Below are 144,179 nucleotides of genomic sequence, written 5' to 3'. Positions count from 1 at the left end.
ACCAAACTGCTCACATAAGGGAGCACTTGAGGGGGCCACTACAAGGGTCATGTGATACCTGGATGGGGGAACTTATTCAGTCAAATAAGAGTCATGGAGTACTTAAAGAAGAGCAAGCCTCGTGGGGGAGTCGTCCTTCTGTTACATCATATAACGCTGTGGAAGTGTGACCACTGGATGAAGCCTCATTATATACTCCTCCTCCTCCTCCTCTTCCTCTTGGCCAAAACCCATCATCCAACTTATTTCATCGTGCTTCTTCACAGTCACTGCGTGCCGCTCCTTTATGTCTGACTTCCTGCATTTGTTGCAGTGGTGCCTTTAGCTTACTATTTCTGCAGCAAAGTGAAGCCAAAATTGCTCTCTATGATGCTTTTACTGTCATGAAAAGATTTTAAAAAGCAACAGGAAAGCTTGACATGTCTGAAGCGTTTTGTATTTGCACTAACTATGAAAGTAACATTGAACATTCAATCCTATAATTCATTTATCATAGTCAGACTGTAGTGGTATTAAAGTCAAGTCAAATATCACAATAGTATCGTCTGTAAAGCATTGTGGTGACCCACAATCACGTCGGGATAACCACAATGCAGAGATACAGACACGATGCCTTCAGGGTCATGTGGTTGTTGTTGCAATGGAGCCTTTGCTAAGTTGAATTGTTGAGGCATTTGTAAGGCATTTTCTTTGGACGTGATGTATAGTAAGGCATTTTCTTTTGGAGATGATATGGAGCAAGCCATTTTTTGCGCATGATTTATAGCAAGGCATTTTTTGGACACAATGTATAATAAGGTCATTTTTTGACATGATGTATAGTAAGGCATTTCTTGGCATATTTTGGACATGATGTATAGTAAGGCATTTTTTGGCATATTTTGGACATGATGTATAGTAAGGCATTTTTTGGACATGATGTATAGTAAGGCATTTTTTTGCATATTTTGGACATGATTTATAGTAAGGCATTTTTTTGGACATGATTTATAGAATTTTTAATAGCATTTCTTTTTACATTTTTGGATATGGTTTATAACAAGGCATTTTTTTAAAGAAATGATGTATAGTAAGGCATTTTTTTGCACATGATGTATAGTAAGGCATTTTTTGGACATGATGTATAGTAAGGCATTTTTTTGCATATTTTGGACATGATTTATAGTAAGGCATTTTTTTGGACATGATTTATAGAATTTTTAATAGCATTTCTTTTTACATTTTTGGATATGGTTTATAACAAGGCATTTTTTTAAAGAAATGATGTATAGTAAGGCATTTTTTTGCACATGATGTACAGTAAGGCATTTTTTTGCATTTTTTGGACATGAAGTATAGTAAGGCATTTTTTGCACATTTTGGACATGATGTATAGTAAGGTATTTTTTGCATTTTTTGGACATTATGTATAGTAAGGCATTTTTTTGCATATTTTGGACATGATTTATAGTAAGGCATTTTTTTGGACATGATTTATAGAATTTTTTATAGCATTTTTTTACATTTTTGGATATGATTTATAACAAGGCATTTTTAAAAAGAAATTATGTATAGTAAGGCATTTTTTGGACATGATGTATAGTAAGGCATTTTTTGCACATTTTGGACATGATGTATAGTAAGGCATTTTTTGCACATTTTGGACATGATGTATAGTAAGGCATTTTTTGGACATGATGTACAGTAAGGTATTTTTTGCATATTTTTGACATGATGTACAGTAAGGCATTTTTCTTTTTTCAGACTTGATGTATAGTAAGGCATTTTTTTGATATGATGTAGAGTAAGGTATTTTTTTGCATTTTTTGGACATGATGTATAGTAAGGCATTTTTTTGCATTTTTGGACATGATGTATAGTAAGGCATTTTTTGCCATATTTTGGACATGATGTACAGTAAGGCATTTTTTTTTGCATTTTTTGGACATGAAGTATGGTAAGGCATTTTTTGCACATTTTGGACATGATGTATAGTAAGGTATTTTTTGCATTTTTTGGACATTATGTGTAGTAAGGCATTTTTTTGCATATTTTGGACATGATTTATAGTAAGGCATTTTTTTGGACATGATTTATAGAATTTTTTATAGCATTTTTTTTACATTTTTGGATATGATTTATAACAAGGCATTTTTTAAAGAAATTATGTATAGTAAGGCATTTTTTTGGACATGATGTATAGTAAGGCATTTTTTGCCATATTTTGGACATGATGTATAGTAAGGTATTTTTTGGACATGATGTACAGTAAGGTATTTTTTTGCATTGTTGGACATGATGTATAGTAAGGCATTTTTTTTGCATTTTTGGACATGATGTATAGTAAGGCATTTTTTTTGCATATTTTGAACATGACGTGTACCAAGGAATTTTTTTTTGCCATTGTTTTGGACATAATGTGTCAGGAACTGTAAGAAGCCAGCCAGTAAAAACCAAAACATGGAAAAACAAAAGACAACCGTGGCAAGAAAATCGACGGGCAAGTACTCACTCAACTACTGATTAAACGCCAGAGAGCGAAGGAACAAGGACATCATGCATGTGGCGGAAGACGAGCAGCAGTCAGGGACTTGAGGAAGGTGGAGGTACAATCTGGCGATCAGTACAGCTGTGAGCTGAGCTTAAGTAGTCAGGATGATGATTGGAATCAGGTGTGTGCAGGAGTGACTGCTGGTCAGGATGCGCTGCAAGGAGGAAGCAGCAGGCGGCAGCAGAGCGACAAAACAAAATCCTAACACAATAAATAGTCGGGCATTTTTTTGGACATGATGTACAGTAAGACCTGTTTTTGGACATGATGTATACTCAATAAAAACATATAAACTCAAGACGTATTCATACGTTTTTTTGAGTGAGGCAAAACAGGTGATGATGCAACTCCACAATAGAAAAGATCATGAATGGTGCCGTTTAAAGCTGTAAAAATGGCCGCAAGGTGGCAGAAGCACATTTATAAGCGCCAAGCACGCATCTACGAGAGTCTAATCTCTAACCATATCCTTTCTGACAGCGTCACTCAAAACCTTGCATTATTATCTTGCGTTCTGTCAGGTGAGTATATTTTGTGATCATGCTTGAACAGATGTGTTTGTTTTTGCTTATAAACCGATCGGTTGTATTATCTGTGTTTGTACACAAAATATAATTTTGTCTGGTCTGCCGTGATAATAAATCAGGCTATTGGAGGCAGAGATTTGTCCAAAAATAAATATTCAAATGAAGATAGAAGTTTTCCCAATGATGCAAACACAATGGACGTCCAATAGCACAACCGGTGTTTAAACTCCCGCTGACTTCTGATAAGAGACTGATTTTAACAATGCCTTGCTCATTAAAAAGTCTATCAGTCTGGAAAAAGGTTATGACTCCAACTTCTTAGTATCTTAGTGTCTCTTGTATTTTTTCATTTTCCATTGTGTGACCCTCCCTGGTGTAGTGGTGCATTTTTTTTTTTAAAGATCACCAACACAATTCATAATAAAAACACATAGGATTACTAAAAATAATTCAAATCACATCCAACTATATTCCTGTAAAATAAAACAGCAGCCAACTTGAAATTGGACAGGAAATCAATCATGTTATAATATTTTAACAACAGATCCAACATGAATAGTTCTTCAGAATGTGAATAGAATGTGAATAGATCTTCCCAGCATGCCTTGCGGCAATGCTCAACCCTATCCCTCAAGCCTAACCCTAACCCCTAACCCCTAACCCTTAACCCTAACCCTCAAGCCTATCCCTCAAGCCTAACCCTAACCCCAACCCCTAACCCTCAATCCTAACCCTAACCCCAACACCTTACCCTAACCCTCAAGCCTAACGCTAACCCTAACCCCTAACCCCTAACTATATCCCCAACCCTAAAGCCTAACCGTAACCTTAACCCTAACCCCAACCCTCAAACCTAACCAACCCCAACCCCTAACCCTCAACCCTAACCCTGAAGCCGAACCGTAACCTTAACCCTAACCCCAACACCTTACCCTAAGCCATAACTCTAACCTTAACACCTAATCCTAACCCTAATTTAGGGGAAACCTAACCAAAACTAAAAATTGCTGGACGTCCATAGTCAGGTCAACCGCTTGGTTGGAAGCCATGTTTGGTCAAAACAAAATTCCATTCAAAATCCAGGGAGGATATAATAAAACTGCATTGGCTGGGAATCGAACCCAGGTCAACTGCTTGGAAGTCAGCTATGCTCACCACTATACCACCAATGCTGCTTGACTAAATATCAGGTTAACTGATATGAGCTTCATTGGTCCTTGACGTGAAAACTAGGGAGGATATTTAAGGAAGGAATCGAACCCATGCCAACTGCTTGGAAGTCAGCTTTATCCACTATACCAACAATGGTACAACCATTCCAGCTGTTCCACCAAAATATGGATGTAACAGATGAACAAGATTAGAACGTGTGTATAACAATCATGAAAAAAAATTTGATGGACATCCATTGTCAGGTGAACCTCTTGGTCGGACGCCATGTTTGGTACTGTACCACCTTTGCATTGGCTGGGAATCGAACCCAGGTCAACTGCTTGGAAGGCAGCTATGCTCACCACTATACCACCAATGCTGCGATGGGTCAAATATCAGATTGGCATTGGGAGGATATCGAACACATTCCACTCAGATTGAGGCATCGTGCGCTTATACACGTGATAATAACTGATGTCATCTTTGAATATTAATTGTTTTTTTAACTGATATTGATTCAAATGCAAATATACTTTTTTTATAGGCAAGTGATTTTAAGGTTAGGATTAAAAAAATATGGCAAAAGGAACTCATTAAAAGAGCTGGTCTGAAAACGAGGTCTGACAGGTTTACTTTTATTGTCGGGCCTTTGGCGTCCCTCCGACATGAAAGACTTTCATTTCACCCATGAAAGATGAACTATTTGAAAGAGATAGCTTACTCGTTTTTCATTAGCTGGCTCAATGTTCAGCGCAGGCAGCTCACCTTTCCCATCAAAGGGGACCGAAAGGAAGCATCTATGACAACAATCTGAGAAGTAATGACTTGACACATAAGAGCAGACTCAATGCTCTTTGCACTAAAGTCACATGTAGTCATTTCTGAATAAGATGTCATAAACTTTACTCCGTCTGTCCATAAACACAACAGTCTAATGTTCATTGTTTTTTTTTTTTTGTGAAAATATTGGTTAACTTTGTTTTAAGTGTTGAGATCTCACACTTGGTCATTTCATTATTCATTTTTCACCTTTGTTTGGTGGTCCTTGAACACACCACTGTTGTGTGCTATAAGATGTAAAAGCTTGTTTGGCTACCAAACACTTCCAGAGCCAAGCAGCCTCAAAACAAATGTTTTTTCATCAGATATTTAAAGCTCGCACTTTGTTTGGCAGTCCTTAAACGCATCATAGTTGTGTGCTCTGAGAGACGCAAAAGCTTGTTTGGTTACCAAACACTTCCAGAGACAAGCGGCCTCAAAACAAATGTTTTTTTCATCATAAATTTAAAGCTCGCACTTTGTTTGATAGTCCTTAAATGCATCATAGTTGTGTACTCTGAGAGACGCAAAAGCTTGTTTGGTTACCAAACACTTCCAGAGCCAAGCAGCCTCATAACAAATGTGTTTTTTCATCAAGCGTTGCGATTTCGCACTTTGTTTGGCGGTCCTTAAACGCATATTAGTTGTGTGCTCTGAGAACCACAAAAGCTTGTTTTATTACCAAACACTTCCACAGCAAAGCAGCCTCAAAACAAATGTTTTTTTCATCAAAAATACAGACCTCACACTTTTTTGGCAGTCCTTAAACGCATCATGGTTGTTTTCTCTGAGAGACACAAAAGCTTGTTTGGCTACCAAACACTTCCAGAGCCAAGCGGCCTCAAAACAAAAGTTTTTCGTCAAGCGTTGAGATTTCACACTTTTTTGGCGGTCCTTAAACGCATCATAGTTGTGTGCTCTGAGAGACACAAAAGCTTGTTTGGCTGCCAAACACTTCCAGAGCCAAACAGCCTCAAAACAAATGTTTTTTTCATCAAAAATACAGACCTCACACTTTTTTTTGGCAGTCCTTAAACGCATCATGGTTGTCTTCTCTGAGAGACACAAAAGCTTGTTTGGCTACCAAACACTTCCAGAGCCAAGCGGCCTCAAAACAAAAGTTTTTCGTCAAGCGTTGAGATTTCACACTTTTTTGGCGGTCCTTAAACGCATCATAGTTGTGTACTCTGAGAGACACAAAAGCTTGTTTGGCTGCCAAACACTTCCAGAGCCGAGCAGGCCTCAAAACAAAAGTTTTTCGTCAAGCGCTGAGATTTCGCACTTTTTTGGCGGTCTTTAAACACATCATAGTTGTGTACTCTGAGAGACACAAAAGCTTGTTTGGCTGCCAAACACTTCCAGAGCCGAGCAGGCCTCAAATCAAAAGTTTTTCATCAAGCGTTGAGATTTCGCACTTTCTTTGGCGATACTTAAACGCACCATGGTTGTGTGCTCTGTGAGATGCAAAGCGTGTTTGGCTAACAGAACACATCCACAAATGTTTTTTTGTCAAGTCACACTTCCAGAGCCGAGCAGGTTGAAATAAAAAGTTTTTCATCAAGCTTTGAGATTTTGCACTTTGTTTGGCTGTCCTTAAACGCACCATAGTTGTGTGCTCTGCGAGATGCAAAAGCTTGTTAGGCTACCAAAGCCAAGCAGCCTTCAAAACAAAAGTTTTTTTGTCAAGCATTGAGAGTTCACACTTTGTTCGGCGTCCTTGAATGCAACATAGTGGGTGTGCTGTACAAGCATTGGCGTTGACAATCAATCCGGCCTTAAAAGCTGCAAAAGCCAAGTCAAAAATATTATAAGATTTATAGGTAAATAATACGACCTCAGGGTTCTTCAACTGTACTCTCACAGCCCTCCGTTGTCTGATTGGTGACCCACAGACAATCAAAACTGTCATGTGTTCAACCTTTAAATTCTGGCTGCTGTGAGTGCCGATGACTAGTATTCCATCTGATTGTGTTCTTGTGCAAATCAGCAAACAAAAAGTACTTAAACCATACAGATTTTCAAAGTAAAAGCACAAGCCTTCAGAGATAGACGCATGATGCGTATAGCGGAGCGCTTGCAGCGCTAAGAGGAGTTGGGGGGCCACATTATAAAGCCAGTGCTTGTACTGAAGCACACAGGGAGCGGTAGACCTCTAAACACGGAGAGTCTTACTCCCGGTGCATTTGTCCTTGTGACAGGGAGGTAGGATTATGTTGAAGCAGTTTGGTCTGTGGGGAGGACAAGAAAATATAAAAAGCAACCACAGGGGGAAAGGAGGAAAAGTAGGAAGGATAGACACAGAACATCTTCTCTTAGTGGCTCCATTCCCGTGAGAGGTAAGAGTTTGACTTCCGTGTTTTTTTTTTTGGTTCCACTTTTCAGTGATTTAATATTGAAATTAGTGGGACTAAAATCATTGGGGGACATGGACATGGACTTCCTGGATGTCACCGCATTGGAAGAGTTCCTAGTGAAGGTCAGCTGCAGGAGATGAATGATGAGTTCTTTTTTAGCAAAAAATTCCCTGAAATAAATTTCCCCACATGAAATGAGCATCTCAAAACAAATGTTTTTTCATCATAAATTTAAAGCTTGCACTTTGTTTGACAGTCCTTAAACGCACCATAGTTGTGTGCTCTGAAAACCACAAAAAGCTTGTTTGGTTACCAAACTCTTCCAGAGCCAAGCGCCTCAAAACAAATGTTTTTTCATCATACATTTAAAGCTCGCACTTTGTTTGACAGGCCTCAAATCAAAAGTTTTTCTTCAAGCGTTGAGATTTCGCACTTTTTTGGCGGTCCTTAAACGCATCATAGTTGTGTGCTCTGAGAGACACAAAAGCTTGTTTGGCTACTAAACACTTCCAGAGCCAAGCAGCCTCAAAACAAATGTTTTTTCATCATACATTTAAAGCTCGCACTTTGTTTGACAGTCCTTAAACGCACCATAGTTGTGTGCTCTGAAAACCACAAAAGCTTGCTTGGTTACCAAACACTTCCAGAGCCAAGCGCCTCAAAACAAATGTTTTTTCATCATACATTCAAAGCTCGCACTTTGTTTGACAGTCCTTAAATGCATCATAGTTGTGTACTCTGAGAGACGTAAAAGCTTGTTTGCTTACCAAACACTTCCAGAGCCAAGCAGGCCTCAAGTCAAAAGTTTTTCATCAAGCGTTGAGATTTCGCACTTTTTTTGGCGGTCCTTAAACGCATCATTGTTGTGTGCTCTGAGACGCAAAAGCATGTTTGGTTACCAAACACTTCCAGAGCCAAGCGCCTCAAAACAAATGTTTTTTTCATCATACATTTAAATCTCGCACTTTGTTTGACAGTCCTTGAATGCATCATAGTTGTGTACTCTGAGAGACGTAAAAGCTTGTTTGGTTACCAAACACTTCCAGAGCCAAGCAGGCCTCAAATCAAAAGTTTTTCATCAATTGTTGAGATTTCGCACTTTGTTTGACAGTCCTTGAATGCATCATAGTTGTGTACTCTGAGAGACGTAAAAGCTTGTTTGGTTACCAAACACTTCCAGAGCCAAGCAGGCCTCAAATCAAAAGTTTTTCATCAAACGTTGAGATTTCGCACTTTTTTGGCGGTCCTTAAACGCATCATGGTTGTCTTATCTGAGAGACACAAAAGCTTGTTTGGCTACCAAACACTTCCGGAGCCAAGCGGCCTCAAAACAAAAGTTTTTCGTCAAAAATACAGACCTCGCACTTTTTTGGCTGTCCTTAAACGCATCATTGTTGTGTGCTCTGAGACGCAAAAGCGTGTTTGGTTACCAAACACTTCCAGAGTCAAGCAGCCTCAGCCTTATACAACTGGATACACCATGAGTTGATGACTTCCTGGATGTCACCACATTGGAAGAGTTCCTAGTGAAGGTCAGGCGCAGGAGATGAATGATGAGTTATCTGTCTCTTTTTTAGCAAAAATTTCCCTGAAATAAATTTCCCCACATGAAATAAGCATCTCTGACAAAAACAATAGAATTACCATAGCCACAAGGCTGTGGTCATATTTCATAAAGGTAAAGCAGCAGCAGGGAATCATCTGCAAAACATTCCGTCATCAAACATTTGCCTGTGGATGGTTCAGTGTACGGATGCCAGGTAGAGAGGATTCTACCAAACATTCCCATTTATCTCAATATTGTATTCATCTGTACATAAGCACCTGACCAAAAAACAATCATGGTACTTCATTTTTTGTTATGAATTTGTTCCAAAATGTTAGATGGAAACTGAACAATGCGAAAACCAAAACAAGTTTTGATGTAATGCAATTAATCAGGTCCTTACAACCAAAAATATTGAGGGGGGGGCGGGTAAAACACTGTCTCCCAAGAACTGGGCAGCCATATACTATGAATATTATTATGGTGCGCGAGGCCGGTTTGGAGGGCTTTATGTACACCATAAACCTTGCAATCCCACCCACCTCAGTGCATTTTAGGGTTGAACAGCTGCCATTTTTGTTAATATCCAAGCAATAATTTGACATTTGATCAAAGTTACGTAAGATTTATCTCGATTCTAGAAACCACAAGTGTTGTTATCCACTATGCCAATCAGCCACGCTAAAATTATATACCATAATTTTTTTTACCATAGGTATGTATTCTCCTTATTGGATGAAGTGCAGCATTAATTTACTTGTAGTTGAATAATACCAAATGTTATTATTTTGTCTTTGTCTATTTATGCCAGGGGACCTCTTATGCTAATTTTTCTGCCCTTTGGTTGACTGTTTGATTCTTTAATTCATTTTCTACCGCTTATCTTCACGAGGAGCCTATCCAAGCTGTCTTCGGGCGAGAGGCGGGGTACATCCTGGACTGGTGGCCAGCCAATCACAGGGCACATATAGACAAACAACCATTCACACTCACATTCATACCTATGGACAATTTGGAGTCGCCAACTAACATAGCATGTTTTTGAAATGTGGGAGAAAAACCGGAGTACCCGGAGAAAACCCACACATGCACAAAGAGAACATGCAAACTCCACACAGAGATGCTCGAGGGTGGAATTGAACTCGACTGTGAGGCCTGTGCACTAACCACTCATCCTCCGTGCAGCCTGACTGTATGATAAATTCATTAAAACTTTTTATTAGTGTGGCATATGAGAGTGTATGCAGGCCCATGTGCTATAAAAAGCAGCATAAAGTAGAAATACACAACATAGAAAACCAGCTGTTGTGACATAAGCTTCCTGCCATATAAAAAAAAAGTAACACGTGTTTAGAATATCTAAAAATATCATGTATACAGCTTTTTAAGCATAACCTTTACTCAGGCTATACTTTTTACTCATTACCACTGATGTGCCAAGTGATTTTCTTGAACTCTTTTGTCAAGCGTTGAGATTTCGCACTTTGTTTGGCAGTCCTTAAACGCACCATAGTTGTGTGCTCTGAGAAACACAAAAGCTTGTTTGGCTACCAAACACTTCCAGAACCAAGCGGCCTCAAAACAAATGTTTTTTTTTTTTTAATCAAAAATCCAGTTTTTCATCAAGCGTTGAGATTTTGCACTTTTTTGGCAGTCCTTAAATGCATCATAGTTGTGTGCTCTGAGAGACGCAAAAGCTTGTTTGGCTACCAAACACTTCCAGAGCCAACCGGCCTCAAAACAAATGTTTTTTCATCAAAAGCTAAAGCTCGCACTTTGTTTGACAGTCCTTAAACGCATCATAGTTGTGTGCTCTGAGAAACACTAAAGCTTGTTTGGCTAGCAAACACTTCCAGAGCCCAGCAGGCCTAAAACAAAAGTCATTCATCAAGCGTTGAGATTTCTCACTTTGTTTGGCGGTCCTTAAACGCATCATAATTGTGTGCTCTGCGCGATGCAAAAGCTTGTTTGGCTACCAAACACTTCCAGAGCCAAGCAGCCTCAAAACAAATGTTTTTTCATCAAAAATACAGGCCTCGCACTTTTTTTGACAGTCCTTAAACGCATCATAGTTGTGTGCTCTGAGAAACACAAACGCTTGTTTGGCTACCAAACACTTCCAGAGCCAAGCAGCCTCAAAACAAATGTTTTTTCATCAAAAATACAGACCTCGCACTTTTTTTGACAGTCCTTAAATGCATCATAGTTGTGTGCTCTGAGAAATACAAAAGCTTGTTTGGCTACCAAACACTTCCAGAGCCGAGCAGGCCAAAAACAAAAAGTCATTCGCCAAGCGTTGAGATTTCGCACTTTGTTTGGCGGTCCTTAAACGCACCATAGTCGTGTGCTATGCAAGATGCAAAAGCTTGTTTTGCTACCAAAGCCAAGCAGCCGTCAGAACAAAAAGTGATTTTCTCGAACTCTTTGTCGATGATACCTGGAAGGAATATTGTTTTCCGTGACATCTTAGTATGGAAAGAAGAAATCTTTGCAATCAGGATCACATTTCCTTATCTTCACGCTCGAATAGCGGATGCATGGTTCAATATCTTCTCATAAGAGATGTAATTGAAAACCAGAAGTCGCTGCGGAGCCCCCCGAAGAAGAAGGGAAGTGCATCGTTAATAATCCCTCACGTACTTTCCAATGCAGATTTCATTTCGTGGCCGAACACCGACAAGCGGAAGTTAATTGTTGAAGTCGAGAATTGGCACTGATTTAAAACTGAATCCTAATCATGGTATGCAACTACACACACACACACATATATATACACACACATATACACACATACAACTTAACCTGAGGCTGCAGACCTCACAGACAAACAGGAGCTGAGTAAACATGGGCAATAGAATTTTAATTTGAGAACCCCCCCCCCCCCCCCTCCTCTGGAGTCTCCTACTGACACCATGATGAATGACTCTGTGTTCTCGCAGCGCTTGTCGATGTGTGTTGGTGTGTGCGAGCGCCTGCAAGGTTCAAGGCACAGAGGTTGTCACCCCTCAGAAAAAACATCCCTCTCTCCCATTAAGCTGCCCGGGGATAATTAAAGCTAGTTTGAAGAGCGCCCGCGCTATCATTTATTTACTTGTTTGTCTCCAATGCTACACGGAAAGCAAAGGGAATAAAAGGGTGGAAAACATAAAAGCTTCGGGATGGATTCTGCCAGGCGCCATATTCCGAACCACGCTCCACGTTAATGGAATATGGAGAACGACAAGTTGTGCGCTTTTGTGTTTTGTATTGAACAACGCCTGCTAGTTTGAATATATATATATGATCATTTTGCAACATTGATTAATTCATGTCGTATCTTCAAATGTATTTGTTGGAAGAGAATGTCATCACCGATTTTATTTAACAAAAAAAAAAAAATGCAAGCTTAGCATTATAAACATCTTTCAAAACAGCGCTTTTATACACATAAAGAATCAATTTAATTTCTACGCCTTTCTACGCCCGTCATAGTAACACTTGGTCACACATTAATTAATCAGAAACTAACCTAAATTAAGCATTTTCAAGCATAAAAATAAAAATTAACAAACATAAAACAGAAGAAGCATTGTAATTATACATGTATTATTCTACATTGGCCGCTAGATGTCACTGTTTAGTGAGACAAAGGCCGGAATCAGTTTTATTGCAAGTTTAAATGAGACACTAAAACTGAACTCTGACCCTTTGACATGACTTCCTGTCTTCCACACATCACTCCGACCGCCACTAGGGAACATATTTACTGTGACACACACCAACAGGAGTTTTATTTACATCCTAAATGGCGTAGTTATGCTTATTATGTCCACTATATTCATCATATGAGTGTTTGAGACAATAACCACCACAGGAAGTACGCATTTGCTTGTCTTTTTATATGTAATATGTGTAATTTTTATTGATTAAATTTACTATATTGGCTAAGACATGTGTTATTTCATGTATAGAGGGCTCTAATAATGTTAAAAAATGAATTTAGAAGATTGTAAACAGGTTTTCTATGTCATAACTATGAAAATATTCAATTTATTCTCTACTAATAATTGACATGGCCATTAAAATGTCTCTTTTGTCTGCTAGTTTGATGTTTGCAGTGATGCACAGTCACCAAGGTATGATAAAATTTACAAAAACGACTAATAACATAAAAAATGTAATATTTTTCCATTAAAACTGTATTATAAATGTATTTTCTGTATGATTCCAATATGAAACTATGAAAAGATTCAATTTATTAATGGTGAATCCTACTAATTCTTTACTAATAATTGACACGGCCATTAAAATGTCTCTTTTGTCTACTAGTTTGATGTTTTGGATCATTTGCAGTGATGCACAGTCACCGGAGGTATGATAAAATTTACAAAAATTACTAATAACATGAAATGTTTTTAAAATTTTATATAAAACTGTATAATAAAGGAATTTTCTGTATGATTCCATTATGAAACTATGAAAATATTCAATTTATTAATAGCGAATCCTACTAATTCCCTACTAATAATTGACACAGCCATTAAAATGTCTCTTTTGTCTACTAGTTTGATGTTTTGGATCATTTGCAGTGATGCACAGAACAAAATTTACAAAAATGACTAATAACATAAAAAAATGTAATATTTCTCCATTAAACTGTATTATAAATGTATTTTCTGTATGATTCCAATCGTTTTAAACATTTTCTTAAGTAAAAATAACTCATTTCTTGGCTTAGTGTGTAAGACTCATGGCGCCTGCCAGTTTCTGTTTATCAGCATGTGTCCAATAATAAACATTTATTATACACCAGGACTTTCTACAGCCTGGGTAATGTCTTTCATGTAAGCGTGACATCATTACTCGGGTCATCAGATAATAAAATTCATAGAAATGTCATATGGGAGGTTCCTGCCGGGTAGGGGGGGGGTTTGCAGGGAAACTTTCCCACATGAAAGGAGCATCTCTGACAAAAAAAACAAAAATAACATGGACACAAGGCTGCAGCCACATTTCACAAAGGCAAAGCAGCAGCAAATAATCTGCAAAACGTTCAATCGCCAGCAATAGCACATCAAACGTGTTCCTGCGGATGGCTCAGTGTACTGATGTTGGCTCAGTGTACCCCCCTAGGTAGCTAGGAGGGTATCAAACATCCACATTCTATTTATCGTCTATACAACCTTGTCAAATCTAATTAAATGACGCATTTGTTCTCCCAATTGAAAATATACTTAAAATATACTTAATCACAACTCTGATTGTGCTATGTGAGTGTGTGTCAATGAGTAGTCAAAGATCACAAAATGTAATTGTTTTCAAATTAAAGAGGAATATTTTCAGTTATGTCACTGGACTGAAGCTCATGTAGAGGTCACATTAATCAGAACTCTGAATGTGCTATGTGAGTGTGTGTCAATGAGTAGTCAAGGATCACAAAATGTAATTGTTTTCAAATTAAAGAGGAATAATTTTAGTTTTGCCACTGGACTGAAGCTCATGTAAAGGTCACATTAATCAGAACTCTGATTGTGCTATGTGAGTGTATGTCATGAAAACCTTAAATGCTTTGTTAATTCTATGAATTAGACTGAAAATGTACTGAGCTAATAGACTGAATTAAAGTTGTACTATTAAGATCTAACATAAAACATTTAAAATTAAGGATGGGGGGTGAAATAACCAATTTGCATTGACGCACTGCCATAATTGTCTAAGATGTGATTGCCCAACTCTGATTGTGCTATGTGAGTGTGTGTCAATGAGTAGTCAGTGATCACAAAATGTAACTGTTTTCAAATTAAAGAGGAATATTTTGAGTTATGCCACTGTAGAGGTCACATTAATCACAACTCTAATTGTGCTATGTGAGTGTGTGTCAAGAAAGCCTTAAATGCTTTAATTCTATGAATTAGATTGAAAATGTACTGACCTAATAGACTGAATTAAAGTTGTACAATTAACATCTAACATAAAACATTTAAAATTAGGGATGGGGGGGGTGAAATAACCAATTTAGATTGACACACCGCCATAATTGTCTAAGATATGATTGCCCAAATGGGAAGAACTGCATTATGGATATAACCGAGAAATAAAACCACAACAGCATTTGAGTCAGAAAAGCAATTTTCCGTGATGTTTAGAGGAGTTGAACCTTTGGGGCATTTTGACCAAAGCATGTCCCAAACTTTTTGTGATGACACATGGGATCTGTTTTTATTTGTGTAAAAATCGCTAATGTCTCTCAAAAATTATCCGGCTTTATTACTTTTATGTCTAATTGTTCCGTTTATGCTTGTTTTGTCCTCTGTTGGATATAGGGTCGTCTCAATGCTGTCCGCCTCCAATTCTCATCTTGTGTTAGTGTGAGGGTAAACAAAACACAGGTGTCATGGTGGAGGGGTGTGTGTGTGGGGGGGGGGGGGGGGGGGGGGCATCAGGATAACAAAGCTCTATACAAATTGGCACAGTTTGCCTAACGTGCAGATGTCATAAGCTTGGCGTCTTTTCTCTGGCCTTTGAGACTCCAGGCTAGTCGCTATGTATCATAATATGTTACTGCTCCCATGCAGTAAACAGCAAAAATGGAATTTTCAGCAGTAAAAAAGTTGGAATCTAACAAAAAAGTCGTAATATTATGAGAAACATATCAAATAAAGTTAGGAAAATTAGTTGGGGAGAAAGTTCCATCTATTCATTTTCTACCGCTTATCCTCACAAGGGTTGCGGGTATATGCTGGAGCCTATCCCAGCTGACTTCAAGCGAGAGGCGGGGTACACCCTGGACTGGTAACCAGCCAATCACAGGGCACATATAGACAAACAATTAGGGAGAAAGAACATGTTTCTCTTCTCAGAGGTAACTCATTTCAGCCGCTAGTATCCATAATCTCATTCCTTCTCGTTCACGATCCAAAGGTCATGACCATAGGTGAGGGTGGGAACATCAATGGAGATGACGGTCCGGTACAGCGACTGTGACCGCAGAGTCAAAATATTAAGAGAAAAGAAAATGTATTCGAATGGGGGAAAAAAACCAATAATAATATTATAAGGGATATAATAATGTAATAATGTAATTTTATAATGTAAATAATGCAAAATGATGCAATTTTAGGAGCTTAGAGTTGAAAAATTATAACCATTAAAATATTATAAAATATTATAATATATATTATAAATTTATTATTATTAAAATATTATAATAAATAAATATGAAATATTTCATAAAATATAAAATAAATTATAAAATATTATAAGAAACTCAAACAACAAAATTAAGTGGTCGCGACCGCAGAGTCAAAATATTAAGAGAAAAAAAATTTCTTTGAATGGGGAAAAAACAATATTAATATAATAATGTAATAATGTAATTTTATAATGTAAATAATGTAAAATAATGTAACTTTAGTAGCTTAGAGTTGAAAAATTATAACCATTAAAATATTATAAAATACTATAATATATATTATAAATTAATTATTATTAAAATATTATAGGAAATAAATATAAAATATAAAATATTTTGTAAAATAAAATATAAAATATTATAAGAAACACAAACAACAAAATTAAGTTATATTTTTTTTCAAAAAAAAATATGGGTTTGAAAAAATTTATAATACAGGAATAAAGTCATAATATTACAAGAAAAAATATTCTGAAGACTATTTAAGATGAAAGTTGAAATATTTGGAAAATAAAAACAAAAAACAGCAACAATAGAGCAGGAAAAAAAGTTCTTACCCATACAGTAATATGCCCGTGCAGTAATATGATATTTTAATATAAAATATCAAAGTGGCCCTTGCACCCTTTCATTTTTTATGTGGCTCACGGTGGAATTATTATTTTTTATTAATTAAAATGATCTCTAAGAAAATTATATTATTCTACAGGACCAAACTGACAACAATTTCTTATTTTAGTTATTTATATTTCCTTTTCTATGAATTAACTTTCCAAAAAAAAATGTCTGTCCTTTAACTCAGTAGATATTGACATGGTCAGATAATTGGACATTCAATGGTCCAATCAGAATCGGCCTCGTCACCAAACCCACAGATTAAAGGTCACAATGAGGTATAGGTGTTAAGGGAGCTGGGGGGGGGAGATGGCTCAGTGTCGTTCCTATCGGCTTTTCTATCGATTTTGCTGACATGACGTAAGCGCATAAGAACATGGCACAGAAACTCATTTTCAAAGCCATTACTGTACACCGGTGAAAAAGAAATATTATAAAAAAAAAGTAACACATGCTCCCACATTTAGATCGGTTTGCTTGTTTAATTTGACATAGCAGAATATGGGTGTCTCGTCTCAAACGGTGGGGGCATCAATATGGGACAGTTATGGGGGTGTTCCAGTATGGCCGTGTGTTGTGTTGTTGCTCCCAAGGCAAACCATTACTGCTGCTCCATGCATCCCTCACTCCGGGGAGAACTGCCACCAATTAAAACAAATCCGGAATTATGGGAGTAGCTCCCGGGGAGGAGCATGTATGGACACCAACCCCTGACAGGTACACAAAGGTACATCAGGTTCTGTATATATATATATATATATATATATTAAATATGTGCATATTATGCAAGAAATCTATAAGTTGTGCACACTTTTTTTTTGCAGCACCTGTGCTAGCTGTTTAGGAAAAAGGTACACAATTGAGACACGGGAGGGTGGGGAACATGAAGTGGGACGTCAAGCCTGAAGCAATTTACATTGTTATTTATAAATAGCTCTCCGTGTGCATTTTCAGGGATCATGTTGCTGTCATTCTCCGTGTGACAGTGAGTAATGGGCTCCACTCACGTCTGCATTTCATTGGCTGCAGCGGGCCTACTGTATATGTACGTATATTGTTACTGCTGTTATGTCGCTTGAAGAGTCATTTCAATTAAATAAATGGGAGGGGGGGGGGCGTTTGGAAAGGTTGGAACCTTGCACAATAGCAGCTTGCTTGCAATAAAAATTGATAGACTAGTAAAAATGTCTACTTTTGTCACATGACTCGCTCCTCCCCCCTACGAACCGTCCTGTTGGCTTGATATTGATGTTCCGATTTCGGATCAACATTTGCAATAAAATTGACTGTTGGACATTATATTCAGCTCTAGAATCTCTCAAATATTGATTAAATTCAGCACAGTTTTCAAATCAATTAATCATGATTAATCATCAATTTTAACTTTTTGGAAAAGTGATTTCCCCCAGTTGATAGGGGGAAATATTTTTGTCACGACTCGCTCCTCCCCTTCCGAACCGTCCTACTCGCTTGATGTTGATGTTCCGATTTCGGATCAACATTTGCAATAAAATTGACTGTTGGAATTATTACATTATATTCAGCTCAAGAATCCTCCCCTTCTCTCAGTACAAATATTGATTAAATTCATCACAGTTTTCAAATCAATTAATCATGATTAATCATTGTTTGCAACTTTGTATGAAATGTGCCGTTTGAACTTTGTGGAAAAGTGATTGCCCCCTAAAGCTAATAACTGGTTGGGCCACCCTTAGCAGCAACAACTGCAATCAAGCGTTTGTGATAACTTGCAATGAGTCTCTTACAGCTTGCATGGCAGTTGATAGGACTGTAAAAATGTCTACTTTTGTCACATGACTCGCTCCTCCCCCTTCTGAACTGTCCGGCTCACTTGATGTTGATGTTCCAATTTCGGATCAACATTTGCAATAAAATTGACTGTTGGACATTATATTCAGCTCTAGAATATCTCAAATATTGATTAAATTCAGCACAGTTTTCAAATCAATTCATCATGATTAATCAGCAATTTTAACTTTTTGGAAAAGTGATTTCCCCCAGTTGATAGGGAGAAATACTTTTGTCACGACTCGCTCCTCCCCTTCCGAACCGTCCTACTCGCTAGATGTTGATGTTCCGATTTCGGATCAACATTTGCAATAAAATTGACTGTTGGAATTATTACATTATATTCAGCTCAAGAATCCTCCCCTTCTCTCAGTACAAATATTGATTAAATTCATCACAGTTTTCAAATCAATTAATCATGATTAATCATTGTTTGCAACTTTGTATGAAATGTGCCGTTTGAACTTTGTGGAAAAGTGATTGCCCCCTAAAGCTAATAACTGGTTGGGCCACCCTTAGCAGCAACAACTGCAATCAAGCGTTTGTGATAACTTGCAATGAGTCTCTTACAGCTTGCATGGCAGTTGATAGGACTGTAAAAATGTCTACTTTTGTCACATGACTCGCTCCTCCCCCTTCTGAACTGTCCGGCTCACTTGATGTTGATGTTCCAATTTCGGATCAACATTTGCAATAAAATTGACTGTTGGACATTATATTCAGCTCTAGAATATCTCAAATATTGATTAAATTCAGCACAGTTTTCAAATCAATTCATCATGATTAATCAGCAATTTTAACTTTTTGGAAAAGTGATTTCCCCCAGTTGATAGGGAGAAATACTTTTGTCACGACTCGCTCCTCCCCTTCCGAACCGTCCTACTCGCTAGATGTTGATGTTCCGATTTCGGATCAACATTTGCAATAAAATTGACTGTTGGAATTATTACATTATATTCAGCTCAAGAATCCTCCCCTTCTCTCAGTACAAATATTGATTAAATTCATCACAGTTTTCAAATCAATTAATCATGATTAATCATTGTTTGCAACTTTGTATGAAATGTGCCGTTTGAACTTTGTGGAAAAGTGATTGCCCCCTAAAGCTAATAACTGGTTGGGCCACCCTTAGCAGCAACAACTGCAATCAAGCGTTTGTGATAACTTGCAATGAGTCTCTTACAGCTTGCATGGCAGTTGATAGGACTGTAAAAATGTCTACTTTTGTCACATGACTCGCTCCTCCCCCTTCTGAACTGTCCGGCTCACTTGATGTTGATGTTCCAATTTCGGATCAACATTTGCAATAAAATTGACTGTTGGACATTATATTCAGCTCTAGAATATCTCAAATATTGATTAAATTCAGCACAGTTTTCAAATCAATTCATCATGATTAATCAGCAATTTTAACTTTTTGGAAAAGTGATTTCCCCCAGTTGATAGGGAGAAATACTTTTGTCACGACTCGCTCCTCCCCTTCCGAACCGTCCTACTCGCTAGATGTTGATGTTCCGATTTCGGATCAACATTTGCAATAAAATTGACTGTTGGAATTATTACATTATATTCAGCTCAAGAATCCTCCCCTTCTCTCAGTACAAATATTGATTAAATTCATCACAGTTTTCAAATCAGTTAATCATGATTAATCATTGTTTGCAACTTTGTATGAAATGTGCCGTTTGAACTTTGTGGAAAAGTGATTGCCCCCTAAAGCTAATAACTGGTTGGGCCACCCTTAGCAGCAACAACTGCAATCAAGCGTTTGTGATAACTTGCAATGAGTCTCTTACAGCTTGCATGGCAGTTGATAGGACTGTAAAAATGTCTACTTTTGTCACATGACTCGCTCCTCCCCCTTCTGAACTGTCCGGCTCGCTTGATGTTGATGTTCCAATTTCGGATCAACATTTGCAATAAAATTGACTGTTGGACATTATATTCAGCTCTACAATCTCTCAAATATTGATTAAATTCAGCACAGTTTTCAAATCAATTAATCATGATTAATCATCAATTTTAACTTAAAGTGATTTCCCCCAGTTGATAGGGGGAAATACTTTTGTCACGTCTCGCTCCTCCCCTTCCGAACAGTCCTACTCGCTTGATGTTGATGTTCTGATTTTGGATCAACATTTGCAATAAAATTGACTGTTGGAATTATTACATTATATTCAGCTCAAGAATCCTCCCCTTCTCTCAGTACAAATAGTTGATAGGACTGTAAAAATGTCTACTTTTGTCACATGACTCGCTCCTCCGCCTTCCGAACTGTCTGGCTCGATTGATGTTGATATTCCAATTTCGGACCAACATTTGCAATAAAATTGACTGTTGGAATATATTCAGCTCTAGAATCTCTCAGTACAAATATTGATTAAATTAATCAGTTTTTTTAAATCAATTAATCATGATTAATGATCATTTGCAAACTTGTATGAAATTTTAACTGTGGAAAAGTGATTTCCCCCTAAAGCTAATAACTGGTTGGGCCAGCAACAACTGCAATCAAGCGTTTGTGATAACTTGCAATTAGTCTCTTACAGTTTGCGTGGCAGTTGATAGGACTGTAAAAATGTCTACTTTTGTCACATGACTTGCTCCTCCCCCTCCAAACCGTCCTGTTGATGTTCCGATTTTGGATCAACATTTGCACTAAAATTGACTATTGGACATTCTATTCAACTCTAGAATCTCTCAAATATTGATTTGACCATCACACTACCACCACCATATTTTACAGCTCGTACAATATTTTTTTACTTTTACACCAGATGTAATTGGACACACACCTTGCAGAAATTTCAGCTTTTGTCTTGTCAGAGAAAGTATTTCCCCAAAGATTTTGGGGATCATCAGGATGTTTTCTGGCAAAATTGATATGAGCCTTAATGTTCTTCTTAGCTCAGCAGTGGTTTTGGTCTTGGATCTCTGCCATGCAGGTCATTTTTGTCCAGTGTCTTTCTTATGGTGGAGTCATGAACACGGACCTTAACTGAGGCCTGCAGTTCTTCTGATGTTGTTGTGGGGTCTTTTGTGACCTCACTGCGCACTTGGGGCCATTTTGATTGGCGGTTCCACTGCTCTCACTGTGGTTTGCTGGGGTCCTGAAGGCTTTCTAAACTTTTCCACACTGAAAGATTACAATTAATTTCAGTTAAGTTCAGTTATGTTTAACAGAGGGCAATCGCTTTTTCACACAGGCCCATGTGGGTTTGAATTTTATATATATTACCTCAACAACATGTTGCCAGATTTTGTCCCTTGCTACATCCTTTCACCACACCAACTCATTTTGAACTTCCTTTCATGTGTGAAAAGTCGACACCTGCCCACACTGATTTGCTCTCACCTCCACTGAAAGCCTGTACTGAGTCATTGTTACATACATCCATCCTTTGTCATCTATTTTGGAGGCAGTGGTCCCAAGATGTAATCATCTCTGGAGCTTGACCAGATTGACCAGCCTGGTGAATTATGAGGAAGCTGTCAACATCTGTGGAAATGTTATTTTATACACAAACATACACACAGAAAACTACTCCAAGTGTATACAGTGTATAGTATATAGTAAAAAAAAGAAAATGTAATTTGAAACACTGCAGAAATCCACAATAAAGTCTTCCGTTTACCTAATGCAAAAGGACACATATCGTTACAAATGAGGGAAAAAAGCCTAAACATCAGAAAAAAATACACTTAGACAAAACACAAAATTACAGGATTTATTCACGTCATGAGAAAAGAGTCAAGGCTACCAATACGCATGACAACAGAAACAAAAATCAAGCCCTGATATACCTGAAGTTTAATGAATGCGGGGAGGAATAATGAATGCAGATTTGCTGGCTTTTATTCCGTGCGCGAGGCTGAGTGAATGGATTGATGAATGTGAAAATGATTTGTATTCATTGTGTTTCAAGTATATTTAAACGGTAATAACCCATCGCCGGCCTGTAGATTGTGTGTTCTTTTCACGTCAAAAACAACAGAAGGGTCCTTTGCATGGCACTGGTGCCTTTTACTTCAACAAAGAAGTAAATTTGGATAATATAACATTTCAGTTCTTTCATCAAAAGAACATAGAATACAAGTTGATTAGATGAGTTGCAACAGTAACAGGCAAATATGTTTTCAATACAAAAATACCTTTTGTAAATGATCAATGTGAAAACAGATTATAATGCTACCGACAGGACATAGGTTTAGCTCTGTCAGAGGTTATATTTTTTGTTTCTTTTTTTACTGTTACCGCTCTAGTTTTCTGTTTTTTTTTCATTTTGTACTGCTCATTCTGGAGATTAAGTCTATTGATTTTGAGAATGAGGCGGAGTAAATGCTGAACTGGTGGCATTCTGTGTGCCCTGAAATGATATTTTTCCGATTTGTGGGAAAATCCGATAGCAGTGGACGCGTAAACTGCTACTCTCTGAAAATGACATCTCCGCCCCTGTCATGTGACCAGAAGTCAGCGCTGTCAACACGCCAATGTGATGTATTCTGGCCGGCATGACCTCAGTAGACATTTTTCTGATTTATGGTCTTATCCTCCAAAATGACTCGCAGAAGTGATTCCAAGGCAGAAGATGATGGACTTTATGGTGATGTATTCTTTCTTCTTCTTGACTATTTACTAATCCGAGATAATGTGGGCACCATTTTTTTTCAGGGTTTTAGAAGACATTTCGCCTCCCATCCAAGCAGGCTTCATCTTTTCATGCTCAATAACACTCACCTTAAACATGTTCTAAAGCCATTTCTAAGGATTTGGGACTCCAGCAAACCACAGTGAGAGCCATTAGCCACAAATGTCAAAAACATGGATCAACCTTTCCTGGAGTCTTTAGCCGGCCAGCCAAAATGACACCTACATTGCAGCCGTCCAAAAGGTCCAAGGGGTCACAAAAGACCCCACAACAACATCCAAAGAACTGCAGGCCTCACTTGACTCAGTTAAGGTCAGAATTCATGACTCCACCAATGGGCAAAAACGGCCTGAATGGCAGAGTTCAAAGACCAAAACCAAGACCCAAGACCTTTGGGAAAATACTCTGACGAGACAAAAGTTGAACTATTGGGAAGGTGTGGCGTAAAAGTAAAAAAAAACAAAACATCATGCCAACAGTAAAATACGGTGGTGGTAGTGTGATGGTCTTGGGCTTGTTTGCTGCTTCAGGACTTGGAAGACTTGCTTTGATAAATGGACCCATTAATTTTGCTGTATACCAAGAAATCCTGAAGGAGAATTTTGGTGAACTCAATTTGAAACCAACTTGGGTTCTTCAGCAGGACAATGATCCAAAACACACCAGCAAGTCCACCTCTGAATGGCTGAAGAAAAACCAAATGAAGACTTTGGAGTGGCCTAGTCAAAGTCTTGACCTGAATCCTATTGAGATGCTGTGGCATGACCTGAAAAGTAAAATATAGTGGTGGTAGTGTGATGGTTTGGGGCTGTTTTGCTGCTTTAGAACCTGGAAGACTTGCTGTGATAAATGGAGGCATGAAGGACAATGTCCGGCCATCTGTTGGTGACCACAGCGCTGTAAGAGACTCATTGCAAGTTATCACAAACGCTTGATTGCAGTTGTTGCTGCTAAGAATGGCCCAAGCTTTAGAGGGAAATCACTTTTTCACACAAATCTTCAAGTTTTCATCTCCTTTAACAATATTTTTCAATTAAAAACTACATTTTGTGTTCATATTTAAATTACTTTGACAATCTGAAACATTGAAGTGTGACATTCATCCACACCACTGTATATCGTATATGAATCTACAAATAATATGAATTAAAACCATCTGTGTATGCACCATAACCTTGGAGCGATCAGATTGAGTAAAGTGTTTTATGCTTTTTTTTTTTCCTTTAATTTTTCAACCACTTGTCTACACAGTTGGGCTCCCTGAAGGCTGCCATTAGCACAGAAAATACTTCTAAACTAAATTATCTGACTTCACGTCTCTGCGGCATTCATGCATCACGTATCAACACCCCCCCCCCCCCGCCCCCCCAATCCACATCAACAGCAGCAATGAGTCTCTTTAACAGATTTGATTTTTCAAGCCCACATGGTTTGTACTGGTAAATTGCATGGAGCTGACAAGGTATCAATATACTGTGGATGGATGGTGCGCAGCACAAACACACACACACACACATGTATTGATTAGTACTCAAGTAAAATGATAAATTTGTTCTTGGCCATGTGACATCTCATCTGGTATTCAAAAATGCTTTGCAAAACAATTGCATTGATTTTGTGATTTAACATAGTAGAGACATTCGTCCAGCAGTCAGCCAGCAATCCACTTTATGATATGATGTAATGTAATACTGTAAAACAATGATTACGATCATTAGTAGAGCACTGTTAGCACATGATGTGTTTTTTTTAGCCAATTATGAGCAATGAAAAACTCATGACAAGCTTGTCAATCCATTGGAAATTGCAGGCGGTCATTACTCAATATAACAGTATAAATTCATGATATCATTTTACAAACAACACTAAATTCATCACACTGAAACTTAACATATATCTAATAAATATACAAACAATGAATTTCATCAGAGCAAGCATTTCAATGGAAGACCAGTAGCATAGAAAATAAATAGATGATGCTCTGTCCACCAGAGAGAGCCATAGGAGCCCATAGGGAGGCTGATGTCAGTGCAGCATCCCAATGAATGCATTGCTCAGACGCATTATGGGGAAACTTAAACTGGTATTGTTTATATATTTATCAGGTACACGTTTTGAGTGTTAAGTTGTTGTCTGATGAGTTTAGTGTTTTTTGTAATGTATCAGATTACAATGTGAAACTGTTATATTTTTTACACTGTTAGTATTACTGTTCTATATGATGACCGGCACAGTATTTAAACAAATTATAGTGGTTTTGAAGTAAAGGGGCTGACACAATATTAGAAGTTAGCCATGAATTACTTACACCGCTGTTAATTTACGGTAATATATTTAATAATATATCAAAGATGTTTCATCGTGTGATTTATGTTTTTAAATGTGCAGGATTAGGGGGATTTCAATGGAAGACCGTCAGCATAGAAAATTGGATAGATGACGCTCTGTCCACCAGAGAGAGCCAGAGGAACCCACAGGGAGGCTGATGTCAGTGCAGTACCCGAATGAATGCATTCCTCAGACGCATTATGGGGAAACTTAAACTCGTATTGGTTATGTATTTATCATGTACACCTTTTGAGTGTTAAGTTGTTGTCTGATGAGTTTAGTTTTTTTTGTAATGTATCAGATTACAATGTGAGACTGTTATATTGTTACACTGTCAGTACTACTGTTCTATATAATGACCGACACAGTATTTAAACAAATTGTAGTGGTTTTGAAGTAAAGAAGCTGACACAATATTAGAAGTTAGCCACGAATTAATTAGCTACACAGCTGTTTGTGTCGCTAATTGTGTGATTTATGTTTTTAAATGTGCAGGATTAGGGGGATTTCAATGGAAGACCATCAGCATAAAAAATGGATAGAGGATGCTCTGTCCACTAGAGAGAGCCATAGGAGCCCATAGGGAGGCTGACGTCAGTGCAGCACCCCAATGAATTTGTTGCTCAGATGCATTATGGGGAAACTTAAACTTGTATTGGTTATATATTCATCAGGTACATCTTTCGAGTGTTAAGTTGTTGTCTGATGAATTTAGGGTTCTTTGTAATGTGTCAGATTACAATGTGAGACTGTTATATTTTTATCGTTCTATATAATGACCTGCTGTGATTTACAATGTGTTGACAAATTACCACTTCCTCACTACCTCACAATCGGTATTTAAACAGAATTCAAATAAATTGTAGTGGTTTTGAAGTAAAAGAGCTGAAAAATATTAGAAGTTAGCCATGAATTAGCTACACCGCTGTTAATTTATGGTAATATATTTAATAATATATCAAAGATGTTTCATTGTGTGATTTGTTTTTAAATGTGCAGTATTGAAGGTACATGACTTCCTGTCAGATATCTGAAAGGGTACGCAACTGTGAAAAGTTTGGGATCCACTGCTCAATAAGCTGAACATATGCGAGGGCAGGGGTAATTTAAATTTAGAAGCTAGCTATCTTGTTTATGTATGGAGTCAGCAGGGACACACCCAGGAGTGAAAAAAAGAATAACCCCTCAAAAGGATCTTTGAAGCCCCATACAAGAAAGGTCAGTGGCTTAAATCATTAACCAGTTGCCAAACAGGCATGATAATGTTCTTTTAGTCGGTGCCGGCCAATGATGTGTTGTGTGCAGGGATCGAGGATGTCAATGTGCGCACTAAAGTGATGAGAAAGGGCAGTTACTTGGTGGGGGGGTGGGCGCCGCGCTCTCCGCGTGAGGTGTTTGTCTAGTACATGTCACCTTAGCTATAATTTCTGTCCCACCACACGACATACAGGTCATGCACAGCGGGGTGCGGTCGAGCCATATTCCACGGGGGGTTCACGAGTGTGTCTCCTTTATAAACTTTATAACGCACTCCTCATCAGATGTGAATTAATCAACTGACACATTTGGACGAGTTTCACCTCAATTTATCATTTTCATGAGCAATCTGAATAAAAGTTTCACAAACAGTAACTTTTCCTCCTTTTTCTTAACGGCAGAACTCATTATTTCCACTTAAATAATGCATTAATATTGTTAGTGTTCCGTTTGGTGCTGATCCAGAATTAGCATTCTGGGTTTCCATGTTTTTGGCTTGAGATGGTGGTTGACTGGCTCCAGACTTAACCATAATCAGTGAATTTCTGCAAAGTAGGATATGTAAGTGGAACATCTTTGTAGTTAGAGCATAAACAACCTGTTCATGACCTTCTAAATACAGTTTTTAACATTAAAAAAGCCTACAAGACATGAACTAACACCCTCGACTCACAGATGTTAGCATTTGGAGAGTTCCTTGTTGTTGTTTTTTTTTTCAGGTACTTTATTGTGTCATCAGTGGAACATTACTGACACCTAGTGACCAGTGTAGAATACTACATACCACAATATGTCTTTCAATGCGTTTTTTTGAATGTCTTATATTTTTATTTTTGTTTATTTCATCATTTTTATGCTTGAGAAGACTTTATTTAGGGCAAAATGTGTACATTTTGCTTAAACGTGTATATTTGTGGACTAAATTTGAACAAAGGACGACTATTCACAACAAACAAACATTCACAATTAGACATGGATTCCTAGTCTCCAATTCTATGCTGCTTGATTTTGGGTTATAGGAGGAAATATCTAGCCACGTTTACATGAGGAGTTTTTCCTTTTTCCGAATCGAATCTTTCCAAATGACTTTTCCGAAAACAATGGTATACATGGAAAAGGATTTTCCGCAGCAGTCCAGTGCCGATTGGTCGCCTCCATTTTTAAAACTGAAGAACGTCTCGAGCTGCGTGTTACGTCAAGAACACACCTGGGATAAATTTAAACAGGAAAAGATGAAATTCCATGTTTTATATAGATGTATATTTTCTTTTTAAATAAAAACTGGACTTGTGAATGGCGTATAGAAGGGTTTAGATTCTGTTCCACAGATGGCGCTAATGCACACGAAAGCTGCTTGCCAACCGCCAATAAACAACAGAAGAAGAAAAACACCACGAAGAAGAACTTTCCATTTGAGCAGGTACAAGATACCTCAATCGGATTGGGGAAAGGAATATTCCAGCCATGTGAATCCGATTATATATTCATTCGGATTGGCACTTTTCTTTCGGAATGAGGTGTATACAAAGGTTAGATTCTTTCCGTTTGAGCAAATAACATAATATAACATATAACATAATAATAATTGGAATATTTGGGTCCATGTATACGTGGCTAATGTTAGCACATTTACCTCCTTCATACTCATTCAGACCGAGGATCATGTTGGGAGACTACCACTATGGAAAATGGATAACAGATAGTCCATTTAAACTCCATGAAATATTTTCATTGCTGCTATGATGTGTGCATGGGGGTCCCAGACAAGTCTATCATGTGTTTTTAATAACTTATTAAACAATTGAAACAAAAATTGCTCGTAACGAGACGAACCCCCTTGCAAAAAAGTCAAAAAAACAACTTCCAAGAAGGCAAGTAGGACAGGTAGCAATCAAATGGCTAGACCACTAAAATAGCATTTCAGCCATAAGAACAGAGATCTACACCAGGAGTAGATAAATGCCGTGACAATAATCCTATGTCCTCCACCTGGAACATCAGAACATCAGCGTACCAGTAGGCTGATTGCAATCAGCTGCAGGTGGAAATCAGAAAAAAAAAACAAGACAAGAAAACAGAACATCACCTGCAACTCTTTCTTTTTATTCAGACCACACATGCACGCATATTGAAGATGTTGTTGTGCTATTCGGAATTCCACATAATCCTTCCCAGGAGGATAATTATCCAAATAAACAACCATTGGTTTTGGACTGTATGGACATGGGGAAGCTACGATTTGCATTCTGTATGGAGCAGTATAAGTCAAAGAATGGTGCAAAGTGTCCCTTTTGGATTGTGGTAAGTCTGTGTGTTACAAGTCAGGGGTTCAAACACAGGTTCTTATTCTTATCCGGGTTGAATTGGTGGTAGAAACCATTCCCTCAACCTTCTGAATTGGAGGGTGTATACTCTAAATAAGGGGTACACACACTTTTTCAGCCTTAGAGCTACTTATGACATGACCGAGTCAAAATGATGTACCACCTACTAAAAATGCAAAACACATTATTTATAAATATAATAAGAATTATTATTCTTTCATTCATTTTCTACCGCTTTTCCTCACAAGGGGTGCTGGAGCCTATCCCAGCTGTCTTTGGGCGAGAGGCGGGGTACACCCTGGACTGTTCGCCAGCCAATCACAGGGCACATATAGACAAACAACCATTCACACTCACATTCATACCTATGGACAATTTGGAGTCGCTAATTAACCTAGCATGTTTTTGGAATGTGGGAGGAAACCGGAGTACCCGGAGAAAACCCACGCATGCACGGGGAGAACATGCAAACTCCACACAGAGATGGCCGAGGATGGAATTGAACACTGGTCTCCTGCGCGAACCACTCGACCGCCGTGCCGCCCTGAATTATTATTATTATTATAATTATTTTGTTTAAAGTTTCCTCATAATGCGTCTGAGCAATGCATTCATTGGAGTGCTGCACTGACGTCAGCCTCCCGATGGCTCCTCTGGTTCTCTCTGGTGGACAGAGAGAGGTTCACTATCAGGGTCATTCTGGTAAATGGTCTTTCACTTGTATAGCGCTTTTCCACGTCCAAGGTACTCAAAGCGCTTTGACGCTGTTTTACATTTACCTACTGATGACGCAGCATCAGGAGCAACTGGGGGTTCAGTATCTTGCCCAAGGATACTTCGACATGATCACAGCAGGACGGTGGATCAAACTCACTACCTTCAGGTACGACTACTCTACCAGCTGAGCCACGCCGACCCCCGTCCTGCCAACATTTCCCACAGAATCGGCCTCATTCAAGGACTTGAAAATTTCAAGGATCTAGTTCACCACTCAGAGAAGGTTGGAGCATGAGGTCAACAAAGAGATTTGCAGTAATGCGGTCGTTGTACCACACCGTCATAGGAAGCAGAAAGCCGAGCCGGAAGGCAAAGCTCTCAATTTACTGGTTGATCTATGTACCCACTTTCTATGGTCATGAGCTTTGGGTCCATGACCAAAAGAATAAGCAAGTGGTTCGGGTATCTTGTCCGGATGCCTTCCTGACTCCTCCCTGGTGAGGTGTTCAGCCAAGAATCAGAATCAGAATCAGAATCAGAATCAGAATCAGAATCAGAATCAGAATCAGAAAAGGTTTATTGCCAGGTATGATCAAACACATACTAGGAATTTGTTTTGGTATAGTAGGTGCAGACACATCTATTAAAAAAAAATTAAAAATACAAAATATACAGAATAGCGGCACGGCGGTCTAGTGGTTAGCACACAGACTTCACAGCTAGGAGACCAGGGTTCAATTCCCACCCTCTATGAAAGCCAAGACGAAAGACGAAAGCCATCAGACCAGAGAATTTTGTTTCTCATGGTCTGAGAGTCATTCAGGTGCTTTTTGGCAAATTCCAGACGGGCTGCCATGTTCCTTTTACTAAGGAGTGGCTTTGGTCTGGCCACTCTACCATACAGGCCTGATTGGTGGATTGCTGCAGAGATGGTTGTCCTTCTGGAAGGCTCTCCTCTCTCCACAGAGGAACGCTGGAGCTCTGACAGAGTGACCATCGGGGCCTTGGTCACCTCCCTGACTAAGGCCCTTCTTCCCCGATCGCTCAGTTTAGAAGGCCGGCCAGCTCTAGGAAGAGTCCTGGTGGTTCCAAACATCTTCCATTTACGAATAATGGAGGCCACTGTGCTCATTGGGACCTTCAAAGCAGCAGAAATGTTTCTGTATCCTTCCCCAGATTTGTGCCTCAAGACAATCCTGTCTCGCAGGTCTACAGACAGTTCTTTTGACTTCATGCTTGGTGTTTGTGCTCTGACATGCACAGTCAACTGTGGGACCTTATATAGACAGTTATTATATTTCCAAATCATGTCCAATCAACTGAATTTACTGCAGGTGGACTCCAATTAAGCTGTAGAAAGATCTCAAGGATGATCAGTGGAAAAAAGATGCACCTGAGCTCAATTTTGAGCTTCATGGCAAAGGCTGTGAATACTTATGTAAATGTGATTTTTTTGTTTTCTATTTTTAATAAATTCAAAAAAAGTCAAAAAAAAACTTTTTCACATTGTCATAATGGAGTATTTTGTGTGGAATTTTGAGGTAAGAGATTAATTTAATACAATTTGGAATGAGGCTGTGAAGCGCTGTGAATACTTTCCGGATGCACCGTATATGTACACAGTCTGTTTTTTATTTGTTATTCCAGAAGTGCAGTCGGATTGTTTTTCCTAAAAGTCCAAACTGGGTGTTAATGTAACGCAGAAATGTCATGATTTCGGTCATCTGTCTTGAGACTTGGGAGTAAAGACTTGAGATATACTTGACCTTCCCCCAACTTCGATACATACTCTGAAGGTAAGGGCAGATTGAAGACACAAGGTCACAAAGAAAGATGATCCCTTCTGCAAAAGAGTCAAGTATGGATGAACACATGCAATCAATCAACGGCTCATGAATATGTTTCATCAAAAGTGGTCGTTGAGGTTGACTTGTCGGTCTTCTACACCATCGTACATTGTGTGACACATACACCATAACGCACCTTTGTTTTTTTATCTCCCAGAGGTGACGGTCGGTAGCTTATAATTTCCATAAAAATGTGTATCTGTGTGGAAGTGTTGACTTGACAGAAACCAACTGCTCATTCCAAATGACAGCAAGTGAAGTGTTCTCTCCCCCCCCCCCCCAACTCTGAATGTCATCATCGCCCCAATCTCGAGAATGTGTCACTTCTTGACGCGCAGAGTGAATCTGTCGAAGGAATGTCATGTATTAATATTTCAGTAATCGAGCAATCCTATCTCCTGGCTCCCCCTCGCAGCAAGAACATACAGGTGAGAGAAAAGCGATCATCTGTGCTTTGCTTCTCTGGTTTCGTCCTCGCTTTCCCTATCAATCTTTTTTCTCTGTAATGTGGGTCGTCGGGGGCCGTGTGCTTGTCATGGCGAATGGTTATCCTTGATTAATGATGCATTTGTTCGCTGCAGCCTGACCTTGCTTGGCAGGGAACCAGACTTTTTGTTTTTGTATTTTTTTCCATGAGAAATGTTTTCGATGAGCAGAAGACGAACACGCTGAGATGGGCCTTCCAGGATTTACCCTCATATTTCTCCCTACGGGACTATTTGCGGAAATATAATCATACGTTTCTGTTTCTACAGGGTCAGGCAAAAATGATCTGACACATTCATTCATTCATTTTCTACCGCTTTTCCTCACAAGGGTCACGGGGGTGCTGGAGCCTATCCCAGCTGTCTTCGGGCGTGAGGCGGGGTACACCCTGGACTGGTGGCCAGCCAATCACAGGGCACATATAAACAAACAACCATTCACACTCACATTCATACCTATGGACAATTTGGAGTCGCCAATTAACCTAGCATGTTTTTGGAATGTGGGAGGAAACCGGAGTACCCGGAGAAAACCCATGCATGCACGGGGAGAACATGCAAACTCCACACAGAGATGGCCGAGGGTGGAATTTAACCCTGGTCTCCTAGCCCGATCTGACACATTTGTAGGTTAAATAAAAGGCAAATAAAGTAAAAATAAAGTAAAGAATGATTGTACTATTTAAGATATTAGACTTCAACATATGGATCGATAAAATGACAATTAGTAGACGGTTTTGAAAAGATATATTCGGAATGGAATATTTTCCACATGGATGCTGCAACATGACTACATTTCCTGACTCCTGGATGAGACGGCCTGCCTCCTCGTTCAGGACTGGTTGAAACCACATCAGACTAATACACCAACAAACAACAGGAAGTTTCATTTTTGGGGCTGCCTCCATGGAAGGCTTTTGAGTAACAGGAAGTCAGTTACACTTTAGAGGCCACTTGGACCTCCATCACTAGACCTTGGCTGGTGGGCTGATCGTTCTCTCCAGCGCTGACGTTGCAATTGCTTGTATCCATTCCTTTCATTCATTCATTCATTTTCTACTGCTTTTTCCTCACGAGGGTTGCGGGGGTGCTGGAGCCTATCCCAGCTGTCTTTGGGCGCATATAGACAAACAACCATTCACACTCACATTCATACCTATGGACAATTTGGAGTCACCAATTAACCTAGCATGTTTTTGGAATGTGGGAGGAAACCGAAGTACCTGGAGAAAACCCACGCATGCACGGGGAGAACATGCAAACTCCACACAGAGATGGCAGAGGATGGAATTGAACCGTGGTCTCCTAGCTGTGAGGTCTTTGTGCTAACCACTAGACCACAGTGACGCCCGATCTGACACATTTGTAGGTTAAATAAAAGGCAAATAAAGTAAAAATAAAGTAAAGAATGATTGTACTATTTAAGATATTAGACTTCAACATATGGATCGATAAAATGACAATTAGTAGACGGTTTTGAAAAGATATATTCGGAATGGAATATTTTCCACATGGATGCTGCAACATGACTACATTTCCTGACTCCTGGATGAGACGGCCTGCCTCCTCGTTGCAAACTCCACACAGAGAAGGCAGAGGGTGGAATTGAGCCATGGTCTCCTAGCTGTGAGGTCTGCGCACTAACCACTAGACTGCCATGCCGCCCTGTATCCATTCCTTGTAAGTTAGAATTTCAAAACTTATTTAAGATCTGGTAGAACAAAAGTACATGGGTGGACTTCACACCTCTTAGAGGGAAAGTAAGGTAGAAATTACTTCAATATTTGCCATAAAAAAACCTTATAAATAAAGTACATTAGGAACTTTGTTTTCTTCTGATGTTATGCACGCAAACGGAAACTAAATTAAAGCTGTGAAATGTTTCAACTGTTATTTTTAAAAATATCACCTTACACTGCATCACTAATGAAATTGACTGCGAGCTACGACTTGACAGCCCACACATTCACGTCTGTTGTGCTACTTGACCCCTTGTAGGATGGTAGCGGCGATGTGCGTTTCAGATGCCAAACAAATCAGGAGTAAGATGTTCTCAGATGTCGGAACTTGCAATACTATCGCTAAAGCGCAGACTTCCTGAAACCTGGCACAGAGACAGTCGATATCCTCCTTATTTCTAAAATCACAAATAAGTTAATCTTCAAACAGCTAAAATAATGCATAAGGCTAAAAATAACCAATTAGCTACAAATGTCATCCAATACTTCTCTACAAGAGAGGAGAAATATGATCTCAGGGAAGAACTACATTTAAATAAAACACTTATATGCTAGGACTACGTTAAAAAGCCATAGCATTTCAGTATGTGGAATCAAACTATGGGATGGATTGAGTAAGACCTTCTTCGGTACGGGACAAAAAATTACAACATTTAAAAATTCAAAAAAAAGAAACAAAAACAAAAAAAAATCTTAAACTGTATTATGAAAAGCAGGAAGTGAACAAATGTAACAGTTACTGATTGTAAAAGTACCAAATGGAGGGGTAGGATTTAATAAGCTTTGCTTCTTCCTACTCCTTTTGGACATGTGGAACTGTGAACTGATTATGTAAACTAAACTAAACTAAACTAAACTAAACTAAACTAAACTAAACTAAACTAAACTAAACTAAACTAAACTAAAATTAAATTAAATTAAATTAAATTAAATTAAATTAAATTAAATTAAATTAAATTAAATTAAATTAAATTAAATTAAATTAAATAGGAAAGCAGGAAGTGAACAAATGTAACAGTTACTGATTGTAAAAGTACCAGATGGAGGGGTAGGATTTAATAAGCTTTGCTTCTTCCTACTCCTTTTGGACATGTGGAACTGTGAACTGCTTATGTAAACTAAACTAAACTAAACTAAACTAAACTAAACTAAACTAAACTAAACTAAACTAAACTAAACTAAAATTAAATTAAATTAAATTAAATTAAATTAAATTAAATTAAATTAAATTAAATTAAATTAAATTAAATTAAATTAAATTAAATAGGATTTAATACGCTTTGCTTCTTCCTACTCCTTTTGGACATGTGGAACTGTGAACTGATGTGATGCATTCAATTGTAATCTGATGCATGTTCAAATGAAATAAAACCATTACCATTACCATACGTATATTCAGCAACATCTATTCATGCTGTTCATTATATTTCATGTTTGTAACGCCACCACGGGAGATGATTTTTGACATGAATCTTTTTGGTGAATGCACCACTTGTAAATTTAGTTCTAGTTTTGTAATCTGATTGGAACCTTTTCATTAGAGACAAGCAGCTGGAGATGCCACTCTTCATGTTTTTTGCTTGTTGAGCACGTAATTTGATGAAGTGCTCTTATCGGATTTCCACAAAGGGTTTGTCACACAGACAGAACATTGAATTATTGTCTGCTTGAGTGGAACCTTAGGTTTCTACTTTTACTGCTTTGCTGAGTCACAGCAGCCTCTCTGGCTGTGTATGAGCAGCTGATATAAAAAAAACAAAAAAACAGCATGAGTGGGGATAATTGGCCAGCCGATGTGAAGACCATTTCTTTTCACCTTATTGTAGCGATTCTCAATTAAATTCTCTCATGCCCCCCCCCATGGGACAGACATTTTTTTTACATCCACCTGTACTGTACAGACAGTCAAATTGCATGTTGAGTACTATAAATGTGTACATGTTGGTAGGTGAGCATGGTTGTGTTGGGCAAAATTGTTAATTTCAGTGAACATTCCGGTTCATTCAGTGAAAAAAGATCCGTTCATTTCATTCAAGTCAATTGGCCGGTGATTTCACCGTGTGCATAAACCTGGTCAGCCGTGTCGAGTCAGTCCGGTTAATCATGTTCACGTTTGTTTCGACTCAAGTATCGTGTCAAGTATTATGACAGCCCTCCGGATCCGAGCGTCTCAGCTCCCTGTTCCGGTGTTACGACACACTTAAACACAATTCCCATAATGCCCACTGCCCGCTACCCGACGCTGCAATTGTGCTGCACGCCACCCCCATCCAATGCTGCGACCATTAATATTGTGTTAATAATCATTCATTCATTTTCTTCACAAGGGTCGCGGGGGGTGCTGGAGCCTATCCCAGTTGCCTTCGGGCAAGGGTACAACCCTGGACTGGTGGCCAGCCAATCACAGGGCACATATAGACAAACAACCATTCACACTCACATTCATACCTATGGACAATTTGGAGTCGCTAATTAACCTAGCATGTTTTTGGAATGTGGGAGGAAACCGGAGTACCCGGAGAAAACCCACGCATGCATGGGGAGAACATGCAAACTCCACACAGAGATGGCTGAGGGGGGAATTGAAACCGGGTCTCCTTGCTGTGAGGTCTGCACGCTAACCACTTGACCGTCTTGCAGCCCCCTAAAAGTAATATATTAATATAAATATTATATATATATGAATATAATGAATGAATATAATGTATATAATGAATATGAATAAATATAATGTATATAATCATAAATATAATATAATATATAAATATATAGTAATTAATATTAATATAAAATTATAGTCGGAATAACGAAAAATATAAGTTTTTTAATGGTTTTTACTATCTTGAGGTGCATTAAAAACAATAATAAAAACTACAAAATATCAACAGAAAGTGCAAATGGATATTAAACATACAAACAAATATTAAAATAAACAATATACAAATATAAAAATAATGAACGGCCGACGAGTCTCAGTCAATCTCTCGGTCTCGGTCTTTCAGTCAGCTAACCCCACCCACCCACTGAGCGAGGCGCGACGATAGTATAAGCCAATCAAAAAAAAATATTTGCAACTAAACGGACTGAACGGGTATTTTAGGGATGGGGACATTGTTCATGTGACCCATTCGTTCATGAATGACACACCACTAGTCTGAATGCTATAAGAACTATTGTAAGTTACCTGATGTGATGTTCCATGCGCAGACACACCTAAACGACACCATCTTCAGTGGCTTAATGGCTGCTAAAAGCTAACAACCTTGTGACTACACACGTACACACACATACACACACTTCTTTTGGGTGCTTATCTAGCGCCGGCTTTGAAGGTGATATGTATCATCTTTGCCATAATCCTCACTTTAATTCTATCTCATGGGAACAGCATTATGGGCATTGAACAACTTCTGACCCCATGTGATGAAGACTTGGGAGAGTGGCATTATGGGAGGAATTGTGTTTAAGTGTGTCGGAGTGTGTAGGTGGGAAAAGGTAATCCATTGTCCTCCCTTTTGTCTCCCCTTTTCTTTTCTAAGCACTTCCTTTAGTTATTGGTGAAATGGCCTTTTTGCTGCAATTATACCTCACAGAGCGGTGCAGTGAACCATACATTTACTCGCCTATGGGAGTTTACCTGAAGGCACCACCACATACTTTGCTGTGCTGTACAAGTTATGTGTGTTTATTTGACAGTTTTGACTACGGAATGGTCATTTTATTTTGGGTGCTACAGTCTAATTTGTTCTTTTCAAATTTGTGTTTTTTTCTTCGTCTTAAAAAAGGCGTGAAAAGGCTATTAATTTGATTAGCGGAGCTTCTAAAATGGACTGTTTTTCAGGAAAAATAAGTCACAACTGATTGTTATTATTTAAGGTGGGATCGTCCCCCCTTGCCCTTGGAATGGGTGGGGCATACACCCAAAGTGGGCGTGGTTTAACCAGAACTAGGTGGGGCTTACATCGGTACCTTATTATAAGTCTGGAATTAACATGGATTGCGGCACGGTGGTCTAGTGGTTAGCGCGCAGACCTCACAGCTCGGAGACCATGGTTCAATTCCACATCTCTGTGTGGAGTTTGCATGGAGTTTGCATGTTCTCCAAAAACATGCTAGGTTAATTGGCGACTCCAAATTGTCCATAGGTATGAATGTGAGTGTGAATGGTTGTTTGTCTATATGTGCCCTGTGATTCTGGCGACCAGTCCAAGGTGTGCCCCGCCTCTCACCAGAAGACAGCTGGGGTCGACTCTCGACCCCAGTGAGGATAAGCGGCATAGAAAATGATTCAAAGTTGTAATATCATGAGGAACAAAGAAATGTAGGGAAAATTTGGTTGTGGAAAAAAAATTTAATTTAGTGAGAATAAAGTGACAATATTGTGGGAATAAAAAAATAAAAAAATAGAGGAAAAATATGTATTAAAAGAATATTGAAATAGTTGAAAAAAACAAAGAAACAGCAGAAATGAAAAAAACAACTCCAAAGAATAAAATCAGAATATCATCAAAATCATCAACATTTCAAATTCTAACAAAAATAGTTGCAAATGTACTAACAAAATCAAATTATAAAGTCAAAATATTATGGGAATAAAGTTACATTATTTAAAAAAATGTGAAGAACACTGACATATTTAAAAAAATAAAAAAAAACAAAAATGGGGACTAAAAAGAGCAAATATATACTAATAGGAGTATCCGCCTCGTCCCGTGTATTAATTATTAATGTAGAGCATGTCATAGTTTTTACATTTTAACATTAAAATCTGACTTTTATCGTTTATCATTCAATTCCAAGCTGAGTATTTAATTTCGTTTCGTTCATTCATTCATTCATTCATTCATTTATCCCAGCTGTTTTTGGGCGAGAGGTGGGGTACACCCTGGACTGGTCACCAGCCAATCACAGGGCACATATAGACAAACAACCATTCACACTCACATTCATACCTATGGACAATTTGGAGTCGCCAATTAACCTAGCATGTTTTTGGAATGTGGGAGGAAGTCGGAGTACCCGGAGAAAACCCACGCATGCACGGGGGGAACATGGCCAAGGGTGGAATTGAACCCTGGTCTCCTTATTTAATTTCAAAAGTTCACCAAAAAGATTTGCTGTATAAACCATACAACAAAGTCTTCAAGTGGATACGTTTTGTCAAAGCTGCTGTGTTTCGTTATAAAGTACCTCGTCAGGTTGAAGAGTCTGGCGGCTGTCGTTGCACATCAATTTCGGTGTAAATATAACGTTTTAGCAGTGAGTCATCTTCCTCTTACTGGCGGCAGAGGAGTGATTGTCCTGCCAACAACATAGTTTTTTTTCTATCTAACAGAGAATCGCTGCGTCGGTGCAAGACCGATTGTCGAGATCAAGCGGCCCCCAACCTTTCTCTCTGACAGTTTGTTTGGTAGCCGCCCAACATCTAGTCTCGGATGGGGACAGGAACGATATCTTCACTGCCATTGGGGTAAGTTCTGGACAGTTGCGTTTAACTTTAATTCAAAATGACAAAACTCATTTTAGAATGGACTTTTATTGCAAATGTGGATCAAAATTGGAGTTGAATGTTAATGCCAGGCGAGCAGAAGACTTTAGCATGGAAGTCCAGGCTTTCAAAAGACATTTTTAGGAGCGTCTCAATTACTTAGATTTTTAGTAGGGGTCACACCAGATTAAAACGTGACAAGATTTTTCATTTAGAGAAAAGCTGTATTGCAAGAATGAGCCAGCCAGAAGCCCATCAAGAATGTGAACTATGGTGTCGCTACTGTGAATGATAATACAGTAATATTGAGGTGCCAGTATGCAAGGCATTATTGAAAGTGCACATTAATCCTTAGATGCACAAGTGGGTCAAAAATGACCCGGTGAGGTTGTTTTTTTGAAATATCTCGTAATGAAAAATTGTTATCATTTCATATTCCAGGTATTCCTCAAAAAACATGTTTTTGATATCATGCCGTTCACATTTTTAACATACCTTTTTATATATTTTAAGAAATTTTTGTGTTACTACCCCAACCTTCCATAAATCACTATATTGACAGTTACTATGGTACACATAATGTCATTGTATGGTCATATCACCTCGTACTTCAGTACGAGGTACATTATTAAAAAAATATATATATTAGGAAAGCAGGAAGTGAACAAATGTAACAGTTACTGATTGTAAAAGTATCAGATGGAGGGGTAGGATTTAATAAGCTTTGCTTCTTCCTACTCCTTTTGGACATGTGGAACTGTGAACTGATTATGTGATGCATTCAATTGTAATCTGATGCATGTTCAAATGAAATAAAACCATTACCATTACCATAAATGGGTCAAAAATGACCCGCGTGCCTTTTCTCTGGAATCTTTGATCTTTGATCATTCATCGCCGTACTCTTGGGAACGACAATTACGGAAGTCTTCGTCTTCCCTGTCAAAATTGAACAGCGTCATAATTTTTTTGTCACACATGTTGTCGGTCTCTCTGTCTCTCTTTCCTCTGTCCTCCTCTTCATCTGGCAGTTGTCTAGACACTCAAAACCTGTTTTCATCTCCAAGACAACAACATTATTCTTTATTATTAATAATTATTTCGGGGCTGCACGGCACACAGCTAGGAGACGCAAGTTCAATTCCACCCACAGCCATCTCTGTGTGGAGTTTGCATGTTCTCCCCGTGCATGTGTGGGTTTTCTCCGGGTATTCCGGTTTCCTCCCACATTCCAAAAACATACTAGGTTAATTAGCGACTCCAAATTGTCCATAGGTATGAATGTGAGTGTGAATGGTTGTTTGTCTACATGTGCCCTGTGATTGGCTGGCCACCAGACCAGGGTGTACCCCGCCTCTCGCCCAAAGACAGCTGGGATAGGCTCCCCCCGCAACCCTTGTATAGAAAAGCGGTAGAAAATGAATGAATGAATGAATAATTCCTTTGTCACACATGTTGTCGGTCTCTCTGCCTCTCTTTCCTCTGTCCTCCTCTTCATCCGGCAGTTGTCTAGCCACTCAAATCCTGTTTTCATCTCCAAGACAACAACATTATTCATTATTATTAATAACTATTTGTGACTGTTGTTTACTTGGCTCCTTTACAAGTCCATGCACCGGTGTTTGGAATAACAAACACGTGTCAGTGTGCTGACTGGCATTAAGGAGGCTGGTGTGATCCCATCGCCACTTTGGTCCCTGTTAACAGTCCTCTCACTGGCAGCTCATTAAAGTCCGAGGTCGAACCGGAGCCCCAAAACTATTATTCTCAGTTTGTGGGCTGCATTGTTGCTCAGGTAGCAGCATGTCCTTGAAAATCCCAACTCTGGGTAAACTATCATAAAGCTCCCATCTGCCAATCTCATATTGTTTTTCCATCTTTGGCAACACTATTGATCGGCTATCCTGTATGTAGATGACTTGTTTCTTTGTGTTCATTTTGAAGCCGAATGTTTTGCTGTCAGAAAACCAATCAAGAAGCAATCAATAACAGCAAACACCATGGATAAACACAGAGAGCAAAACAAGGATTTAATCAATGGAACATGATCATGTTTATTAATGAATGGAACCGATTGGTCGGTTCAAATGTTACTTTTACAGATTTTTATTTGTATTACTTTAATACTCTTTTCTTTACCTTATTGAATGTTCTCTTGTTATCTGATTTTGAATCTAAATCCAGACGTTATACAGTTTTTATACATAACCGTTAAAAGTTAAAATCTTCACCGCTTGTCCTCACGACGGTCGCGGGGGTGCTGGAGCCTATCCCAGCTGTCTTCACGCGAGAAACGGGGTACACCCAGGACTGGTGGCCAGCCAATCACAGGGCACATATAGACAAACAACCATTCACACTCACATTCATACCTATGGACAATTTGGAGTCGCCAATCAACCTAGCATGTTTTTGGAATGTGGGAGGAAACCGGAGTACCCGGAGAAAACCCACGCATGCACGGGGAGAACATGCAAACTCCACACAGAGATGGCCGAGGGTGGAATTGAACCCTGGTCTCCTGCGCTAACCACTTGATCACCGTGCCGCCCTGAATTATTATTATTATTATAATTATTTTGTTTAAAGTTTCCCCATAATGCGTCTGAGCAATGCATTCATTGGAGTGCTGCACTGACGTCAGCCTCCCTATGGCTCCTTTGGTTCTCTCTGGTGGACAGAGCGTCATCCATACATTTTCTATGCCGCTGGTCTTCCATTGAAATGCTTGCTCAGATGAAATGCATTGTTTGTATATTTATTATATTAGTACCTTGCATTACTGCATCAACCTACATATATTGCACAATCTATAGCACCAGGGATACATATTCCTATCATAGTTACTATTACTTGATTCTTTTCAAATTACTGGTGATTTTTCCAATTTTCCTGCTGTTTTTTTTTGTAGTTTTGATGTCAAATTACATTTAACAACCATTCACACTCACATTCATACCTATGGACAATTTGGAGTCGCCAATTAACCTAGCATGCTTTTTTGGAATGTTGGATTGAAACCGGAGTACCCGGAGAAAACCCACGCATGCACGCGGAGAACATGCAAACTCCACACAGAGATGGCCGAGGGTGGAATCGAACCCTGGGGTCACTCTATCACAGTTTTTCAAAAATATATTACGTCCATTTCATGGCAGTTTTCATTGTTACATTTCATTGTTGATGAGGCTTTACACAACATGAAAGAACATGGAACGCTCCTATTGCTAATATGTGAGACCATATTGTGTTTTATATGTCTTATTTTGTCTTATTATGTCTACTACATTTATCACATATACTGTATTTTCTGGAATATAAGTCGCTACAGAGTATAAGTCGCACATGGTCAAAAATGCAAAATTAAGTAGAAATTGTGTTGTATATGTCTTATTTTGTCTTATTATGTCTACTACATTTATCACATATACCGTAATTTTTGGACTATGAATCGCACTGGAGTATAAGTTGCATTTTTGTGGGTAATTTATTTTAACTACTTGACCAAAACAGACATTACGTCATCTTGCAAGGCAAGTTCTAACAATAAATATTCAATAATAGAGAACAGGTTGAATAGGTGTAAGATATGCTAACACAATGGTTATTTAGCTACACAAAAAATAAACATAAACAAAAAAGTCCAGTGTTTATGTAACATTAACAGTTTTTTCATTTATAAGTCGCTCTGGAGTACAAGTGGCAGGAACAGCCAACCTATGATAAAAAATGCGACTTAAAAAATGTAAAACACAGACATATATAATTAAAAAATACATTTAACACATAACTGGTAGACATAATGTCTTGGCGGATGCCTCGTCGCATTCTTACTAGCGATACAAAATAATACTGCCTCCGATGCATGCCAGAGTACCACAGTTTCGACCGCTACATCATACTGTCCAGTCATCGGCCGAACTGTTGACATTTGGCACAGTTGAAAGTTCCACACCGTGACTCCAATCCAATGTATTCATCCATCACCTTACATTATCATTCATTAACGGTGAGTACTTCAAGATTTTTTATAATTCAAAATGCATTTTATAAGTGTGTCAGGCAGATTGAACCGCCAGACAGACAGATATATTACGGAATTCTTATTTGTACAAGCTAAAGGTTGTTTTGCATGCTAATTCAGTCTAATTACAGCGACAACGTATAACTCCTTTTTAATGTACTTTCATTAGACCAGAAAAAGGAGGTCACAAGTAATTGTACTCAGCTGAAAAAAAAAAATTACATTTACCTCCCAGACCGCCATTGGAGTAAAAAAAAAAAAAAAAAAACATAATTATATGAATTAAACTAATATTTCTAGCGGGATGGCAAATGACTTCACATGGGGGTAACAGAGCCTTTAGTGCTTTTTTTAATCAAGCCAATTACTCACGTTCGGTGTGCTGAATCGATGATTAGCAGCTGCTGTAATAATTGCTTCCTGCCGTGCCCTGCAGATGCCCGCCAGTGTCGCACTTTGACAAGTCATCTGTTATCCAAAGAGGAAGTAGTGTTTCCAAGCCGGGGAGAGGCCAGTCACCTCTGGCAGGTCAGCACCGATTCTACAAGAAAGTCGGCCAGGAAACATCACCATCTTGTTTGTGTTAGAAGGATAGCAAGAGAAACCGACTTACAGGCTTTTATACGCTTAAATAATTTAGTAATTTGGCAAAATAAGCTATTCGGAAGATGGGAATGCTGTAAGTCATAATTGGGCATATTATTATTAAATGTTAATTTCAGCAGCACAGAAAATTGGATGCATAAAAATGACTTTATTGGAGAGTTTTATTCTCCTGTACATACTGGCAATTCACATATATATCCAGATTATGTTTTTTTTTTTCTCTCTACTGTTTAGAAATGATTCAATCAAACAACAGATGGTTGAACACGGTCCCACCTGTAGGGCACAAACACACACAAACACACACATACACACCGCAGCTGCTTATTTACCTGTGGCACAATCTAAAAATGCAATTTAACATGAAAACTACAAAAAAAAAAAAATGGAAAAATCACCAGTAATTAGAAAAGAAGCGACATAGAAAATGGTTGGAAGTTGTAATATCATGAAGAATAAAGAAATTTAGGGAAAATTTGGTTGTGGAAAAAAAAATTAAAATTTAGTGAGAAGTGACAAATTGTGGGAATAAAAAAATAAAAAATTGAGAAAAATATGTACAAAAAGAATGTTAAAATAGTTGGAAAATGAAAGCAGAAATGAAAAAAAAAACAGCTCCAAAAAATATAATTCAAACATCATCAAAATCATCACAATTTTGTATTCTAATAAGAAATAGTTGCAAATGTACTAACAAAATCAAATTAAAAAAAGTCAAAATATGGGAATAAAGGTATACTATCATTTTAAAAATATGAAGAACACTGACATAGCTACGACTACGTTAAAAAGCCAAAGCATTTCAGTATGTGGAATCAAACTATGGAATGGATTGAGTAAGACCCTCAAACAATGCACAACGATGAGCCAATTCAAGAAACAATACAAGCAGTTGATGTTTGCTAAATACAAGGATGAAGAGTCTTGAACCAGTCATGATGTGCTATACATATCACTATATTGACACTTACTATGGTACCCATTATGGCATTGGATGGTCATATCACCTCGTACTTCGGTATGTGACCTAAAAATTTAATTTAATTTAATTTAATTTAATTTAATTTAATTTAATTTAATTTAATTTAATTTAATTTAATTTAATTTAATTTAATTTAATTTAATTTAATTTAATATGGTACCCATTATGTCATTGTATGGTCATATACGTACGTTATTAAAAAAAAAAAAACTTTAAACTGTATTATGGAAAGCAGGAAGTGAACAAATGTAACAGTTATAGTCATTTCCCCACAAATTTGATCGGACATAAAAAGAGTATACAGAGTCTTTCCAGTCATCTAGCGCTAAGATGAAAGATGGATAGCGGCCATTGAAGCCATTCTCTGTGCACCTTCAGGAAGCAGCGACCAACTCTGTTGCTCAGCCTCCAAAGGACGTGCAGACTGACAGCTAAGGAGGATGAAATGTTAATCTTTCTGAAACCTGACACTTGACACGCAACGTGAATACAATTCTAGTACCCCAAAACATATCTGCGACTGAATCCATACCACAAAAAACGTGATGGGATTTGGATATGTGGCACACACAACAAGCACAATTCACCTGAAAACTTGTTCTATTTTGAGTACAAACTTTCTCAAACAGGAAGAAAGAACAGTATCAGTATTTTCAGTATTATCTAGTGGTTAGCGCACAGACCTCACAGCTAGGAGACCAGGGTTCAATTCCACCCTCGGCCATCTCTGTGTGGAGTTTGCATGTTCTCCCCGTGCATGCGTGGGTTTTCTCCGGGTTTTCCTCCCACATTCCAAAAACATGCTAGGTTAATTAGCGACTCCAAATTGTCCATAGGTATGAATGTGAGTGTGAATGGTTGTTTGTCTATATGTACCCTGTGATTGGCCGGCAGGGATAGGCTCCAGCACTCCCCGCGACCTTCGTGAGGAAAAACGGTAGAAAATGAATGAATGAGTATTATCAGTATTAGTATCAGGATCAGTATTTTGATGTTTGTCTGCTTGCACTTGTTTGGTCCATCCGATGACCTGGATTAATTTGTGCTTCCCTAGTGCCTTTTTCACGGAGTCCGACATCTTTGTGATGTAAATCCAGTTTGTGCATCGACGCCTCCGTTTCCGTTTCAGACTCGTACTGTGTTCTTGATGAGTTTGTGGCTCGAGCTGGCAAATAGACACATGATGGAGATTACGTTCCTGACAGCTTGCTCACACAGAACACATTAGAATGGAAATTCCAGACCTTTTAGCTGGAAGTGATTCACACCTGTGATTTGACCTTCTTATATCCCACTGTGTCCGCTGTGGACTGATGATAACCTCTGTGCATCATTAAAATGTACCCTTTTGGACCCAATAAATGTTTTCTCCCTTAAAGTACTTTTTAAATACCAACACTTCTAGCTTTTTTTGGTCCAATTTACTCATTGTGCAGATTTTCTGGGCAATAAAGCTTTGTCTCTTTGAATGCACCCAATAACCATTAGACAACATCTGCATGAGACCAGTTCTAAGAAGATGGAATCTTTCCGAATGACCTTTCCGAAAGCAATGGTATACATGGAAAGGAATATTCCAATTGTGTGTCTACATGCGCCGCTATAATCAACCAGAATAGTCAATGGGGCATGCGCAGTAAAGCGTAAACACCAACATCTCCCGAAGACAGCTGGGATAGGCTCCAGCACCCCCTGCGACCCTCGTGAGGAAAAGCGGTAAAAAATGAATGAATGAATGTACTTGTATTGCAATTTGCCCTGGTGTTATTATTTTTTTTATGAAACGTGCTTCGTTTCTTGCTGCGGTGACGTCACTCCCACCGGAAAAATTGGCATATTAATCCAAGAATTGAAACGCCAGGTAGCAGTTCTTAACAAGAATTCCTAATTCCTACCAGTGACCGTAATGAGTACCAGCTACAGTGAAGAAAATAAGTATTTGAACACCCTGCTATTTTGCTATTTCTCCCACTTAGAAATCATGGAGGGGTCTGAAATTTTCATCGTAGGTGCATGTCCACTGTGAGAGAGATAAACTAAAAAGAAAAATCCAGAAATCACAATGCATGATTTTTTAACAATTTATTTGTGTGATACAGCTGCAAATAAGTATTTGAACACCTGTGTATCATCTAGAATTCTGACCCTGAAAGACCTGTTAGTCTGCCCATTAGAAGTCCACCTGCACGCCATGTATCATCCTGAATCAGATGCACCTGTTTGAGGTCGTTAGCTGCATAAAGACACCTGTCCACCCCATACAATCAGTAAGACTTTAACTTGTAACATGGCGAAGACCAAAGAGCTGTCCAAAGACACCAGAGACAAAATTGTACACCTCCACAAGGCTGGAAAGGGCTACGGAGCAATTACCAAGCAGCTTGGTGAAAAAAGGTCCACTGTTGGAGCTATCATTAGAAAATGGAAGAAGCTAAACATGACGGTCAATCTCAATCGGAGTGGAGCCCCATGCAAGATATCACCTCGTGGGGTCTCAATGATTCTAAGAAAGGTGAGGAATCAGCCCAGAACTACACGACAGGACTTGGTCAATGACCTGAAAAGAGCTGGGACCACCGTTTCCAAGGTTACTGTAGGTAATACACTAAGACGTCATGATGTGAAATCATGCATGGCACGAAAGGTTCCCCTGCTTAAACCAGCACATGTCAAGGCCCGTCTTAAGTTTGCATATGACCATTTGGATGATACAGAGGAGTCATGGGAGAAAGTTTTATGGTCAGATGAGACCAAAATAGAACTTTTTGGTCATAATTCCAATAAGCGTGTTTGGAGGAAGAAGAATGAAGAGTACAATCCGAAGAACACCATCCCTACTGTGAAGCATGGGGGTGGTAGCATCATGCTTTGGGGGTGTTTTTCTGCACATGGGACAGGACGAGTGCACTGCATTAAAGAGAGGATGACTGGGGCCGTGTATTGTGAGATTTTGGGGAACAACCTCCTTCCCTCTGTCAGAGCATTGAAGATGGGTCGTGGCTGGGTCTTCCAACACGACAACGACCCAAAGCACACAGCCAGGAAAACCAAGGAGTGGCTCCGTAAGAAGCATATCAAGGTTCTAGCATGGCCCAGCCAGTCTCCAGACCTGAACCCAATCGAAAATCTTTGGAGGGAGCTCAAACTCCGTGTTTCTCAGCGACAGCCCAGAAACCTGACTGATCTAGAGAAGATCTGTGTGGAGGAGTGGGCCAAGATCCCTCCTGCAGTGTGTGCAAACCTGGTGAAAAACTACAGGAAACGTTTGACCTCTGTAATAGCAAACAAAGGCTACTGTACCAAATATTAACATTCATTTTCTCAGGTGTTCAAATACTTATTTGCAGCTGTATCACACAAATAAATTGTTAAAAAATCATGCATTGTGATTTCTGGATTTTTCTTTTTAGTTTATCTCTCTCACAGTGGACATGCACCTACGATGAAAATTTCAGACCCCTCCATGATTTCTAAGTGGGAGAAATAGCAAAATAGCAGGGTGTTCAAATACTTATTTTCTTCACTGTATATAGAAATATAAGGTATAGAATGAATGCCTATGTTTGTGTATTTCATTTTCCATAAGGCCAAATGAAGGCAAGTATGGCAATTATTTCCAAAACTCCGCGGCCACCAAGTTAACATATACTGTCTCTCTCCATCTGTCATCACAGCTGTCACCCGGGTGTCACGAATGTCGGGATCATTCTGTCATGTCTCCATCCATCTCAACACCCAAAATGTCTTAACTAGACCCAGCACTTCTTTAGGTAGGGATAATAAGCCTCCCATATTTTTACACAAATTGGGGTTCTTTGGGGGGGCAGAGATGTATTCATGTCCATCCATCTCGCTCATGCTGTCGATTTGATTGAATCACGTGACAGGATGTGCCGAGCTGGGTCTGTCACCAGCATCACTCCTGCGTCACCATTGTCACTTATAGTCATGTGGTGCAAGTTGCAGAGTGGCACCGTGCAGTGAGGTACACCCTGTACCGGTGGTCAGTCAATCACAGAGCACATATAGACAAACAACCATTCACACTCACATTCATACCTATGGGCAATTTAGAGCCGCCAATTAACCTAGCATGTTTTTGGAATGTGGGAGGAAACCGGAATACCCGAAAAAAATCCACGCATGAATGAGGAGAATATGCAAACTCCACAAGGAGATGGGAGGAATTGAATTGGGGTCTCGGGCCTGCGCGATAACCACTCGACCGCCGTGCAACTTAATTTACATATTAGTTTTGTTATTTATTTTATTAACTGAAAAACATTTCTCCAGGAAAAGCTGATACTGTTGTAAAAGTCTGTTGAGCTTTGTATGAAGTATAATCATCCATCTAGGCAGTAATATTCATTCATTTATTCATTCATTCATTTGTTCATTCGTTCATTCATCCATTCGTTCGTTCATTCATTACTTCATTCATTCATTAATGACTTCATTCATTCATTCGTTCATTCATTACTTCATTCATTACTTCATTCATTACTTCATTCATTACTTCATTACTTCATTACTTCATTCATTCATTACTTCATTCATTCATTCATTACTTCACTCATTCATTCATTACTTCATTCTTTCATTCATTTATTCATTCATTACTTCATTCATTCATTACTTCATTCATTCATTACTTCATTAATTACTTCATTCATTCATTCATTACTTCATTCATTCATTCATTCATTACTTAATTAATTTATTCATTTTTTCATTCATTACTTCATTCATTCATTACTTCATTCATTCATTACTTCATTAATTACTTATTTCATTCATTCATTACTCCATTCATTCATTTGTTTTTTCATTCATTACTTCATTCATTCATTACTTCATTAATTACTTCATTCATTCATTCATTACTTCATTCATTCATTACTTCATTAATTACTTCATTCATTCATTCATTACTTCATTCATTCATTCATTACTTAATTTATTCATTTTTTCATTCATTACTTCATTCATTCATTCATTCATTCATTACTTCATTCATTCATTACTTCATTAATTACTTATTTCATTCATTCATTACTTCATTCATTACTTCATTAATTTATTCATTTTTTCATTCATTACTTCATTCATTCATTACTTCATTCATTCATTACTTCATTAATTACTTATTTCATTCATTCATTACTTCATTCATTCATTCGTTTTTTCATTCATTACTTCATTCATTCATTGCTTCATTAATTACTTCATTCATTCATTCATTACTTCATTCATTCATTCATTACTTAATTTATTCATTTTTTCATTAATTACTTCATTCATTCATTCATTACTTCATTCATTCATTACTTCATTAATTACTTATTTCATTCATTCATTACTTCATTCATTCATTACTTAATTAATTTATTCATTTTTTCATTCATTACTTCATTCATTCATTCATTCATTACTTCATTCATACATTACTTCATTAATGACTTATTTCATTCATTCATTACTTCATTCATTCATTCGTTTTTTCATTCATTACTTCATTCATTCATTCATTCATTTTTTCATTCATTACTTCATTCATTCATTTTTTCATTCATTCATTCATTCATGCATTCATTCATTACTTCATTCATTCATTACTTCATTCATTACTTCATTCATTCATTACTTCATTCATTCATTCATTACTTCATTCATTCATTACTTCATTCATTCATTCATTACTTCATTCATTCATTCATTACTTCATTCATTTATTCATGCATTCATTCATTCATTCATTCATTCATTTTTTCATTCATTCATCAATTCATGCATTCATTAATTACTTCATTCATTCATTACTTCATTCATTCATTCATTACTTCATTACTTCATTACTTCATTCATTCATTACCATTCATTCATTACCATTCATTCATTACTATTCATTCATTCATTACTATATATTTAATGCAGTGTACTTGCTGCTCTCCAGCTGGTGCTGCTGCTGTCAACAAACATCAGTGATGAGCGCCTTCCAGTCCACGCCTACTTCCACCTGTCCACTTCCAGTTGACAGGTACAGCAGGTACTTGGATATAAGTCTTTCCTAAAGCATAGGTAGAGGTTGCCTGTCCCTTTAGTCAAAACACACTCAACCTAGGCACTCCTGTGGAAACAGTCCCCTTCATCGGCATCCTCGGCATGTTCGATTTATGTAAATATGCATATAGAGAGGGAGCAGGAAGGAAACTAATTCAAGTCATCTGTCATAGCAACACTCATCGAGCAATGTAATTAAAGCTGAGTTCATGTGGTTCTTAATATACACCTAACGAGACGTTGCACAGCTGGCGCCCTCAACCCATCAGGTAGAGAAACTACTGCTCTAGACATCCCGGTGGAATTCTCCAAAGTGATCTGGTCTGGATCCCTTTTATACATTCCGTGGCCGTACATCATGTATAGCCGATAACAGTCTAAGGGGAGTACTCGGACTGACAATCAGATTGTCCCAGTTTTGTAATAGATTTGTTAAACCAGGCCTAATATATGAGTTATTCTGTTTGTTTGAATGAAAATTAAAATTAAAATAACTACTAGCGTTAGGTTAATCCCAGTTCCCATTCCTGATTAATTTTGCGGAATAATATCCATTTCAACAAGTGCTTGTGTCCCCATCTATTTATCTAATGGTCTTTCCCTCTATTCCTACCTCCTCGCCACCTGTCTGTTATTGTTCACCATCTCCCTCCATTTCCTCGGGTCCCTCAGGATGTGATTAAAAGTGTCTTTCCTCCCAGTGGGAAATCACTTGTGTTGCTTTGCTGATATGTCCACAGTGACAGATTCGGGGCCCAGGCCTCACTAGCTACCAAATTACTCTGCAGAGCTGACCGGGTCTCGGGAATAGAATAGGTGAAATGAACGAGAAGAAAGAAAGATGAATGAGAACTACGAAACAAGCAAGTGAAGAGGTGCGGTGCAAAAAGAGAGTGAACACTATAGGAATGATAGTGTGACATATGAAAGTATAAACATTAAGTACTTTTATAAAATGCAAAACGCAAACAATCATGGATTCTAATGAAGGCTTTCTTGCTGCGAGACAGTACGAAAGCAAGGAACCATTGCATAATACAAATAGCATTAATAATAAAAGAACACCCAAGCAATAAACTGTCATTGGTTCTGTGGGCGCTGAAAGTTTGCAGGTTTAAATTTACATACGACGACAGTATGAAACACCTTTCAAGCTCATTTGTCTTTAATGGCCCCACTCGGTCGAAGCAATCAAGTCTGTGCTCCAGCACACTTGGCCCCGTTTACATTAAGTGTTTGTACACAAAGTGTTTGCCACCTTCCTGGGGTTTTATTTTTGTCACACTTAAATGTCTCAGATCATCAAACACAAAGATGAATATTAGTCAGGGATAACACAACTGGAGACTAATGAATAAATAATTTATTCATTCATTCATTCATTCATTTTCTGCCGCTTTTCCTCACAAGGGTCGCGGGGGGTGCTGGAGCCTATCCCATCTGTCTTGGGGCGAGAGGCGGGGTACACCCTGGACTGGTCGCCAGCCAATCACAGGGCACATATAGACAAACAACCATTCACACTCACATTCATACCTATGAACAATTTGGAGTCGCCAATTAACCTAGCATGCTTTTGGAATGTGGGAGGAAACCAGAGTTAAATAATTTATTGTAAAATAAATTACTATTTATTATTGGAAAAAAATGTAAAGTAAAAAAAAAAGTGGGATAGAAGAGTTTCAGCTAAAATGAAAGGAAAGGTGTACAAAACTGTGGTGAGACCAGCCATGTTTGGTCCAGAGCAGGGGTGAGCAAACTAGAAACAAAAACAAAAAAACAAAAAAAACAAAAAAAATCATTATTATTATTATTAATTATTATTATTTTATTATTAATATTTATTTATTTTTATTTAGTAAAAAAAACAAAAAACTGTAAAATTAAATTACATAGTTTGATGTGGTCTGATCTGATCTGTAAACACTTTTACAGATAATATTAGACAAATAATTCAAGGAAAATTATAAGCATAAAATAGTGTGTGTGTGTGTGTGTTAAATATTTGTTCTGGCACCCCCCGGACAATTTTGTTAACTCAATGCGACCCACGAGTCAAAATATTCGCCCATCCCTGGTCTAGAAAAAGTGCCACTGAGGATAGGACAGGAAGCAGAACTGGAGATAGCAGAGATAATGATGCTGAGGTTCTCATTGGGAGTGACCAGGATGGATAGGATCAGGAACGAGTACATCATTACATGTTAGAGGCCTTGGAGATAAAGTCCGAGAGGCCAGACTGAGATTGTTCGGACATGTCCAGAGGAGAGATAGTGAATATATTGTCGTAGAAGAAGACCAGAGAGGAGGTTTATCAATGTAGTGAAGGAGGACATGAAGGTAGTTGGAGTGAGAGACACAGATGCAGAAGACAGGGTTGGATGGAGGAGATTGATTTGCTGTGGGAACCCCTGAAGGGAAAAGCCGGAAGAAAAAGAAGAATAATTTATTTGGAAAAAAAAGTGTGAAAAAGTGATTTCCCCTGAACCTGAACTGGTTGGACCGCCTTTTCCAAGCAACAACTGCAATCAAATGTTTGCGGTAACTTGCAGTGAGTGCCGTGGAGGAATTTTAGCCCACTCATTTTTGCAGAAGCGCCATTTTTAAGGTCATGCCACATCATCAATATAATTCAGGATGTTATTACAATACTTTCTGCTATTATGTTGCGTACCGTTGAGTCAGTGTGTGTAAAATATGCGCTTCATTCAAGCGGAAATTGTGCCTTGAAATTAGTTCCTTTATTTAAACAAGTAGAAATGGTAATTATGGCACATGTGCAGTGCAGCATAAATTACAAAAATGATTTAACACTCTACTCAATACTCCGCTCACTACACGTTAATAATAGTGCTTTGTCATTTGCGTTCTTTTCATGAGGTCGAAAAGCCCTATGATGCCAATTACTCCCTTGTGGCACTGTCCATTGTTGAGCCAAAAATAACCCGACAGGGGTAAGTAAAGCACCACAAACAACTGTGGAGCCGAGTGTCAAATTAGTGAGCAACTGTCATTGGTTTCGGTGAATAACCTTGAAGCAGGATAATTGGGACGTAAAAAAAATAAAATAAATGACTAACACAGTTGTAGGTGAAATTAAAACGCTTTGTTGGGGGAAATAAGATAAGATAAGAAATATAATGCTTTATTCGTCCCTCAGTGGGGAAATTTTGCATTGCACAGCAGCAAGAGTACAGAATCAGTTAAGCAGTACAAAATACACAATATAGAAAAATAAACAATATAAACAACCCAAGTATTAACAAAATCAACAGTTTTACTCAGAGTTATATACAAATACAGTATGCAGATTAAGATTAAGATTAAGATATGCCTTTATTCATCCCTCAGTGGGGAAATTTGTGTTGCACAGCAGCAAGAGTACAGAATCAGTTTAGCAATACAAAATACACAATATAGAAAAATAAACAATATAAACAACCCAAGTATTAACAAAATCAACAGTTTTAACCAGAATTATATACAAATACAGTATGCAGATTAAGATTAAGATATTCCTTTATTCGTCCCTCAGTGGGGAAATTTGCATAAATAATATAATAGTATAATAGATAATAATATAACAGATAATATGAAACGAGATGAGATATATGACCAGTCTATACACTGAGATCTTGCTAGTTAGAGTTAATATGAGGCATTATAGAAACATAATATATTGCATTTAGAGCCTTAATATTGCACATGGAGGTTGATCACATAAATAGGGAAGCCACGGAGAAGTTGAGAAGATCTTTCTGGCATCCAGGAGCAATGTCCCTCCCGACGGTTGTCATTTGCCAGCCATTACTCTTTGTCATGGACAAAATAAGCGGAGAAGAAAAAAATGAATGAAAGCGTAAACACACCATGAGGGCTCTTTCGGTTTGCGCCAGCAGACATCAGCGATCAACAGCGGTTTTCCAAAGTGACAAGCTGAGGAAGCAGAAAATGTCTATCAATGCATGCCGTTATTCATCATTTTACTCCAGGGACCCGCTCTGTCACTCCATAAACATGACAGTTATTGGAGAGCGTGAAACAACAACAGGGACTGCTCTCTTATTTGGCAGTGAAGAAACGAAAAGGGATTTGTCAAGGGAGGTTTGAATCCAACTGGGCACTGAGATTAGCAGTCCTATGATAAGATAACCCGGTACAACGCAGCCTTGTTGTTGTTGTTGTTGTTGTTGAAGGCCATAAACAAAATCTGTCAGAGGGTCCATTTTAATGATTTTTTAATGAACCAAAGGCACGGTTCTCCATTCAGATATGAATAGCAACATGTCTGCCATACAGACATGACTGATTAGCAATCCCGTCTTCATTGTTGTTGCTGTCTGGCCCAATTGCTATTTCAAGGTTGTATGTTTAATAAAGCTAGGAGACCCGGGTTCAATTCCACAATTGCCGTCTCTGTGTGGCGTTTGCATGTTCTCCCTGTGCATGCGTGGGTTTTCTATGGGTACTCCGGTTTCCTCCTATATTCTGAAAAAACATGCTAGGCTAATTGGCGACTCCAAATTGTCCATAGGTATGAATGTGAGTGTGAATGGTTGTTTGTCTATATGTGCCCTGTGATTGGCTGGCGACCAGTCCAGGGTGTACCCCGCCTCTCGCCTGAAGACAGCTGGGATAGGCTCCAGCACCCCTCACGACCCTCGTCAGGAAAAAGTGGTAGAAAATTAATAATGAAAATGAATGAATGAATGTTTAAAAGGCTAGGAGACCCAGGTTCAATTCCATCCTTGGCTATCTGTGTGTGGAATTTGCTAGTTTTCCCGTGCATAAGTGTGTTTTCTCCGGGTACTCCGGTTTCCTCCCACATTCCAAAAACATGCTAGGTTAATTGGCGACTCCAAATTGTCCATAGGTATGAATGTGAGTGTGAATGGTTGTTTGTCTATATGTGCCCAGTGATTGGCTGGCGACCAGTACAGGGTGTACCCCGCCTCTCGACCAAAGACAGCTGGGATAGGCTCCCCCCGCGACCCTCGTGAGAAAAAGAGGTAGAAAATGAGTGAATTAACGAATAATTCCTTTGTCACACATGTTGTCGGTCTCTCTTTCCTCTTTCCTCCTCTTCATCTGGCAGTTGTCTAGCCACTCAAAACCTGTTTTGGGTTAGCTGGGATAGGCTCTAGCACCCCTCGCAACCCTCGTTTGGAAAAAGCGGTAGAAAATGAATGAATGAAGGAATGAAAATGAATGAATGAATTAATGTTTAAAAGGCTAGGAGACCCGGGTTCAATTCCACCCTTGGCTATCTGTGTGTGGAATTTACTAGTTTTCCTCCGTGCGTGCGGTTTCCTCCCACATTCTGAAAAAACATGCTAGGTTAATTAGCGACTCCAAATTGTCCATAGGTATGAATGTGAGTGTGAATGGTTGTTTGTCTATATGTGCCCTGTGATTGGCTGGCGACCAGTACAGGGTGTACCCCGCCTCTCGCCTGAAGACAGCTGGGATAGGCTCCAGCACCCCCTGCGACCCTTGTGAGGATAAACGGTAGAAAATGAATTAATGTTTTATACAAACACAATCACAACGCAAGGCAAATCTTACACCTGGATATAGTACTTTTACATCACTCACACTGTAAACACAATACTTAGAAGGACATGAACTACAGTGGAGAAGCAGCAGAAGGATCTGAAGTGGGTGCTGAAATCGAGGGTACAGGATCACTTCCTGAATTCGGTATCACTATTCCAAAAGTAGTCAGCAAGCATAGATGGATTCCACTGTCCCCTTCTTATGTCTCAGGTTGCTCTGAGTTCATTCAGCTGAAGTCCCACAGAACCCAGTCCTACCCTGCTTCTTAAGGAATGCCTCAAGGCTCTTTCTTGTGACCCTTCCTTTTCATCATTTACCTCCTCCTATCTTCTATAAATACAAGTCATATTTATTGCTTCGCAGATGACACCTACACAACATCAATATCCTACTCCCCCCCCCTCCCTCGGCCCCACACTACTACTCTGGTCACCTCCCATATTGATTATTGTCAGTCTCATCTCGTCTGTCTCCCTCGCAAATCCTTCCATTAGGTTCAAATGGTCCAGAAATCATCACCGTTACCGCTTCAATTCATCAGATCACCCCCTTCCTACTGGTTCCTTGTCAAATCCAGAATCTATTTTTTTTTTGCTGTGTACATTCAAGGTTATCCACAAGCTCGCCCCCCTGCTACCTCTCTGATGTCCTCATCATTGTCATCTCCTGCCGTTCCCTCAGATCCTACTCCTTCATCCACCTCAACGTTCCACCTGCTCACCTCAAACACCAAAGGTTGCAGAGCTTTGGAACTTCCAAACTTTGGAACTCCCTCTTACTCATTAGCACGGTTGAAGTTATGCTTGTCATGGCGTTGGTGATACGTTCCTTGAGATGATTTATATGTTGTATCTCCAAAGTGCCTTCAAATATAGAAATCAAGAGGCGAGAGATATGGGGATCTGGACTGAAACAAACAAATATACATAATGGAAATGGTAATGGTAATGGTTTTATTTCATTTGAACATGCATCAGATTACAATTGAATGCATCACATAATCAGTTCACAGTTCCACATGTCCAAAAGGAGTAGGAAGAAGCAAATCTTATTAAATCCTACCCCTCCATTTGGTATTTTTACAATCAGTAACTGTTACGTTTGTTCACTTCCTGCTTTCCATAATACAGTTTAAGGTTTTTTTTTGTTTTTTTTAATAATGTACCTTGTACCGAAGTACGAGGTGATATGACCATACAATGACATTATGTGTACCATAGTAAGTGTCAATATAGTGATATGTATAGCACATCATGAATACAACATCAGCGGTTCTGTGCCCAAAAATCTGTTCTGTCCAATTTGGCTTATTTGAGATTATATTGTTAAAATTAAGCGTAATGGTTTTATTTCATTTGAACATGCATCAGATTACAATTGAATGCATCACATAATCAGTTCACAGTTCCACATGTCCAAAAGGAGTAGGAAGAAGCAAAGCTTATTAAATCCTACCCCTCCATCTGGTACTTTTACAATCAGTAACTGTTACATTTGTTCACTTTCTGCTTTCCATAATACAATTTTACAATTTAAGGTTTTTTTTTGTTTCTTTTTTATTTTGTAATTTTTGTCCCATACCAAAGTACGAGGTGATATGACCATCCAATGACATAATGGGTACCATAGTAACAGTCAATATAGTTATATGTATGTATAGCACATCATGACATTTGTTCACTTCCTGCTTTCCTAATGTAGTTTAAGTTTTTTTATTTTCATTAATTTTTAAATTTTTTGTCTCGTACCGAAGTACGAGGTGATATGAGCATCCAATGACATAATGGGTACCATAGTAAGTGTCAATATAGTGATATGTATAGCACATCATGACTGGTTCAAGACTCTTCATCCTTGTATTTAGCAAATATCAACTGCTTGTATTGTTTCTTGAATTGGCTCATCGTTGTGCATTGTTTGAGGGTCTTACTCAATCCATTCCATAGTTTGATTCCACATACTGAAATGCTATGGCTTTTTAACGTAGTCCTAGCATATAAGTGTTTCAAATTTACTTCTTCCCTGAGATCATTATAGAGTTTCCTATGTACAGAAACGTATGGTCCACCTTGTAGTTTGATGTTTTTTTTAGTTGAGAAGACATTGCACTTGGTTTAGTTGTTTTTTGGGCTACAATTCAAAAATAATAAATTGTAGTTGATGTTGCATGAAAACACATTTTGTAGCAATTACTGCTCAGATCAATACTCCTCAGTGCTTGACGCTTTTAGCACCACTTCGTCCTGCACTAATTGTACTCTGACCTGAAAGAGTTTTGTTTGACAACAAATAGACTGAATGAATGCCATAAATGTGATCTCTGAAAAGGCTCGGGAACAATTGGCTGACTGAGAACATAATTGGTATCTTGCTGTGGTAAGAGGCAGGTAGTCCATAATTAAGACACCTAAAAGCACACATTTCCACAAAAAAAAACTGTGCACGTCGATATTTATAATTTCAAAGATGACCTGATTGCTGTCAGGGAAAAATGCGTGGTGTTTTTGCGTACAATGGAGGCAGCACTTAGTGATTGAATCTTCGAGTACATTCAGGATCATTTAAGATTCGTATTTGAGGTTGAACGAGACTTGAGCTATAATTTAGCAAAATATTTTGATTTTTTGGTGGCAAATTGGAGATGCTCAATGAACTAAAGTGGAGTTTTGATGAAGTGTCCTTTATTAAGACCTCTCACTTCCTAACAACCTTCACATCAAATGTCACCAGCAGGGGTGGAGCGATTTATGACATCACAAAGACCCTAGAACCGATGTAGGGTAGAAGATTTGCTCATTGGAACATTGGAAGTTGGAACATGATGGAATCCATGGTTTGGAGTTTACAACATTCATATTAAAACATGTTTTCCAATGGTAATGGTAATGGTAATGGTAATGGTTTTATTTCATTTGAACATGCATCAGATTACAATTGAATGCATCACATAATCAGTTCACAGTTCCACATGTCCAAAAGGAGTAGGAAGAAGCAAAGCTTATTAAATCCTACCCCTCCATCTGGTACTTTTACAATCAGTAACTGTTGCATTTGTTCACTTCCTGCTTTCCACAATACAGTTTAAGGTTGTTTTGTTTTTTTGTGTGTGTGTTTGTTGGATTTTTTTTTTTTTGGAATTTTTAAATTTTGTAATTTTTTGTCCCGTACCGAAGTACGAGGTGATATGACCATACAATGTAAAACAATGACCATACAATGACCCTACATCTGGTACTTTTACAATCAGTAACTGTTACATTTGTTCACTTCCTGCTTTCATAATCGAGTTTAAGGTTTTTTTTGCTTGTTTTTTTTTAATAATGCACCTCGTACCGAAGTACGAGGTGATATGACCATCCAATGACATAATGGGTACCATAGTAAGTGTCAATATAGTGATATGTATAGCACATCATGACTGGTTCAAGACTCTTCATCCTTGTATTTAGCAAACATCAACTGCTTGTATTGTTTCTTGAATTGGCTCATCGTTGTGCATTATTTGAGGGTCTTACTCAATCCATTCCATAGTTTGATTCCACAAACTGAAATGCTATGGCTTTTTAACGTAGTCCTAGCATATAAGTGTTTCAAATTTAGTTCTTCCCTGAGATCATATTTTTCCTCTCTTGTAGAGAAGTATTGGATGACATTTTTAGCTAATTGGTTATTTTTAGCCTTATGCATTAGTTTAGCTGTTTGAAGATGAACTATATCAGCAAGTTGAAGTATTTGTGATTTTAGAAATAAGGAGTTAGTATGTTCTCTGGAGGCGGCATTATGAATTATCCTTACTGACCTTTTTTGCAGTACATTTAGCGAGTGAATATTGCTTTTATAGTTACTACCCCATATTTCCACACAATAAGTAAGATATGGTAGAACCAGAGAGCAATAAAGAGTGTGGAGTGATTTTTGATTGAGAGCAAATTTTGCTTTGTTCAATATTGAAATATTTCTGGCCACCTTTCTGGCCAATAATAAAATGTAACTTCAGGCACATCTCAGGTTGATGGTGTTCTTTTTACAATCGTCTCCATGGTTTTATTGCTCAAGCCAGTGGGGCGCCGTAAACCCGAGGATGGCGACAGACGTGCAGGGACGCACAAGTCATTTGACACCTGTCAGTCTTGAAGAAGGTGTTGTGCTGCATCATCATGTCAGGCCTCTCACATTGCGTACTTCCTCAGCAGCCCTCCAAGATATATTCTCTGCTCGTGTATCATGCTATGACAGGCTGTGAGTCAAGCATTTAAAGCATGGGGCTCAGGTGGCACACGTGACCAGATAAACTAGGGGATGTGGCAGACCTTCATTTTGGACCTGCGGACAATAAATCTATATGATCCATGGTGTCACACTTCATCTGAGCTTTCCTTAATGCCCTCGGCATATTAAGTTGCAGAGCTGCTGTGGCCAGTCTTTCAAGGTCATTGTCAGAGGGAGAGGCCACCGTTGATGGAAGACGAGTGTGAGTTGGTGGGGAGGATGAACGGAGTAAGAGGGCACGAGTCGAAGTAGAAGGGGAGTTCATGTGAGATGTTTCAAAAGAGGGCTTGAAGAAGCTTGGAATACAACATCAGCGGTTCTGTGCCCAAAAATCTGTTCTGTCCAATTTGGCTTATTTGAGATTATATTGTTAAAAATAAGCGTAATGGTTTAATTTCATTTGAACGTGCATCAGATTACAACTGAATGCATCACATAATCAGTTCACAGTTCCACATGTCCAAAAGGAGTAGGAAGAAGCAAAGCTTATTAAATCCTACCCCTCCATCTGGTACTTTTACAATCAGTAACTGTTACATTTGTTCGCTTTTTGCGTTTCGTTTCGTTTCGTTTCGTTTCGTTTCGTTTCGTTTCGTTTCGTTTCGTTTCGTTTCGTTTCGTTTCGTTTCGTTTCGTTTCGTTTCGTTTCGTTTCGTTTCGTTTCGTTTCGTTTCGTTTCGTTTCGTTTCGTTTCGTTTCGTTCCGTTCCGTTCCGTTCCGTTCCGTTCCGTTCCGTTCCGTTCCGTTCCGTTCCGTTCCGTTCCGTTCCGTTCCGTTCCGTTCCGTTCCGTTCCGTTCCGTTCCGTTCCGTTCCGTTCCGTTCCGTTCCGTTCCGTTCCGTTCCGTTCCGTTCCGTTCCGTTCCGTTCCGTTCCGTTCCGTTCCGTTCCGTTCCGTTCCGTTTCGTTTCGTTTCGTTTCGTTTCGTTTCGTTTCGTTTCGTTCCGTTCCGTTCCGTTCCGTTCCGTTGCGTTCCGTTCCGTTCCGTTGCGTTGCGTTGCGTTGCGTTGCGTTTCCATAATCAGTTCACAGTTCCACATGTCCAAAAGGAGTTGAAAGAAGCAAAGCTTATTAAATCCTACCCCTCCATCTGGTACTTTTACAATCAGTAACTGTAACATTTGTTCACTTCCTGCTTTCCATAATACAGTTTAAGTTTTTTTTGTTTTTTTTTTTAATTTTTAAATTTTGTAATTTTTTGTCCCGTACCGAAGTACGAGGTGATATGACCATACAATGACATAATGGGTACCATAGTGACTTTATTATTAAAGTTAAAATTATATTATTATAGCTGTTTTTTTTAGCTGTTTATATATATCTTTAGAACACGCAAAAAAGAGAAAGACGTGTGTTTGTGTCTCAAATAAGGATGTAGTTATACAGCGGAACCTCATTTACCATGCGTTTAGTGTGTTTTTGGGTTAACATGAAAAAATGTACACCAAATCTTTGCCTCGGTTTGTGTCCGTCTATGATGTCATCAGCAGTTGATTTTGTAATTCTTGGCTAACTAACATAGTTACTGTTGCAAAATTGTTAACAAAAAACATGGTTTTATAGTTTTACCATTGTAGCTGTAGATGCATAAAACAAATGAGGGATACATGAACAGTTAAGGTTACTTTTACCTTCACGAAAGAAGTACATGTGTGTACTGATCAAATTTTCCAATTCACTGCCAGAGCGAAGCAGGTTATTGTGCCGCTGCCCTCGAGTCTTGTTTTGACGCTCTTTTATCCCCATGTGCTGTCAATCAGTTGCCTGATTTCTGGAGATGGGGTGTTGAAGCCTCATGGAGCTTTGAGGCTTTCCTTCAAATTGTGCCGGAACAGATTTGGAGCTGTAGTGCTTTGGTGAAAGCAACATTTAGGACATCTGGTGGAATCAAACCAAGCTACGTATATATATGTCACCAAACAGTGAACACTGGTCGCCATTTCTAGAGACCTTGTCACACACTAAACACGAATCAAGCAGAACCAGTCGGAATGAAAAGGTTTCATGTCACATTTGGGAGAGTATCGGTCAGAATGCTCCCATTACAAAGATTAGGTTTGAAATCCGTCTTGAATAATTCTTCGACATTTGACTCAAATTAAAAATACAGCTAGAATGCAGTCATAATCAAAAACTTTGAGAACTGTTCAGTTGCTGCAAAGTCCGAAGTCTGGTTGGAAGGTGCAACATCATCAGGAATAGGCACTGGTTCTTTAAGGGCTTCTTGGAGTTGGCTTTTTTTTTCTTTGGCGTGATGTGATTTGGCGTAGCATCAAGTGTGAGGCACGTTTCGACAGACTGATCAGAATCAGAATGTTTGGACTGATTGTTGAATACCATAACAATATTTTGAATGCAGTCATTGAATACACCTCAAAAGTATCATGATCAAAACATTCGGGGCAATGCAGTATTACAGTATTACAGTATACAACCAGGTTTCGAGACAGCTACTTCCCCCTGGCCATCAGACTGCTGAATGCCAAATAAGCCCCTCTACCTGCCCACACGCAAAATTTTAAATCATTATTATTGATTCTAAATGATTTAAATTATTTGTATACATTTCTATAAATTATTTGTAAACTGTTTATGCTGTACATTGTTCATATTTGATGTCATCTATTTATTCTCCGTGTTATTATTTATTATTATGCGGGAGCCAGATAACGACATTTCGTTGGCAATTTCACTGCTGTGTTATTGTGCAATGACAATAAAGAAAGTCCATCCATCCATCCATCCTTCCATCTAGTATTTAGAATGCACTCAGAATGCAGTCAGAATATTTCAAATGCACTTAGACTATTCAGGAATAAACCAGTAATTTTCTATTCCGGTAATTTGACATGCCACCAAAGAACTAGCCAATCCTCTCCTTCCATGCCCACATAGTTTGGTGGTTTGGTAGCTTTGACTTATGATGCTCCTAACGCCATTGGTCACATGATCTTTGCAGCTTGGTTACACACTCCGAACCATTATTTCGAAGTCTTCACCCAAGCGTCAAGGTTTCAACTTCGTTTCACCATTTCTACTGATTTCTCCAATAATCATTGTACCCTGTTTGTCTCAGTTCTGGAATCCCCGAACGAGGTGTGTGTTATGTGTCACGATACGAGGGAATGTAGCATGGTCCCGGGATTATGTGACACACAATTCTGTGCTCAGATAATATGACCAATATCCCCAACTCCAACTAATGTTAGGCAATCTGAGGCTGGGAAAATAATGTAATATGCTCAAATAGCTGTTTGTGTCTGCTCAATATATATACAATACATTACTGCAGATATTTCCTTATGTTTTGTATGATGCAGAATTGTGTGTCTCAAAATAAGGACTGAAGGGCATTATTATTATTACCACTAGCATTTACCAGCACCTTCATATTCCCCATTTCTTTTTAGAGAGTTTCGGCACAGGTAGGAATAAATGGATAGCGGGTATCATAAAGATTTATCAATATTGCCTTAAAAACCATTTGGGAGGCATCACCGTAGACAAGTAATGGAAGTTTAATAACTTTTGGGTGGTTTTAGAAGCCACTTTGCCATTATGTTAGCACCCTCCTGAGATTACGTTGGATCATTGCAATCCCGAATGATTTGCTTCTCAGCAAAACAGTTAGGGAAAGACAATCACAGTTAAAGGAAGTTATTGTTGCCTCCCCCGACACATATCCCGAGAGCTTTGGTGACTTTCTTTGACTATTCTGGACGCCACCAAGGTGAGGCATTTTTTTTTTCACATACAATCTTTAGTTAACATACAGTAATCATGTTGCACTGGAATAAGAATGGAATTGTTTTGATTTGGAATGTATGACAAATTTATTCATTCATTTTCTACCGCTTATCCTCATGAGGGTCGCGGGGGGTGCTGGAGCCTATCCCAGCTGTCTTCGGGCGAGAGACGGGGTACACCCTGGACTGGTGGCCAGCCAATCATAGAGCACATATAGACAAACAACCATTCACACTCACATTCATACCTATGGACAATTTGGAGTCGCTAATTAAGATAGCATGTTTTTGGAATGTGGATATTAGTAAAATAGATAAATACATAAAATACATTCCCAATTGTGCAGGGGTGTCCAAAGTGTGGTACATTATAAAAATAGAGTTTTATTAGAGAATAAAGTCAAAACGTTTTAATGTCGTAATTTTATGAGAATACCGTAATACTATGAGAAAAATAACGTCATTTGGTTGCATGAAGTTGAAATAGTATGAGTTATAATGTGATAAACAAAACAAAACAAAATAGTCAAACAACCATTCACACTCACATTCATACCTATGGACAATTTGGAGTCGCCAATTAACCTAGCATGTGTTTGGAATGTGGGAGGAAACCGGAGTACCCGGAAGAAAAGCCACGCATCAGAGATGGCTGAGGGTGGAATTGAACTCGGGTCTCCTAGCTGTGTGGCCTGCATGCTAACCACTCGCCCGAACCAAATATTAATTCCTCATGAGATTCCTAATTCCTCATCCTCATGAGGGTCGCAGGGGTGCTGGAGCCTATCCCAGCTGTCTTTGGGCGAGAGGCGGGGTATACCCTGGACTGGTGGCCAGCCAATCATAGGGCACATATAGACAAACAACCATTCACACTCACATTCATACCTATGGACAATTTGGAGTCGCCAATTAACCTAGCATGTTTTTGGAATTTGGGAGGAAACCGGAGTACCCGGAGAAAACCCACGCATGTACGGGGAGAACATGCAAACTCCACACAGAGATGGCTGAGGGTGGAATTGAACCCTGGTCTCCTAGCTGTGAGGTCTCCGCGCTAACCACTCAATTACCGTGCAGCCCCTAACCAAATATATTGCTCTTAATTTTTTTTATACAATTTGTAAACCTTTAAAATTGTGTGATTAATTATTACTTCTCCATAGCAACCAAGTCCAAAGAACCAGGAAGAAATGGAAATATTTGCAATGTCATGGTGAGAACGTTGACAAGTACGTTGATAGTAGAAGCAAATCTGATCAACCACAACAAATGATCAACATAACAGAAAGTAGAGCACTCTGTTTGAACCGTTCCTCTGATTTACATGACATTAAAGCAATGATCCTTTGCTCTGCCTAGACATCTTCCTTGACGGAACCACCAAGATGACCTAGAAAGCCAACAAAATATCAGCTACCCAGTCCCACTCAGATGATTAAGTGAGGGTGATCTTCACAATAGAACCTGAGTGTCTTAATTCAACCCAATTAGGACACAATATGGAGAAGATGTTGTCAGAGTAAATGTCGCGCTACATTTTTCACGGGTAATTACCTTGTTCCAGTGCATCAAGGGGGCTATTTGGAGAGCAGGGATTAGTACGGACCGCGGAGAGAAAGACGAACTTTCCCATTTGACTCTGTAACTTTGTGTCAGTGTTGCATAGGGCACTTTTACACAGATAGGGAATAATTAAGAAGGCCACTTGAACACCCAAACACAAGCTTTTGATCTCAGCATTTTACTTTTAATTGGCAAAAAATATAGTTGTTACACTCAAGTGTATTTATTTCATTTTTAAACGGCACTTGTTGCTGCCTTCTTGGAAACATGGGGGCTGAAAAATACATAAAATACAACAAATAATTAATTTTGTATTATTATTTCTGATCAAACAAGTTGGAAAATTGCAAGAATTTACATTTAGAATTATTGGATCTTATAAGGAGTTCATTCTTAACAGTTCTTCCATGAAGCCACCCATCAGAAAGCAAGTTGAAACTTGATTTCGTAACGAGGTAAGTGTTTTTTTTTGCTTCATCCTTTGACTGAAAACAAGTTTCTATCCGAATTGTAATCCCATTCCGTGTGGATTTTTTTTTGGGCTTCTTAAATTCAGAAGAAAAACATTCGAGCCTAAATGGTTAGCTTGTTCGCTTTAGCTTGCTAGCTCATTAGTTTGCTACCTCATTAGCTTGCTAGCTTGCTAGATCGTTAGCTTGTTAGCTCGTTAGCTTGCTAGCTCATTAGCTTGCTAGTGAGCAGTCATCTGAGTCCTTGCAGCACAAGAGTTTTTTTTGCTTCTTAAATTTAGAAGAAAAACATTCCAGCCTAAATGGTTAGCTTGTACGCTTGCTAGCTTGCTAGCTTGCTAGCTCATTAGCTTGCTAGCTCATTAGCTTGCTAGTGAGCAGTCATCTGAGTCCTTGCGGCATAAGAGGTTTTTTTTTGCCTCATCCTTTGACTGAAAACAAGTTTCAATCCGAGTTGTAATCCCATTCTGTGTGGATTTTTTGGGGGGCTTCTTAAATTCAGAAGAAAAACATTCGAGCCTAAATGGTTAGCTTGTTCGCTTGTTAACTTGCTAGCTCATTAGCTTGCTACCTCATTAGCTTGCTAGCTTGCTAAATCGTTAGCTTGTTAGCTCATTAGCTCGTTAGCTTGCTAGCTCATTACCTTGCTAGTGAGCAGTCATCTGAGTCCTTGCAGCATAAGAGTTTTTTTTGCTTCTTAAATTTAGAAGAAAAACATTCCAGCCTAAATGGTTAGCTTGTACGCTTGCTAGCTTGCTAACTCATTAGCTTGCTAGCTCATTAGCTTGCTAGTGAGCAGTCATCTGAGTCCTTGCGGCATAAGAGGTTTTTTTTTGCCTCATCCTTTAACTGAAAACAAGTTTCAATCCTAATTTTAATCCCATTCCGTGTGAATTTTTTTTGGGCTTCTTAAATTTAGAAGAAATACATTCTAGCCTAAATGGTTAGCTTGTTCGCTTGTTTGCTTGTTAGCTTGCTAGCTCGGTAACTTGTTAGCTCGTTAGCTCGCTAGCTCATTAGCTTGCTAGTGAGCAGTCATCTGAGTCCTTGCGGCATAAGAGTTTTTTTTTTTTGCCTCATCCTTTGACTGAAAACAAGTTTCAATCCTAATTGTAATCCCATTCCGTGTGATTTTTTTTTGGCTTCTTAAATTTTGAAGAAAAACATTCCGGCCTAAATGGTTAGCTTGTTCACTTGTTAGCTTGTAAGCTTATTAGCTTGCTAGTGAGCAGTCATCTAAGTCCTTGCAGCACGAGAGGTTTTTTTTGCTTCATCCTTTGACCGAAAACAACTTTCAATCCTAATTGTAATCCCATTCCATGTGAATTTTTTTTTGGCTTCTTAAATTTAGAAGAAAAACATTCCAGCCTAAATGGTTAGCTTGTTCGCTTGTTAGCTTGCTAGTTCGTTAGCTTGCTAGCTTGCTAGCTCGGTAACTTGTTAGCTCGTTAGCTCGCTAGCTCATTAGCTTGCTAGTGAGCAGCCATCTGAGTCCTTGCGGCATAAGAGGTTTTTTTTTGCCTCATCCTTTGACTGAAAACAAGTTTCAATCTTAATTGTAATCCCATTCCGTGTGAATTTTTTTTGGCTTCTTAAATTTAGAAGAAAAACATTCTGGCGTAAATGGTTAGCTTGTTAGCTTGCTAGCTCATTAGCTTGCTAGTGAGCAGTGAGTCCTTGCAGCACGAGAGGTTTTTTTTGCTTCATCCTTTGTTTTTTGCTACATCGCCTAAATGGTTAACTTGTTAGCTTGCTAGCTCATTAGCTTGCTAGCTTGTTCACTTGTTAGCCTGCTAGCTCATTAGCTTACTAGTTCATTAGCTTGCTAGTGAGCAGTGAGTCCTTGCAGCATAAAAGGTTTTTTTTTTGCTTGATTCTTTGACTGAAAACAAGTTTCAATCCTAATTGTAATCCCATTCTGTGTGGATTTTTTTTTTTGGCTTCTTAAATTTGAAAGAAAAACATTCCAGCCTAAATGGTTAGCTTGTTCGCTTGGTAGCTTGTTAGGTCGTTAGCTTGTTAGCTCATTAGCTTGCTAGCTCATTAGCTTGCTAGTGAGCAGTCATCTGAGTCCTTGCAGCATAAGAGGTTAGCAATTTGTTTTTAAAAATAATATAGATGTGGTTCTATGGGTGTTATTTCATGTCTACATTACTGACTAATAATGTTACAAACTATATTTAGAAAGTCCTAAACAAATTTTCTATGCTATTTGAAAATATTCCATTCATGAAATGGACAAGAAATCACTTCAGCGTTTGCATAGAAATATGATGGGATTTACATATGTATGTCTGCTGAATGTCTAGTATGTGCTATCAGATAACTAGAATCTTAATAAATATTGCATTTGTTCCTCATTAAGTCTGGTTTGCATTTTACAATTCCCATTTGTTGATTCCTCCAGGAACTTTGATGGCTGCTCAGATAGTAAGTAGGGTAGTACTACTATGAGGTGATGTTTTGTCATGTTTTGTCTTCAATCATAGTAGTTTTGTGATATCTTAGCCTTCAGAAGCATTACTCTTGTCTTGTAATGTTTAAATTGAAGATTAATTTACATTATTCTAACGTTTGCCTTTCTTCAACAGGAAAAAACGGCAGTGCATCTTTACATCTACATCTTTATTCCTGCTGGACACTTCAACTCTCACGCAAGTGTACAACACAGCACCGATAGATCGCTCTAATACACCATAAGGTTGAGAACACAATGCATGTTCAAGGATATATTTAAAAAAAACATTCAAAATCCACATAACAGCGAGTAAACAAAAGGTGAACCGTGATTTTTGTCAACTAGCGACTAAGAAAGCTAGTAAGTTCCATGGCTGTGTCGGAACCCTTTCAAACATATTAATAATATAGAACAATTACTTAGCAAAAATGATTATTCATTATTTGAGATGTGAAATTCCTTCACTGTAGCTGCTTCATAGCATTGCCACACACAATCTAATTTGCATCACAGCCTCTAAAACACCATGGACATGGATGTACACAAAATAACCAGTAACTGTAATATAGGGAGCAATTAAAGCATACTTTCAAACTTTATTCGGCAGGTGCAACACTTAAATTGTGATATCATTTCTCTGCAGAGACCCCACTTGCAAGGAATTCATTATTTTTTGCAATAATGTTAAAATCCACACACAAAATCAACACAAACTCCAGAAACAAAAGAATAATACTGTATTTGTCTAATGGCGCTTTTTACTTTTACTCACCATATTTTCAACCTGAGAATAAAATCACATGAAGTTGTCATGACGTTTGATATACTTCCTGAGAGCAGCGACTGTGTGGGCCAAGTAATTAACGGCAGAATTCATTTTTAACTCAAGGCAGGTGTGGAGGCGATGACTTTGGATAATTACACTTAGTTGTTGTTTGAATAAAGCATGAGCTGGTGCGTTCAAAGCTGTATTTATGACTTGTGGCGGTAAATTAGTGCTCATTTAAATCCTGTTAGTTGTAATAAGCCTGTAAATAAAGCGGGTGAGCAGCGATGATACATTGGCATTTGCTCTGTGAGGAGACGTTCACGTTGATGCATGGCGTTACGTGTTGCCCATCTGTGCCATTTGGCTTGGGTTTGCTCCTCAGGTTGCAATGCTCCTCGGTCTCCCGCACCCTTTGATTACTCATTGGGGAAGGTATAACAAGATGATGGGAAGGGTGTGAAGGAGGGAGAAGGAGGTGAGAGCAGATGTTCTGTTACGAGTTAGCGTACTTTTCATTTTCTTTCCCTTTCTCTTTCGGTTCTGGAAACTTTTGGATGCTCTCTTTATATCTTTCCTACAATCTTATTCAAATATTAGTAAATAGTAAAAAAGATAAATACATAAAATACATTGCCAATTGTGCATGGGTGTCCAAAGGTTAGTACATTATAAAAATAGAGTTCAACAAGAAAAAAAAATACATCTAACAAAAAAATTGGATTTTTATACAAGAATAAAGTCCAAACTTTTAATCTAACAAGATAATAAATAAGATAATAAAAATAACGTCATTTGGTAGCATGAAGTTGAAATAGTATGAGTTCTACTATGACAAAAAAAACCCAAATAGTTAATTTGAGGGGGGTTGAATTTAAAGAAATAAATAAAAAAGAATGGGGAAAAAAAGAGTAAAAACCACTAATAATATTACAAGAAATTTTAAGCCATTCTAAAAATATTATTATTAAATATTCTGGACATAAAGTCATAATCACAAGAACAAAATCAACAAAAATAAAGATGGAAAATAGTTTCATCCATCCATTTTCTATGCTGCTTATCCTCACTCGGGTTGCTGGGCATGCCTATCCCAGCTGTCTTGGGGGGAGAGTCTGGGTACACCCTGGACTGGTGGCCAGCCAATCACAGGGCACATATAGACAAACAACCATTCACACTCACATTCATACCTATGGACAATTTGGAGTCGCCAATTAACCTAGCATGTTTTTGGAATGTGGGAGGAAACCGGAATACCCATGCAAGCACGGGGAACATGAAAACTCCACACAGAGATACTGCATATTAGCTGTAAATTAAAAAAGACATGGAAAAAATACTGTAATTTGACAAGAACAAAGTCAAAATAATAAAAGAAAAATGTTCCATTCTCATGTCAAAATGTCACAATTTTACGAGAACAAACATTAAGAGGAAAAACAATGTGATTTTATTTAAATAGAGTTCAAATAGTACAAGTCATAATATGAAAAAGAACAAAATGAAGTGGTCATTTTTAGAAAATTAGGTGGGGGAAGAAGTTATATTATGGGACTAAAGTCAAAATATTACAAGAAGAACATTTACGTAGATTATTTAAGAAAAAAGTTGAAATATTTGGGGAAAATGTCAGAATGTCACAATTTTACAAGAACAAACATTAAGAGGAAAAACAATGTGATTTTACTTAAATAGAGTTTAAATAGTACGAGTCATAATATGAAAAACAGAACAAAATGAAGTGGTCATTTTAGAAAATTAGGCGGGGGAAGAAGTTATATAATGGGACTAAAGTCAAAATATTACAAGAAAAACATTATTTAAGAAGAAAGTTGAAATATTTGGGAGAAAAAACTGAAAAAAAATACAGAAGTTCATATTGATAATATGCTTTTTCACCTACACTGCTGTGAAAAATACATTTTATAAACTGCAGTTTTGTTGTCGTTAAGTAATATGTAATTTGTTTGATGATCTGAAACAAAAACAAAAAATCGGAAAAAAACAAGAAATCAGAAAAGGGGCAAACACTTCCCCCCCCCCATTTTGTATCACATTTTTTCTCAAATTCTATATAACTTTTTAGCATATCTACATGTTGCTTTACAAAATATCAAAGTGCCCCTTTCATTTTTCATGATGTGGTCCTTGGTGGAAAAAGTTTGGACACCCCTGCACGAGTCGGTTTTCCATGAACCCATCCAATTCCGCTCCTTTTGTGTGAGCCACCACTTCCCAGATTGCCCTTGTGTTTTACCCATCTGTGATCAGTCAGAGTCTGTTTAGTTTCTCTGTTTCCATTTATTTCTTGTTACTGCCATTCCTGTCGTTTCTCCCAGCGTGTCGTACTCTTCCTTTGTTCCTGACTGAGTTTATTTTGTCCTTCAAGGAAAATAAATTATGGTCATTTCCTGCCTGAGTGCTGCTGCTTGTCTGCTCTTGTATCCACCTTTTTTGACCGCACCTTGAATAGGGTCACTCAGGTAGCCAATCTTACTCCAATATTCATCATACACACAAAGTGAAGCCTTCAGGGCACAATTACAGTGAATGGACTGAAGATTGTAGGCTGCAGCGGGCAGTGTGATTAGTGCACCTGCCTTACAGCCAAAGGGTTTGTGAATGGGTTTTCTCCAGGTGAACCGCTTTTCTTCCACTTTTCCAAAAACATGCATGTTAGGTTAACGGGAGACTCTAAATCGTGAATGGTTGTTTTGTCTGTATGTGATTCGTGACTGGCCTACCTGATTTGACTGTGTTGTGGTCCCTTTAAGGGTCCCCAGCTATGTAAAATGTACTTTTAAAATCATGTTGTATTCTCGTTAATTTACGACTTAATTCTTGTACATGTACGACTTTTTTTTCCAGAATCTCAGATTATTTTAATACTCCATTGTGACAGGCATTCACATCAATTTATGACCTCATTCTTGTACATGTACAACTTTATTCCCAAAATCTCAGATTATTTTAATACTCCGTCGTGACAGGCATTTGTGTCAATTTATGACTTCATTCTTGTACATGTACAATTTTATTCCTAAAATGTCAGATTAATTTAATACTCCATCATGATAGGCATTTGTGTCAATTATGACTTCATTCTTGTACATGTACGACTTTATTCCCAAAATCTCAGATTATTTTAATACTCTGTCGTGACAGGCATTTGTGTCAATTTATGACTTCATTCTTGTACATGTACGACTTTATTCCCAAAATCTCAGGTTATTTTAATACTCCGTCGTGACAGGCGTCGTGTCAATTTATGACTTCATTCTTGTACGATTTAATTCCCAAAATCTCCGATTATTTTAATACTCCGTAGTGACAGGCATCGTGTCAATTTATGACTTCATTCTTGTACATGTGCAACTTTATTCCCAAAATCTCAGATTATTTTAATACCTCATTGTGACAGGCATTCGGGTCAATTTATGACTCCATAAATTTTTTACATTGTTTTTGTAAATTTACGACTTTATTCTCGGAATCTGTGATTATTTAAAACTCTGTCGTAACAGGCATTGCCTGAGACAGCTATGACAAGGGGTCCTACTATTCCGTGTTGGAAAACAGATGATACATAGATGACCAGATCTTCATTCATTAATTTTCTACTGCTTATCCTCATGAGGGGGTGCTGGGGCCTATCCCAGCTGTCTTTGGGCTGGTGGCCAGCCAATCACAGGGCACATATAGACAAACAACCATTCACACTCACATTCATACCTATGGACAATTTGGAGTTGCCAATTAACCTAGCATGTTTTTGGAATGTGGGAGGAAACCGGAGTACCCGGAGAAAACCCACGCATGCACGGGGAGAACATGCAAACTCCACACAGAGATGGAATTGAACTTGGGTCTCCTTGCTGTGAGGCATGTGCGCTAACCACTCGTGCAACTCAGTCACACACATTCATTTATTCATTTTCTAACGGTTCTTCCTCACGAGGGTCGCGGGGGGTGCTGGGGCTTATCCCAGTTGTCTTCGGGCCAGCCAATCACAGAGCACAAAAAGACAAACAACCATTCACACTCACATTCATACATATGGACAATTTGGAGTGGCCAATTAACCTAGCATGTTTTTGGAATGTGGGAGAAATGTCATAGAAAATCCACGCATGCACGGGGAGAACATGCAAACTCCACACAGAGATGGCCGACGATGGAATTGAACACTGATCTTCTCGCTGTGAGGCCTGTGCGCTAACCACTCGACCCCCGTGCAGCCACCAGATCTTCATATAAGTCACAAATCCAACTGCTTCTTAAGAACGGATCCCCAATTTGCAAAGTTTCTCTATTATCCCAAGGTCAACCAAGTCCCAAAACATTGTATTCTTTGTTCTTGAGGGATCGTGAAGATATTCAGCCATCCAGATCACGACAGTTGGATTTCTTTCCTCCCGTCCTTGCAGAAGTTTTTGAAGCAAGTGGGACCAAGCGTGGGTTCCTTAGAGAACAACTCTGAACTGAAACCCAACTGTTCATTAAGCAGGTTGGGTTTTAATGCAGTTCTGTCTTCAGCAAACAGGGTGATGATGATGGTGATGATGGTTTATTTGGTCTTCATGCTGCTCTCTTCCCACCCCCACTCCCTCCTTTCTCGGGGCCTTACGTCAGCAGCCCGTGAGCGGCGGAGAATGATTTAAAACAGGGCCAGAGAGGGAAGGTGTTTGTGAAGACAGAGGAGCATCCAGAAAGTGAGTCTGCATGAGCAAAACTTTTTTTGGCTCATTTTTTCCCCCCCAAAAAAAACCTTCTCATGCACTTTAGAAAAGTTGTACCACTATAACAAATAAACTGTTACACTAAATCATTGCATTTTTTTTTAAACTGGACTGGATGTGATATTCTTGGTCCACGCACACACTAACAGAGAAAACCCCCTAAACTGTGCAGTAATTGTGGTTTTTCTATTAGTATCCACTTGGCGCGCAGTGGCCGCCCCAGTGCGCCGCCGCCGAGATGCTCGCATCCAACGTGAGCCTGAGCGGCTGCGCGGGCTTCAACAGCGCTCTGCAAGCCGGAGCCGAGGAAGCTGGTCAGCTGGGGGGCGGCTCTCAGCGCTCCACCCTCTCTCCGACAGGGAACCTCATCGTGGCGGTGTGTTTGGGTTTCATCGGCACTTTCGGACTTGTGAACAACTTGCTGGTGCTGGTGCTTTACTGCCGCTACAAGATGCTGCGATCTCCCATCAACCTGCTCCTGATTAACATTTCCATCAGCGACCTGCTGGTGTGCGTACTGGGGACGCCGTTCAGTTTCGCCGCCAGTACGCAGGGAAGGTGGCTCATTGGAGACAAAGGCTGCGTGTGGTACGGCTTCGCCAATTCACTCTTTGGTAAGTACCGCAACATTTTTTTTGTGTTATATTTTCTACAATCTGCGTGCAAACTGTGCGTCGAAATGACGTATGTATTAATTTTAACGCAAATATGAACCTATTCAAGTTTGATGACCTGCCATTTCTGCACGCATTCATTAAGAGCGCTTTTAATGACCACAATTACTAACTTATAAGTAAAAAAAAACTGCAAAAGTGCAGTGCAGCAGCACACACAGCGTGCAGCATTGCGCACTAAAACGCAGCAAACTCATGACGTCGTCTTGGCGATATGCCTAAATTTTATTATCTCACTTCAAAAAGACGTTTCTGTGACGGTCTGCTGAGCCCATCAATACGGACTGTGGAGCTTCAGATCCACACGGCGGAGGGTGCAATTGGCTGCTAAATGTTTGCCACTGGAGTTGAGTGGGCTGCGCCTCAGGCAAGAGAGATGCTTCATCACCCTTCATTGAGCTGTTTGCGCTGGGCTGAACGTGCACGGCTGTGGCGCACGCTCCGGGTGGAGGGGGTGTCATGGGTAGGATATATGACATAAGAGTTTGCAATAAGAAAAGACACCCTGGTGTACCTGCTGGGGTGATGGAAATTCGAAAAAGTGGCAAATTCAACTGAAACTAGGCCAGGCTGAGGATATAAAAAGCACATTTGGACTTCCTGTATACATGCTGGAAATAAGTTCCATAATCAAAAAGTGTGTTTGGATTCATGTGCATGACACACAGTCGCCATGTATACATGGACCCAAATATTCCAATTCCATTCGGGTTATTTGCTCAAACGGAAAGAATGTAACCTTTGTATACATCTCATTCCGAAAGAAAAGTGCCAATCCGAATGAATATATAATCGGATTCACATGGGTGGAATATTCTTTTCCCCAATCCGATTGAGGTATCTTGTACCCGCTCAATCGGAAAGTTCTTCTTCGTGGTGTTTTTCTTCTTCTGTTGTTTATTGGCGGTTGGCAAGCAGCTTTCGTGTGCATTAGTGCCATCCGTGGAACAGAATCTAAACCCTTCTATGCGCCATTCACAAGTCCAGTTTTATTAAAAAAAAGAAAATACATATCTATATAAAACATGTGCCAAGCTTAATTATAAAATATTAGCAAGATTGAACTTTATCTTTTCCTGTTCCCGGGTGCGTTCTTTCAGCGAATGCTGAGATATGACGTAACACGCAGCTCGAGATGTTGGAGGCGAGCAATCGGCACTGGAAAGTATGTTTTTGATTCAAACTAAATTTCAAGACTGGACAAACGGAAAACTGGCAATACGGAGTTATTCCAACAAGTGAAAGAAAAACTGGAGGAAGTCGGTATCACGTGATGTTGGTGTTTACGCTTTACTGCGCATGCCCCATTGACTATTCTGGTTGATTATAGCGGCGCATGTAGACACGCAATTGGAATATTCCTTTTCCATGTATACAATTGGAAAGGTCATTCGGAAAGATTCCATTCGGAAAGAGAAAAACTCCTCATGTAAACGTGGCTAGTGACTCAAATACTCACTATAGCGACAACACTGTTCAAACTAAAACATTAATGCTATGTCTTAACTGTTGCGCCACGGTGGACCAGTGGTTGGCATGCCGACCTCACAGCTAGGAGACCAGGGTTCAATTCCACCCTCGGCCATCTCAGTGTGGAGTTTGCATGTTCTCCCCGTGCATGCGTGGGTTTTCTCCGGGTACTCCGGTTTTCTCCCACATTCCAAAAACATGCTAGGAAATTTGGCAACTCCAAATTGTCCATACTAGGTATGAATGTGAGTGTGAATGGTTGTTTGTCTATATGTGCCCTGTGATTGGCTGGCGACCAGTCCAGGGTGAGGAAAAGCGGTAGAAAATGAATGAATGAATGTTTTAACTGACGTCACAGCTTTTCCCAAATTTGCAGGAGCCATGAAAGCCATAACCTATTTTGCTTTCTCGTAGTAAATTCATCCATGTGTGTTTTTGTCATTAGTTTATGCGTATAAATCAATTTTATGGCAGTGCATGACTGGCGTAAAAACTAAGCCAACACCATATGGAGATGCGTATATGTAGTGACGACTTCAGACAGGGGAAATCTGAAAGTGAAAAATAAATTAATGAGTACATTATCCATAATGGTCAAATAGTGTCAGTCTGCCATTAAACTACACTCCAAGAACGCGTCTCCGCAGTTACTGAAACGGAAAAATACACTGCATCTGTCAGCGCAGTCCTTCTTTATTTATCTGGAGATTTTTAGCCATTTATCTTGTTTCCATTACTTGTTTCTGCCATGCGGGACACGTCCATCAATCCACCAAATTTCATGTTCAGCTACTTTGAAATATTTCTCGCAGCTCATCAGTCTTCCCAATAAAAACACGTCCACAATCTGAATGACTTTTAACAGGATCACAAAGTTGATAAAGTATTTAGAAGTTTTCCGAAAGGCTTAGCTCCGCATTCTTTTACAACTGCATACACAATCAGTCGCAGCCGGCAGTCATAACTTTCACCCGGTTGAAACTCTTGTGGAAGGACTCATAAATCTTTGGAGGGCATCTATTAGCTATCAGACTTTTAAAGGCATTGCTTCAACTGTTGTTTGTTGAGCTTGAGTACAATCTGAACATTCATTCATTCATTCATTTTCTACCGCTTATCCTCACAAAGGTCGTGGGGGGTGCTGGAGTCTATCCCAGCTGTCCTCGGGTGGGGTACACCCTGGACTGGTGGCCAGCCAATCACAGGGCACATATAGACAAACAACCATTCACACTCATATTCATACCTATGGACAATTTGGAGTCGCCAATTAACCTAGCATGTTTTTGGAATGTGGGAGGAAACCGGAGTACCCGGAGAAAACCCACGCATGCACGGGGAGAACATGCAAACTCCACACAGAGATGGATGAGGGTATAGAATATTGTGTGATATGGAATTTACCAAAAGAAAGGTTAGACTCTCGTCTTACAACAGAAAAAGTTTGTTTCTAACTTTTTCCGTTTTTTAGTAATCAGCGGTAGAACATTGGTAAGTTTCAGGAAAATATCAGTTCCCGACTAAAAAAGTTTTTTGTGAAAAGATACATTTCACATGTTTTCTCCATTCATTCATTTTCTACTGTTTTTTCCTCACGAGGGTCGTGGGGGGTGCTGGAGCCTATCCCAGCTGAAAACGCCACTCATAGATGGCTGAGCAGAGATTCAAATCTCCTGACTGTGTGGTCACCATAACTCTGCTAACCACTCGTTCAAAGTGCGAAACGAACTCTGGTCTCCTACCCTGCGCACTAACCACTCGGTCGCCGTGCAGCCATGATGAATCTTGCACATCCTAAACCTGAACACCCGAACTGGAAAACACACATCCCCACTGAAGGTTAAGTCAGGCTGCCAACTTTACTAAAGGAAAATAATGGAAAATAATAATTCCATAAAATAATGGAAGTAAGAGATGCACATGTGATCATTTTGCACCAGGCAAGTTATTTATCAAACCTGAAACCTGTTTGCGGCCGATGTTTTTGCGTTGTTTGATCACATTTTTAAGAAACGCCAAGCCATGCCGTATCTTTGTTGGAAAAACTAATTGCAACACTGCATTTTTTTGTGTCTGGATCATTCCATCACGAGCCATGGGCCCCTGTCGTGTCCCTGCATAAAAAAAGACATTCATTCAATGTATGTAGCATTCCACAGTGGTTGCTAGGTGTCAGTAATGTTACTGTAATGTTCAGTGAGACACACAAGCACTACATTTATTAGAAGTCACTGACACTGCAGTTTGAAGCATTAAAATGGCCACAAAGTGCATTTAATAAGAGCTTGGCATGGATCTTTTTCATATATTTATGATGCCACTATGATGCATTGTCGGGAAACTTTAATGCATGCATGTTGTGGTACAGTTGTTTCGATATTTGAGGTGATATAAAAGAAAAAAAAATGTCTAAAATTGAAAGTTATGTTTGAAATGTACCTCACTTTTTTTTGTTGGAAACTGATATTTTCCTGAAACTTACCTATGGTCTACTGCTGATTACTAAAGAACTGAAAAAGGTAGGAACAAACTTTTTTGATGAAAGATGAGAGTGTAATCATTATTTTGGTCAGTTCCATGTTTATATAGTCATAGAAAACGATATTCGTTTAAACTGGCCGGAACTGAAATGATTGAAAACTAATATTTTCCTGAAACTTACCCATGGTCTACTGCTGATTACTAAAGAACTGAAAAAGGTAGGAACAAACTTTTTTTGATGAAAGATGAGAGTGTAATCATTGTTTTGGTCAGTTCCATGTTTATATAGTCATAGAAAACGATATTCGTCTAAACTCGCCGGTTCTGAAATGGTTCAATTTCGAAAAATGACACGAATTGAATGAGTTAAAACTCCAAATCAAGATGCTCATTGAGCCTGATTCATTATTTCCGTCTTCACTGTCTTTGTGAACCGACCTCCCTTGTTGCTTTCCTTTACAAAACAATAAAGACTTAACAAAATTGAATATTCCCCATCAATTATGGGCAGCTTCATTCTGTCAAACTTTGAAATACAAAACAGACTTTTCATACTTCCACTTCTGTGGAGATAAGTCGGCAATTTTCCAAAAAAAGGATTACTCTATTTCAGTCACATCCCGGTTAACAAAGTGAGCCTCCAATATACCCCGCGTGTGCTCGCTAACTCAAGTGTTATGCTGAGATTAAGCGTTGAAGATGTGTTACTCTGACATCCACGAGGAGCCAATTTAATAAAACCTGACAAGAGTTGGGATTGTGTGCGCTGGAATAGAAGCGGGAGGAGAGTGTGTGTGTTGAAAGAGGGATAACTGGAAGACATCATTAACATCTGCATTGGTTATGGATGACTTATCTCTCAGTGGGCTCAAAGAAAGGAAACAACGAGGAAGGGTCAAAGACCTGATTGGGAAGATTGTTTCGATGAAACATGTTGGCTTTAGCTTTGACACAGAGATGTCAGTCTTCCTCACGGTTTTGTCGTTTTAATTGACAATATGCTAAAGGGCGAATATGAGTGCGATTTGACTCGTGTACCCTGTAGTTAGCTGAAATAGGCGTAGAAAATGGATAGATGTGAAATGGCAATGCTGCAACCGGCTGAGTCTGACATATTCCCAAAGTCTACCATTTACTCGCAATCTTCTGCTTTGTGCTCACAGCCTCCTTTTCACTCCTAAAATTGGCAGTTATGATTTTCCAGGAGCACATACTCAGACAATTTGGAAGCATACGTGTGTTTTTCCACCCTTTCGGTATCATTCACCTGCGCCCGACCACCTTTTTTTGCATGCCTCCTCGCCTGACCTTGTAATGTAGCGGTCTATTTGGACAACATGTTTGCGTGTCCCTGCATACTGTTTGATTCCTGCTGCTGCTGCCTTGAGTAGACTCTGCACGTGGTCTCTGGATTAACCTTGCAGCGCCGAGGCTTTTTTTGCGGCAAACTGAACTTAAATTGCCTTTGTGCAAGCACTCACACATTTGTCCAAACTGCCGTAATACGAGCTGAAAGATGAAAGAACATGCACCCATCCACAGGAGAGCAAATGCATATCAATATCACGTAGACAACACCTGGCTGGAGTGGTGTTCGGTGAAAAGTGGCCTCAGCGTGAAATAAGAACAACGATGACCCACCGTAAACATCTTAGGGTTAGCCTGCTGCTCAATTTGTGTCATAAACAGTAAATTACAAGACTGTTAAAATCATAAATTTAGTTGGATCACAGCTGTGTTATGTTTTTTTATTGGACAACGGTATTGCTCAATCCTATGTTTTTCATTCATTCTGTCTTTTCCCGGATACGTGGTATTAGGGATGGAATCCAGAGACAGATACTTTTTTTTTTTTAGCAGACGCACAAGACAGACACAGCGAGGGATCATCACAGCAGGGGTGGAACAAGATCCTTTCTTTTTTCCATCCGATCGTAACGCGCTTGATTTTTGGGAAATTAGATTCAGCCGTTGCTTTTGATCCGTATATTTGATTTGTGATGCTGTGAAGTTGCATCGCCTCAAGCATTGGGAGTTAAAAAAAAACAAAAACAAAACAACAACACAGCATTTCTTCGGTAGAACATTAAGCAATCATGTTAGTTAATTTGTTTTACATAAAACAACAGCTTCCAAACATGCTGGTTAGAGATGGAAATGTCTTTGTGATGGACCATTCAATTGGATTTTAGATACACCGGTTACAATGCAATTAAAAAAGACCATATTTTATTTTAAAAACAGCATGATTTGATACAGTGTATGTTCAGGCTCTCGCGTTGTTTACGATACGAACTGTGAACCGGTTGCTCGTCTTGCTTTTCCTTGGGACCTGTCTTGAATCGATTAATCTAAGGATTCTTGACTGATTCTTATCCATCAAGGAGGCTTCTACTGGTGCTTGTCACACCGGATATCCGGTCACATCGGTTTATTGTTCATAACACTAATACTGATGGTAACTTCATGATGTATAGACACAGTCAGTCCTAACATTACGGACCCGATTTTTTTTTATCTTGCAAATTAGTCAATTATCCATCCATAGTCAGTTGTTATGATTGGACACCACATGATACTTAAAGTTAAGCCTCATAACCATAGACTAACTTCTTGCTTTGCAGTCGGTGTGTTTTAGAAGCAAAACAGAAGGCGTTCAAATCGCATCCCACGCTCTAACGAGCGTGAAGGCGGCACACATGAAAGGTAACGATTGGATTTCCAAATGGAATTTCCATTTTACCTAAGACTAACAATTTGAAGATACAGTCGTCCCTTGCAACATTGCGGTTCACACATCACTACCCAACTTTATCCTGGTTTTTCAAAAAATTAATTCATGATCAGTATCTTTGCAGTCCAACATGAAAAAAAATCATATTTATGTGTGGAAGTGGTACATTTATGGCTTGGTATGGTCCAAAGCTGGACCATGCTAGCGGTGCAAGTGAAATGCCAGTATGTCAATACAGTGCACCGTGGCTTGCAGTCGCAGGGAAATCATATTTTCTGGACTATAAGTCGCTCTGGAGTATAAGTGGCAGGAACAGCCAACCTATGAAAAAAAGTGTGACTTATAGTCCGGAAAATACGGTAAATATGGCTTCTATTGAAATACATCATTTTCTACAGTGATCCTGTAGCCTGCGCATTACAGCTGGGCAATGTGGTTTAAACGAAGATGACTATAGGGGTGTTACTTCGTGACTACAGGGTTCTAATAATGGTAAAAATTGCATTGTGTAAAGATCTTTTGGAGAAGATGTCACGTCAACCAAAAGTAATGTTTTTAGGATTTTCCTGACATCTTAATGTTCCAAAGATCATATAAAGGCATTATAATGCTCCGTTGTTAAGTGGTATCACTCTGGGACAGAATACAGAACAGTCACGTCATGGACTTGCATGTTCCTACTTTGATAAGCTAGCCAGATCATTATTTGACATCAGGGGATGGGAACATCACGAACTTATCAGACAGGCAATCAAGACATCAATTTGATGGATGGACTGTGCTGTTTCACGAACCTCTGGTATAGCAAAATAATATACACCCATCAGTAGTTATATATGACCTTTAACGAACGGTACATTCAGAAGGATTTCTGCCTGAATATGAGAAGATAGAGCGCCCACTCTTTGATGATTAAGTGCAGCCTGAGAACAAATGACAGCATCAGCCAAAGCGGAAAAAAAAAACAAGTATGAGTGGATTGCAAGAGAAATGAATGAAAAAAATAAACTGGGAACTTGTTGCTGAGTCAATCAGTGCACATCAAAAGTGCGAGGTTACAAAGCTTTGTTGAGTTTCTCCACCAATAAAACACACAAGTCGTCTTTTTGCAATCTATAAAGCGAAACATCAACGTACTGTAAATATACTGTGAATATGTGTATGGTACAAACAATAAAAAACTAGACACTGTGTATATTTAAATGTATTATTCAAACCTGCCAAATGTCTGGGGCATCTTTTTACAAGCGGTGTCCTGCACAAGTCCACTTAATTGCCAGTAAAAATCAATGAGCTTGAAGGACGATTTCATGGAACATAATGGCCTCCAAACAGAATACAAACAAAATTAAAACACTGGGGGGGGGTCAGCAACACTGAGTTGCAGCCTCAGGTGGCCTGAGCTGTAAAATAATGAAAAGGAGCTTTATTACGGTAGTAAGAGTGTGTGTTCACTGAATAACTTATTGATTTTATTGAAAAAAAATGTTCAAGTCTTGTGTTTAATATTTCACTGAATAGCTACTGTGAAGTGGAAGCCTTGGACTTGGTACTGTTATGGTTTTGAAAGGATCATAGATGTGTTTGTTGCTTAGAAATGTGCCCTGTGATTGGCTGGCGACCAGTCCAGGGTGTACCCCAGCCTCTTGCCCGAAGACAATTGGGATAAGCTCAAGCAAACCCGCGACCCTTGTGAGGATAAGCGGTAGAAAATGAATGTTTACATGAGGAATTTTTCTCTTTCCGAATGGAATCTTTCCGAATGACCTTTCCGAAAGCAATGGTATAGATGGAAAGGAATATTCCAATCGCGTGTCTACATGCGGCGCTATAATCAACCAGAATAGTCAATGGGGCATGCGCAGTAAAGCGTAAACACCAACATCACGTGATACCGACTTCCTCCAGTTTTTCTTTCACTTGTTGGAATAACTCCTTATTGTCATTTTTTCGTTCGTTCCAGTCTTGAAATTTAGTTTGAATCAAAAACAAACTTTCCGCAGCAGTCCAGTGCCGATTGCTCGCCTCCATTTTGTTCAATCGAAGAACATCTGGAGCTGCGTGTTACGTCATATTTCAGCATTCGCTGAAAGAACGCACCCGGGAACAGGAAAAGATAAAGTTCAATCTTGCTAATATTTTATAATTAAGCTAGGCACATGTTTTATATAGATATGTATTTTCTTTTTTAATAAAACTGGACTTGTGAATGGCGTATAGAAGGGTTTAGATTCTGTTCCACAGATGGCGCTAATGCACACGAAAGCTGCTTTTGCCAACCGCTAATAAACAACAGAAGAAGAAAAACACCACGAAGAAGAACTTTCCGTTTGAGCGGGTACAAGATACCTCAATCGGATTGGGGAAAGGAATATTCCACCCTTGTGAATCCAATTATATATTCATTCAGATTGGCACTTTTCTTTCGGAATGAGGTGTATACAAAGGTTACATTCTTTCCGTTTGAGCAAATAACCCGAATGGAATTGGAATATTTGGGTCCATATATACATGGCTACTGTTGAGTCTCAAAGAAGCCATATTAAAAGGAATGACGCTTTGTAAAGTGGAATGTTCTTCAATATCAGTTATTATTGCCCTCGATGTTACCAGCTTCTAATATCTGTTGTCTCATTGTAGGTATCGTGTCCTTGATCTCTCTGGCGGTCCTCTCCTATGAGCGCTACTGCACCATGATGGCTCCCACTGAGGCAGACTCCTCCAACTACTATAAGATCGCATTGGGCATCACCCTCTCTTGGGTCTATTCCCTCATCTGGACTGTGCCTCCACTGTTTGGCTGGAGTCGCTATGGTCCAGAAGGGCCCGGGACCACCTGCTCTGTGGACTGGAAAGCCACGACGACAAATAACATATCTTACATCATCTGTTTGTTTGTTTTTTGCCTCATCGTGCCATTGTTGGTGATCGTGTTCTGCTATGGGAAGCTGCTGTGTGCCATCAGACAGGTGAGTTGGCTTCATCATCAGAATCAATGCAGGTGAGCTTGAGTGTAAATTTACCTATTTAAACGAATGCACCTCTGCTCACATTCTTGGTACACTCCAATATCTGTAGTATACAGTAAAAAATAAACAAAGCCTACTGTAGTTGACTTCTGAAAAATACGTCCTCGTTGACCAGAAAATGCTAAAATTTTTAAGTTTTTATCCCAACAACTTGGCTGCACGCTGGTCGAGTGGTTAGCGCGCAGACCCCGTGCATGCGTGGCTTTTCTCCGGGTACTCCGGTTTCCTCCCACATTCCAAAAACATGCTAGCTTAATTAGCGACTCCAAATTGTCCATAGGTATGAATGTGAGTGTGAATGGTTGTTTGTCTATATGTGCCCTGTGATTGGCTGGCCACCAGTCCAGGATGTTAACCGGCGCAGTGCTAATCAAATAAGGAAATTGCCTTGACCACCACTATCTGTCTTTTTCTCCAAGGAATATTTGTGCCAACTTCCCAAGCACAACTACAGTTATTGGGTAAACATGTTTTTTGATTGATGTTGTCGCGATTTTCCACTCTCGGCCATCTCTGTGTGGAGTTTGCATGTTCTCCCCACGTATGTGTGGGTTTTCTCCGGGTACTCCGGTTTCCTCCCACATTCCAAAAACATGCTAGGTTAATTGGCGACTCCAAGCTATTTCAGTTAGCATAATTTATAGCATATGTTGCTGGACGATAATCGCCCCATGTCCTAAGAACCAGGTTGGGAATGAGGTTTAAGTATCTCGGAGTCTTGTTCCCGAGTGACGGAAGGTTGCAGCGTGAGGTCGACAGAGCCGGAAGACAAAGCTCTCGATTTACTGGTCGATCTATGTTCCCACTCTCACCTATGGTCATGGCTGCACGGGGGGTTAGCATGCATGCCTCACAGCTAGGAGACCCGAGTTCAATTCCACTCTCGGCCAACTCTGTGTGGAGTTTGCATGTTCATGTTTCCCATGCATGCGTGGGTTTTCTCCGGGTACTCCGCTTTCCTCCCACATTCCAAAAACATGCTAGGTTAATTGGCGACTCCAAATTGTCCATAGGTATGAATGTGAGTGTGAATGGTTGTTTGTCTATATGTGCCCTGTGATTGGCTGGCCACCAGTCCAGGGTGTACCCCGCCTCTCGCCCGACAATTGTGAGGTTAAGTGGTCGAAAATGAATGAATGAATGAGCATCCAGGTTAGAGTCCATGGTTGGGATGAGGGATGAGATGCTGCTCTAAGTGGAAGACTTGAAGTACATCTGGGTGAGGGAAGGATGGAACGAGATTGACAGGCGGATTAGTGTAGCGTCTGCAGTGATGTGGACTCTGCATCGGTCTGTTGTGGTGGTCAGTAAACTCTCAATTTACCGATTGATACTATATACCTATGCTCATGAGCTTTGGGTCGTGACTGAAAGGACAAGATCATGGGTAGAAGTGGCCGAAATGAGTCTCGGACAGGGTGGCTGTGCTCATCCCAAAGAAACTTAACACTACACCTCCACATTTAGAGGAGGCAGATGAGGTCGCTGGGTTCCCTGGGGAGGGAAGCCCCGGGACACGTTGGAGAGACTGTGTCTCTCAGCTGACCTGGGAGCGCCTCAGCATCCAGCCAAGGAGCGAGAAGCTTGAGCTTGAGCAGAAGAAGATGGTTGGATGAAATAAGCGTCTGTGTTTTGTAAATGTGGGAGGAACGAAAGTAGCAGCTCTATTCTCCTCAGTTGGACCACTTTTCATATATTTGCATGAAACGTTTCCAAGGCGTTTGCCAATCCCTATTCTGTAGTAGGAGCTAACCAATGGTAGCATTTCACACAGTGTCCTGGAAGAAAATGTACAGAGACAGAATGGGAGGCACTTGTCTCTCTCTCAAGGGAAAACACACACACACACACACACACATGCTCACAGTTCACACTTTGAAAGAACAAGTCCCAGAGCAATTTTTCTAGGATTACAAGCTCCTCCGTCTGTGAGCATCATGTCGTCCCAGATAAACAATGATGTGATTGTTTGTTTGCATCGGCACACGTGTCTTTTTCTGATAAAATTGCCCATCAGCTGCCCAACATTGACACAGCACAGCACTGAAATGAATAACAGCCAACAGTGTAGCCTTTATTGAAGACGTAAGACATATTAGACGATGTGTATGGCAGGGGTCTCAAACACGTATGGCCCGCAGGACACTAGTTTGAGGCCCCCGCCTTGATATGAAAGTTTAACGTTAGTGCGGCCCGCGCAAGTTTGATATGGATGCTGTATGGTATCATGTACCCAGAAAAAAATTTTTACATTTGATTAATTTTTGTGTTAAAGGTTAAATAACTGTTAATAGTTATCCTCCCAATCCGTGTGGAAGTGGTAAGTTTTTGGCTATTTAAGTTTAAAGGAAATAACTTGAAGGCTACCGTTTAGGTCGCTAGCTCTCTAGTTTGCGAGTTAGCATGTGTCTCAAGACCCTGCAGTTGCGCAATATGTTGTAAATAAAAAGAGTATAAATGTGACTATAGTCGTGTTTTGTCATGTCTACAGGGCTCTAATAATGCTTTGTTCATTTTAATCTGAAAAAAATAATTTGTCTACCCACCAACTATATGTGGTTTCTTGAGTTTTTATTATTTGCCGTTTTATTATTGTTATTATATTTATTTATTTATTACTGATTGATTGATTTTCTTTATTCTTGATTTGTTTATTTATTTTTCATCTTATTTTGTGTAGAAAAATAAAAAGTAAGATATTTGAGAACAGCGGAATGTTTTATCAGAGCTTTTCTTGTAGAAAATTGGAACCAAAGCAAAGTTTTTTTAAATTTTTTGGTTTTTAATAAATGCGTTTTTTTTGGGGGGGGGGGGGAACCTGATGCGGCCCAGTCTCACCCAGACCCTAGCTCCAGTGGCCCCCAGGTAAATTGAGTTTGAGACCCCTGGCTTAGACAATAGAACGTTTTTTAATGTGCTGAAGAAGAAATGTTCCCGTTACCCTGACCAGAGACCCCCACCACCCCCCCCCCCCAGGTCCTGGAGGTGCCTGGATGCACCAACAGCAACCCTGCAGATGTTCATGTTAATCCTGCAAAAATGTGTAAAACAATAAAAGTAATTACTCTCACATATACACCTACACACATAGACAAACAAATACAGCTCGTGCAACTGCCCCCCCCCCCCCCCCCCTTAGAGTTGCACGAACACATAGTAGAGACTAGGAATCGACCGATATGTTTTTTTGGGGGGGGCCGATGCCGATACCGATTTTTTGCCATCACCCTCAGCCGATGTCCGATTTTGCTTGGGCCGATATTTGTGGCCGATACTGCTTTTGATCCCTCAATTTACATGAAAAAATGACCATGATAACAAATATTATCACATACTACAGTATTAATTGGCCCTGTACCCTAGAAACCGCCCATGAATGATACGGGGAAAAGGCCGAAATGATACTGTGTCAAAGCCCTGCATACTCAGAGTTTCACTCTGAGCTTTTCTTGTAGAAAATCGGAACCAAAGCCAAGTTTATTATTATTATTTTTTTTAATAAATGCGTTTTTTTTTTTGGAAAAACTGATAATTGACTAAGGAATAGTCAATTATCGGCTATTATTCCATTTTTCTACCCATTTCTGCGTCTTTGCTATATGCTGCTTTATTATTGACAATTATGTGAGCTGTCTTTAACTTTGCTGAATGTTCTCCCCTTACTGTAAATGCAATGTCACTTGTCAGCTGTTATTTGAGGTGATGTTTGGTGATATCATTTGGGACATATTAAAAGCAAACTTGCCCATTAAATGCAGAAAGAGTAGAAATCCCTCATCTAATAATGTGGCACTCAAGTGAACAGTCAACTTGGGGATCACTGAGATTTAAGTTTGGACTGAACTCCAGAGGTCAATGAGCGGAATGGAACTTGAAGGGAGATTTGTCTTCCTTGTGTTGTCTTTAAAAAATATGAGAAAAACCGTTACAACCTTTAAAAAAGGACAAACCGTGAGGGTCAGGAGGGAAAATGTGTCTTGCGGTGTACGTCAGTGTTATCGCCTGCCTTTGCCCATTTTCTTTAAAAGCAAATTGAGCTTTTATTGCTTTAAAGGACACAAGCTACAGAGGTGCGTTGGCCTCTTAAGTGGTACCTCCACCAGGGATGATCTCAGATCAAATGCATGCGGTGGCGCTTCAGCTTGCTTTCATGCATACAGAAAATGTCTCAACTATTTCATTCATGTACAGCGGAACCGCGCTTTGCGTCATTAATTAATAGCTCTATATAGCTCTAATAGCTATATATACATATAGTTCTAAGTGCAGTATTTTTTATAATGCCTCATATTTAACTCACTAGCAAGATCTCATAGTTTATAGACTGGTCACATATTTCGTCTCATATTTCATATTATCTTGCAAACTGTATTTGTATATAACCCTGGGTAAAATTGTGAATTTGTTAATACTTACTTTATATTGTTTATTTTTATATTGTGTATTTTGTACTGCTTGACTGATTCTTGTTCTCTTGCAACCAAAACATACTCTAACCAAATCACTTTTGCCCGGAAGAAATAATGTAAATCGATTCAATCACTCAAAAATGCAAAGACATTGGTTATTTTGCTCAATGCAAATTTCCCCACTGAGGGACGAATAAAGACATATCTTATTTTAATTCGTACCTCAAGGTCCGACTCTAACCAAAACATACTCTAACCAAATCACTTTGGCCCAGAAGAAATAATGTAAATCGATTTAATCACTAGAAAATGCGAACACATTGGTTATTTTGCTCAATGCAAATTCCCCCGCTGAGGGACGAATAAAGGCATAGCATATCTTATCTTAATTTGTACCAGAAGGTTCGACTTTAACCAAAACGTACATTAACCAAAACACTTTTGCCCGGAGGAAATAATGTAAATCAATTGTATCACTCAAAAATGCGAACACATTGGTTATTTTGCAGCCGTGATCCCCCGTCCACACAAGTTGCTGTGTGATGAATTTAGTGTTCTTAGTAAGGTGACATCATGAGTCAGACTGTTAAGTTGTTATACTGTTATATACAATATAAATATATAATTTTGGGGTTTTTTCCCCGTCCTACAAAAGTGGCAAAAAGTCTGCCAAAACAAAAGAAAACAATAAAAGTGATGAATCTTGAAAAAGATGAGTTCTCGCTCAAACAAACATTCAGTTGCCATTGTTTCTTTTTACTATACAGGAAACTAAAACAGCCAGTCAACGAGAGTTGTGGAAAACACTACTCTGCCAGCATTTTGGAATGACATATTCCAGTTAAAATCTTAATGACAAGCTGTAAAAAGTTAAAAATGACTAAATAAATAAATGGAAATCCAAGTTATTATACCAGTAAGACTGATCCAAGACAACTCTCAACGTGCCTCACTGGTATGTCTGGTTGTGCTCTGGATGGATGATCTCCTGGGACGTCTCCTCATTAATCAGTTCCTGGACAGTCTGTGACACCATTGGCGAATCTGCCAATTAACAAACAAGATGCTGTGAGATCTCCGGCCCAAAACATACATACCAGTAATGGCATGCTGAAGGTCAATTGTTCGGACTCTGGCAGTGCTCCTTTCGTTACAGACGGTAGTCCTGCTGTTGGGTGTTGACCTCCCAATTTCTCCTCCAATACTGGCCTATCTCTCTGCTATATCTTCTCCCCACACTCGTATAGCAGCACATTGTGATTAATCATGATTAATTATTTTATGGTCATTAATGTGATTTTTTTTATAATTGGACATTTATAATTATTATTATTATTATATTTTCTGAGCGGGACTGCATGGCGGTCGAGTGGTTAGCGCGCAGACCTCACAGCTAGGAGACCAGGGTTCAATTCCACAATCTCTGTGTGGAGTTTGCATGTTTTACTCCGGTTTCCTCCCACATTCCAAAAACATGCTAGGTTAATTGGCGACTCCAAATTGTCCATAGGTATGAATGTGAGTGTGAATGGTTGTTTGACTATATGTGCCCTGTGATTGGCTGGCAAACCACTCCAGGGTGTACCCCGTCTCTCGCCCGAACACAGCTGGGATAGGCTCCAGCACCCCCCACGACCCTTGTGAGGAAAAGCGGTAGAAAATTAATGAATGAATGAAAAATTATTTTTCAAAGGTGATTAATGTGACATTTCTAATTGTTATTATTATTATTATATTTTCTGAGTGGGGCTGCGCGGCGGTCGAGTGGTTAGCACGCAGACCTCACAGCTAAAAAAAATGAATGAATGAATGAATGAATATTTTCTGAGCATTCGTTATTATATATAGAGCATTATTGTGATTATTATGCATTGATAGATCGTAGTTGTGTCCTTCACAGATCCCAATATCTTATTTAACACCTCGTATACTTTCCTGTGATTTTTTTTTTTTTTTGCAATTTTCTTCAACATCCTGTAGGCTATTTGACACAATTAGACATGGAGATGGGGGGAGGGTGAGGGGAGGGGTGTCGGTGGGATGGGGGCAGGAAGATATCAAGAGAAAGTGAAGCAGGCTAAGAGATGAAAGCGAAGGAGGGGTGTAGGTTTGCTAGTTTTGGGAACCCCGCTGGGACGGCTGGGTGCCGATGTTGTGAGGCCCACATCAAATATAGTGACCTTGTTTCGGTCATGTGGTAAATGTATTTGCCACAAGCATTTTTTAACCCCCCGCCGCGGCGTCTCAGACCATTTGGTAATGTCAACGACTTGCTTTCGTATATAACCCAAAGTAAGCCACTAGGGGACATTTCAATGCAAATTAGGCATTAGGTGCAAAAGGCATCAAAAAAGTGGAACATGTGACCCACCTTCTTTATCATCAAGTAAAAAGAAGAGTTTCTCTGGTGGGAGGGGGGTAATCGTTCATGTTTTCGTATGAGGTACAGACAAACAATAGCACTTAACAAATGTTATGATTGCTATTTTAAATAAGTTACGTTCTCCTTAGTCTGTTTACCACTTGACCTTGAAACATATGTACTTGTGGCCAAAATGCTACTATGCCAATGTTAGCATGCTAGCAATTGTAACATTAGCATACTAACACATAGTGTAATAGTGCTAAGTGTTTACAGTATGTACTTTGTGTCTAGCTATGAAAATGGCTAAAATGCTACCATGCCAATGTTAGCATGCTAGCAATTGTAACATTAGCATACTAACACATAGTGTAATAGTGCTAAGTGTTTACAGTATGTACTTTGTGTCTAGACATGAAAATGGCTAAAATGCTACCATGCCAATGTTAGCATGTTAGCAATTGTAACATTAGCATACTAACACAGTGTAATAGTGCTAAGCGTTTACAGTATGTACATTGTGTCTATCTATGAAAATGGCTAAAATGCTACAATTTTAATGTTAGCATGCTAGCAATTGTAACATTAGCATACTAACACAGTGTAATAGTGCTAAGCGTTTACAGTATGTACTTTGTGTCTAGCTATGAAAATGTCTAAAATGCTACCATGCCAATGTTAGCATGCTAGCAATTGTAACATTATCATGCTAATAGTAGTGCTATGTGTTTACAGTATGTACTTTGTGACTCGCTATGAAAATGGCCAAAATGCTACTATGCTAATGTTAGCACTTGACCTTGAAACATCATAAATTGGTCTTATAAGTTCCAAAGTTGAGTTTTATGAGGCCACAGTGACATTGACCTTTGGATGCCATATTTGAATCAGTCTTGGTCCAAAGAGGCCTCCTGCCAAGATGCAATAAAATTCCTTCCAAGTGTTTCCCAGTTATCATGTTCCGGGTGCTGGAAAAGATGACAGCTCACAGTAACCTTGACTTTTCACTGTCAAAATCCAATCGTTTCATCCATATGTGCCAATGTGTGCCAAATGTGAGGAAAGTCCCACAGGGCGTCTAAGGGGGGGGCGTCACATTCATGAAAATAGGACAACTCAGCCTCGAGTTGAGGCTCTCGAAGATGCAGCCACATAAAACAGATATGAATATCTATATTTTCAATAAGAAAATATAAGTCAGAAGTGTTATAGTTTCCAAGATACAGTATTTGGTCAAAATAGGAAATGTATGCAAAATAAGGCAAAAACGGTACTTTATCAGAACATGCAGTGTACTACCAGCAACCCGAATGTCTTTGATATTATTATTGATTATTTATGATTATATATATATATTATATTATTATATATATATATATGATTATTTATATTCTTAATTTTTTTTTATTATTTTTACTCTTTCTTTTTTTTACTTGGGCATGCATGTAAACAAATGTAGAGAATTTTTCTCGGTTTAAGAAAATATAAGTCAGACGTGCTATAGTTTCCAAGATACAGTATTTGGTCAAAATAGGAAATGTATGCAAAATAAGGAAAAAACGGTACTTTATCAGAACGTACAGTGTGTCTACCAGCAACCCGAAAGTCTTTGATATTATTATTGATTATTATTTATACATTACATTAGTACATATATGATTATTTATACTCTTTTTTTAATTTATTTTTATATTTATTTTTTTTATTTTATTATTATTTATTTCTCATTTGTTCTACTTGGGCATGCATGTTAAAAAATGTCGTGATTTTTTCTCGGTTTAAGAAAATACAAGTTAGAAGTGTTTTAGTTTCCAAGGTCAAAATAGGAAATGTATGCAAAATAAGGCAAAAACGGTACTTTATCAGAATGTAACGGAAGTGGGGTTCAAACTAACAAAACCACTAGTTTCTGGATGACCTGTTTTACCTCCAGAGCCGATATTGTTAATGAATTATATCACAATGTTTACCATTTAAATTGAACAGAGACATTGTGAGTCTGTTTGTTGTAATTCTTGTTGTTGTACAATATATGCTTCGGGGGCTCCCTTCTACCTGAAAAACTGATTTTCTTAAGTCCTTAATTCCTGGTATAGCGTATTTGTGGTGCCTCCGATGGGTTTTTGGCATAAAATGCTTTAGAAGACATGTGACTTGTCAAGTCCTGCCCCTGTGAAGACATTTTTGTCCACAACATCCAAGTTCTTCAACCATTTTTGCTCAAATGTTACCCTATGGATGAAAAAAAAATTCAGAACACATAAATCTTTGTTGCCTCTTGGCAAACAAATACTTGCAGTTTATTTTTGACACATTTTACTTCCCAGCGAATTGAGCTGAGCAAGTAAACAAGTGTAACAGCTTTGCAGAATCATCACACAGCCTGTAATAACATTTGCTGTGGCATTGCACATCTGTCTCTCATTTCACATGAACAGACGTGGGTCAATTGTATAACAATGTTTACATGACCCAGGGTGTCTTGACTGTGTAGTGGGTACTATCGAGGATTTCTGGTGCGAAATGTGTTGTCTAGTATCAGAAAGCTTAGTCATAGTCACAGATCATCGGTCTTCCAATAGGCTAATGACATAAATCACCCAAGAATGACAAAGGGTGAAACATGGAGCTCAAGTCATTTCTTGTTTATGGTGCTTAATTGGTTAATTGGTTATGCTAGTGTTAGCATGCTAGCAATGCTAACATTAGCATACTAACACATAGCGTAATAGTGCTAAGTGTTTACAATATGTACTTTGTGTCAAGCTTTTAAAATGGCTAAAATGCTACTATGCCAATGTTAGCATGCTAGCAATAGTTACATTAGCATACTAACACATAGCCTAATAGTGCTAAGTGTTTACAATATGTACTTTGTGTCAAGCTTTTAAAATGGCTAAAATGCTACTATGCCAATGTTAGCATGCTAGCAATAGTTACATTAGCATACTAACACATAGCGTAATAGTGCTAAGTGTTTACAATATGTACTTTGTGTCAAGCTTTTAAAATGGCTAAAATGCTACTATGCCAATGTTATCATGCTAGCAATAGTAACATTAGCATACTAACACATAGCGTAATAGTGCTAAGTGTTTACATTATATACTTTGTGTCTAGCTATGAAATTGGCTAAAAATGCTACTATGCCAATGTTAGCATGCTAGCAATTGTAAAATTAGCATACCAACACATTGCAGACTAGTGCTAAGTGTTTACAGTATATAGTTTGTGTCTAGCTATGAAAATGGCTAAAATGCTACAATACCAATGTTACCATGCTAGCAATTGTAACATTAGCATACTAACACATAGTGTAATAGTGCTAAGTGTTGACATTATATACTTTGTGACTCGCTATGAAAATGGCTAAAATGCTACCATACCAATGTTAGCATGCTAGCAATTGTAACATTAGCATACTAACACATAGTGTAATCGTGCTATGTGTTTATATACTTAATGTGTCAAGCTATGGAAATGGATGAAAATGCTACTATGCTAATTTTAGCATGCCAGCAATTGTAACATTAGCATACTAACACATAGTATAATAGCGCTAAGTGTTTACAGTATGTACTTTGTGACTCGCTATGAAAATGGCTAAAATGCTACTATGACAATATTAGCATGCTAGCAATTGTAACATTAGCATATTAACACATAGTATAATAGTGCTACGTGTTTATATACTTAATGTGTCTAGCTATGGAAATCGTGAAAATGCTACTATGCTAATTTTACCATGCTAGCAATTGTAACATTAGCATACTAACACATAGTGTAATAGTGCTAAGTGTTGACATTATATACTTTGTGTCTAGCTATGAAAATGGCTAAAATGCTTGTATGCTAATGTTAGCATGCCAGCAATTGTAACATTAGCATACCAACACATAGCATAATAGTGCTAAGTGTACATACTTAATGTGTCTAGCTATGGAAATTGATGAAAATGCTACTATGCTAATTTTAGCATGCCAGCAATTATAACATTAGCATACTAACACATAGTATAATAGTGCAAAGTGTTTACAGTATGTACTTTGTGACTCGCTATGAAAATTGTTAAAATGCTACTATGCTAATGTTAACATGCCAGCAATTGTAATATTAGCATACTAACACATAGCATAATAGTGGTAAGTGTTTATATACTTAATGTGTCTTGCTATGGAAATGGCTGAAAATGCTACTATGCTAATGTTAACATGCCAGCAATTGTAATATTAGCATATTAACACATAGCATAATAGTGGTAAGTGTTTATATACTTAATGTGTCTTGCTATGGAAATGGCTGAAAATGCTACTATGCTAATGTTAAGCTAAGAGTGGACCCAACCACATACGTAATAACTGCCCCATCCATGCTCCAAATGTAGCAACTCGAATCAAACAACAGGCCGTAAATGCGGACATACGGAATGCACAGCTTGCCCTGCAACCAAACTGTGAGACGCCGTCAACTAGAACCTCCTGATTCTTTAATTGATAACCTTAGCGAGGAACACTTCCACCAAATGGAAGTATGTGTAGCCAACTTCCAAAATCCATTTAACATCCTGAGAGACCGATTTAATCGGATGGGAAGGAAGTGTAATCAAGTTTGAGCTAAAATTGTGTCGGAAAAAAAAAAGTGTTTCTCTCGCCAATCACTTCAGTTAGTTCTGTCCCAAAGCCACTGGAGAGTCCATCTTATCTTTGTAAGCGTGTTTCTTAGAAAGGTTCCACTCTCCCTGATATACGGTGGTGGGAAAAACTGTTTGCCCACTTCCTGATTTCTTTTTCTTTAGCATGTTTGTCACAATTTAATGTTTCAGATCATAAAACAAATTTAAATATTAGTCAATGACAACACAACTGAACAAAACACAGTTTTTAAAAGAAACTTTTTATTATTATGGTAATGGTTTTATTTCTTTTGAACATACATCAGATGACAATTGAATGCATCACATAATCAGTTCACAGTTCCACATGTCCAAAAGGAGTTGGAAGAAGCAAAGCTTATTGAATCCTACCCCTCCATCTGGTGCTTTTACAATCAGTAACTGTTACATTTGTTCACTTCCTGCTTTTCTAATATAGTTTAAGTATTTTATTTTATTATATTTTATTTTCTTATGTTTTATTTTGTTTTAATTAAATAATTAAATTGACTTGACTTTACTTACATAATCAGTTCACAGTTCCACATGTCCAAAAGGAGTAGGAAGAAGCAAAGCTTATTAAATCCTACCCCTTCATCTGGTACTTTTACAATCAGTAACTGTTACATTTGTTCACTTCCTGCTTTCCTAATATAGTTTAAGGTTTTTTTTGTATTATTTTTGGCCCGTACCGAAGTACGAGGTGATATGACCATACAATTACATACATTTGTTCACTTCCTGCTTTCATAATGTAATGTAATATAATATAATATTATATAACATAATATAAATAAAAATGACATTGTCCTTCAAGTAGTATATTGTTTCATGATCTACTTTTGACTCTCTTGATCAATATTGGCTTATCTTATTGATATCTTTTGATACCGTGATGCTACTGGATGCATTTCAATAATAAATAGTTTGTGCAAAAATAATACAAATACTGCAATAAGCAATGGAAACTTGGGTATTTTCTTTTTTTCATTGTTATTTTGCGTATGGTTCCCGAGTGATTGTTCCTGAGGTGTGATGTTAGATTGGAAGTACCGAAGGAAAACGCCTTACTCCCCCGTCACATAACCAGTGTTTTACAGTCATTGCAAATTGCAAATGAGGTCTCACTCGTGCAGAAAAGCCGAAACCGATATGATATCTTATTTACCATACCAATATCGGCTAAAATTACGGATGCCTATTGATCATCATTTTCATATTGACGCTGTTGCGCCTTGAATTTACTTCCTAGTAAGGCGCCAGGCTGTATTTTTGGGTAGTGAGCTGAGCATGCTTCGTGTGTAGATGTATGATAATTACTAATAGAGGTGACTTCAAAATTGAGATGTGCTCATTTGATGGCAGACTGAGGGCCATTTATTCCCCCTCAATTATTCAAACTGATTAGAACGAATGAGAGCGCCCATATTTTAAAAACGTTGAATGGTGACATAATCTTTCTTTGAGGTGGAGGAAAAGATTGCGGTATTGTTGTACGAGTAAGGTACGATAAGAGTTTACTTTTACTGCAGTAAAATACAATCTTTCCTATGTGTATAAGTGACCCAGTAGCGCTAATTATAGCCTCTTGATTTGAAGCCATCTGACCTGAGACATGTTTGGACAGCTGTCGTCAGAATGCCATATACAGTATAGCTTCTAATTCCCTTTACGTTTGGCCCGGTGGCAAAGTGGGGCAGAAAGTTCTGAAAATATCAACCCCAATATTTCACTAACACTTTTATCTTGATATCCTAAAGATGTACTTGAACGTTCCAGAACAGTGCAAACCATATGGCAGTAATGCATATTGTGACACAAGTAACAAATATATAAAATGCTATAAAGGATTTAATCATCCCTCATTTATCACTGTTAATTGGTGAATTTCCGCAAATTACGATACAATATTAATAAATAGAATATTTTTGTAAAGCATAGAAAACCTGTTTATGACTTTGTAAATATGTTTTTTTTTACCATTAGCATAGCCCTATAGACATGAAACCACACCCGTTTAGCCACCTTTACATGCCTGTTATTCTTTGTTTACATCACATTGCATGACAGACGGCTGCTTTATTTATAATCAACTTAACAAAGGGTTTCAAACTTTTTTCACAAAGTCATGTTGGACATGCCACGGCTGACCGCATGCAGTGTTAAGGTAATGTCGTGTTTCATCTATGTAACATGGTCTTATTATTATTATTATTAATATTAAAAACATATTTATATATTTTTTTCAACCTGAACGCTCACCCCGAAAGACATTTATATTTTTTTTATTTATTACTTTTACTTTTTTGAGGCAAAAAGAGGTGATGACGCAACTGCACAGTAAAAAAAGACCATGTTTGGTGCAGTGGTAAGCTTTAAAAAACGGCCACAAGGTGGCAGAGGCGCAGTTTATAAGAGCTTAGCATGCACCTTTCCCATGTAAAAGAGCTCTCCACAGCAACCAGGAAGTTAAAAAAAAAGTGTAGAGCTGTGCCACCAAGCTGGAGGTTGCTGGTTCGATCCTCTGTCAAATTCTGTACTCCATCCTCACATTGTTTGTGGCTGGGATGGCACTGAACTAGTCAGCAATGCTTCTACTCCATCAGGACAGGCTTCTTCCTCTTCGTTCTGTTCTCCTGTCGCTCACTGCTGGTAGGCAAACAACATTTCGGAGGGCATTAAGTCCACCCACACTGGTGCCAAGCTACTTTATTGTATCAGCTTCTCCCGAGTCACACATTATGACATGTTTTTAAATGACATCTGATGCATATTTTTCCCTTAAAATCTGGTTGCTATAATACAATATATTTCATAAACATTTTTTTTTTGTTATTACCATGGTTTGCTTGGAGGAATTAAATTGGAGGATTAAACCCATGACCCATAACAGCATTAGGCACCGTTCTAAAAGTACTGATTTGCCAATGGTATCGGATAAAATGATACCGTCATCAAATGTGTTTCCTCCCAAATTTCCAACTGTAGCCCATACCTTTATTAAGATACTATCAAGATAACTGGGTCTTGTGTTAGTGTTATGGTCTGCATGAGTGCTGCTAGCATTGGGGGAATTACGGTTCATTGAGCTGATACACGAATTCCATCAGATAATTTGTAAATTGTCTACAGTCAAGCATGGTGCTGGTAGCATCACAATCTGGTAATGGTAATGGTTTAATTTCATTTGAACATGCATCAGATTACAGTTGAATGCATCATATAATCAGTTCACAGTTCCACATGTCCAAAAGGAGTAGGAAGAAGCAAAGCTTATTAAATCCTACCCCTCCATCTGGTACTTTTACAATCAGTAACTGTTACATTTGTTCACTTCCTGCTTTCCTAATATAGTTTAATTAATTATTTTAAATTTTTTATTTTTCATTTTTTATTTTTCATTTTTTATTTTTTATTTTTTATTTTATTTTTCATTTTTCATTTTTCATTTTTCATTTTTTATCACGTACCGAAGTACAAGGTGATATGACCATAAAATAACATTACATACAATGTAATACAATGACCATACAATGACCCTCCATCTGGTACTACAATCAGTAACTGTTAAATTTGTTCACTTCCTGCTTTCCTAATATAGTTTGAGTTTTTTTTTCATTATTTTTGAAATCTTGAATTGGCTCATCGTTGTGCATTGTTTGAGGGTCTTACTCAATCCATTCCATAGTTTGATTCCACATACTGAAATGCTATGGCTTTTTAACGTAGTCCGAGCATATAAATGTTTCAAACGTAGTTCTTCCCTGAGATCATATTTCTCCTCTCTTGTAGAGAAGTATTGGATGACATTTTTAGCTAATTGGTTATTTTTAGCCTTATGCATTATTTTAGCTGTTTGAAGATGAACTATATCAGCAAGTTGAAGTATTTGTGATTTTAGAAATAAGGAGTTAGTATGTTCTCTGTAGGCGGCATTATGAATTATCCTTACTGACCTTTTTTGCAGTACATTTAGCGAGTGAAGATTGCTTTTATAGTTATTAGCCCATATTTCCACACAATAAGTAAGATATGGTAGAACCAGAGAGCAATAAAGAGTGTGGAGTGATTTCTGATTGAGAACAAATTTTGCTTTGTTCAATATTGAAATATTTCTGGCCACCTTATGTTGTATATTTGTAATATGAGGTTTCCAGCTCATATTTTCATCTATTGTATCCCCAGAAATGTATTGTCCTTCACCCTTTCATTTGTATTTGGGTCTGCATAAGTGCCACCGACAATTGGGAGTCGCGGTTTGTTGAAGGAAACATGAATTCCTAGATATAAGAACATGATCCATCCTCTTCGGAAACTGGGCAGTTTTCCAACAAACAACAAGATAACAAACGTCTTGCCGAGGAAGCCGAAGAGTGATGGAGTGGCTAAGTATGTCTCCAGACCGGAACTCAATTGCTCACCTTTGGGGCGTCCTTAATCTTTATTTTTATAGACACACTGCTCCATATTGTGTAAAGACAGCCAGACGCTTCCAACATTGAGGTGAGGTGCTTTGAATTTATCAGCAAATATTGCCATATTTTAGATACGCAAAGTAGGATACAATATAAATAAATATAATATTTTGTAAAGCATAGAAAACCTGTTCATCACTTTGTAAATATGTTTTTTTTTTACCATTAGCATAGCCCTATAGACATGAAACCACACCCGTTTAGCCACCTTTACATGCCTGTTATTCTTTGTTTACATTACATTGCATGACAGACGGCTGCTTTATTTATAATCAACTTAACAAAGGGTTTCAAACTTTTTTCACTATGTCATGTTGGACATGCCACGGCTGACCGCATGCAGTGTTAAGGTAATGTCGTGTTTCATCTATGTTACATGGTCTTATTATTATTATTAAAGACATATTTATATATTTTTTTCAACCAGAATGCTCGCTCCCAAAGGCATTTATACGTTTTATAATTATTTTTTTACTTTTTTGAGGCAAAAACAGGTGATGATGCAACTGCACAGTAAAAGAGATCATGTTTGGTGCAGTTGTAATCTTTAAAAAAACAGCCACAACGTGGCAGAGGCGCAACATTGAGGTGAGGTGCTTTGAATTTATCAGCAAATATTGCCATATTTTATACGTCCCAAGTTTGGTTTAGACATCTGTTGCTGCTGTGCTACTTCTTCCCCAGCTCCACTTTTGTATGTTTCTTTCCCGGAGATATCGAACATGTCCCCTGACAGTTCTGAATTGGAAACAGAGCAGTGGCCACACACATACTGTGTGCATTTCTTCCTGCTCTATTTTCCCTATTTGCCCTCAAAATAAACAACCATAAATGATTTGCTTTAGATCTAAAAGACCCAAAAAAACGACCATTTTAAACTTTGCATAATATTAGTGTCTCGTTGATATTTTAAGTCTGACTCAAGAATAATTAATTCAGACAGAAAGGATGTGTCGACTCCTCCTCATCCTTGAAGCTGAGTACACTTGGTTTTCATTTCAGTTGTGTGACTTGTTTTTAATAGACTTGCTGGTTCGATCCTCAGTCCTTCTGTAACTGTTCAACCAATCCATTTTTATTGTGTACTGTTCTTTGTATTGGCTGTCGAGCGGTTAGCGCGCAGGCCTCGCAGCTACGTAGGAGACCAGGGTTCAATTCCACCCTCAGTTTGCATGTTCTCCCCGTACTCCGGTTTCCTCCCACATTCCAAAAAACATGCTAGATTACACTCTGATACTGTGAACATCCGCAAATTGACTGGCGACCAATCCAGAGTGTACCCATCTGGGATAGACTCCAGCATACCCTGTGACACTCGGAGGACAAGGAAGTACTGACAACAAGACTGTGTCAACAAAAACATCAAGTTTTACTTCAAACTGAATTTGAGTGGGGGCTGCAGGCCTCACAGCAAGGAAACCCGAGTTCGATTCCACCCTCCGCCATCTCTGTGTGGAGTCTGCATGTTTTCCTCGTGCATGCGTGGGTTTTCTCCGGGTACTCCGGTTTCCTTCCACATTCCAAAAAACATGCTAGGTTACACTCTGATACTGTGAACATCCAGCAGCAACACGACTAAATTTTACATAGGTATGAATGTGAGTGTCTTGTCTATATGTGCTCCGCAATTGACTGGCGACCAGTCCAGAGTGTACCCAGCTGGGATAGACTCCAGCATACCCCATCTCTGTGTGGAGTTTGCATGTTCTCCCCGTGCATGCGTGGGTTTTCCCCAGGTACTCCGGTTTCCTCCCACATTCCAAAAACATGCTAGGTTACACTCTGATACAGTGAACATCCAGCAGCAACACAACTAAATTGTACGTAGGTATGAATGTGAGTGTCTTGTCTATATGTGCTCCGCAATTGAGTGGCGACCAGTCCAACGTGTACCCTGCAGCTCGCCCGAAGTCAGCTGGGATAGGCTCCAGCATACCCCATAACACTGACTACAAGACCATGTCAACAAAAACATCAAGTTTTACTTCAAACTGAATTTGAGTGGGGGCTGCAGGCCTCACAGCTAGGAAACCCGAGTTTGATTCCACCCTCGGCCATTTCTGTGTGGAGTTTGCATGTTCTCCCCGTGCATGCGTGGGTTTTTTCCGAGTACTCCGGTTTCCTCCCACATTCCAAAAACATGCTAGGTTAATTAACAACTCCAAATTGTCCATAGGTATGAATGTGAGTGTGAATGGTTGTTTGTCTATATGTGCCCTGTGATTGGCTGGCCACCAGTCCAGGGTGTACTTCACCTCTCGCCCGAAGACAGCTGGGATAGGCTCCAGCACCCCCTGCGACCCTTGTGAGGATAAGCGGTAGAAAATGCATCCCCTATTAATGGAAATTAATTTGATCTTTTTGCATCCTGCTTATTCTTTGTTGAGTTGGTTCAATCCTCAGTCTGTGAATAGAGTTCACTTTTCTAAGATTTGTCAACGTTCGTTCCTGCATTACGTTTCAGCGTCACACACAATTTCCCCACAAGGTAAATTCCCAAAGATCGACTGGTCGATCGCAATCGACAGGTAGGCGACCCCTGGACTCGGTATTCTTGCCCTGTGATTGACTGGTGACCAGTCAAGGGTGTTCTCCACCTCATAGCAGGAGTCAGCTGGGATTGGCTTTCACTCACCTATGACCCTGAACAGTATAAGGGGCGAGAAAATCAATCAATCAATCAATGGAATGCACACTGGGAAAGGCCATCTGGGTTTTACTATTCACTTGTATTTTTGTACACAATGATAAAGTACTATTTGATGCATGTTTGTGTGTGAATGTCTGAACAAAACCCCAAAGAATAATTACATTCAATTAAATTTTTCCATGTCAAATGTCTAAAATATGAATAAAAATTATACCTGGACTTTTACATCTTTTTGCTCTTCTACTTTGGATGAAATATTCATGTGATAATTTATGTCTTGCTCGACTTTAATGTGCCCCTGCTGCAGCAAAGTGGTGCCACACTGGTATAATTAATAATTATCATGTGTTCAAAACCATATGGACCTGAATCCTCCTGCTCGGGTGGGTGAATTGGTGAGGATGTTTGAGGCAGTTTCAGGACAAACTGATTGATGGGATGTTTGCCCCCTGCTGCTTACTGATGAACCACAACTACATAACAAATGGTCTTACATTGCGGCCTTATGTGTGTGTGTGTGTGTGTGTGTTGTTGGGCTTGAGGGGATGACGGTTTTGGACCATATGGTCCATGAATGTAGATAAAAAGTTGTGCGGTATAGGGTACTGTGAATTGGTTAAAGAAGACCTCAAGAGGTTTTAGCCATTGTGCCCATTGATCATTGTGTTTTAAGAAAGAAATTGCTGATTTTGCACATTTCCTGATCAAATATAGGACAGGTTGTTTTGGCTTAAGTGCATGAGTTCAGTGTACTGGATGGACAATCAATATAATATTTGCTGAAACATTTACCTGTATTACACGCCATGATTTTCTACTACCTAAAAATAACCACTTACCTAAAAATGTACTTGTATTACACGCCATGATTTTCTACTACCTAAAAATAACCACTTACCTAAAAATGTACTTGTATTACACGCCATGATTTTCTACTACCTAAAAATAACCACTTACCTAAAAATGTACTTGTATTACACGCCATGATTTTCTACTACCTAAAAATAACCACTTACCTAAAAATGTACTTGTATTACACGCCATGATTTTCTACTACCTAAAAAATAACAACTTACCTAAAAATTTACTTGTATTACACGTCATGATTTTCTACTACCTAAAAATAACCACTTACCTAAAAATTGACTTGTATTACATGCCATGATTTTCTACTACCTAAAAATAACCACTTACCTAAAAATTTACTTGTATTACACGTCATGATTTTCTACTACCTAAAAATAACCACTTACCTAAAAATGTACTTGTATTACACGGCATGATTTTCTACTACCTAAAAAATAAAAACTTAAAATATATTAGGAAAGCAGGAAGTGAACAAATGTAACAGTTACTGATTGTAAAAGTACCAGATGGAGGGGTAGGATTTAATAAGCTTTGCTTCTTCCTACTCCTTTTGGACATGTGGAACTGTGAACTGATTATGTGATGCATTCAATTGTAATCTGATGCATGTTCAAATGAAATAAAACCATTACCATTACTACCTATGTAATGTATTTAATGTAAGTGTGGCGTCGTTATTCTTGCTCATCAGTCAAAAAATATAGATAAATGTCATATGCAGACGTACTGTAGTACTACACCTCATTGTAAAGGCACAGCGACATGCATGAGCGAGGAAGGTGCTTGTTGCAGCCGTCTTTCCATACAGAGGAAGAGAGCGTTTTTGTTTTTGATAGCACTTTTATTTATTGGAAACAAACTGACTAACTTTTCTAATGGGATGCCAGCATCTGCACACATTATAATGCCTGTGTTTGTGATTAAGGAAGATGTAGTCACCCATGCAATTCCATATAAGATATTTTTATGACATTCTTGTTTTGTTTACGCAGACTCTTATTGCTCTTATTTTGAAGGACAGTCACGGAAGTATATTCTGTGTGTGTGGATAATGTCTATTCATGGTTAAGACGAGCTAGGTTCAAAAATAAATGTGATTTTCGTATTTTTTTCCACACTTTAATAGTGTTGAAAAGCCAGCATTTCAAGAAATGCTGCAAACATTTGACAGACGAGTAATCACATGTCATAAATTTCGATTACACATCTTTTAGAGTGAATATTAAAGGAAATATTGCATTATTATTAATTATTTTTATATATATATCATGGTTTAATGTGAATTTTTGGCACAATACCCATTTATAATACTCCCAACATGGAGGATATTTATCCAAGCTGAACAAAAGGTCCTCAAAAAGGAGTTATGTTGCAGCAACAACCAATCCAAGCAACCTTGTTATGGTTGGGTCAGAAAGAAATCAAAAATTTTTTTCTCTTTTGAGACACTCAAAGCATCCGCAAACACCGAAGGTCCTAAAACATGATTGGCATTCATTCTGAACTAAAACCCCAATAATTAGACGTCCCTTCAGTGTCATTAGTAGCCTGAACATGTAGATTTGATGTCATGGTGACACTTTGAGCTCCAGACGTGATGGAGACTCAGCACCGTCAAAAGGCTTTGTTCAGCATTTTGTTTTATTCACTTCAGCAGCTTTTCCTGTCTCTCACTCACCGCTATTACCGACACGATCTGTTATTGATCCAAGGCCATTTAGTCAGTTGGACTAAAACTTTTTTCTATACAGCATGTCATGCTCAGAAAAAAAGCCTTCAAACTGTTCATTGATGTGACAACTCCCCCATAGATTTCTACCTTTTAATACATTCCCTTTTGATGTTGATGTTAGTAAAAATTCAGACTTTGTCCGAAAAGTTTAGTTCCGATGTCAGGCGTGACATCCTATGTTTTGCCAAAAAGTTTCCGAGATAAATTTCTTTTTCCCAGAAGAGAGTTCTTATTTTGGCATTTTTGGTGGTCCGAGAGAACATTAGTCCCAAGGGTTTTCATATTTCCCCCTCCCTTTAAATTTACAGTCCCTTTACAATTTTGGGATATAGGAAAAGATTTTCGATCTGAAAATGCTCCAAAAGCAATCTACCCAGAATAAACATCCCTCAGGTGTGCAATTCAAAAGTCAATTTCATTTTGTGTGTGTGCAGTGCCGTTCCCTGAGGTCCTTAGAGTGCTGGAGTATAAAATCTAAATTAATTTCTAGTGACTTTATTTGGATATACAGTGAATATATATATATATTTTTTTTTCACACACAAGCCAATGCTCCATTCACAACAAAGTGATGTCAACTCTGAGGTTGAACTTCCTCCCTAGGATGTTTTTTTCTTGAATCTTTGCCTCGATAAAATGTACAATACCAAACGTGACTACACTTCCACTGCAAGGGATTGGGTATTTGGAAAATTAGGGAGTTCGAATCTTTCTAAGGGTATTTTTTCCTGCACGCTACTAAGAGGAGATGTGTGGAAATGCAGCAGACCCACATCAGGGCATCAATCATGTTTAATAGCCATCAACCTTAGAGCAACGGGTCGACTCAGGGGTTGGACTGCTGAGGTCAAACCAGGCGCCTAAAAGTGCTAAGTCCATGCCTTTTTTCACACTTGAAACGTTTACTGTACTTTTGTATCTGTAAGACAACCTCATTCACCATAGCATTCATTCATTTTCTACCGCTTATCCACACAAGGGTCGCAGGGGGGATGCTGGAGCCTATCCCAGCTGTCACACCCTGGACTGGTTGCCAGCCAATCACAGGGCACATATAGACAAATAACCATTCACACTATGGACAATTTGGAGTCGCTAATTAACATAGCATGTTTTTTTTTTTGGAATGTGGGAGGAAACCGGAGTACCCGAAGAAAACCCACGCATGCACGGGGAGAACATGCAAACTCCACACAGAGATGGACGTGGGTGGAATTGAACTCGGGTCTCCTTGCCGTAAGGCCTGCAGCCCCCACTCAAATTCAGTTTGAAGTAAAACTTGATGTTTTTGTTGACATAGTTTTGTTTTGTCAGTGTTAGGGGGAAGGCTGGAGCCTATCCCAGCTGACTTCGGGCAAGCTGCAGGGTACACCCTGGACTGGTGGCCAGCCAATCACAGGGCACATATAGACAAACAACCATTCACACTCACATTCATACCTATGGACAATTTAGTTGTGTTGCTGCTGGATGTTCACAGTATCAGAGTGTAACCTAGCATGTTTTTTTGGAATGTGGGAAGAAACCGGAGTACCCGGAGAAAACCCACGCATGCACGGGGAGAACATGCAAACTGAGAGTGGAATTGAACTTGTGTCTCCTAGCTGTGAGGCCGGTGCGCAAACCGCTTGCCAGCCAATACAAAGAACATTCATTCATTCATTTTCTACCGCTTTTTCGAGGTTCGCAAGGGTGCTGGAGCCTATCCCAGCTGTCTTTGGGCGAGAGGCGGGGTACACCCTGGACTGGTGGCCAGCCAATCACAGGGCACATATAGACAAACAACCATTCACACTCACATTCATACCTATGGACAATTTGGAGTCGCTAATTAACCTAGCATGTTTTTGGAATGTGGGAGGAAACTGGAGTACCTGAAGAAAACCCACGCATGCACGGGGAGAACATGCAAACTCCACACAGAGATGGCCGAGGGTGGGATTGAACCCTCGTCTCCTAGCTGTGAGGTCTGCGCGCTAACCACTCGACCGCCGTGCCGCCCATACAAAGAACAGTGCAAAGTAAAAATGGATTGGTTGAACAGTTACAGAAGGACCGAGGATCGAACCAGCAACCACGATCAATCTACCCGAGGATCGAATCCCAATATTAAATCAGTATCTCATGCAGTTGATTTGAAATAAATAGTGTTTGTAGTGTTGGAGTAAACCTGAAAACACACTCAAACATGGGTAGAACATGCAAACTCCTCACAGGAAGGCCTCCCCAGAGTGTGTATTGGAACCAGAGAGTGACAACTCCAAGACTCAACTCCATTACCATCTGTACAAGTGTCTTTTCCCAAGGATTAAAACTATTCCGAATCATTACCATGAGTTCTGCAGTTTAGACTTAATTTCCTCTTTTGCATGAACACCACATGCATTTGGCCCTTGGTGTTATTTCACTGTATTTCTGCATCGAGTCCTATTTGTGTGAGTTAGTGTGTGTGTGTGTGTGTGTGTGTGTGAGAGTTTGCACGCCTCAAGCAACTGTCAGCATTGAATTGCAAGTACAGCCGAATGGCATCAAGAGCAATTTCTCCCATTTACCCCTTGAAATAACCCATTTCATACACGGACTGACCCTTGACAATTGCTGCCATGTTTTTCCTTTTTTTTTTTTTTGTAATTTGGCTCACACGTTGGATGTCTTGTCTCAGTGACTACATTCTGCAACCGCTTCCATCCTCGACTTGAGAATGTCGGGATGATGAAAAGATGAAAAGTGTCATCATCATTGAAACACTTATATGCTAGGACTGTTAAAAAGCCATAGCATGGCATAGTATGTGGAATCAAACTATGGAATGGATTGAGTAAGACACTCAAACAATGCACAACGATGAGCCAATTCAAGAAACAATACAAGCAGTTGATGTTTGCTAAATACAAGGATGAAGAGTCTTGAACCAGTCATGATGTGCTATATATATCACTATATTGACACTTACTATGGTACCCATTATGTCATTGGATGGTCATATCACCTCGTACTTCGGTACGTGACGAAAAATTAAAAAAATAATGAAAAAAAAACTTAAACAACATTAGGAAAGCAGGAAGTGAACAAATGTAACAGTTACTGATTGTAAAAGTACCAGATGGTCATTGTATTACATTGCATGTAATGTTATTGTATTGTCATATCAAAAAAAACTTAAACTACATTAGGAAAGCAGGAAGTGAACAAATGTCATGATGTGCTATACATATCACTATATTGACTGTTACTATGGTACCCATTATGTCATTGGATGGTTATATCACCTCGTACTTTGGTACGTGACAAAAATTAAAAAATAATATATTTTTTAAAAACAATACAAAACAAAAATACTTAAACTATATTAGGAAAGCAGGAAGTGACAAATGTAACAGTTACTTACAGAACTGTGAACTGATTATGTAAAATAAAGTAAAGTAAAGTAAACATAATAAAATATAATAAAATACTTAAACTATATTAGGAAAGCAGGAAGTGAACAAATGTAACAGTTACTGATTGTAAAAGTACCAGATGGAGGGGTAGGATTTAATAAGCTTTGCTTCTTCCTACTCCTTTTCGGACATGTGGAACTGTGAACTGATTATGTGATGCATTCAATTGTAATCTGAGAAAACCATTACCATGTATCTTGGAATGCCAATATTCTGATTGTGGTGTCAAAAGTTGCACATTCTAATGAACGGCGGGACACTTTTATCTGGTACTTGTCTAACTCCCCAGCTTAGTACTCCAATGCACTTTAATAACATGCACAACGTGTGAATGCAAATGATCATATAAGGAAAACCCAGTTGTGTGCATCAAGAGCTTTGCATAGATCTTCATAAGTTATCCTTCATGCTGGTTTATGTTCTCCCACCATTAGACACATATTCAATATGTCACATGCCGTACATGTACATGGCTTGTGGCATTTTAAACTTCCAGTGGAACGGATGTCAAATTTAAATACTTGAAATGAAAGTTGTTTTCTGCTGTGAAACTAAAAAGGTAAATCACTTCCAAAAATGTTCCTTCTCCTGATGTGCACTCTGAGTCGGTGTAGTCTTGCAAAACAGTCGAGGTTCAACTCTCTGTGGAGTTTCATGAGTGTTGACAGTGCCTTCCTGCAAAAAACACGGTCTCGGTAGATACTAATTGCTTTAAATGATTGGGTTAAGGTCTCCTTTTTCCAAAGCGGCTTTGTGGATTTGAAACAATCAAGAAAGTACAAAGAGGAGCCTTTTTTTCTTAGATTCGATCACGTTTGAAGCTAAAATGTACACAAAAAATATCTACATCTCCTTTACTATACAATTGCAGCGCTATAAAGTAATACTCATATACTCAATACTCAACTGCATAACAAAAACTGGTCCAAAAATCCTATAGCATTACCGTGCAATAACTGTGCAATAAACCGTGCAATAAACCGTGCAATAACCTGAGGCTCAATTAACATGTACACAGCTATAAATAGTTTTTTATATATTGTGTTGTATTTGTAGTACCTTGATCTTGTACTTTCTCTACTCTTGTGTGCTTTTGGTACTTTGCTGTTGTGTTTATTTAGTCATTCATTCATTTTCTACCGCTTATCCTCACGAGGGTCTTCGTAATCTCCAGGTACACCCTGGACTGGTCTCCAGCCAATCACAGGGCACATATAGACAAACAACCATTCACACTCACATTCATACCTATAGACAATTTGGAGTCGACAATTAAGAAAATGAGGAGAACATGCAAACTCCACACAGAGATAGCAGAGGGTGGAATCGAACTCGGGTCTCCTAGCTGTGCGGCCTGCGAGCTAACCACCCGCGGTGCAGCCCCCTGTTGTGTTTATTTATTAAATTTATTATTTTATCATATTATACAAGTGTAAATGTGACTATAGGGGTGTTAGTTCATGTCTACAGGTCTCTAATCATGTTAAAAACTGTATTTAGAAAGGTTTTTACGCTTTTACTAGGGATTACTGTATAGGTTTTATAGAGTTGTGTGTATTATTGACACATGACTCACTTGGAGTAAACATTCCCTCAGCATATGGCCAAAGGAAGAATCATTCCAATGCAGAAATTCCTCACAACAGCTGGAACGTCTTCAACTGCACTCACTCGAGTGTTCATGTAAACAAGTGAGTCACAAAAGTAGTTCCTCCCTATACGTCTCACTTTTTTCCTCTTCTGGGAAATTTACTTCCCCACCTCTCAGGTCTCATTTCACTCTGCTACACACACACTCTTTTTTTTAGGTTTCAAACATCCGATCTACTATATCGCACTCCATGTGTTCTCTCGCTAGTTTACTCTTTTTTTGTGGTTGTTGTTCTCTGACCACTTGTGTTGTGCGTTTTTTGGTTGTAACCACCAGTCTAACAGTCTAATAGCCAAGCTGGGAGGAAGTCATGTGGTGCACAATGTTCTCCAGCCTCCAAGGACCAAGGTGATTTTTTTCAGTCGCCATTCTGACAACCATCCAGCATCAAAATTCACTGAAGATTCACTGCGAACACTAGAGGGTATGTGGACGGTGAAACTTGGTAATGGTAATGGTTTTATTTCATTTGAACATGCATCAGATTACAATTGAATGCATCACATAATCAGTTCACAGTTCCACATGTCCAAAAGGAGTAGGAAGAAGCAAAGCTTATTAAATCCTACCCCTCCATCTGGTACTTTTACAATCAATAACTGATACATTTGTTCACTTCCTGCTTTCCTAATATAGTTTAAGTATTTTAGTTTAGTTTACTTTGGTTTATTTACATAACCAGTTCACAGTTCCACATGTCCAAAAGGAGTAGGAAGAAGCAAAGCTTATTAAATCCTACCCCTCCATCTGGTACTTTTACAATCAATAACTGATACATTTGTTCACTTCCTGCTTTCCTAATATAGTTTAAGTATTTTAGTTTAGTTTACTTTGGTTTATTTACATAATCAGTTCACAGTTCCACATGTCCAAAAGGAGTAGGAAGAAGCAAAGCTTATTAAATCCTACCCCTCCATCTGGTACTTTTACAATCAATAACTGATACATTTGTTCACTTCCTGCTTTCCTAATATAGTTTAAGTATTTTAGTTTAGTTTACTTTAGTTTACTTTAGTTTATTTACATAATCAGTTCACAGTTCCACATGTCCAAAAGGAGTAGGAAGAAGCAAAGCTTATTAAATCCTACCCCTCCATCTGGTACTTTTACAATCAGTAACTGTTACATTTGTTCACTTCCTGCCTTCCTAATATAGTTTAAGTATTTTATTTTATTCTATTTTAGTTTATTTTACTTTATTTTAGTTTATTTTATTTACATAATCAGTTCAGAGTTCCACATGGCCAAAAGGAGTAGGAAGAAGCAAAGCTTATTAAATCCATCTGGTACTTTTACAATCAGTTACTGTTACATTTGTTCACTTCCTGCTTTCCTAAAAAAGTTTTTTTTTATTTTATTTTATTTCTGTCACGTACCAAAGTACAAGGTGATATGACCATCCAATGACATAATGGGTACCATAGTAAGTGTCAATATAGTGATATGTATAGCACATCATGACGGGTTCAAGACTCTTCATCCTTGTATTTAGCAAACATCAACTGCTTGTATTGTTTCTTGAATTGGCTCATCGGTGTGCATTGTGTGAGGTCAAAAAGGTTCACGACATGACTGATGGAAGATACCCAGAAAGTGTAACAAGTACCAGTTTCGGTCCACTAGTGTTACGCTACGCCAGATACTTTATTTTCAGTCATGGGTGTCAAATATATTTTATTTTACAGCATATGGAAGTCGCTCAAGTCAGTCTGGTGAGTCCGTGCAAGAGGTTTTACTGTGTCATCTAGAAGTAGACAGGGTCATTTTCTCCCCCAAAGGGTAAAAAAATAAACAACTCACACAAATCAACATTGTTGCTATGCTATTGTTTATGTGCTTTGGGCTGTAACGACTTTGTAATGACTTGGTGTGTGGCCAGTGCAGAGCCCACGGAGGGCCAAAGTATTGATTGTTTGCTGGAGAGAAGCCAGTTTGTATGTTTGTACTTATTGCTAATGAATGTGTAGCTAATCCTCAAAGGTTGAATCGAGGGAACGGGACGTCTCTTGTACTTGAAGACCAAGCACAGTTACAACTGTTTGTTTTACGTATGCCATATTGCAAGCGGGCGAACACGAAACAAAGCAAAATGTTAACCAAAAAACACTCTAACCGGGGAGGATGTTATCCAAGGTGCCAGTGTACATTTCTGAATGACACACCTGAAGTTGTGTCTGATAGGATGATTTGGGAGTACATGCAAACTCCACAAATGGATGGCCAAAGGTGGAATCAAACTTGGGTCTCCTAGCTGTGTGGCCTGCGCGCTAACCAATCGACCACCATGCAGCTTCCTGTTGTGTTTATTAATGTCTAAAATTGATTATTTTCCCTTATTAAACAAGTGTAAAGGTGACTATAGGGGTGTTAGTTTATGTCTACAGGTCTCTAATAATGTTAAAAACTGTAACCCAAAAAACACTAACTGGGGCGGATGTTAACCAAGGTGCCAGTGTACATTTCTGTAGTATTATATTGTAATAATATGAATGACACACTTGAAGTTATGTGTGATAGGATGATTTGGGAGTACATGCAAACTCCGCACATGGATGGCCGAGGGTGGAATCGAACTTTCGTCTCCTAGCTGTGTGGCCTGCGCGCTAACCAATCGACCGCCATGCAGCCCTCTGTTGTGTTTATTAATGTCTAAAATGTATTATTTTCTCTTATTAAACAAGTGTAAAGGTGAATATAGGGGTGTTAGTTTATGTCTACAGGTCTCTAATAATGTTAAAAACTGTAACCAAAAAACACTAACCAGGGCGGATGTTAACCAAGGTGCCAGTGTACATTTCTGTAGTATTATATTGTAATAATATGAATGACACACTTGAAGTTGTGTGTGATAGGATGATTTGGGAGAACATGCAAACTCCACACATGGATGGCCGAGGGTGGAATCGAACTTTCGTCTCCTAGCTGTGTGGCCTGCGCGCTAACCAATCGACCGCCATGCAGCTTCCTGTTGTGTTTATTAATGTCTAAAATTGATTATTTTCCCTTATTAAACAAGTGTAAAGGTGACTATAGGGGTGTTAGTTTATGTCTACAGGTCTCTAATAATGTTAAAAACTGTAACCCAAAAAACACTAACTGGGGCGGATGTTAACCAAGGTGCCAGTGTACATTTCTGTAGTATTATATTGTAATAATATGAATGACACACTTGAAGTTGTGTGTGATAGGATGATTTGGGAGAACATGCAAACTCCACACATGGATGGCTGAGGGTGGAATCAAACTTGGGTCTCCTAGCTGTGTGGCCTGCGCGCTAACCAATCGACCGCCATGCAGCTTCCTGTTGTGTTTATTAATGTCTAAAATTGATTATTTTCCCTTATTAAACAAGTGTAAAGGTGACTATAGGGGTGTTAGTTTATGTCTACAGGTCTCTAATAATGTTAAAAACTGTAACCCAAAAAACACTAACTGGGGCGGATGTTAACCAAGGTGCCAGTGTACATTTCTGTAGTATTATATTGTAATAATATGAATGACACACTTGAAGTTATGTGTGATAGGATGATTTGGGAGTACATGCAAACTCCACACATGGATGGCCGAGGGTGGAATCGAACTTTCGTCTCCTAGCTGTGTGGCCTGCGCGCTAACCAATCGACCACCATGCAGCTCCCTGTTGTGTTTATTAATGTCTAAAATTGATTATTTTCTCTTATTAAACAAGTATAAAGGTGACTATAGGGGTGTTAGTTTATGTCTACAGGTCTCTAATAATGTTAAAAACTGTAACCAAAAAACACTCTAACCAGGGCGGATGTTAACCAAGGTGCCAGTGTACATTTCTGTAGTATTATATTGTAATAATATGAATGACACACTTGAAGTTGTGTGTGATAGGATGATTTGGGAGAACATGCAAACTCCACACATGGATGGCCGAGGGTGGAATCGAACTTTCGTCTCCTAGCTGTGTGGCCTGCGCGCTAACCAATCGACCACCATGCAGCTCCCTGTTGTGTTTATTAATGTCTAAAATTGATTATTTTCTCTTATTAAACAAGTGTAAAGGTGACTATAGGGGTGTTAGTTTATGTCTACAGGTCTCTAATAATGTTAAAAACTGTAACCAAAAAACACTCTAACCAGGGCGGATGTTAACCAAGGTGCCAGTGTACATTTCTGTAGTATTATATTGTAATAATATGAATGACACACTTGAAGTTGTGTGTGATAGGATGATTTGGGAGAACATACAAACTCCACACATGGATGGCCGAGGGTGGAATCGAACTTTCGTCTCCTAGCTGTGTGGCCTGCGCGCTAACCAATCGACCGCCATGCAGCTTCCTGTTGTGTTTATTAATGTCTAAAATTGATTATTTTCCCTTATTAAACAAGTGTAAAGGTGACTATAGGGGTGTTAGTTTATGTCTACAGGTCTCTAATAATGTTAAAAACTGTAACCCAAAAAACACTAACTGGGGCGGATGTTAACCAAGGTGCCAGTGTACATTTCTGTAGTATTATATTGTAATAATATGAATGACACACTTGAAGTTGTGTGTGATAGGATGATTTGGGAAAACATACAAACTCCACACATGGATGGCCGAGGGTGGAATCGAACTTTCGTCTCCTAGCTGTGTGGCCTGCGCGCTAACCAATCGACCGCCATGCAGCTTCCTGTTGTGTTTATTAATGTCTAAAATTGATTATTTTCCCTTATTAAACAAGTGTAAAGGTGACTATAGGGGTGTTAGTTTATGTCTACAGGTCTCTAATAATGTTAAAAACTGTAACCCAAAAAACATTAACTGGGGCGGATGTTAACCAAGGTGCCAGTGTACATTTCTGTAGTATTATATTGTAATAATATGAATGACACACTTGAAGTTGTGTGTGATAGGATGATTTGGGAGAACATGCAAACTCCACACATGGATGGCCGAGGGTGGAATCGAACTTTCGTCTCCTAGCTATGTGGCCTGCGCGCTAACCAATCGACCGCCATGCAGCTTCCTGTTGTGTTTATTAATGTCTAAAATTGATTATTTTCCCTTATTAAACAAGTGTAAAGGTGACTATAGGGGTGTTAGTTTATGTCTACAGGTCTCTAATAATGTTAAAAACTGTAACCCAAAAAACACTAACTGGGGCGGATGTTAACCAAGGTGCCAGTGTACATTTCTGTAGTATTATATTGTAATAATATGAATGACACACTTGAAGTTGTGTGTGATAGGATGATTTGGGAGAACATGCAAACTCCACACATGGATGGCCGAGGGTGGAATCGAACTTTCGTCTCCTAGCTGTGTGGCCTGCGCGCTAACCAATCGACCACCATGCAGCTCCCTGTTGTGTTTATTAATGTCTAAAATTGATTATTTTCTCTTATTAAACAAGTATAAAGGTGACTATAGGGGTGTTAGTTTATGTCTACAGGTCTCTAATAATGTTAAAAACTGTAACCAAAAAACACTAACTGGGGCGGATGTTAACCAAGGTGCCAGTGTACATTTCTGTAGTATTATATTGTAATAATATGAATGACACACTTGAAGTTGTGTGTGATAGGATGATTTGGGAGAACATGCAAACTCCGCACATGGATGGGCGAGGGTGGAATCGAACTTGTGTCTCCTAGCTGTGTGGCCTGCACGCTAACCAATCGACCGCCATGCAGCCCCCTGTTGTGTTTATTAATGTCTAAAATTGATTATATTCTTCTGCTTCTCGGTGAGCTCAACTGATTACTATCACTTGCTGTATAGTCTCTGATGAAATTATGACCTGCAGCAGCAGGATGGGAAAATAATGCTAATACCAAACTTTTGTGTCACTATTGTAGACTTTAAATTGCATAGATATATATATTTTTTAATAAATATTTCATATATATGGGCAGCAACTTGAGTCACGCTCAAGCTATTTTGTTTGGAAAATTTAAGCCAATACAGATTCATTATCTAACATGCGTTGTTGCTGAGGCAAGCAGGTCAAAAGTTTTAGGCTGTAAAGCTTTCAAACCTTGAAGCTCTATTTGGAAAATATACACATTGGACTGACGGAGTCCGCACAGTGGATCTTTTTTTGATCCGCATACTGAATTTTTGAATAGAATAGCCCTTTACATTAATGTTTTTAAAATTTATTTTTATTTATTATTTATTTATTAATGTGTTTTTTTTGTCAAAATAAACTAAACCGGAAATAAAGTTGTAATTTTTGAAAAAAAATTTGCTGAAAAAGTTGAAATATCACGAGAATAAAGTTAAAATATGGGACTAAAGTTCTAATTATAAGAAGAAAATTTACAAGAATAAAGTTTAAATATTTACAATATTTATATATTAATAAGAAATTGTAGTTTCACAAGAATAAAGTCAAAATATTCATGGAAAAAGTCGTACTCATGAGCAAGAAGTTGTAATTTTTATTATGGTCATAGTTGATTTTTGAAAAATCGTGTGATTTTAGTAGCATAGAGTTGAAATATTAAAGAAAAATATGTTAATTTTCAAAAGTTTGCAGTATGAAAAAAAACAACATCCAAAATAAAAAAAAGCTGAGATGTTTTTTCTCATTAAAATAAACAAAACGGCAAATAAAGTCGGAATTTTTGAAAAATTTGTTTGCTGAAAAAGTTGAAATATCACGAGAATAAAGTTAAAATATGGGACTAAAGTCATAATTATAAGAAGAACATTTACAAGAATAAAGTCAAAATATTTATATGTTATTAAAAAAATTGTAGTTTCACAAGAATAAAGTCAAAATATTTATATATTAATAAAAAATTGTAGTTTCACAAGAATAAAGTCAAAATATTCATGGAAAAAGTCGTACTCATGAGCAAAAAGTTGTAATTTAAAGATTATATGATGAAAAATCGTCTAATTTTAGTAGCATAGAATTGAAATATTAAAGAAAAATATGTTATCTTTCAAACGTTTGTAGTATGAGGAACAAAACAAAATAATGCAGTTTTTAAACAACTAGATTGGGGGAAATGTATGTTAAAAAAAACAACAACTAAAATAAAAAGCTGAGATGCAGTTTTTTCTCATCAAAATAAACAAAACAGCAAATAAAGTTGTAATTTTTGAAAAATTTGCTGAAAAAGTTGAAATATCACAAGAATAAAGTTAAATATGGGACTAAAGTCATAATTATAAGAAGAAAATTTACAAGAATAAAGTCAAAATATTTATAATATTTACATATTAATAAAAAATTGTAGTTTCACAAGAATAAAGTCAAAATATTCATGGAAAAAGTCGTACTCATGAGCAAAAAGTTGTAATTTAAAGATTTTTTTATGAAAAATCGTCTAATTTTAGTAGCATAGAATTGAAATATTAAAGAAAAATATGTTATCTTTCAAATTTTGTAGTATGGGAGACAAATGTAAATAGACATTTTTTAACAACTAAATTGGAGGGAAATTTATGTAAAAAAAAAAAATTCCAAAATAAAAAAGCTGAAATGCAGTTTTTTTCTTGATATACCGTACCAAACTTTTGTGTCACTATTGTAGACTTTAAATTGCATAGATTTATATATTTTTTTATAAATATGCCATATATATGTGCAGCAACGCAATCATCAATATATTACAGATTCATTATTTAACATGCATTGTTGCTGAGGCAAGCAGGTAAAAAGTTTTAGTCTGTAAAGCTTTCAAACCTTGAAACTCTATTTGGAAAATATACACATTGAACCATTTTTTTTTTCTATCCAACACTTACTTTCTCCATTAAAATCTTAAATTCTATGTCGCACAGCCGCTCTTTGAGACAGCCTGCTTTTGTGTTGGTTTCTACTGTGGTGACAATTCACATTTTTAATGGAAGGCACCCAGAATAACTCTTTGAAAACGACATCCGCGTCTTCAATGATGTGTTCACCGGTTCTGTGCATTAACGTGAAAAGCCTTTGAAAAGCAGATCTGGTAGTTACAGTATACTAGACATATTTTCTTATGAAAACAAGGCATGAGAACTGCGTCACTGAGCCTGCATCAATCACCGAACATTTTTTGAGTCTGTCAATCGGTGAGAGGACTCGACTGGATAGTAAGTAAACGCATCATCAATACAGTCACTTCCTGCTCTTTTCCTTTGGGTGTTTGTTTGTGGGGCATGGCTGATGTTGGGCAATACTTGAATTAAAATTAAAAACGTAAGTTTGACCCATAAACACAAGACTCCCTCAAAAAATAAACATAGTTAGAAAGCTGAAAACCTTTTAGAGTCCTCAAACCATTAAATAACACCCCTATAGTAAACTTAGCACTTCTATCCATCCTTATTCTATACCACTTATTCTCACAATGGTCACGGGGGCATGCTGGAGCCTATCCTAGCTGACTTTGGGCAAGAGGCGGTGTACACCCTGGACTGGTCGCCAGCCAATCACAGGACACATATAGACAAACAACCATTCACACTCACAATTTCATTCATTCATTCATTTTCTGCCGCTTTTCCTCACAAGGAGGTGCTGGAACCTATCCCAGCTGTCTTCGGGCAAGAGGCGGGGTACACCCTGGACTGGTGGCCAGCCAATCACAGGGCACATATAGACAAACAACCATTCACACTCACAATTTGGAGTCTCCAATTAACCTGTTATATCATAATAAGAGAAAATAAAACATAAAATACATAAATTCAGACACACATTAGCACTAGGAATGTTCCTTGTTCTTTTGTTGTTGTTTTTTAACTTCATGTTCTGTATAGTACTTCATCTAATGACTTTGTCTCATCAATGTAGCACTACTGACACCTAGTGACCAGTGTAGAATACTGCATACCAATACAACATATTTGAATGTGTCTTTTGAATGCCTTGTACTGTATGTGTATTGTATCTCATTGAGCAATTTGTATGGAAAATGTTTAATTTAAGCAAAAAAAAAAACAAGGTAGAATTTGCTTAAAGGGGAATTTTTTGGGGGGAAATAAAAGAAAAAACAAACAAAATATTTATAATATTTATATATTGATGAAAAAATGTAGTTTCACAAGAATAAAGTCAAAAAAATAATGGAAAAAGTACTCATGTACTCATGAGCAAAAAGTTGTAATTTTATGATGAAAAATCATGTAATTTTAGTAGTATAGAGTTAAAATATTAAAGAAAAATATGTTATTTTTCAAAAGTTTGTAGTATGAGAAATAAAACTAAATAATGCCATTTTTTAACAACTAGATCGGGGGGAAATGTATCTTTAAAAAAAAAGTTTTTTACATTAAAATAAACAAAACGGCAAATAAAGTTGAACTAAATTGGAGGGAAATTTATGTAAAAAAAAAAAAAAAATCCAAAATAAAAAAGCTGAGTTGCAGTTTTTTTCTTGATATATTGTACCAAACTTTTGTGTCACTATTGTAGACTTTTAAATTGCATATATATATACACACATATATATATATATATGGCATGTATGTGTGCAGCAATGCAACACAATCTTCAATATATTGAACAAAGTGAGTCACACATTCATTTTTAACAACTAGATTTGGAAGAAATTATGTAAAAAAATAAAAAAAAAACAACTATGACCTAAAGATGAGATGCAGTTTTTTTCTTGATATACCGTATACCGTGACAAAAAAGCTTTTTGTCAGTCAACGTTGTCAAGTATAACACTGCCTAGTGCCGTCATGTCCATATTCCAATAAGGAATATTTATTTCCCGATTCCTGGCTTTGTTTTAGTTTATAGGCGGAGCCTTTGAGTTTTGTATTAAAGTCATTTTCAGACGGCAGCAGCATGGACTAATATTCCGTCTCAATAACTGACAGACCGCCAGGGACTCAAAAGGAGACAATGCGCCTTCTGTCGAGGCAGTAGGTTGTTAGCCATTGGATATTTAATATATTCAATCAACGGTCGGGGGTTTCTGTGAAGATATCCTCTCCAGACCTTTCTGCCTATCTTCTATACGACATGACGACTATGAACAGGTTTACTGTTTCCGGGTAAACATTTTGACACAAAGTCCTCACTATAAACAATAACAATATTAACACTTTGGCGCATGTTGTTTTGCATATGAAGGTTCCTCATTAGGGATGACGATTAATAAGCACCAGGCTCTGATTGTAGCTCCCGTTTCATTAGTCTGTGTTGTCTACCATTTCATATATTTAATCAGATTGCAGGTATTTCCATCTTGTCCAATAATTCGCTTTAAGTATGCACATGAGTTGCAATGTTTTTGGTATTTATGATCTTGGTGTGTGTGTGTGTATGTGATGACCATGCATATTTTAAATGAGTTGATTTTGCCTCTGCAACATATTCTCCATATGATAATTTGGATAGGACTGATATAGAGTCTCCAATGTCATTTATTATATTTGTAGCGGTTGCATAAAAACATGCAGTGGTTAGGACTTTAGTCTCCAACTGTTCACAACAACACTTTCCAAAAACCGACTCTCGACTTTTCACCGCTAAAATACAAGTTTTGTAGCATTGCTACATAATGTTAATTTCAGATTATTTACGCTTTTTTTTCATTTTTTGTTAACTGGGTTGTTATGTATTTTGGCGTGAGAGGCACAAAATAGGTGATGATGCAACTGCACAACAGAAGAGCTCATGTTTGGTGCAGATATTTCAATCTAGTCCAGGGGTGGGCAAATATTTTGACTGGTGGGCCGCATTGAGTTAACAAAATTGTCCGGGGGGGCCATAACATATATTTAACATACACACTATTTTATACTTATAATTTTTCTAGATTTTTTTGGTCTAATTTTATCTGTAAAACTTTTTCAGGAGCACTTTAAACATCAGTCATTTAATATATCATACATTTATTTATATATATATTGTTAATATATATATTTTTCTTGTTATTTATTTTCATTTAATTTGTAATTTTTTTTGTTTTTTTTTTACTAAATAAGACGTCCAACTTGCAAGTTATGTTGCCAGATTGTATGTTAAAATTTGAAATACTTAAAAAGCAACAGACGGGCCGGATTCAATCGCTTAGTGGGCCGCATGTGGCCCCCGGGCCGTAGTTTGCCCACCCCTGCTCCATATGATAATTTGGATAGGACTGATATAGAGTCATATATGTCATTTATCATATTTGTAGCGGTTGCATAAAAACATGCAGTGGTTGGGACTTTAGTTACCAACTGTTCACAACAACATTTTCCAAAACCGACTCTCGACTTTTCACCGCTAAAATACAAGTTTTATAACATTGTTGCATAATGTTAATTTCAGATTATTTACGCTTTTTTTCTTCATTTTTTGTTAACTGGGTTGCTACCTGTTTTTGGCGTGAGAGGCACAAAATAGGTGATGATGCAACTGCACAACAAAAGAGCTCATGTTTGGTGCGGTTTAAAAAAAAATGGCAGAAGTACATTTTATAAAATCCTCTCCCCACACACAATCTGTCACTTTTACAATCTGTTGGTGTTACATTTGTTCACTTCCTGTATTCCAAATTTATTTATTTTTACACATACAATAAAAACCATACAGTGACATATTGGTGATTTTTTTTTCCCACCGTAACAATAATAAACATAGATAGAACCATCAAAACAGGCGGCACGGCGGTCTCGTGGTTAGCGCGCGGCTAGGAGGACCGGGGTTCGATTCCACCCTCGGCTATCTCTGTGTGGAGTTTGCATGTTCTCCCCGTGCATGCGTGGGTTTTCTCCGGGTACTCCGGTTTCCTCCCACATTCCAAAAACATGCTAGGTTAATTAGCGACTCCAAATTGTCCATAGGTATGAATGTGAGTGTGAATGGTTGTTTGTCTATATGTGCTCTGTGATTGGCTGGCGACCAGTCCAGGGTGTACCCCGCCTCTCGCCCGAAGACAGCTGGGATAGGCTCCAGCACCCCCCGCGACACTCGTGAGGAAAAAGCGGTAGAAAATGAATGAATGAATGAATTAAATATAATAATTATTATGTAACCTTTGTTCATCTATTACGATATTTATTACTATTTTGATGTCTATCTGCATCTATTTGTATTTACTGTTACGTGTTTTTTCTACTGTTACTATCAGCATGAGGATCAAGGACAATATATTATCATCAAAGCATGGTTTTAATATGACCATTTTGTCTCATTTCCTGTATAAGAAGGAAAGTGAAGCAGTGAAGCGATGCTCCTCATGGGTGCAATTCATAAATATTAATATTTGTACTCATTTTTATATCAATTTCCATCAAATTAAAGGTTTTTTTTGTTATTTACAGTGAAATGTGAGTTTATTTTGTGTCAGTCCCGAGAGCACGATAACACCGCACAGCGTATTCAATTCCGTCATCTCTTCCTTTCACCTCGTCGATAGTCAAGGTCTTCTTGTTGATGTTCCTCCCAATCCTAACATTCCCATTCTCCTTCCCCCGACCGGCGTCTAGGTCTGAAAACATTGTCATCATGGGAGATTGTTAGCTCATGAAAACCCGATTTCTCCACCTAACTCCCCAAACTCACTTTCTCTTCTCCATCCTGTCGTCTCCACAGGTGAGTGGGATCAATGTATCGATGAGCAGGAGGCGGGAGCAGCGTGTCTTGTTCATGGTGGTGGTTATGATAGGCTGCTACCTGCTGTGCTGGCTGCCTTACGGCATCATGGCGCTGCTGGCCACCTTCGGACCGCCAGACTTGGTCACACCCGAAGCCAGCATCATTCCTTCTGTCCTGGCCAAGACGAGTACGGTCATCAACCCCGTTATATACGTCTTCATGAATAAACAGGTGAGGGAGGTCCGGGGTGGGTCGCTGTTTGTTATTTTGAGGACAGGATTATTTTTTAGGTTATTTAATCCATAGATTTTAGTCAGTGATTTATATAACAAGAGTATTGCATGTCGCTTTTACAATTAGTAACTGTTACATTTGTTCACTTCCTGCTTTCCTAATAATAATATTGTAATACTATTAAATGTATATTATTATTTTATTTAATAATATTAAATAATATCATTAAATACAAATAATTAAATATAAAATATTATTATTATTATTTTAATTAATTCATAGTAATAATATAAATTTTTAACATTTTTTTTTATTTTTTATTTTTTTATTATTATTTTTGTTATTATTTTCTTGTCCCCGACCCGGAGATTGCACTCCATCCTTTGAACAATGGACTCGGACTTTAATCACGGCTTGATGAAGCCAGCAGGACCACATCATTATTATTATTTATTATTACCATATTTTCCGGACTATAAGTCACATTAAATTGAGCTCAAGTGTCACGGTTCGGCTTCATTGCTTTAAGGTTCGACCCCAGGATGCAGAGAGCAGGACCAATTGCAGGTAAATTATATTTATTTGTTGCAGAAATTGCAGCAGCAGGAAAAAGCAACTCAGGTAGCTGACGGACAAACAACAATGATCCCGCAAAGGGAGAAGCGCACAACTGAACTAAATAGAGGACAAATTAGGGACAGGTGTGGGTGGCCATGGCAACAAAGGCAGACGAGGCAAAACAGGAAGTCCAATACAAAATAAGTGTCCAAAACGGAAACCAAAGCCCAAGAAGGTCACTCAAACTCAACATGTCACGTGCAAACCCACACAGAGCGTGACATCAAGTACTTTATGGATTCATTTCAGTTGCATCAATCTCACGGGTGTGCGGTTATTTACCGGGATTTTGTTTGTCGAAATACAGTAAAGTCTCGTTATATCGATATTCTCGGGAGTCTGAAAAAATACCGATATAACCGGACTATCCATATATCCGATCCTGCGCCGAACTGCATTAAAAGTGGGCGGATCTTTGATATGGCATGTAATTTTCTCCTTGAGTTCATGGATTGCGTATCTAGCATGCTTTTGTACTACAATAAATTTTGTACTACAGTAAATAAAAATAAACTTACGCTGTAGTGATTACCGGTTACCGGGACATAATTCACCCCGGAACTATCGATAGGGAAGGTGTTGCCACCCGGAGGGGTAGGCGCGAGGGACGGGTGTTTTCCGCTGTGTGTGCTGCACTCTGGTGGTGGAAGTGTGAAAAATAAAGTTGACTGGAAGCAGCCGTTCGCCGTGTTCTGTTTTGGTATTGAAATCCTTAAGCAAAGATTGATTTAAGCTGCTTTTGTATCGATATAAGCAGACCAAATTGGCTGGCGGGAGATGAAAAGGGCATCATAGTAACCGGATTATCATAATAACCGTGTATCGTACTAACGGAGCTAATTATATCATAAAAGACTAGAAATTTGCCGGGAAATGAAAATAGTATCGTAATAAGTAGTAATTCGTTTTAACCGATATCGATATAACGAGACTTTACTGTATCAGACAGAGGTGTGAGATTACACAACTTTTGCAGGATTCCGAATGTACAAATACCCTTCCAAACATAAATAACCATAAAGACCAGAAAATGTTCTAACATGAGACGGAGACCAATGTCCTGTATGTCATTTTCAGTCTTCAATTCCTCCCAGCCCATTACTATGGAAACTGTGAGTTGAGGCGAGTTGAAGACTAAAAATGCTGTACAGATACAAGGAACAGCTGGCGACTATTTCTCCCACCATCCATCCATCAATGGCGCCCGCCGGTCAAGAGACCCCGAAGAAGGCTTCCAGGATCGTATACGGGTATGTTTTGCAACCGATTTCCAAGATGATGTGATATTCCGTTACAGATCCAGACCCCTTTGGATATGGGAATATGATCCAGATGTAACATTACTGATGCCTAATTAAGTGCCTGCCCATCTGTAACATCTTGCATGTAGTCACAGCCCACTGTGTTGAGCGCACCGAGGGGGGGGGGGTCGGCAATTTGGAAGATTCGTGAGGTTATTACAGCCGCGTCTGTCTGAGTTTTTTTTTTTTTTTTTTTTTACTTTCTGAGACCTTCTTTCAGACGTGTGCACAATAACAACCAACTGCTGCATGCTGGGATTAGGCAGCTTCGTCGAAATGGGAAAAAAAAAATATATATATATATATCTTTTTCAACACCAAAAAGTACCTGCATTGGCATACTTTACGACTTGAACAGGTGCACGATTCAAGTCAGTTATGGATCATGTCGACATGTAAGGCTCCAATTATGCAGAAGCACCTATACATTCTCTCCAGCTGCCTAATCCCACAGGCAGCAACTGTCTCATAAATAGTGGATACACTGAATGTTGAAAAGCTGACAGGTGGCAAGGTTTAAATATATTCCTGTTTTATTGCTTGGAATTGCCTCATTATGACTGACAGATTGACAGACTGATTTGCTGAACCATCTCCCTCAACGTCGCCGTGTAGGGGGGGAGAAGAGGGAAAAAAAAAAAAAAAAAAACAAGGCCAGATTTAGTGCTATGAGAGCTATGTTTACAATCATGTTCTATTCACGGGTGTTTCATCGAGTGTTATGCAAAGTCAAGTCTGGCAACTCAAAGCAGATCCAATTAGGCTGCGACACTTGAGGAGACTTTATTAAATATATGCTTCCCTACTGAGACGTTTTGGCTGCCATATTCATATCAACATCGCAAGAATGACACTGTTGTCACTGTTGTTGGAAGTATTTTCTGTGCTATATTATTTATTATAAGGGCTGGATGAATTGAATTGCATGATTACCGTCAATTCCGGACTATATTAGCTATAAATTTAAAAAGAAAAGCAAGTTGTAACATGAGATATTTACACAGAAACAAAACACTATAAACCTTGCAATGCTTCTGGCGTTGGAAGTATTTTCTGTGCTATATTATTTATTATAAGGGCTGGATGAATTGAATTGCATGATTACCGTCAATTCCGGACTATATTAGCTATAAATTTAAAAAGAAAAGCAAGTTGTAACATGAGATATTTACACAGAAACAAAACACTATAAACCTTGCAATGCTTCCGGCGCTCGGTGTTCCCAGTGTCGCTCACCGTGATCCAAGCAGGACCTAAAGTAGTTCTACACTTGAGGAGACTTTTTTAAAATATATGCGTCCCTACTGAGATGTTTTGGCTGCCATAGTCATATCAATATTACAAGAATGACACTGTTGAAAAGCATGTTGGAAGTATTTTCTGTGCTATGTTATTATAAGAATTGCCTGATTACCGTCAATTCCGGACTAAATTAGCTATAAATTTAAAAAGAAAAGCATTTGTCCGTATATAAGCTGCAAGTTGTAACATTGGATATTTACACAGAAACAAAACACTATAAACCTTGCAATGCTTCTGGCGCTGGAATTATTTTCTGTGCTGTGTTATTTCTTATAAAGGGCTGGATGAATTGAATTGCATGATTACCGTCAATTCCGGACTATATTAGCTATAAATTTAAAAAGAAAAGCAAGTTGTAACATGAGATATTTACACAGAAACAAAACACTATAAACCTTGCAATGCTTCCAGCACTCGGTGTTCCCAGTGTCGCTCACCGTGATCCAAGCAGGACCTAAAGTAGTTCTACACTTGAGGAGACTTTATTAAATATATGCTTCCCTACTGAGACGTTTTGGCTGCCATATTCATATCAAGATTACAAGAATGACACTGTTGAAAAGCATGTTGGAAGTATTTTCTGTGCTATGTTATTATAAGAATTGAATTGCCTGATTACCGTCAATTCCGGACTAAATTAGCTATAAATTTAATAAGAAAAGCATTTGTTCGTATATAAGCTGCAAGTTGTAACATTGGATATTTACACAGAAACAAAACACTATAAACCTTGCAATGCTTCTGGCGTTGGAAGTATTTTCTGTGCTATATTATTTATTATAAGGGCTGGATGAATTGAATTGCATGATTACCGTCAATTCCGGACTATATTAGCTATAAATTTAAAAAGAAAAGCAAGTTGTAACATGAGATATTTACACAGAAACAAAACACTATAAACCTTGCAATGCTTCCGGCGCTCGGTGTTCCCAGTGTCGCTCACCGTGATCCAAGCAGGACCTAAAGTAGTTCTACACTTGAGGAGACTTTTTTAAAATATATGCGTCCCTACTGAGACGTTTTGGCTGCCATAGTCATATCAATATTACAAGAATGACACTGTTGAAAAGCATGTTGGAAGTATTTTCTGTGCTATGTTATTATAAGAATTGCCTGATTACCGTCAATTCCGGACTAAATTAGCTATAAATTTAAAAAGAAAAGCATTTGTCCGTATATAAGCTGCAAGTTGTAACATTGGATATTTACACAGAAACAAAACACTATAAACCTTGCAATGCTTCTGGCGCTGGAATTATTTTCTGTGCTGTGTTATTTCTTATAAAGGGCTGGATGAATTGAATTGCATGATTACCGTCAATTCCGGGTTATATTAGCTATAAATTTCAAAAGAAAAGCAAGTTGTAACATTGGATATTTACACAGAAACAAAACACTATAAACCTTGCAATGCTTCCAGCACTCGGTGTTCCCAGTGTCGCTCACCGTGATCCAAGCAGGACCTAAAGTAGTTCTACACTTGAGGAGACTTTTTGGCTGCCATATTCATATCAATATTACACAAATGACAATGTTGAAAAGCATGTTGGAATTATTTTCTGTTCTATATAATTATAAGAATTGAATTGCATGTTTACCGTAAATTCCGGACTGAATTAGCTATAAATTTAAAAAGAAAAGCATTTGTCCTTATATATCCTTATATAAGCTGCAAGTTGTAACATTGGATATTTACACAGAAACAAAACACTATAAACCTTGCAATGCTTCTGGCGCTTGGTGTTCCCAGTGTCGCTCGCCGTGATCCAAGCAGTCCAAGCAGGACCTAAAGTAGTTCTACACTTGAGGAGACTTTATTAAATATATGCTTCCCTACTGAGACGTTTTGGCTGCCATATTCACATCAAGATTGCAATAATGACACTGTTGAAAAGCATTTTGGGAATAATTTTCTGTGCTATATTATTATAACAATTGAATTGCATGATTACCGTCAATTCCGGACTATATTAGCTATAAATTTAAAAAGAAAAACATTTGTCCTCATATCGGGCACATTTATCTATGAGCTGCAAGTTGTAACATTGTAATATTTACACAGAAACAATACACTATAAACCTTGCAATGCTTCCGACACTCGGTGTTCCCAGCGTCATTCGCAGTCATCCAAGCAGGATCTACAGTAGTTCTACACTTGATAAAAACTTAAGATTTGACAGATCAAAACACAATTGTTGCATAAAACGTCAAAATGCAATATTAGCGTCCACTAATGTAGCCGCAGCATTGTTTAAGCCACAGGGTTCCAAAAAAAAGTAGTCATTGAGCCAAGCGCCTCTCACTGAACGAGATGCGTCATTATGTCTACCCTGACGGATTAGTTAATTAATGATTAATTGATAGATTAATAGACAACACGGGCACCTTCAAGAAGCACAATAGCGACAAAAAGTAAAACACAGCATGATTAATCTAAAATAATTCACACAGGCTTTGGGATTAATTTGATTTTAACTGTTTTTGCATTCAACAGAATTTTTCCTCACACTGTTACTCACACTATTAGACTGAAGTGTAAACCTACACCAGTCTGCTCTACTATTGTGGTGTCATAGTTAGTAGTTAGTCACTGTGGTCAGTCACAGCGTTTTTAGTTCCACTACCAATTTGTTTACATTTTTTCCCATAGACTATAGTGGAAATTTAATTCAACTGTTCCTCCATGCCTCACAGCTAGGAGACCCGAGTTCAATTCCACCCGTTTGCATGTTCTCCCCGTGCATGCGTGGGTTTTTCTCCGGGTACTCCGGTTTTCCTCCCACATTCCAAAAACATGCTAGGTTAATTAGCGACTCCAAATTGTCCATAGGTATGAATGTGAGAGTGTGAATGGTTGTTTGTCTATATGTGCCCTGTGATTGGCTGGCTGGCCACCAGTCCAGGGTGTACCCCGCTTCTTGCCTGAAGACAGCTGGGATAGGCTCCAGCACCCCCTTGTGAGAATAAGCGGTAGAAAATGAATCAATGTTCTTTAGTCAAACTTTATTAATAATAATGCAATGTTATAATAACATATACCAATCATAAAATGGCGGACATGTTGTGTTATATGGTATATATTGAAAGATACACAATCAAAGATATAATTAAATGCACAACTTCAACTTCTATATACATTTCTTATACAGTATTATTTTTCTCGACACCGCACGCTTCAAAAACCAGATCCTCTTCCTCCTCCTCCTCGGTTGCCCAGCTTCCACCTCAGACAGGAAGTTGACAGGGGGACAAATTGTTGCTGAAGACAAGCAGATGATCCGCTATGAAACACAAAACCGCTTGCCATATTATATAAAAATAGGATGCTACAGAAATCTGAGGCTTTAACCACGCAGGAATCATGTACAGGAAGTAACGGACTAAACATACAGGATTTGTGAACAAATACCAACTTTATATATACTATATATACTTTATATATACTGGACTGGATGTGGGTGATAAAAGCTAACAAAGTATTTTTGTGCGCAGTCACGTCCAAAACAGATACATAATTCAAAGTGTGAAGCGAAAAACCAGAGCATCAAACCAGATAACGCCATCAAAACTAATGCCATCATTCTGAAATGACCCGCTCCGAGATACCTCCAACCTCTCTCCCCAAAATACCCCGTCAGTACATCCCGGTCTTGCCATCACCCTGCCATGATTTATCAATTTTTCCGTCACTGATGTCCCCGTTTGCTTGACCTTTTCGCCTTTCGGTGTGCGTTCGAATACTCCAACTGCTTTCATTTCTTTGTTGGTTGTCTTCTACGCATACGGAGCTCATGTCAGTGTGTTTGGACAGCTAAGGAGAGACGTTGCTCGGCGTCCATTGTTGGATGACCTGCAGGTTACTAACAGAAAGACAAAGGGGTTCGATGTATTACTTATAAAAATATAGTCCTCGGCATGTCCTGAGGCATTTCGTTCACCTCCAGCAGAGATTACACAAACCCGGTATGTTGGAGAAGTTTGTTGGGTGGTAAAAAGTAAAAAAAAAATCTATGTTATCTATGTAGTGTATATCTCAGGGGTTAGCAATATCTCAGGCTCTTAAGCCTCTTTGTTGTGTTCCTTAGTTGGCTGGTTAAGACGCATGCCTCACAGCTAGGAGACCCGAGTTCAATTCCACCCGTTTGCATGTTCTCTCCCCCGTGCATGCGTGTGTTTTCTCCGGGTACTCCGTTTTTCCTCCCACATTCCAAAAACATGCTAGGTTAATTGGCGACTCCAAATTGTCCATAGGTATGAATGTGAGTGTGAATGGTTGTTTGTCTATATGTGCCCTGTGATTGGCTGGCCACCAGTCCGTGACCCTATTTAAGCTTCTTTGTTGTGGCACGACGGGCGAGTGGTTACCGCGCAGACCTCACAGCTAGGAGGACCAGGGTTCGATTCCACCATCTCTGTGTGGAGTTTGCATGTTCTAGCCGTGCATGCGTGGGTTTTCTCCGGGTACTCCGGTTTCCTCCCACATTCCAAAAACATGCTAGGTTAATTAGCGACTCCAAATTGTCCATAGGTATGAATGTGAGTGTGAATGGTTGTTTGTCTATATGTGCCCTGTGATTGGCTGGCGACCAGTCCAGGGTGTACCCCGCCTCTCGCCTGAAGACAGCTGGGATAGGCTCCAGTGAGGAATAAGCGGTAGAAAATGAATGAATGAATGAATGTTGTGGCAAGTATTTTTTTTAACACCCGAAAAAGGGAAAATACGCATCTTTGTAATTATTGTTTACAAAAAAATCTGACCCTATACTCAAATCTGCTTTTTTTACTCTGAACTACTTTGATACCCCTAAATTCCCTCCAAATCTGGCAGTCAATCAAAATCTTCGGAGACTCGCAATTCACTGCACATTTCCTCAGGTCAGGTATTAAGGTTTAACCAAGATGATACTATCATTACCACAAGAGTTAGCATCCATTACACATGAATAATGCACTTCTATTTATTGAATTCTGCTGTTAAAACTTGTGAAAATTACCAAAAAAAATCAAACTTTTGAAGGTTTATAAGATATTTTTATGTACATAGATGTACATAGTCCAGTTTATTTTTCTTTCGTGAGTGAGGGGGTAAAATTGCTCTTTTTATAGTAAAGGTTGCCGACCCCTGGTATATTTATACTGCTTATATTGTGGTGGAATCATTTTGCGGTTTGATTAAATTCCAATTGTGAAAAGACTGACAAGGGATATCGGAATAAAATTTCGATATTGGAGCGTAATGTTTTTTTTTTTTTTTTACAGCCGGCAATGACAATTATAAAGAAACAAAGCAAAATGGCATTATATGTATTTTTCGAAAATAAACTGTTAAATAATAATAATAAATAACTTATTAGGCTATGTTGTTTTGTATATGTAAAATCAGAATTTTCATTTTCTACTGCATGGATTTTCAGTTTTAAAAAAAAAATGTAAAGGAAATTACTCTATTTCTCACCAAAAATCCGCTAATTTCCAGGGCCTTGAATGATGAATCACAATCACCCAGATGTCTGTTATTAGGCTACATTTTTTTGTGTGTGTCAAATCTGAATTTTCATTTTCTACTGCATGGATTTTCAGATAAAAAAAAAAATGTAAAGATAATTACTCTATTTCTCACCAAAAATCCGCTAATTTGCAGAGCCTTGAATGATGAATCACAATCACCCTGGTATCTGTTATTAGGCTACGTTGTTTTGTGTGTGTCTGATTATTTATTTTCTACTTTTCGAATGTACTTAAAATATTTCTAATCAATATATCTGTTTCAAATTTTGTCTTATTTTCCACACAGTTTGTGTTGTAATACTTTCTTCACGTTATTATGAGATCATTTCCAATATTCAAAAACAGGCTCACATTTGCAGCGTATCTTGCACTCCTGACCAAATGTAGTAGACTATAAGTATACATAAATATAATTGCGTATACTAAGTATACTACGTTTTCTCAAGAGTGTCATCAGAGTCTACGCTGAAAGGAGAACTTTGCAAGAGGATATAAAAGTGTAACTTTCTCCAATGCGGCGTATACTACTGTTTTGGAAAATGCCTGGAATTTAAAGTACAGCCAAGCATCCTCAATGAATTGTTATGCCGTCAAACTGCTGCTGGGGTGCTCAATTATTCAGAATCTTCCTATCTGTCCATCAGACCGACTGGATACCTGGACTTTGAGCTGAGCAACACCCTGGGATTTAGGCTGCGTGGAGCTTTGGTGCAAAAACAGGAAGATCTGCATGAAATCAGAATGCAGAAGCTTCCACGCGTTTTTTTTAAGGATTCAATAATCCATCCAGGGATAATTAATTATTTATTGTGTTTTGATAGATGATGTGCACTTAGCCTACCTTGTCTCTGTACTTTGGGGGGGAAGGGGGGGGTCCTGTCGTATCTGCCCACAAGACAGTTGGAATTCTTTCATCTCCTGAAACTGCTTACTATAAAGTGGAATCATAAACAACTTTATTTCCATTCATACATCCGCAGATTTTTTTTTTGGGGGGGGGGGGTGGACTCCCTGAAAAAAAAGTGCATCCACATATTGCCAGATCAGTAAATAGTTGCATCCAGACAGGAATTGATCACAGAGTGCTTTCCAAGAGTCAATAATTTTTGGAATAAAAGACAACAAAATATCAGTCGAGTGTCAACAGGGGGAGGGGGTCCTGTCATATCTGCCCACAAGACAGTTGGAATTCTTTCATCTCCTGAAACTGCTTACTATAAAGTGGAATCATAAACAACTTTATTTCCATTCATACATCCGCAGATTTTTTTTTTTTTTGGAGGGGGGGGACTCCCTGAAAAAAAAGTGCATCCACATATTGCCAGATCAGTAAATAGTTGCATCCAGACAGGAATTGATCACAGAGTACTTTCCAAGAGTCAATAATTTTTGGAATAAAAGACAACAAAATATCAGTCGAGTGTCAACAGGGGGGGGGTCCTGTCGTATCTGCCCACAAGACAGTTGGAATTCTTTCATCTCCTGAAACTGCTTACTATAAAGTGGAATCATAAACAACTTTATTTCCATTCATACATCCGCAGATTTTTTTTTTTTGGGGGGGGGGCTCCCTGAAAAAAAAGTGCATCCACATATTGCCAGATCAGTAAATAGTTGCATCCAGACAGGAATTGATCACAGAGTATTTTCCAAGAGTCAATAATTTTTGGAATAAAAGACAACAAAATATCAGTCGAGTGTCAACAGGGGGAGGGGGTCCTGTCGTATCTGCCCACAAGACAGTTGGAATTCTTTCATCTCCTGAAACTGCTTACTATAAAGTGGAATCATAAACAACTTTATTTCCATTCATACATCCGCAGATTTTTTTTTGGGGGGGGGGGGACTCCCTGAAAAAAATGTGCATCCACATATTGCCAGATCAGTAAATAGTTGCATCCAGACAGGAATTGATCACAGAGTACTTTCCAAGAGTCAATAATTTTTGGAATAAAAGACAACAAAATATCAGTCGAGTGTCAACAGGGGGAGGGGGTCCTGTCATATCTGCCCACAAGACAGTTGGAATTCTTTCATCTCCTGAAATTGCTTACTATAAAGTGGAATCATAAACAACTTTATTTCCATTCATACATCCGCAGATTTTTTTTTTTTTTTGGAGGGGGGGGACTCCCTGAAAAAAAAGTGCATCCACATATTGCCAGATCAGTAAATAGTTGCATCCAGACAGGAATTGATCACAGAGTATTTTCCAAGAGTCAATAATTTTTGGAATAAAAGACAACAAAATATCAGTCGAGTGTCAACGGGGGGGTCCTGTCGTATCTGCCCACAAGACAGTTGGAATTCTTTCATCTCCTGAAACTGCTTACTATAAAGTGGAATCATAAACAACTTTATTTCCATTCACACATCCGCAGATTTTTTTTGGGGGGGTGGGGGGTGGACTCCCTGAAAAAAAAGTGCATCCACATATTGCTAGATCAGTAAATAGTTGCATCCAGACAGGAATTGATCACAGAGTATTTTCCAAGAGTCAATAATTTTTGGAATAAAAGACAACAAAATATCAGTCGAGTGTCAACAGGGGGAGGGGGTCCTGTCGTATCTGCCCACAAGACAGTTGGAATTCTTTCATCTCCTGAAACTGCTTACTATAAAGTGGAATCATAAACAACTTTATTTCCATTCATACATCCGCAGATTTTTTTTTTTTGGGGGGGGGGGGCTCCCTGAAACAAATGTGCATCCACATATTGCCAGATCAGTAAATAGTTGCATCCGGACAGGAATTAATCACAGAGTGCTTTCCAAGATTCAATCATTTTGGGAATAAAAGACAACAAAATATCAGTAGAATGTCAACGTGGGGGGGGGGCGATTATTTTGGCGTGTCAGCCCTACAAGCACCCACTTCACCAAAAGAAGTTGGTTGTGTGTCTAAACAAAAAGTTGGCGTTTTCAGATTTCCCCCACTCTGGAAATCGTTTTTCAAAAAAATACGATTTCCAGAAAAAACATTTGAGTACGGAAATGGGGAGGAAACGATAAAACGTTTTGACCTGAAAAATGTTTCTGTTTCGATACCCCCTTAAACTGTGTGGCTCGCGAGTGAAAATGTTTGCCCATTTCTGGGTTAATCAGTCACATTTATTTGCCATTACTTTAATATTCCCATTTGCGATTAATCTGAAGTTTCTTTCTTCGATTAATTGAGTAATTGGTCCACACAGGAATTTAATTCGGCCCCCGGAACTGTTTGGAAAATAACTATGCTAACCGTTACCCTACTTTTGTGCTTATTTATCGAATGTGACATTTTCTCAAAATCAGATTAATCGAATCCCAAAATAGTTGTCAATTAACTGAATAATCGATGATTCATCAATTAATTGTTGTAGCTCTACTCTAAAAGCTCACAATAGAGAGAAAGGGGGTGTCCAAAGTGCTTTATTTTTTTGTCACAAGGGCGCCAGTTTGGACCCCAGATGCATAATGTTGATAATAAGAGTCTTTAATGAGAGTCCACAGACAAAAACAGAAGGCGATGGTGAAAAGACCATGGAAAAGAACAAAATGGAGCGTGGCTGAGGCAGGGCGGTATTGGACGCACCAGTAGAAACAAAATAAGGAAGCAGAGGTTAACACAGAGCATGGACACATGGAGGTTGTGGGCAAACAATAATCAAGCAACAAGCAGCTGGCAGCACTCAAGCTTAAATAGGAGGGAGGTGATCAGGTGACAGGTGCGACCAGTAGCTCCGCCTCCAGCCAGGCGCATGGGGATCTAAGGGGACAAAACAAAAACCAGGACAAGGCAGGGCTACTAAGAAACACAGTTTGTGACAATTTTTGTTATTATTGCCCTTTTAAATACAATGAAGAAAACAATAACAAAAGCAGAAAATAGAGCAGTATAATTATAAAATATGAGAATAAAGTTAATATTAAGAGAAAAAAGTTTTTTATGAGCGTACTATGAGAACAGAATTTAATTTTAGAAGCAGAAAATTTGAATATTAAATAAAAAAAAATTGATATTCTAAAAAAAATAAAAATATAAAAAACAATATTATGTAAAAAATAATATGTAATAATAAAAAAATAAAGAAACAAATAATAAATAATAATAAAAATAAATATATATAAATAATAATAATAAATAACTAATAATGTGTAAAATATTATGTAAAAATAATATGTAAAAATTGTTTTTGTAAAAAGTTTTTTGTAATAATTAATTTTGTATATATAATATATGTAATATACATATATAATATATATTATATATGTATATATTATATATAATATACAATATATAATTTTGTAATAAATAATTTTGTAATAATTATTAATTTTTTGTAATATGTCTGATGAAGATCAAACGGACCGAAATGTTACCTGAATAAACTAATGAATGAGAGTGACACAGTGTTCGGGAACTTCTCTTTGAACTTTTTTTGAACTTTTTGTAAAAAAAAAAATGTTGGGAAAAATATCAAAATATTTGAAATTGTTGAAAGAAAATTGTAAAAAAAAAAAAAAAAGCAAAAATGGGAAAAAAAATGCCTCCATATTGTTTGAATTTACCCTAAAAGTTTGGACACCTTTACATAATTAAAAACACGATCGTATCCATCATTCATGTCATTTTGTCCTCACAACGTTTTTTGCGCTTTTGCGTTTTCACTCCTGATTAAGTTCTCGTATCTTATGCTCCAGTTTTACAGATGTTTCCAAGCACTACTGAATTGTGAGGCTCCACGACGAGGCTCCAGTTTAAGAAGCTCCTCCAAAGTCGCTACCAAAGCCGTGAGGGGCGGCGTATTGACTGGTCCTCATCGTACCAACGACTTTCTATTCATGGTCGCCTCCCTGGGTCAGCCGGCTGCCGAAGTGCCTCAGCTGGACCCTACCTGTGAACCCACCATGGATGTCACCAAAGCCCCTTCTTCAGACATCAACAAACCCGTTGTAGTGTCACTGGTGACACACTTTGACGGGTGATGGTGGGCATGACATCGGCATGAAATCGCCACATCTTCGGCCTGGAAGGCGTTAAATAATGAGTTGTGGTTTTTTTTCTGGCCCGGCTAATGGAATGCAGTTGTTACATCAGCTGGGCAGCCTGCCATTATGAGCAAAGTGGGAGGTACCGAAGCTCCATCGGTTTCTCCACGGATGTCTCTTCATGCAAGTATGTGGAGCATACAGAAACGGTACTGATAGAACTGTGGAACGAGAACAAATTCTTTGTACTAAATCAGATTTTTGGAAAGAACTGTTAAAAGCTACAAAGAACGCGAAAAGCTACAAAGAACGCGAAGAGAGAATAATAGTTTTTTACGCGTCGTTTACCCATTTGAACATATTTCAGAGCAAAGGCACAAGAGGCACAAAAAATTCTTAAATTAAATCGATCACTTGACACTTTAAAATATGTCCTCCAATAGGGGTGCCACAAGACAGGACAATGCACAAGATTAGAAAAAGTACAATAAAAAAAAAATATGATAATATATTGCAATATACGCTCTTCTGCACTGTGTGTGTGTATGCTACCAGCCCCGCCTCCACCCGTTGACACAAAGAAACCGTATAGCTGACAAAAGGGCTCACTCCGTTCATGGTCCTGAAAGAAATGCAGCAATGAAATCAGACATGCATGGGCATCGTAATTTATCGAAACCGGCAAAATGATTGTTTGATTTATTAACTATTAATTTTGACAAATTTTTCAAGATGCACAGAATATTATGTACTATGGCTATATAAATATAAAACCTACCAAAAGAAAGATTAAACAGTTGTCTTTCATCAGGTTAAAAATTGTGTTCATACCTTTTTCTGTTTTTTAGTATTCAGCTGTAGAACATAAGTACGTTTCAGGAAAATATCTGCTCCCGACTAAAAACAACTTTTCATGAAAAGATAAATTTTTTGCTTTTGTTACAGCTCAAACATCTAAACTGTACAACAACATAAGCAATACAAAAAAAATTTTTTCAAAATAATTTACAAATATAACACCATGATCTATTTACAATTTTGACAAATTTTTCAAGACGCACAGAATATTATGTACTCTGGCTATATAAAGATAAAACCTACCAAAAGAAAGATTAGACAGTCGTCTTTCATCAGGTTAAAAATTGTGTTCATACCTTTTTCCGTTTTTTAGTATTCAGCTGTAGAACATAGGTAAGTTTCAGGAAAATATCATCTCCCGACTAAAAACAACTTTTCATAAAAAGATAATTTTTTTGCTTTTGTTACAGCTCAAACATCTAAACTGTACAACAACATAAGCAATACAAAAATATTTTTTTCTAAATAATTTACAAATATAACACCATGATCTATTTACAATTTTGACAAATTTTTCATGACGCACAGAATATTATGTACTCTGGCTATATAAAGATAAAACCTACCAAAAGAAAGATTAGACAGTCGTCTTTCATCAGGTTCAAAATTGTGTTTATACCTTTTTCCCGTTTTTTAGTATTCAGCTCTAGAACATGGGTAAGTTTCAGGAAAATATCTGCTCCCGACTAAAAACAACTTTTCATGAAAAGATAATTTTTTTTTGCTTGTGTTACAGCTCAAACATCTAAACTGTACCACAACATAAGCAATACAAAGAGATTTTTTTTCAAAATAATTTACAAATATAACACCATGATCTATTTACAATTTTGACAAATTTTTCAAGATGCACAGAATATTATGTACTCTGGCTATATAAAGATAAAACCTACCAAAAGAAAGATTAGACAGTCGTCTTTCATCAGGTTAAAAATTGTGTTCATACCTTTTTCCATTTTTTAGTATTCAGCTAAAGAACCTGGGTAAGTTTCAGGAAAATATCAGCTCTCGACTAAAAACAACTTTTCATGAAAAGATAATTTTTGTTTGCTTTTGCTACAGCTCAAACATCTAAACTGTACAACAACATAAGCAATACAAAAATATTTTTTTTTCAAAATAATTTATAAATATAACACCATGATCTATTTACAATTTTGACAAATTTTTCAAGACGAGTTTTTACATGCACAAGACCTATGCCAGAGTCTAAACAAATGCACTTCTGCCACCTTGTGGTTGTTCTTATTGCTTAAACCTGATCTGACAGAGATCTCTTTTAATGTGAAATTCGTTACGTCATCACCAGTTTTTGCCTCAGCGCAAAAAAATACATAAAAGACGTATAAATACATTTTTGGGATGGGGTGTTCGGGTTTATCAAAATATATACAGGCAGTGTACCCCGCCTGGGATAGGCTCCAGCATAGACATGATCCTAGTCAGGATAAGCGACATAAATCCCAGGCCTACTACCCCCGAGAAATCTTGTCCCGTTTGTGACACCCCTATTCTGCGATCATTACAGGGTTTGCTGTGCATGAAGAACTGCTAGCATGCAATCGGGAATTCAAAGGGAATAGTGATGCATGTCGGAGAATCACTGTGCAATTTCTTCAATGACGTGCATGTGTATCCCAGTTTGGTCGGAGAAATGTCCCAATTTTTAATAAATTTTAGTCATCTTTTGTCCGCTAAAAGAAGAAGAATCCCCATTGGAATGATGTTTACATGGGATGTTTCTGCATGTACATTTAATGCAAAACATGTTAGACATAGCATAGTCTTTGGTCAAACCCAATGCTCAGGGTCTGTACTTGTGACCAAGTTCCAAACGATATGTTTACATGAGTTATGGATCATTTAGAACAACAATGGAACTTCCTCAAGTTGAAACTACAAACCCTTGCTACAATAATTTGATTCTCTATATATTGTTTGTCACGTGCCAGTCTGCATCCGATGTACTGTACATTCTTTGGTCCATTTTTTGTTTCCTGACCTACAAAAACAATGGTTGTGTTGACAGTAAATGTTCAAGCAGTGTTGTGGCAATGTGGAAAAACTATTTTTGTCTTCCTTTGTTGGCAGTTTTATTCATTCTAAAACCAGTTTTAATGTCATGGTAATGGTAATGGTAATGGTTTTATTTCATTTGAACATGCATCAGATGACAATTGAATGCATCACATAATCAGTTCACAGTTCCACATGTCCAAAAGGAGTAGGAAGAAGCAAAGTTTATTAAATCCTACCCCTCCATCTGGTACTTTTACAATCAGTAACTGTTACATTTGTTCACTTCCTGCTTTCCTAATATAGTTCAAGTATTTTATTTATTATCTTTACTTTACTTTACTTTACTTTACTTTACTTTACTTTACTTTACTTTACTTTACTTTACTTTACTTTACTTTACTTTACTTTACTTTACTTTACTTTACTTTACTTTACTTTACTTTACTTTACTTTACTTTTTTACATAATCAGTTCACAGTTCCACATGACCAAAAGAAGTAGGAAGAAGCAAAGCTTATTAAATCCTACCCCTCCATCTGGTACTTTTGCAATCAGTAACTGTTACTGTTATTTGTTCACTTCCTGCTTTCCTAATATAGTTTAAGTTTTTTATTTAATTTAATTGATTGAATTAATTTCATACTTTTACAATCAGTAACTGTTACATTTGTTTACATCCTGCTTTCCTAACATAGTTTAAGTTTTTTATTTTATTTTATTTTCATAATCAGTTCCACATGTCCAAAAGGAGTAGGAAGAAGCAAAGCTTATTAAATCCTACCCCTCCATCTGGTACTTTTACAATCAGTAACTGTTACATTTGTTCACTTCCTGCTTTCCTAATATATTTTTATTTATTTATTTTTATTTTTTGTCCCGTACCGAAGTACGAGGTGATATGACCATCCAATGACATAATGGGTACCATAATAAGTGTCAATATAGTGATATGTATAGCACATCATGACTGGTTCAAGACTCTTCATCCTTGTATTTAGCAAACATCAACTGCTTGTATTGTTTCTTGAATTGGCTCATCGTTGTGCATTGTTTGAGGGTCTTACTCAATCCATTCCATAGTTTGATTCCACATACTGAATTGTCCTGTGGTTTCTTTGTGCTCTATACAAATCCTGTACCATATCAATGTACAGTTCATACTTTGATACCAAAGCTATAAAAAATGTGAATATTTTTTTGAGAGGTGATGTCTTAATAAAGGTTTTTATCTAGAGCAACATGGGCTATGTTTTGTCTTAGAAAGGATGGAATATTAACCATAGTAACACATAATTAGGGTGAATAAGGGGTATGTCAATTTTAGTTAGAAACAGTTGGCCAAAACCTTTTCGGGGCTATTGTTGGGACTAGCATTGGGCCACAATCTCCTGCTCGATATGATGTAGTACCGATGTTGGACAGTTTGATATACAATCGTCACGTCGTGTCTGTTCCTGTTTCTTTTCGAACGACTGACTTTAAAATATATATTACATTATTTTTCCTCATAATATTGCAGGGTGATTCTCGAAATATTGTCAACCTGAAAATGCACTTCTGCTAACTTTTGGCTAAAAACTTCACCGAACATGATCTCTTATCTTGTGCAGTTGCATCATCACCTCTTTGAGCTTCTCGTGAAAAAACACGTAAAAGACAAATTAATGCGTCTTTGGTCGGATTGAAAAATTACGTATAAATCATAATGGAGGGCTGCACGACTGGACGAGTGGCTAGCACGCAGGCCTCACAGCTAGGAGACCCGAGTTCAATTCCATCCTTGCAATGTTGGTTATCCGGACACTCCTGGGAAGGTTCACCACTGTGTCATGTTTTGACCATTTGTCGATGATTGCTCTTACTGTGGTTTGCTGGAGTCCCAAAGCTTTAGAAATGGCTTTATAACCTTTTCCAGATTGGAATGAATGAAACAAATAGACACAGGAGTCACAGTTATTTCTATAAAGTAAATAAACACAAGCTATTTAAGGAAATAAGATACTGACCATATAAATTGACGTGCCGATTAACTCATTATGCGTTTTCCAATGGAGACGATATTTAAATCACCAGTTACCAACTCTTTCTCATTGCTTATCAACTGTCCCGATAAGGAGTTGCCCACTAAGACACTGCATTAAAATTGATCTTACACTCTCCCTCTCAATGTCTGGCTTCTTGCCCTGAATAAGTTCCCATGCTCTTAATTCTACAAAAAAACCAGGAAGAGAAGAAGGAGACAAACCGCTGAGGCCCGGACAAAAGATAACCCCTTTAAAAGTAATGCACTGCTGCTTACTTGCCTGTTTTGCATCAAATAGTTTACAATATGTGAAGTGAGACAAGAGCTGGGATATGAGACTGGGTATTATTATACACATCTATTTCTACATTTCAAATCAGTCATCTATTCATCTTTCTCAGTTGAAGCATATCCCCAAGGAACAAAAACACATGAACCCAATTTCCCCTGTGTGGCCTCTGCGGCAGTACGAATAATAAGGCTTAAATAAAGTTGAACAACACTTATTTTACCTTTCTGCAATCATACAATAGTGAATGATGAAGCCATATTAGCCTGTCCGACTGAAACCGAATACTTGTCTGAACTTTTATACAGTCAAAAACACGAATGGGGCCAGTTTTTGTAACAATGACCTTAATGTGACCTTGAGTGTACCTCAAAATCCAAATGATACTGAGATAAATCTCAACTGATTTTTTTTTGTGGGATTTTTGATGATTAAATGAGTTAAAAAGAAAACAAAAACAAACAAACAAAAAATGACAGAATATAACAAGAATAAAGGCAAAATATTAATATTAAAAAGTTGATGAGAAAAACATAGTATGAAGTTGAAATATTAAATTTAAAAAAAACATTTTCAAGTTGTAAAATGAGAAACAAACATAATAAAGTTGTAATTTTCGGACAATTAGGTTGTTAAAAAAGTTATATTGTTACAGGAATAAAGTCCAAATATGTTAATAAAGTCGTAAGTACAAGAAGAAGATTTACAAGAAAAAAGTTGATAAAAACAAAAAAAAGATGTAATTTTAAGGAGAATAAAGACAAAATATTAAGTAAAAATAATGTATATTATTATTGTATATTAATGTATATTATGTATATTATTATTGTGTGTATGTATGTTATTGTTTGTGTATTATAATGGGAAAATAAGTTGCAATTTTACAATAATAAACACGCTCCATTATGAGGAAAAAATAATGTAATTTTAGTAGCATAGAGTTTAAAAAGTAATGAAAAAATTTGGTATTTTTTTTAATTCAGAATGTTACTACAGTCAAAAACACGAATGGGGACAGTTTTTGTAACAATGACCTTAATGTGACCTTGAGTGTACCTCAAAATCCAAATGATACTGAGATAAATCTCAACTGTTTTTTTTTATTTTTGATGATTAAATGAGTTAAAAAGAAAACAAAAACAAACAAACAAAAAATGACAGAATATAACAAGAATAAAGGCAAAATATTAATATTAAAAAGTTGATGAGAAAAACATAGTATGAGGATGAGCATGAAGTTGAAATATTAAATTAAAAAAAAAACATTTTCAAGTTGTAAAATGAGAAACAAACATAATAAAGTTGTAATTTTCGGACAATTAGGTTGTTAAAAAAGTT

At 38.2% G+C, this 144,179-nt stretch overlaps 1 protein-coding gene and 2 non-coding genes across 3 annotated transcripts; 1 reads left to right on the top strand and 2 right to left on the bottom strand.

Moving 5' to 3' along the window:
* Nucleotides 1-4,157: 4,157 nt before the first annotated feature.
* trnag-ucc (transfer RNA glycine (anticodon UCC)) lies at nt 4,158-4,229 on the bottom strand. The gene has a single exon. It is a non-coding gene; the product is annotated as a tRNA-Gly (tRNA).
* A 287-nt stretch (nt 4,230-4,516) lies between these two features.
* Nucleotides 4,517-4,588, bottom strand: trnag-ucc (transfer RNA glycine (anticodon UCC)). Its single transcript has one exon. It is a non-coding gene; the product is annotated as a tRNA-Gly (tRNA).
* A 69,914-nt stretch (nt 4,589-74,502) lies between these two features.
* On the top strand, nt 74,503-139,021 carry LOC131125769 (vertebrate ancient opsin-like). The gene is made up of 4 exons (XM_078791412.1): nt 74,503-75,214; nt 84,600-84,928; nt 123,715-123,948; nt 137,365-139,021. The coding sequence occupies exons 1-4, from the start codon at nt 74,839-74,841 to the stop codon at nt 137,647-137,649; spliced, it is 1,224 nt and encodes a 407-aa protein (XP_078647538.1). The 5' UTR covers nt 74,503-74,838; the 3' UTR covers nt 137,650-139,021.
* The last annotated feature ends 5,158 nt before the right edge of the window (nt 139,022-144,179 follow it).

This window comes from Doryrhamphus excisus, linkage group LG6 (assembly GCF_037039965.1).
Source record: "Doryrhamphus excisus strain RoL-2023G ecotype Guam linkage group LG6, RoL_Dexc_Guam_v1.1, whole genome shotgun sequence".
Classification (NCBI taxonomy): Eukaryota; Metazoa; Chordata; class Actinopteri; order Syngnathiformes; family Syngnathidae; genus Doryrhamphus; species Doryrhamphus excisus.
Note: the sequence above shows the minus strand (reverse complement) of the source record. Positions and strands in the feature narration are given on the sequence as shown.

What these genes read in the sequence shown, in the direction of transcription:
- LOC131125769 (XM_078791412.1), top strand. Translation starts at nt 74,839, where the DNA reads ATGCTCGCATCCAACGTGAGCCTGAGCGGCTGCGCGGGCTTCAACAGC. An exon ending in CTTCGCCAATTCACTCTTTG is followed by an intron (nt 75,215 to 84,599) that starts GTAAGTACCGCA and finishes GTCTCATTGTAG; the next exon opens with GTATCGTGTCCTTGATCTCT. An exon ending in TGCTGTGTGCCATCAGACAG is followed by an intron (nt 84,929 to 123,714) that starts GTGAGTTGGCTT and finishes TCGTCTCCACAG; the next exon opens with GTGAGTGGGATCAATGTATC.